Raw genomic sequence first — 121,354 nt, forward strand, 5'->3', positions numbered from 1 at the left:
TTGGTCATTATGTGGTGGTAATATGTGGTCTGGTCATGGTGTGGTGGTATTAGTTCCTTGTATGTGCTATTATTCGGTCATTGTGTAGTGGTATTATGTGGTCTGGTCATGTTGTGTTGGTATTTGTTTCTTGTATGTGGTATTATTGGTCACCATATGGTCGTAATATGTGGTCTGGACATGGTGCGGTGGTATTTGTCCCTTGTATGTGATATTGTTCGGTCACTGTGGTGGTAATATGGTGTCTGGTCATGGTGTGGTGGTATTTGTCCCTTGTATGTGGTATTATTGGTCATGCTAAAAATTGAAAAGTAAATAAAAATATACCTAAATTGTATTGCTTATTTTAACAAATGTTTAATAGGTTAGAGTAGAGTAGGGCCTGGCCAAAAGAGTCTACCTTGTCGTCGTGGCAGATTAAAAAAATCTTTTGGCCAAAACAAAAGCTGCTGGCTATGTTTGTGATCTGGTGATGGGAACTGTTAATGTGTGATTGGTGAATAGTAGAGTTTTTCCAAGAAAAAGCGGTGTGACTGTGGACAGTTTGAGGGGTGGAGCCCGGATGGAGTCTCAAGGGGGCCCCGAAAATGTTGCCAGTATGGGGCCCCGAAACTCCTAGTGGCAGCCCTGTCCCCGGGCGAAAGTCTCAGTGGGTCCCTTTAACACATACCGTGATTCGTGATGCACAGATATGGCAGAGAAATACAGGTAAACAACCCCTGGCAAAAATTATGTAGTTACCGGCCTTGGAGAATGTTCATTCAGTTGTTTAACCCCTTTACCCCCAAGGGTGGTTTGCACGTTAATGACCGGGCCAATTTTTACAATTCTGACCACTGTCCCTTTATGAGGTTATAACTCTGGAACGCTTCAACGGATCCCAGTGAATCTGACATTGTTTTCTCGTGACATATTGTACTTCATGACAATGGTAAAAATTCTTTGATAGTACCTGCGTTTATTTGTTAAAAAAAGGGAAATTTGGTGAAAATTATGAAAATTTCGCAATTTTCCAGCTTTGAATTTTTATGCAATTAAATCACAGAGATATGTCACACAAAATACTTAATAAGTAACATTTCCCACATGTCTACTTTACATCAGCACAATTTTGGAACCACATTTTTTTTTTGTTAGGGAGTTATAAGGGTTAAAAGTTGACCAGCAATTTCTCATTTCTACAACACCATTTTTTTTTAGGGACCACATCTCATTTGAAGTCATTTTGAGGGGTCTATATGATAGAAAATACCCAAGTGTGACACCATTCTAAAAACTACACCCCTCAAGGTGCTCAAAACCACATTCAAGAAGTTTATTAACCCTTCTCGTGCTTCACAGGAATTTTTTGAATGTTTAAATAAAAATGAACATTTAACTTTTTTTCACAAAAAATTTAATTCAGCTCCAATTTGTTTTATTTTACCAAGGGTAACAGGAGAAAATGGACCCCAAACATTGTTGTACAATTTGTCCTGAGTACGCCAATACCCCACATGTGGGGGTAAACCACTGTTTGGGCGCATGGCACAGCTCGGAAGCGAAGGAGCGCCATTTGACTTTTCAATGCAAAATTGACTGGAATTGAGATGGGGCGCCATGTTTCGTTTGGAGAGCCCCTGATGTGCCTAAACATTGAAACCCCCCACAAGTGACACCATTTTGGAAAGTAGACCCCCTAAGGAACTTATCTAGAGGTGTGGTGAGCACTTTGACCCACCAAGTGCTTCACAGAAGTTTATAATGCAGAACCGTAAAAATAAAAAATCATATTTTTTCACAAAAATTATCTTTTCGCCCCCAATTTTTTATTTTTCCAAGGGTAAGAGAAGAAATTGGACCCCAAAAGTTGTTGTACAATTTGTCCTGAGTACGCTGATACCCCATATGTGGGGGTAAACCACTGTTTGGGCGGATGGGAGAGCTCGGAAGGGAAGGAGCGCCGTTTGACTTTTCATGCAAAATTGACAGGAATTGAGATGGGACGCCATGTTGCGTTTGGAGAGCCACTGATGTGCCTAAACATTGAAACCCCCCACAAGTGACACCATTTTGGAAAGTAGACCTCCTAAGGAAGTTATCTAGAGGTGTGGTGAGCACTTTGACCCACCAAGTGCTTCACAGAAGTATATAATGCAGAACCGTAAAAATAAAAAATCATATTTTTTCACAAAAATTATCTTTTCGCCCCCAATTTTTTATTTTCCCAAGGGTAAGAGAAGAAATTGGACCCCAAAAGTTGTTGTACAATTTGTCCTGAGTACGCTGATACCCCATATGTGGGGGTAAACCACTGTTTGGGCGGATGGGAGAGCTCGGAAAGGAAGGAGCGCCGTTTGACTTTTCAATGCAAAATTGACAGGAATTGAGATGAGACGCCATGTTGCGTTTGCAGAGCCCCTAATGTACCTAAATAGTAGAAACCCCTCACAAGTGACACCATTTTGGAAAGTAGACCCCCTAAGGAACTTATCTAGATGTGTGGTGAGCGCTTTGACCCACCAAGGGCTTCACAGAAGTTTATAATGGAGAGCCGTAAAAATAAAACAAAAAATTTTTCCCACAAAAATTATTTTTTAGCCCCCAGTTTTGTATTTTCCCGAGGGTAACAGGAGAAATTGGACCACAAAATTTGTAGTCCAATTTGTCCTGAGTGCGCTGATACCCCATATGTGGGGGGGAAACCACTGTTTGGGCGCATGGGAGGGCTCGGAAGGGAAGGAGTGCCATTGAATGCAGACTTAGATGGAATGGTCTGCAGGTGTCACATTGCGTTTGCAGAGCCCCTAATGTACCTAAACAGTAGAAACCCCCCACAAGTGACACCATTTTGGAAAGTAGACCCCCTAAGGAATTTATCTAGATGTGTGGTGAGCGCTTTGACCCACCAAGGGCTTCACAGAAGTTTATAATGGAGAGCCGTAAAAAATAAAACAAAAATTTTTTCCCACAAAAATTATTTTTTAGCCCCCAGTTTTGTATTTTTCCGAGGGTAACAGGAGAAATTGGACCCCAAAATTTGCTGTCCAATTTGTCCTGAGTGCGCTGATACCCCATATGTAGGGGGGAACCACTGTTTGGGCGCATGGGAGGGCTCGGAAGGGAAGAAGCTCCATTTGGAATGCAGACTTAGATGGAATGGTCTGCAGGTGTCACATTGCGTTTGCAGAGCCCCTAATGTACCTAAACAGTAGAAACCCCCCACAAGTGACAACATTTTGGAAACTAGACCCCCTAAGGAACTCATCTAGATGTGTGAGAGCTTTGAACCCCCAAGTGTTTCACTACAGTTTGTAACGCAGAGCCGTGAAAATTAAAAAAAAACAATCTTTCCCCCCAAAATTATTTTTTAGCCCCTAGTTTTGTATTTTCCCGAGGGTAAGAGGAGAATTTCGACCCCAAAAGTTGTTGTCCAATTTGTCCTGAGTACGCTGATACCCCATATGTTAGGGGGAACCACCGTTTGGGCGCATGGGAGGGCTCGGAAGGGAAGGAGTGCCATTTGGAATGCAGACTTAGATGGAATGGTCTGCAGGCGTCACATTGCGTTTGCAGAACCCCTAATGTACCTAAACAGTAGAAACCCCCCACAAGTGACCCCATATTGGAAACTAGACCCCCCAGGGAACTTATCTAGATGTGTTGTGAGAACTTTGAACCCCCAAGTGTTTCACTACAGTTTATAACGCAGAGCCGTAAAAATAAAAAATCTTTTTTTTCCCACAAAAATTATTTTTTAGCCCCCAGTTTTGTATTTTCCCAAGGGTAACAGGAGAAATTGGACCCCAACAGTTGTTGTCCTATTTGTCCTGAGTACGCTGATACCCCATATGTTGGGGTAAACCCCTGTTTGGGCACACGGGAGAGCTCGGAAGGAAAGAAGCACTGTTTTACTTTTTCAACGCAGAATTGGCTGGAATTGAGATCGGACACCATGTCGCGTTTGGAGAGCCCCTGATGTGCCTAAACAGTGGAAACCCCCCAATTATAACTGAAACCCTAATCCAAACACTCCTAATTCCAACGGTAACCCTAACCACACCTCTAACCCTGACACACCCCTAACCCTAATCCCAACCCTATTCCCAACTGTAAATGTAATCTAAACCCTAACTGTAACTTTAGCCCCAACCCAAACTGTAGCCCTAGCCCTAACCCCAACCCTAACCCTAGCCCTAGCCCTAGCGGGAAAATGGAAATAAATACATTTTTTTAATTTTTCCCTAACTAAGGGGGTGATGATGAAGGGGGTTTGATTTACTTTTATAGTGGGTTTTTTAGCGGATTTTTGATTGGCAGCCGTCACACACTGAAAGACGCTTTTTATTGCAAAAAATATTTTTTGCGTTACCACATTTTGAGAGCTATAATTTTTCCATATTTGGTCCACAGAGTCATGTGAGGTCTTGTTTTTTGCGGGATGAGTTGACGTTTTTATTGGTAATATTTTTGGGCACGTGACATTTTTTGATCGCTTTTTATTCCGGTTTTTGTGAGGCAGAATGACCAAAAACCAGCTATTCATGAATTTCTTTTGGGGGAGGCGTTTATACCGTTCCGTGTTTGGTAAAATTGATAAATCAGTTTTATTCTTCGGATCAGTACGATTACAGCGACACCTCATTTATATCATTGTTTTATGTTTTGGCGCTTTTATACGATAAAAACTATTTTATAGAAAAAATAATTATTTTTGCATCGCTTTATTCTCAGGACTATAACTTTTTTACTTTTTTGCTGATGATGCTGTATGGTGGCTCGTTTTTTGCGGGACAAGATGACGCTTTCAGCAGTACCATGGTTATTTATATCTGTCCTTTTGATCGCGTGTTATTCCACTTTTTGTTCGGCGGTATGATAATAAAGCGTTGTTTTTTGCCTCTTTTTTTTTTTTCTTACGGTGTTCTCTGAAGGGGTTAACTAGTGGGCCAGTTTTATAGGTCGGGCCGTTACGGACGCGGCGATACTAAATATATGTACTTTTATTGTTTTTTTTTATTTATTTAGATAAAGAAATGTATTTATGGGAATAATTTTTTTTTTTTTTTTTCATTATTTAGGAATATTTTTTTTTACACATTTGGAAAAAATTTTTTTTAACTTTTTTACTTTGTCCCAGGGGGGACATCACAGATCGATGATCTGACAGTTTGCACAGCACTCTGTCAGATCACCGATCTGATAGCAGTGCAGGCTGCTTCACAGTGCCTGCTCTGAGCAGGCTCTGTGAAGCCACCTCCCTCCCTGCAGGACCCGGATCCGTGGCCATCTTGGATCCGGGTCTGGAGCAGGCAGGGAGGGAGGTAAGACCCTCGCAGCAACGCGATCACATCGCGTTGCTGCGGGGGGCTCAGGGAAGCCCGCAGGGAGCCCCCTCCCTGCGCGATGCTTCCCTGCACCGCCGGCACATCGCGATCATCTTTGATCGCGGTGTGCCAGGGGTTAATGTGCCGGGAGCGGTCCGTGACCGCTCCTGGCACATAGTGCCAGATGTCAGCTGCGATAGGCAGCTGACACCCGGCCGCGATCGGCCGCGCTCCCCCCATGAGTGCCGCCGATCGCGCTGGACGTACTATCCCGTCCGTGGTCATAGGGGCCCACCCCACCTCGACGGGATAGTACGTCAGATGTCAGAAAGGGGTTAATTTTGTAGAAAAAAAGCTGATCACAGACATGGCACAAAACTAAAGTCATTTCAGATGGCAACTTTCTGGTTTTAAGAAACAGTAAAAGAAATCAAGAACAAAAAAAGGGGTAGTCAGTAATGGTTACTTTTTTTTAACCAAGCATAGGGTATTAATTATGAAGTCACTCAATTATGAGGGAAAAAATTATGGAATCATGAAAAACAAACAAACAAAAAAAACCTCCAACACATCACTAGTATTTAGTTGCACCACCTCTGGCTTTTATAACAGCTTACAGTCTCTGAGGCATGGACTTAGTGATTGTTAAACAGTACTCTTCATCAATCTGGCTCCAACTTTCTCTGATTGCTGTTGCCAGATCAGCTTTGCAGGTTGGAGCCTTGTCATGGACCATTTTCTTCAACTTCCATAAAAGATTTTCAATTGGATTGAGATCTGGACTATTTGCAGGCCATGACATTGACCTTATGTGTCTTTTTTCAAGGAATGTTTTCACAGTTTTTGCTCCATGGCGGATGCATTATCACATTATCATCTTGAAAAATTATTTCATCATCCCCAAACATCTTTTCAATTGATGGGATAAGAAAAGTGTCCAAAATATCAACATAAACTTGTGCATTTATTGAAGATGTAATGAAAGCCATCTCCCCAGTGCCTTTACCTGACATGCAGCCCAATATCATCAATTACTGTGGAAATTTGCATGTTCTCTTCAGGCAGTCATCTTTATAAATCTGATTGGAACGGCACCAAACAAAAGTTCCAGCATCATCACCTTGCCCAATGCAGATTTGCGATTAATTTCATCACTGAAAATGGCTTTCATCCATTCATCCACAGTCCACGATTGCTTTTCCTTAGTCCATTGTAACCTCGCTTTGTTCTGTTTAGGTGTTTAACGATGGCTTTCATTTAGCTTTTCTGTATGTAAGGCTATGTGCACACATTCAGGTTTTTTGTGCGTTTTTTCGCGATAAAAACGCTATAAAAACTCATTAAAAACGCATACATTATGCATCCTATCATTTAGAATGCATTCTGCATGTTTTGTGCACATGATGCGTTTTTTTTCCGTGAAAAAAACGCATCGTGGTAAAAAAAAAGCAGCATGTTAATTAATTTTCCAGATTTTTTGCTTTTTTCCCGCTATTCTATGCATTTGGGAAAAAACGCACAAAAAATGCGGCAAAAATGCATGAAAAAACGCAAAAAAAAACGCATGCGGATTTCTGGCAGAAATGTCCGGTTTTTGTCAGGAAAATTTCTGCAAGAAACCCTGACGAGTGCACATACCCTAAATCCCATTTCCTTTAGGCAGTGTCTTACAGTTCGGTCACAGACGTTGACTCCAGTTTCCACCCATTTGTTTTGTTGTGCATTTCTTGTTTCGGAGACATACTGCTTTAAGTTTCCGGTCTTGACGCTTTGATGTTTTCCTTGGTCTACCAGTATGTTTGCCTTTAACAACCTTCCCATGTTGTTTGTATTTGGTCCAGATTTTAGACACAGCTGACTGTGAACAACCAACATCTTTTGCAACATTGCGTCATGATTTACCCTCTTTTAAGAGTTTGATAATCCTCTCCTTTGTTTCCATCGACATCTCTCCTGTTGGAGCCATGATTCATGTCAGTCCACTTGGCGTAACAGCTCTCCAAGGTGAGATCACTCCTTTTTAGATGCAGACTAAGGCCGGCTTCACACTCAGCGTATGAAAATACGGTCTGTTTTTTACGGCCGTAATACGCTGAAAAGTCCCCAAAATAGTGGTCCGTAGCTCCTCCGTAGGCAGGGTGTTTCAGCGTTTTTTGCGCATGGCATCCTCCGTATGTAATCCGTATGTCATCCGTACTGCGTGTTTTTATCGCAGGCTTGCAAAACCGACATACGGCTATACAAGGGATCCATGTGTTAAAAAAAAAAAAAAAAAAAACATACAGTCATGGCCAAAAGTATTGACACCCCTGCAATTCTGTCAGATAATACTAATTTTCTTCCTGAAAATGATTGCAAACACAAATTGTTTGGTATTATTATCTTCATTTAATTTGTCTTTAATGAAAAAACACAAACAGAATTGTCCTAAAGCCAAATTGGATATAATCCCACACCAAACATAAGAAAGGGGGTGGACAAAAGTATTGACACTGTTCGAAAAATCATGTGATGCTTCTCTAATTTGTGTAATTAACAGCACCTGTAACTTACCTGTGGCACCTAACAGGTGTTGGCAATAACTAAATCACACTTGCAGCCAGTTGACATGGATTAAAGTTGACTCAACCTCTGTCCTGTGTCCTTGTGTGTACCACATTGAGCATGGAGAAAAGAAAGAAGACCAAAGAACTGTCTGAGGACTTGAGAAACCAAATTGTGAGGAAGCATGAGCAATCTCAAGGCTACAAGTCCATCTCCAAAGACCTGAATGTTCTTGTGTCTACCGTGCGCAGTGTCATCAAGAAGTTTAAAGCCCATGGCGCTGTGGCTAACCTCCCTAGATGTGGACGGAAAAGAAAAATTGACAAGAGATTTCAATGCAAGATTGTGCGGATGTTGGATAAAGAACCTCAACTAACATCTAAACAAGTTCAAGCTGCCCTGCAGTCCGAGGGTACAACAGTGTCAACCCGTACTATCCGTTGGTGTCTGAATGAAAAGGGACTGTATGGTAGAAGACCCAGGAAGACTCTACTTCTTACCCAGAGACATAAAAAAGCCAGGCTGGAGTTTGCCAAAACTTACCTGAAAAAGCCTAAAATGTTTTGGAAGAATGTTCTCTGGTCAGATTAGACAAAAGTAGAGCTTTTTGGGCAAAGGCATCAACATAGAGTTTACAGGAGAAAAAAAGAGGCATTCAAATAAAAGAACATGGTCCCTACAGTCAAACATGGCGGAGGTTCCCTGATGTTTTGGGGTGGCTTTGCTGCCTCTGGCACTGGACTGCTTGACAGTGTGCATGGCATTATGAAGTCTGAAGACTACCAACAAATTTTGCAGCATAATGTAGGGCCCAGTGTGAGAAAGCTGGGTCTCCCTCAGAGGTCATGGGTCTTCCAGCAGGACAATGTCCCAAAACACACTTCAAAAAGCACTAGAAAATGGTTTGAGAGAAAGCACTGGAGACTTCTAAGGTGGCCAGCAATGAGTCCAGACCTGAATCCCATAGAACACCTGTGGAGAGATCTAAAAATGACAGTTTGGAGAAGGCACCCTTCAAATATCAGGGACCTGTAGCAGTTTGCCAAAGAAGAATGGTCTAAAATTCCAGCAGAGCATTGTAAGAAACTCATTGATGGTTACCGGAAGCGGTTGGTCACAGTTATTTTGGCTAAAGGTTGTGCAACCAAGTATTAGGCTGAGGGTGCCAATACTTTTGTCTGGCCCATTTTTGGAGTTTTGTGTGAAATGATCAATGTTTTGCTTTTTGCTTCATTCTCTTTTGTGTTTTTTCATTTAAGACAAATTAAATGAAGATAATAATACCAAAGAATTTGTGTTTGCAATCATTTTCAGGAAGAAACTGAGTATTATCTGACAGAATTGCAGGGGTGTCAATACTTTTGGCCATGACTGTATATACTGTATATATATATATATATATATATATATATATATATATATATATATATATACACACTGTCTATATATGTATATATATATGTCAGTAGACACATATATGTATATATATTAATATTTCATCCAGCGTGATATAGCAGAAAGCCGGTAATTCAATTACCGGCTTTTGCTTTCTCCTTCCTAAGCCCGACATGATATGAGACCTGGTTTACATACAGTAAACCATGTCATATCACCCTTTTTTTTGCATATTCCACACTACTAATGTCAGTAGTGTGTCTATGCAAAATTTGGCCGTTCTAGCTAGTAAATTAAAGGGTTAAATGGCAGAAAAAATTGGCGTGGGCTCCCGCACAATTTTCTCCACCAGAGTAGTAAAGCCAGTGACTGAGGGCAGATATTAATAGCCTGGAGAGGGTCCACGGTTATTGGCCCCCTCCTGGCTAAAAACATCTGCCCCCAGCCACCCCAGAAAAGGCACATCTGGAAGATGCGCCTATTCTGGCACTTGGCCACTCTCTTCCCATTCCCGTGTAGCGGTGGGATATGGGGTAATGAAGGGTTAATGCCACCTTGCTATTGTAAGGTGACATTAAGCCAAATTAATAATGGAGAGGCGTCAATTATGACACCTATCCATTATTAATCCAATACTAGTAAAGGGTTAAAAAAACACACATTATTAAAAATAAATTTAATGAAAAAAATCACAAAGGTTGTTGTATTAATTTATTCTACTCTCAATCCACTCACTGAAGACCCTCGATCTGTAAATAAAAAAAAAAAAAAAATAAACCTACAATATACATACCTTCCGAGGATCTGTCACGTCCAACGATGTAAATCCATCTGAAGGGGTTAAAATATTTTGCAGCCACGAGCTTTGCTAATGCAACGTTGCTCATGTCTGCAAAACCCCGGAGAATGTAGGTAAAGTAGGTAATTGACCTATATTTACCTGCATTTGCGGTGAGGCGCCCTCTGATGGCTGTTCCTAGATCGTGGGAACTTTCCTAGAAAGCTCCCAGGCTCGAGATCATAAGAGGGCGCCCTCTGCTGGTTGTCCTCATATGAACTCGAGCCAGGGAGCTTTCTAGGAAAGTTCCCACGATCTAGGAACAGCCATCAGAGGGTGCCTCACCGCAAATGCAGGTAAATATAGGTCAATGACCTACTTTACCTACATTCTCCGGGGTTTTGCAGACATGAGCAACGTTGCATTAGCAAAGCTCGTGGCTGCAAAATATTTTAACCCCTTCAGATGGATTTACATCGTTGGACGTGACAGATCCTCGGAAGGTATGTATATTGTTGGTTTATTATTTTTTTTTTAATTTACAGATCGAGGGTCTTCAGTGAGTGGATTGAGAGTAGAATAAATTAATACAACAACCTTTGTGATTTTTTCATTAAATTTATTTTTAATAATGTGTGTGTTTTTTTAACCCTTTACTAGTATTGGATTAATAATGGATAGGTGTCATAATTGACGCCTCTCCATTATTAATTTGGCTTAATGTCACCTTACAATAGCAATAGCTGATCAGGAAAATACGGCAGATAGGAGCAGGGGCATAGATTAATAATTGTGCCGTATTTTATGCGAGTTTTACGGACGTAGTTTCTGCGCTCTTACGTCCGTAAAACTCGTTAGTGTGAGGCCGGCCTAAAGAGCAGATCTAATTTGATCCGGGTGTTAGTTTTGGGTAGGAAAATTTACAGGGTGATTCCATAATTTTTTCCCTCAGAATTGAGTGACTCCATAATTTTTCCCCTATGCTTGGTTAAAAAAGTAACCATTAGTGACTACCACATTTTGTGTTCTTGATTTAGTGTTTTTATAAAGTCAGAAAGTTGCCATTTGAAATGACTTTAGTTTTGTGCCATGTCTGTGATCTGCTTTTTATTCTGCTAAATTAACAACTGAGTGAACATCCTCCAAGGCCGGTGATTACATAATTTTTGCCAGGGGTTGTAGTACAATGCCAAAGATTTCATTTCTTACATTACATGAGTGCTATATATTGTAAATTCTATAATACCATACTGCAGAGGGCATTCACACAACTCAACCCCTTACGTACCAATTCTTGTGACCTACCCCCTCCCTCAGTAGGCAAGGTGGTATATACAGATGACAGGGTAGTACATACAAATGGCAGGGTGGTATATACACACATGGTACACAGTGATGACTGTATACATGTATACACAATCGCAGCACACCTCTCCCCGATGCTCTGTCTCCACCTTGCAGCACCTAACGTCCCCGGCACCCTTCAGCCACCATCTTATCATAGCGTCCCCCTTATCTCATCACGTCTTGCGTCACACGCCAGGAGGGCGGAACCTAGATGAGGCAGAATGCGGCGTGCAGTACACCTGAGTGATGTAACCAACTATTGCTACGGTGGCTCAGTTGGTGGAAGCCCTCATAATAGCCATGTTCTTGCCAGGCTGAGTTCCTGTGTGGTGGTAGTAAGCGGTATTACGACGTGAAACCGTTCATTCTTGCTTATTCCGCCGAATGTGTTCGATGTAGTGATGAAACTGAATTACAGGGAACTATGGAAGCACATATACTGTGTGAGGGTACATTACAGTGAGGAGGCATCATGTTATGTATGAGTGCATCACACTGTGTATAGGGGAGCTGTACAGGGGGGACTCAGGACATTATTCAATGTTAAGTGGAAACTTACTGCTATAAGGCAAACTCCAGTCCTCAAGAGCCACCAACAGGTCATGTTTTCAGGATTTCCTTAGCATTACCCAGGTGATAATTGCATTACCTGGAAAGGCAAGAATTCCAATACCTGTGCAATACTAAGGAAATCCTGAATACCTGACCTGTTGTTGGCTCTTGAGGACCGGAATTGGGGAGCACTGTTATAGGGGAACTGAGGTTACTGTGACTATCAAAGGGGCACACAGGGCACTATTACTTTCTAGGGGACAAATTGTGGGCAGTTTTCTAGGGCACTTGCGCCCAGCATTACTATATTCTAGAGGATTGCTTTACAATTTAGAGGGCACAGAGAACCACACAGCAGGTGCAGTAATAGGGACACATACGACAGCAGCATTGGAGTACCAGTAGGATGAGGAGTTTGTGCAGGTTGGGAATAGATGGTGACAGTGATGAAAATATGAGAAGTGAAACGGGTCTTTGCTGTAATCTCTGCAGACGAGTCCTGGCTGGAAGAAGTTGTGTCGGTCGGAAAAGTGAACGATTCCATCAGAAAGAACGTCAGTGGTAAGTCACCATCTGTAACTGTACTTTGATCTGTTATATGTTCTGCAGGGCTGGTATTTACCACGGACCATATGGCGGTAATATCAATGTTGGTCTTGTATAGAGATTATTTTCAGCAACAGCGTGGTCATCTGCTGAGGTTCTCCTCCACTATTAGGGTGCGTCACCCAGTTGTAATCAAGGTTACCTGGTTAGGGACCCACTCTGAAGCTTCGCCCCCTGAACCAAAACCCTAGCTATGCCTCTGGTCCCTAATCATTGGGGCATAATGAGACTAAACCCCACCATGGGGTATAATAAGTCCCTGATGGCGAGTGGGTCCCCAATTTATTCAGGGCCCTGGCGCTTGCCAGGGTGGGGACGCCGGCCCCGACTACACAGATGGGAGAGTAGAACCCTTATCTTTAATGCCCTGAACCTCTGTGAAGATTCATTTCTTTTATATGATGGAAATACTAAATTAGGGAGCTCTTTTAATGGTCAGCTGCTTTTCCTAAGATATCATCCGATACTGGTCCAACAAATATTCTTCAAAACAGGGAATGGAACCAAGTCTAGACTTTGGCCCAGGCCAGGCTTCCAACCAGAGCTTGACGAGCTGTACTAGGTAGGACCACTGACTTAGTTGCTAACTGCACTGAGTCAGCTGAGCATTAGGCAAGCATGCTACGGCCCCCCGCATCCTAGTTATAGCGACCAAGATATTTTCCTCTGCTATTTTAATATTTAGCCTTTCAACAGCTCCAGCCATACTATCAGAGACCTGGCTGTACAGGTTTCTGAAATAGCTGGTTTAAAAGAACCTATAGAGGATTCCCAAGCTCTCCTCTGGAGACTATCCCTCTCCCTATCAAATGGGCCTTTTAGAGCTCCCATATTGTCAAAGGGAAACATAACCTATTGTGATGCTTTTGAAACGGCCATATCACTTTTAGGAGCCTTGTCTCATGTAGCCGAAGAATTGGAATATTTGCCCTATGAGGATATGAAACCCTTCCTTTTAGGTTTTCCTTTTTTATATTTTTACACTTCCTTTAGATGAGGGTGAGAACTTGATAATTTACAGGAAGTATTCGCTGCTCCTTCAGATATTCTTTGTATAGAGAAGAGTGACTTAAAGGGAATCTGTCACCTCATATTTTGTATATAAGCTGCGGCCACCAGCTGAAAGGTAAGAAAAACAAGTTAGATTATACTCATCTGGGGGGGCAGTCCGGTCCAATGGGCATTGGGGTCCGGCGCCTCCCATCTGCATGCAATGACGTTCTCTTCCTTGCTTCCTGTCGCGGCTCCTGTGCAAGCGTACTTTATCTGCCTTGTTGAGGGCAGGGCAAAGTACTGCAGTGCGCAGGCGCCAGGAAAGGTCAGAGAGGCCCAGCGCACTGAAGTACTTTGCGCTGCCCTTAACAGGGCAGATAAAGTACGCTTGCGCAGGAGCCGCGACAGGAACCAAAGAAGAGGACGTCATCGCATGAAGATGGCAGGTGCCGGACCCGGAAAGCAATGCCCAACGGACCGGACCACATTGGACCGCCCCCCAGGTGAGTATAATCTAACTTGTTTTTCTTATCTTTCAGGTTACACCGGGGGCTTATCTACAGCATTATAGCACGCTGCAGATAAGCCCCTAATGGCAGTGGCCGCAGCTTACATGCGAAAAATGAGGTGACAGATTCCCTTTAACCTCTCCTTGCATCAATATAACCAGGGATTCTCAGCTAGACTCCCAGGCTGGTTACTCGTCTCAGTTCAAACTTCATTGCGGATGCAATCTGACAAGGGCAGGCCAATTCAGTTTTGAATGGACGTTGATCCCCTGAATTTGGTAACCTTTGCTTACACTGTGAACATTACCTGAACTTTGTTTTTGCCACACATTTCATAGGTTTCCCCTAACAAGAAACCCCAATTACAAGGTGAACAGTCACAGAGGTCACTCACCACTCAGGAACTATTTAGGTTTATCAGGAGATATCATCTCGACTCTTCCGAATTATCTCATTTGGAGGCTGTGGACGCATCCAACCTGATAACACAATCCAACTTTCCTGGCGCTGTCCTTGGCTGATGCTGATGAGGGTCTTAAGAGGCTGCCACCTAGTCAACACAGAGCTGTCATTCAAATCCGGTGCCCCCGGCATATCCTGGAAGGCATCAGGGCATGCTTTCACAGAGCTACGTGCCCAGTGCATGCGTAGGCCTGGTACAACACAGCAGCAGACACCAGTTTACCATGCTGCCGTTGTGCACTCAACTGCTCCTGACTAGTGATGAGCGAATATATACTCGTTACTCGAGATTTCCAGAGCACGCTCGGGTGTCCTCCAAGTATTTTTTTTAGTGCTTGGAGATTTAGTTTTCATCGCCGTAGCTGAATGATTTACATCTGTTAGCCAGCATAAGAACATGTGGGGGTTGCATGGTTGCTAGGGAATCCCCAAATGTAATCAAGCTGGCTAAGAGATGTAAATCATTCAGCTGAGGTGATGAAATCTAAATCTCCGAGCACTAAAAAAATATTCAGAGGACACCAGAGTATGCTCGGGAAATCTCGAGTAACGAGTATATTCGCTCATCACTACTCCTGATGTTACAACCGTGCTCGTCATCAGGGCATATTTTCAGTTCTGCGTCCTCACACCAGTCAAGTTCCCCTGGATCCACTGTGGCACGCCCAAGGCACATGCACTGTCTGCATCAGAGATGGAACCGCTGCCTTAATTGACAAGCGAGGCCTGGTTAAGTCTTCTCCCATGGAACTCCTTCCCCTGGACAACTCCAGTATGTAGGTTCCCTCCTCTCCAAGGACAGGAAACCAACTGATGTGGGGGAGAGGTGCCGCCCTTTTATTCTGAAGGTTTCCTGTCCTTGAAGGGCATATCCCCCTCTCTCAGCTGGTACTGTCATGGGTGGTAGGAAAAGAGTATCTATTATCAGTAGGAATATCGCTAGCTCCTCTAGAAATATATCATGTTTAGAATTGCACAATTGTATAGTCCTGTGGATAATAGAATTTCTTTCCAGCATGTGGAGAGACCCTATGCTCTCTGATCTACAGTTATGTGCACCTGTTAAAAGCAGCCACTGCATAGTAGCCACGTGGTAGCAGTGAACAGTGAGCGCTTGTTGAGACATGAGAGCTCCGATGTCACGGTCTCTACAATACAAACAAAGCTGATGTATAGCAGGGAGTAGATAACACTCCTGCATGTTGTCACCACTACTTTCTTCACCAATATTCCTCAATATACCTGCCTAACTATCCTGGACTAAGTCCCAACACGCTGTCACCGAATAGAAACGGCATCTTCTAGGAACAAGGGCACCAAGGTTTCGATAATTTATATAGTATACAAGCTGACTGACAGGCAGATAAGCCTTAAACTACTGTGTAATTTAAAGGGGTTGACCTCTTTCAGTAAATTAATGTCCATACCAGAGCTTACAAGCTTTTAATAATAGTGTATGCAGTTTGGATTGTGAATTCTGGTGTGGAATACTGCAAACTATACCCCTGTACTGATGTCCACTTCTTCATTTCTCATCGAAGCTTTCACATCTTGTGCAAATAAAGCTTTATTATTGCATCAATAACACATGCACGTCTTTCAGAGGCCGTAGATGACCCACAGAATACAATATGGCTGTTTCCATGATCCTGGAGGCAAAACTATGCAAGTGATATTCTGCATCCCATGTGACAGGACAAAATTGATTCCAGCCATCAATACGTGAGATATGTAGCTCGGGCTATAGAGTAGCAGCAGGCTGCATCTGGCCACTTTCACATTGCTGTACTGAAAATAAACCAGGATCTAAATGTAACCCATTAACCTTTAAGCTGGTTTCACACATTGTTTTTTTTTTCTTGTATATGAAAAAGGAATTTATTTTTACTGTGTGTTGGAGGCAGAGTTGGTCAGTTTTTACAATCCCTGTATCAAATTTCCACTTAAATGGAGGGCGGGTTATGCTTCTCCCAACTATTAGGCTGCGGTCACACTAGCAGTATTTGGTCAGTATTTTACATCAGTATTTGTAAGCCAAAACCAGGAGTGGGTGATAAATGCAGAAGTGGTGCATATGTTTCTATTATACTTTTCCTCTATTTGTTCCACTCCTGGTTTTGGCTTACAAATACTGATGGAAAATACTGACCAAATACTGATAGTGTGACGGCAGCCTTAAACTGTAAAATACAAACACGCAGGCGCTGACAAAAGTACCAGGAAGGCCATGGATTCCTCAATGCCCAGCCGGCACCAATGTAGGATGGGAGGTTCCTGAGCCTAGTTATTCTCTGATCAATGAATACACATCACACACACCTCCCGCCACCTGTCTGTTGTGCTGGGTGCTGTAGTTGGACAGAGAGTTGTGACAGCACGAGCAAAGGTGCTCGTGACAGCACGAGCAGACAGACACCGACTTGGCCCAGCAATGAGAATGGTCTGCTGTGTGTGCAGATTATCTGTCCTAGAACACACCTCTGCTTCAGGTGTCAAGCTGACCAGCTCCCATTGCTGATCAATTTTAATATACGGTATACCCCTTTGACATACCAGGATGTAAAAGTTTACAGCAGCAATAAAGGTGTCAAACTACGTTTTTTTTTTTTTTTTTTTTTTAAACCCATTCTTTCAAAAGTAATTCCTTTATATTTACTTAGTCAGATGAGCAGTATTTTTTTTTTTTTTATAAATACAAGCCCATGGTTGCTTTATGGCAGTATTTGCAATAATAAGCGATGAAATGACCAACTGGACAAAGTTCTTGGGAAGGCAAATAATAAATATATATATTTAAACTTTAGTAATCCCCCCTCTTTTTAGCATTTAGCAAACTACAAAATTATTTAAATGGAGTCTGGACTTTCACAGACATGAAGATATCAAATATAAATACACACACATACATAAAAAACCCCATAAAAACCTAACACCTTTTAACCAGTTCAAAGTGTAACAATTACAGTACTTAAATCATTTGTATTAGATTGCAATAAGGTTCAAAACTTTTTTTTTGTGTGATAAAATTTGGGTATAGATGCATCAGCATGTGTGCGGGGCAAAAAAAACCACAAAAAAAAAAACCAACAAGCCCTCATGCAGCTTCACTGACAGAAAAATGTTATAAGTCTCAGAAAACTGACAATTTTTCTTTCAACAACGTTCATTTTGCAGATTAAAACAAAGTCAGAAAACCCATCTGCACCCCCCATTTCATCTTGGATTGTTTCCCATTTTCAGTATATTATATAGTAGACTGAATGGTATAGTTCAAAACTACAACTCATCCAGCAAGAAACAAGTCCTCATATGGCTATGTTGATAGAAGAAAAAAAAAAAATAACAGAAGTTCACAACCTTTCATCCCATTCAAAATAAATAAAAAAAATTCCTACACATATTTGGTATCTCCGCATTCAGAATAGCCAGATCTATATATTAAAAAAAATTAACCCGATCATTAAATGGCATGAGAAAAAAGTCAAAACGCCAGAATTACTTTTTTTGGTAGCTGCAACACTGCATTAAAATGCAATAACGGGCGAACAAAAGAACATGTCTGCACCAAAATGGTATCATTAAAAATGTCAGCTCGGCACGCAAAAACTAAGCCCTCATCTGACCCCAGATCACAAAAAATGGAGACGCTACAGGTAACAGAAAATGGCAATTTTTATTTTTTTTTTAAATCTTTCAACAAACTTTGGAATTTTTTTTCCACCACTTAAATAAAAAAGAACCTAGATATATTTGGCTTATGAACTAATGACCTGGAAAATCAGAATGGCAGGTCAGATTTAGCATTTAATCGAGATGATAAAAAAAAAAAAAAAAAAACACAAAACACTGTGGGATTGCACTTTTGCAATTTCACCGCACTTGGAATTTTTTCCCCCATTTTCTAATAGACTGTTAAAACCAATGGTGTCATTCAAAAGTACAACTCGTCCCGAAAAAAAAACCCAACAAGCCCTTACATGGCCATTTTGACTAAAAGATAAAGTTATGGGTCTGGGAAGAAGGGGAGCAAAAACGAAAAAACAAAAATATCTCTGGTCATTAAGGGGTTATTCACATGAGGTAATGGAAAAAAAGAATTAGTTGGGTAAAAAGGCAAATTGAGCAATTATAAGCACACAATGCTGTAGAATATAAAATGATGATTGCAATATAATAAAAGGACAACAATTTATGGCAGTGCTTGTTTAGCTTTTTTTTTTTCTTATTGCCAGCGATGATTTGTTTGAGTCTTCCAGCATACAGTAGGTATTCTAAAATGGATCATCCAGGGACTGTGGCTGCTGTCACTCCCACTGCTTCCTTTTTGCCCTCTAATGAAGATTCACCAAGGAGTGGTGCTGTGGTCACTTAGTAGTTTTTTTCCAATCACCAGCTTGAGGACATTCCGCTGCAGTAGCGGTGATGAGAAATAAGCGCAGTTTCTAACACGCCATCACACATCTTCAGTCCACACTGCCTCATTCACAGAAAGGAAACGTTATAAGGGAGATGTGATAGACGCACTGCTGTCAATCACTCTGCTTTGGTCATTGCCCTGAAACAGATAGTCATAAAGGGGGCAGCGCTGCTGTCACTCATCAGCCCCTGATGACCTCTAGTTTCAGTGGTCAAGGTGGCAGGGACAGAAGCAGTTGGACTAAAGATGCAAGGCCAGCAGAAGTGTGGTGCAGTGATCAAAACTCTAGTCAGAAAAATGGTTAGATTGTTAAATTAACCCCTTCGTGACATGCCAAATTTTTCAAATCTGACGTGCCATTATATGTAGTAATAACTCTGGATTGTTTCAACATCCCAGTGATTGTGATTGTTTTGTCCTACCACATTGTAACTTATGTTAAATGCAAAACATGTTGACCTCCGTTTACAGTTATTTATAAAAATATCAGAAATTTGACAACAATGTAAAAAAGTTAGCAACTTTCAAACTTTGAAGGATTATCCCTTAACACTAGGACTACCACACTGGTCACCCCCCCTCCCTAGAACTACCGAATGGAGTAATTTTGACTCCTGGCTTGTTTTCGTTTATTTTTAGCGTTTCTTGCCCCTGGTATTGTTGTAACTTTAATTTATAGAATGGATAAAATGCAAAATAGCAAGAATAGTTGGGCTTTAGCACAGTTCTTCGAGCCATATTAGCAAAATTGCAGGCCGTATTCTAAAGAAATTATGTAGTCCACTCGAGAGTTCACTGACGGATGTCCTGTGTATGTCAGAATAATTAGCATTTTTGCAAATATACTTAAGTATAAGCCAACATTTATTCTAAACATACAAGAAATTGTCGCTAAATGTTATTTCTTTTAGTTTTCAAACACTAGCAAGATATAGTAGGGAGTGAGTACGCAAAAATCCCTATTTCTCCTATGCCTCATTGGGGGACACAGACCGTAGGACATCCCAAAGCAGTCCCTGGGTGGGGACTACATCAGATCAGGCCCTGTGTAACAGCTACTTACAAGTGCGACACCACGGCCTGCAGAGTCGGCCTGTCCAGACTCACATCTGTGGAAGTCTGGGAATTATAGTGCTTCAAGAATGCATGCGGACTGGACGAATCCGCAAGCTTGCAGGCGTTCTGTGACGACACCTGGTGCCTAGAATCCAAGAAACCTCGATAGACAGGGAGATAGGCGGACATCTAACACGGAAGGACTCCTGGATGGTATAACAAACCCACCAAGCTAACATGGCCGATGAAATGGCTAAACCCTTCCTGTAATCGTCAGGAAGCAGTCCTTTTACAGTGAGGTAGTCCAAATCAAGTGTCCAACCTTCGGAAGGATGCCGTCCTCGAGATGTACCTACTCAGAGCACTCACCACGTTCAGAATATGGGGAACCCATTTCATTATATGTACTGGTGCGAAAAGAGATGAGGGAAGAAAGATGCCCTCATAACTGTGGGAATACAACATGACCTTGGTAACAAGGGACGGGGATGGCCTGTGGACAACCTTGCCTTGATGGTAATAAGGGAAAAAGGTCTGAAAGAATAGAGCGGCTAGCTCCAAAGACTCGTCAGGATGAGATCGCAGAGAAAAAAGGGCGATCTTCCCTGATAGTAAAGTCTGTCCGGATTAAAAGGAGTCTACTATAAGACTCCCAGGATCATTAAGGTCCCAAAGATCTAACGGTATGCGATAGGGAAGAACCACATGTGAAGACTCCCTGCGAGGCAGTCCATATTTGCAGCTTTGTTGCAATAAGACGGAAAAATACTAGTTCCGCAAACGAGAAAAAAATCTGACAGTCAGTGCGGATCTCCCAGGATCACTGGGGCCCTTTCTGCTTCCGAAAAGATCTCGGAAGTAGTGGAAGAGGGGTGAAGGAAACTGGTACCATGGAAGGACCAGAGCATGCACTGCGATGGCTTTTGGACTTGGAGGCCAAACCATGAACTTAGAGTACACTGGCGTTCAGTCTGGACGCCATCCGACCTACATCCGGAGTGCTCCAGCGTAGACAGATCTGATGGAAGACTTCCAGGTGAAGTTCCCACTCACATGAGGCGGGACCCTGACGGCGTCCACCGCCCAGGGTTCTACTCCTGAGATGTGTAGTGCCGAGATCACCAAATGATAGATCATGGCCCAACAGAGAATGTGAGCTACCTCGGCCATGACGCCTGACCATGGGTACCTGCTAGATGATTGACGTATGGGACAGACGTGGGATTGTCCGATTGAAACAGATGGGGTGACCCGCCAGAAGGCAGTGGACCTGCCGTAGAACTAACCGTACCATTCGGATGCCCAGAACAATGATCAGGAGAAAAGGATTGGCATTGGTAGTCACTATTAACTACTGAACCAGGAGAAAAGATCTCCCATGGATGTGTAAGGAGCTCAGAGACTACCCTCTGAAAGCCTGATTGACCTGCAGAAAATGAGAGGAGCGAAGGAAAATGCTTCCATTGTCGTCACCGATTTTCCTCAGAACCCTCCTAGCAAATCGAATGGAATGAGGGGATGAGTGAACAAGTGCGCAAGCTCCCTGAAGGGCCACGGCCTTGCCAAGGGAGACTCACCAACCTTCTGGAAGATTCCAGGATCATCCTCAAAGAAGAATATCTTCTGGGCTAGAAAAGAGGAAAAAAACTTGTCTAAAGTTTAGCTGCCAGCCCAGGAGAGAAGGTATAGCAAGAGATCTAGACGACTCAGCGCAGAGCTGGAAGAGCGGCTCGAAAGTCGACCAGATAGGGCAGGATGACCACGCCTCTAGGGTGCAAGAGGAACGTGACAGCCACCATAACCCCTGAACACTCTGGGTGCGGTAGCAAGACCGAAGGACAAGGTCGTGATTTGAAAATGCTGTTCGTGAAAGGGAAAACGAAGGAATTTTTGAAGAAGGGAAAACATAGGAATGTGAAGGTAAGCATCCAGAATGTCGGAGGATGCCAGAAACTCACCCTTTTTCCACTGAAGTGATGGCTGAGCGGAGGAACTCCATCCGAAGAAGGGGGATCTTGTCAAGCTTGGTAGAAGTTTGAGGTTCAGGGTCAGTCTAACTTTTCGGTCCTCATTTTGGAACCTAGATCCCGTAGATCTAGACTGTCGTGGACAACTGATCCGCCGCTGGTTGAGTCTATAGGAAATCAAAATAGTTAAGGTCTCTGACCAAGAGACCATTGCTCTAGTAACACATGCGGTGGCTAAGGAAGGGTAGAGCGCTGAACTGGAGGCCGCAAGACGGAACAAACTAGATTTGCTCTCTGACAGTCCGTTGTATTTTTAATTGATGACACATTGGGTAGGGATACTGGTAGGTATACCACAGGAGATTCTACCCGGTAATATGCCAAGTGGCAGAATGTGCAGCTGCATGCAGGTTAGGAAAAACCGTCTCTTACTATTGCCGCTCTCTTTTGACGGTACGGAGATAAAATGATGAACCCTCAATCCACCATCCTCTTAACAGGGAAGTGGAGAGGGATCATCCGCCTTCTTGCATCATCTGCTAAATAGTGGAGATGCAGAGAGTGTGTTTGGATGCCAAAAAGGGGGGCCTCTGTACATCCACAGAGTTAAGGTCCCTGGGTGGACAGGGCTGGTTGGCCGGCATTAGGCCTGGCTGTAGAAGAGGATACATGGAGGCGACACTCCATGTGCTCCTCTATCGATTGTGTGGAGATCGGTGCCCTTTAAGAGGACCAGTCGCCCTTAAAAATCAGACCAAGCATGGCATCTCACGTCTCAGGTGGGTATACGTGGAGTGGACACCCTGCGTGTTTGCATATTGGCTGAAAAATGGATACCATGCTTGCAGAGGTTTCAGTCCAGTGGATCGCTTACCCGGACGCTACCTGTCCGGGTGAATTGCAAATGCTCTACGAGGGAGTTTAGTTTCTTCATGAGGGACGCTGCGTGATCTAGAGTAGAACCGAAGTCCTTGTCAATCTATAGAGAGATTAGTTGATGATATAAATAGGCGAATCCATCCTTTTCTGAAGATCTGGTGAGTCCAGAACCAAGGCAATATCCGATCCATATTCAGAGACCTGTTCTCCGCAAATCATTGGTGAGGGATCAGGAAATGAAACTTGTTTTCTAGGCACGTGTACGTTTCTAGAAAACTTACGGCTCCTGCTAGCCGACGGCTCGCATGAAGGAAAGGGACATCTATATTGGTCCTGCGAGCACTCCGAGCCACAGAGGGTTCACGGAGAGATTCAATCTCTTGTCAGAGAATCCATGGGTTGCGGCAGTGACGAAGCCAACTCAAGGAACTAGGTACTCTGGAATAAGCTGGGATCGGCAGCGGAGGGCTCCTGAGCTCTTTTAGGGTGACCGGTTTCGGACTGGTCATGTGCCTTTAAGACCAGGGAATACTGGTCATGTGCCCTTAAGACCAAGGAACACTGGTCATGTGCCTTTAAGACCAGGGAATACAGGTCAAGTGCCTTTAAGATTAGGGAATATGCACCTTTATGCAGTACTTCCTTACTCTGTTGCAGAGTCGTTGTGCCCCTTTAAATGTAAAACCATCGCCCCTGTGTGTGGCAGGGTGGACCAAGATGGCCACCGGGAGTTGCAGAGGTGGTAAATTCTCGCAGAGAGCGAGAGGCGCCAATTTGGGGGGCGAAGCCACAGAAGCTATGTGGGCGGAACCTCGTGACTTCCATGAATAGGCCCAAGCCGGGGCCTAAATTTTTGCCACCAGCGTGAGCAATACCAGCGTTGCCGAGAAAAAGATCGCTCCCTTGCCAGAAAAGGTGGGCGGAGCCACCTTAGTGCGGTCACGGCTTCCAGGATGCGGCCTACACATATGCATTTTTGCAGCCGGCCGGAGCGTTACCTCAGGGAGGTGGGCCACAAGGAAGCTGAGGTTGCGTCAGCATGTGAATATCCCATTGCAGACACTCCCATCACTGACTGGATCCACTCACCATCAGTGCGCGTCCCGGCATGGAGCCACTGCGATGACTGGGTTTCAGCACCGAGGAAAGCGAATGCACTCTACTGTTCTGCTGCAGGTACAGGGATAGAGGGATAAACCTCAATACACCATCCCTTTGTTAGGGAGGTGGAGAGGAACCGCCCGCCTCCTTGTGCCATCCACTTTAACAGTAGTGGGACAGAGGGGGCTGCTCAGACGCCAAAGAGAGAGTGCCTCTCTACATCCACGGAGTTCAATGCCCGGGTGGACAGGCCAGTTGTCCGGCAATAGGCCTGGCTCCAGGCAAGGATACATTGAGGCGACACTCCATGTGGTCGCCTGCTGCTGGTGTGGGGAGATTGGGACTCGAAGAAACAATCGCCCCTTAAGTGAGCTCAGGCATGGCTTCCCACATTGCAGGAGAGGGTACGGGAGGTATACTCCACGTGCTCGCCTGTTGATGATTCGGGGAAGATCGGAACCTTGAAAGGATCCGTCGCCCCCTTCATTCCGTTAATTAAAAAATAAAAATTTACAGAAAAGTACAAAATAAAATAAAATAAAAACGTTGGGGTCTGAACCAGACCCAAGTGCCTCCTACGGACACTAAGCAAGAACTGGTTAGCTGAGAGCCAGCAGGATGGTGTATACTGCAGGGGAGGAGCTAACTTTCTTTGTATCACTTAGTGTCAGCCTCCTAGTGGCAGCAGCATACACCCACGGTCTGTGTCCCCAAATGAGGCGTAGAAAACCCATTGCAGGTGCCAACACCGATTACAACTGATGCAGCAGGGTGTCAGTTATAATGTACAGCGGACAGCTGCTGTATTTTCATCTGATGACTGATACTATTCTCTTAGGTCTTTTTACTGACCTGAGAGATCTCGGTAGTTACTAAGGGATTAAATAAGATACAGTTGTGTGAAAGTATTTGCCCCTTCCTGATTTCCTATTCGTTTGCAAGTTTGTCACACTTAAATATTTCAGATTACCAAATTTAAATATTAGACAAAGCTAACAAGTAAACACAAAATGCAGTTTTTTTTAAAATGAAAATCTTTATTAAAGGAAAAAGAAATCCAAACCTACAGGGTCCTGTGCGAAAAAGTGATTTCCCCTTAAACCTAATAACTGGTTGGACCATCCTCAAGCGTTTGCGATAACTGGCAATGAGTCTTTTACAACGCTCGAGAGGAATTTTAGCCACTCATCTGAGGAGAATTATAAATCAGCCACACTGGAGGGTTTCCAAGCATGAATGAACCGCCTTTTTAAAGTCATACTACAGCATCTCAATCGGATTAAAGGGACTCTGTCACCTGAATTTGGAGGGAACAATCTTCAGCCATAGGGTCGGTGTTTTCGGGTGTTTGTTTCACCCTTTCCTTACCCGCTGGCTGCATGCTGGCTGCAATATTGGATTTAAGTTCATTCTCTGTCCTCCGTAGTACATGCCTGCACAAGGCAGAGAGTTTGTATGTTCTCTCCGTGTTTGCGTGGGTTTCCTCCGGGCACTCCGGTTTCCTCCCACATTCCAAAGACATACTGATAGGGATTCTAGATTGTGAGCCCCATCAGGGACAGTGATGATAATGTGTGCAAACTGTAAAGCGCTGCGGAATATGTTAGCGCTATATAAAAATAAAGATTATCATTTATTATTACTATGGAGGACAGAGAATGAACTTCAATCCAAGTTGTTGTACAATTTGTCCTGAGTAGGCTGATACCCCATACGTGGGGGGGAACCACCGTTTGGGCGCATGGGAGGGCTCGGAAGGGAAGGAGTGCCATTTGGAATGCAGACTTAGATGGAATGGTCTGCAGGCGTCTCATTGCGTTTGCAGAGCCCCTAATGTACCTGAACAGTAGAAACCCCCCACAAGGGACCCCATATTGGAAACTAGACCCCCCAGGGAACTTATCTAGATGTGTTGTGGGAACTTTGAACCCCCAAGTGTTTCACTACAGTTTATAATGCAGAGCTGTGAAAATAAAAATCTTTTTTCCCACAAAAATATTTTAGCCCCCAGTTTTGTATTTTCCCGGGGGTAACAGGAGAAATTGGACCCCAAAAGTTGTTGTCCTATTTGTCCTGAGTACGCTGATACCCCATATGTTGGGGTAAACCCCTGTTTGGGCACACGGGAGAGCTCGGAAGGGAAGAAGCACTGTTTTACTTTTTAAACGCAGAATTGGCTGGAATTGAGATCGGACGCCATGTCGCGTTTGGAGAGCCCCTGATGTGCCTAAACAGTGGAAACCCCCCCAATTATAACTGAAACCCTAATCCAAACACACCCCTAACCCTAATCCCAATGGTAACCTTAACCACACCCCTAACCCCAACCCTAGTCCCAACTGTAAATGTAATCTAAACCCTAACCGTAACTTTAGCCCCAACCCTAACTGTAGCCTTAACCCTAGCCCCAACCCCAACCCTAACCCTAACGGGAAAATGGAACTAAATACATTTTTTTAATTTTTCCCTAACTAAGGAGGTGATTAAGGGGGGTTTGATTTACTTTTATAGCGGGTTTTTTATGATTGGCAGCTGTCACACTGAAAGACGCTTTTTATTGCAAAAAGTATTTTTTGCGTTACCACATTTTGAGAGCTATAATTTTTCCATATTTTGGTCCACAGAGACATTTGAGGTCTTGTTTTTTGCGGAACGAGTTGACGTTTTTATTGGTAACATTTTCGGGCACGTGATATTTTTTGAACGCTTTTTATTCCGGTTTTTGTGAGGCAGAATGACCAAAAACCAGCTATTCATGAATTTCTTTTGGGGGAGGCGTTTATACCGTTCCGCGTTTGGTAAAATTGATAAAGCAGATTTATTCTTCGGGTCAGTACGATTACAGCGACACCTCATTTATATCTTTTTTTATGTTTTGGCGCTTTTATAAGATAAAAACTATTTTATAGAAAAAATAATTATTTTTGCATCGCTTTATTCTCGGGATTAACTTTTTTATTTTTTTGCTGATGATGCTGTATGGCGGCTCGTTTTTTGCGGGACAAGATGACGTTTTCAGCGGTACCATGGTTATTTATATCTGTCTTTTTGATTCCACTTTTTGTTCGGCAGTATGATAAAGCGTTTTTTGCGTTTTTTTTTCCTTATGGTGTTTACTGAAGGGGTTAACTAGTGGGCCAGTTTTATAGGTGGGGTCGTTACGGATGCGGCGATACTAAATGTGTACTTTTTTTTATTTTTTTATTTAGATAAAGAAATGTATTTATGGGAATAATATTTTTTTTTCCATTATTTAGGAATATTTTTTTTATTTTTTTTTACACATTTGGAAATTTTTTTTTTTACTTTGTCCCAGGTGGGGAAATTACAGATCGGTGATCTGAAAGTTTGCACAGCACACTGTCAGATTACCGATCTGTCTCAGAGCACTGCAGGCTTCACAGTGCCTGCTCTGAGCAGGCTCTGTGAAGCCACCTCCCTCCCTGCAGGACCCGGATGCCGCAGCCATCTTGGATCCGGGGCCTGCAGCGAGGAAGGAGGTAGGAGACCCTTGCAGCAACGCAATCACATCGCGTTGCTGCGGGGGGCTCAGGGAAGCCCGCAGGGAGCCCCCTCCTTGCGCGATGCTTCCCTGCACCGCCAGCACATCGCGATCATGTTTGATCGCGGTGTGCCGGGGGTTAATGTACCGGGAGAGGTCCGTGACCGCTCCTGGCACATAGTGCCGGATGTCAGCTGCGATAGGCAGCTGACACCCGGCCGTGATCGGCCGCGCTCCCCCCCGTGAGCGCGGCCGATCGCGTATGACGTACTATCCCGTCGGTGGTCATACGGGCCCACCCCACCTCGACGGTACAGTACGTCTAATGTCAGAAAGGTTAATAGAGACCTTAATTTAGAAACCACATTTTATGTTTACTTGTGTTATCTTTGTTACTTAAATTTCTTTGACGATCTGAAACATTTAAGTGTGTCAAACATGCAAAAGAATAGGAAATCAGGAAGAGGGCAAATCCTTCTTTCACACAACTGTATGTAGCATGAAATTCACTGCTAATTTAGGACAACCCCTTTAAATTCATCAGAATAGGTTGGAAGAGTGCTGCATCTGGCCTTCAAGATAAAGGTTTTTCATGTGATTATAAAAAAAAAAACAAAAAAAAAAAACACGGGTATTACATACCTGGTAATGTGTTTTTTCATGAGACATGACGGCACCACGAGAGAGGGGATCCGCCCATCAAGGACAGGAAACCTTCAAGATAAAAGGGGCGGCTCCTCTCTCCACATCAGTTGTTTTACAGAGTACGAGAGGAACTCCGCTGGTTAGTGTACACATAAATAATACATCCTATACGGTTCTATTCACCGATACCCCAGGGAGTGTATAATACAAATAATGCTAATAATGCACCCAACTAATGACGTGATCAAAAGGGTGGGAATATAAGGGTGCCGTCATGTCTCATGAAAAAACACATTACCAGGTATGCAGGGCCGGCTCCAGGTTTTCGAGGGCACCGGGCGAAAGAGTCTCAGTGGGCCTCCCCCCTTTAACACATACCCCGATTTATGATGCACAGATACGCAGAGAAATGTATAGTACAATGCCAGATTTCACTTCTTACATGAGTGACAGCTATTGTAGATTCTGCAGTGTATATATACAGGAGGAAAGGTGCTGTGCAGTGTATATATACAGGAGAGGTGCTTTTCTGTTTTGAGTTTTTCTATGAAACAAAGACTTTTCTACATAAACAACGTTGTTTGGTTTTGCGGCCCCAACAGATCTGTGCTACAAAGTAACAGGCGGCTCGGGCATTAATGAGGGACCTGATGCTGAATCCTTTCCACAAACCCTAATGACCCTATTAGTGCCCTGTCATTAGAAGCTCATTAAACGCCTCCCTGTCCCGAGCAGTCATGTACAGTATGGGAGGATCCTGCAGCCCACCCCGACTGCTCCATACCATACACTGCCCTCTGTCGCGCTCACTATTATCCTGTGCATTTCTCCTTCATCGTTACCCCATGTTACACTTGTCACCCCCCACTACAGAGTAGCAGGGCAGCCAATGTCACCCCCTCCCGGACCCTAATGGCAGCAGGAAATGTCTGCTCCTCTACTGGGTTGGAAACTGATTTAATCAAGGAATAATGTGGATTTGTTGCCTGTGGCTGCAGGGGAAGGGTTAAGTGATGCCATGTCCTTGGTGGGAGCAGTGGCAGCTGCTGGGACCTGGACAGAGAATCAATGTTGCTGTGACTGCACAGTGTGACCTGGAGGAGAGAAGCTGAGACTCCGGAGCAGAAATCACCCACATGCCAGCACTGGGCAGAGTCCCTCCAGTCACCAGCCTGGGGCCACGGGGCCCCAACATACAGCCCACAGCTCAGTGTTATCCATGGCAGCAGCTCCCCTTCCTCCTGGCATCTGGTTAACCCCATTTATGCGGGTCGGATTGTTATCTTTAAGGTTCAGCAATAACCTTCATACAGATGGGAAGGGGTTAAGCTTCTTCCTACCCCACTGGTGCAGGTTTGGTGCAGCATGCATGTATTCTGGGTGAGCTGGGCGGCTACAGGCTGCACCCCACCAGCTGCTCCTCCAGACATCACCCACATTTTTAGGCAGTGGAGACAGACAACAGCAGACTGAGCCACAACTGCAACCACTGCTGGATACCTTTGCACTCACTCAGTCGCTAGTAGGACAGAGCTCCTCCGGAATCTGCCTGATAAACTTCAGCACTGTCTGCAGCCAGCCAGGGGGGAGAGCAGAGAACGTGCTCTCTCCGCCCACAATGTCACACTGGCTGCCTTCTGTTAACCCCTATGTGTGCCTGCCTGGCTGCACTGACTGAGTGAGAAGATGCTTGTGTCAGAGCTGGCACATAGGGGTTAAGAGAACGCAGCCAGCAGTGACTTTGTGGGGGGAGAGAGCATGTTATCTCCTGCTCTGCTCTCCCAGCTGTATCTATGACAGCATGAGTGGGCCCCCCCCTCTCCCCAGGGCCCTGGCATTTGCCCGGAGTGCCGGGTGCTGACGCCGGCCCTGCAGGTATGTAATACCCGTGTTTTTCCATCATACATGACGGCACCACGAGAGAGTTACAGAGATTTCTATTCTCTTCTAGGGAGGGATCACTGCTTGTAACACTCTTCTCCCAAAAGAGAGATCAGAGGTAGCAGATAGGTCTAGTCTATAATGTTTAAAAAATGTAGACGGAGAGGACCAAGTGGCCGCCTTACAGATTTGGTCGATGGTAGCATCTGCTCTCTCCGCCCACGACGTCACCATGGCCCTCGTGGAGTGGGCTTTCAGACCCTGTGGAACAACCCTGCCTGCACTACTATATGCTAGAATAATGGCCTCTCTCACCCATCTAGCTATAGTCTGTTTTGAGGCTTTAAGGCCCTTCCTTGACCCCTGGAACGAAACAAATAAAGCCCTCTGCTTCCTCCAGGATTTTGTACTCTCTAGATACTGTAGGATACATCTCCTAACGTCTAGGCAATGGAGTCTCTCCTCTTTTTTGTTACTAGGGTTGGGACAAAAAGAGGGTAGGGTTATATCCTGAGCTCTATGGAATCTCGATACCACTTTGGGGAGATATGCCGGATCTAATTTTAATACAACCCTATCGTCCATAATTTGTGTGTAAGGGGGGTCAGCTGACAACGCGTGTAAATCCCCCACCCTACGGGCCGATGTAAGTGCCACTAACAAAGCTGTTTTTAATGTTAGTATTTTATTCTTGAGGGTTCCCCGTCAAGGACAGGAAACCAACTGATGTGGAGAGAGGAGCCGCCCCTTTTATCTTGAAGGTTTCCTGTCCTTGATGGGCGGATCCCCTCTCTCGTGGTGCAGTCATGTATGATGGAAAAAAAAAAAAAAAAAAAAAAGATACCCATCTATAAGGATCAAACATGTTCAAATATGGACCATTCACATAAAATCTTTACCACAAAAATGTACTGTATTTGTATAGTAAAAGCATAAACATTCTGTAATTACCCGTCTAAACTTGAAATTCTCTTTAGGATGCATGTTCTTGGTAACCACTTTTTTTATACTTAAAGAGTAAACATGTGGAATTCACCCATCCATTTTAGGATTTCCAGGTCCCTCTAAAATAAGGCCAAACTATACACAATTTGTATTTTTTTTTTATTATCGTTTCCACATTTATATCACAATTTGTCCACTGATAGGACCAAAGTTAGCAAATTTGCCCTCTTCTGCATATCAGAAATACAGAAGTCTTACTGTACATTCAACTAAGGCTTTTGTCTTTTTAGTTTTATTTTTTGAGAAAAAAAAAGAAAAAAAAAAAAAATCACGTTCATGATGGAGATCCCATAAGGCAGATTACATCTAAAAGGAATGATAGCAAGTAGTTAAGGTTTTTTTGTGTTTTTTTTTGTTTTCCTAGCATACAAACCAGCCTTCTCTGTATTGTGTCTGGACAATTTAGAAGCTGTTAGCACCATCCGTCACCTTGAAGATTTGGAGGTGAGGGTCATTTGAAAAACTGACGTGATAGAGGAAAGGACTTGAAAACACTGAAAATAAAGTAATAAAATGTGCTTTTAAAACAAGAGTCAATACCAAATTTTGAGTCAGTACTGGGCATTTAAACAGTGAATAGCAGCAGCTTAGGGATCGGTCAATCACAAATACAGAGGCTGTGGGAATAATACAAATCATTAAAAAAGAAAATATAAAAAGCTTAATGGGTAGGGGGGAATGAATGATTTTAAGACTCTTCCCCTGCCCACGACACAAGGGACCAGTTGTGATGCTTGGAACTGAACACTTGAGTTTGCGCCTCTACTTGGGACGCTTTTTGTCAATTTTTTCAAATGGAAATAAAATCTGAAGAAAGAAAATTTACAAAGAAAAAAGTTCAAATAAATAAACAAACGCATACTCTGTTATGGTAACTTATTCTCAACTTAATTAAATCCTCTTTCACATAAGTTTTAGGTACCTGTCTCACATATATATATATATATATATATTTTTGTTTTATTCCAGCCCTTTATCAGGTACCGGAAAATTCATTTTTTTTGCATTTGAAAGGGTAGATTTGAACTTAACACTTGAAATTTTTCACATATTTCTTTTTTATTTTTTTTTTACAGCCGACTTGCTATAGGAGTTTTAAAACTCCAAACTCAGCCCCCTTGCACACCCTTCTTTTGCATTTCCGAACCCCCTTCTTGAATCCTTTTAGTAAACCGGTAGCAGCATTTAGCACAAAAGAACGGGTGTAGCAGACGTAGGTGGAGCTCCGGCAGGGAAGGCCATTCCCAGGATGTAGTGGACACAAAGCTTCTCCTCTTCCAGGCGCTCTACAACTCCACACTCCACATCCCCTGACACAGGGAATTCCTCTCATGTAAATCTTCCGTACAGAGCAGTGGTCAGCAAACGACCCATGGTTTGCAGTGAAAACTGCAGATATGAGAAAGCAGATTTGCAACTGGTGGTCAGTCTAGGTAGACATAAGGCAAGATGTTTAATCTACCATCATCACCATGAGGATCCAAGGAGATGCACTGCGTCCAATCAAACCAATTGCCCTGTGTATCATGACAGCCATTGACGCCAGGCCAATGTTGTTCATGTAGTCTTTCTAAGTCAGCACTAGTTACTTCCCTGGTTTTTCCAGGCAGGTCACTAGGGTGGGCAAGTGGCACTAAAACATGAGTTTTTCTAGCTTCTCGCTTAGTGCACTCCTCCTGTTTTAAATATTCAGACATATAATAATGTGCACTCTGCGTATGTACACCAGAGGAAGACAACAAGCTGCTCTGCCGATTGAGATAGGACTGGATGATCTCATTTCGAGACAATTCCTTCCAGTTTGTTTGCTCAAAAGGACTTGGCAGACCAAATTTGGGGTCCTGTTTGTCTGTCTCAGTCCTGTGCTGTTCTGAGGGGGCTGAACTCTCATTCTGAGTTGGATCTTTGTGTGTCAATGGTTTTATTTGCCCAGTCATAAAATCAAATTTTAATTTTCGATCCTTTTTAACTCGTGTGTGTTTGCTATCTGTAGAATACCCTTCTTGTTCACCCCAATTACGGGATTTCTTTTTCTTTCGACTGTCTGAGCCTGAAGCAGCATCGTCGCTGTCTATTTTGGAGGGCTCTGGTGAAAAGCCACTGCGTGGTGTTTGAAGGTCCACATGCGACTGACTGCTCCATGGTGTGTGCTGTTGTGTTATCCTGGGAGACTGCTGGTTGTGACAGTCACCATGGAGTGGTTGCTCCACTGACCCGTGAGGTGAAGAGATAGCCATTTCTCTTCTGGGAGACTCAAGTCTTTTTGTTATGGCAGGAAGTGTAGCAGGGTGCCCAGGGGATTGATAAGAGGGTGTATGTGCAGTGTCTACACCAGGCAGCCTTTGAGATGGGCTGGGCGCAGAACCCTTTGGTGCATATGTGGTGTGCTGCCGTGGTACTAACTCTGCTCTAGTACCGCGAGGGCTGAAAGAGGAACAGCGGGGACTACGTGGTTGATAAGAATGGGCATCTTCTAGTGCCGCACTCTGCTGCTGCAGGACGGCTGTTTTTAACAAAGAGGAAGTGCTTGGGTGTTTTACAAGTCCAGGAGAGTTGGTATGAGGCCGGACAGCATTTACAGGGATTTTACCATGCTTATCATTCTCAGTGTCTAGTCGGTTGGTCTGTGTGTTGCCATCAAGCGGACTAAGCAGGATTTCAGGGGGACTGCCACCAATGCCATTTGTAGGTAGAGGTGAGGAGTTAGGAAAAAGTTCATGACTTGGTTTGGCCACTTTGTTAGCAGGCCCCTGGGTACCATCTCTAAGATCCGCCTTCCTCTTTCTATTAGCCAATTTCTCAGCCTTGGGAGAATGTGCCTTCTGGATATCATTCCGGACTTTTAGGTCTTGAACAGGTTTTCCACTCAGAAGTACGGCTGGGGTTGACTCTCCCTTACAGTTGTGGGTACCGCCTCCATTGGCAGAACCTGGTGGATTTGGAGTGCCCCTGGCTGATTGTTCATTCTGTTGCACGGGCTCGATCAGCTTTTGCCAGCTACGCAGAAGTTTCTTTGCACGTTTAGCAAGATCCTCATTGCTGGTCTTTTTTCGAACATCATTGATTAATTTTCCCAACCTTGTTTCCTGTGTAATAAGAAAATACAAATTAGAATTTCCTGCCATGATTATTTGCATTAAACAGAAAAGCCTCTATCTAAAACGTATCTCCCATACTAGTCTGACACTAAATCGCAGATTGAATGTGAACAGGTGCAGGGTGCATTCTTGGTAGCGCAGTTGAGTCCCAATGACTACTGTTGAGATTGCATGGATATGCATGTGTACCATAAGGCTATGTTCACACACTGCATTTTTGATGCGTTTTTCCCAGCAGGCAAAACCTGCTCTCTTGGTAGTAAAGAAGGAATGTTAAAAAAAAAAAAAAAAAAAAAAGAAGCAGGTTTTGCAGAGTGTTTGCCAGGATTCATTTGTCTCTTGTGCATGCTGATGAAGCTGAATCAGATTAATTTTTTTATGCACTAAACTATTAGGCTTTGGCACCAAAATCGCAGCAAAACCAGATACCTGCGTTTTTTTGCACTATTCTTTGCTTTGAAATGGGTGAAAAACGCTGCAAAAACACTGGACATGCTGCAAAAGTGCAGCTCCTTGAAAAAAGTCAGGGAAAAAAAAAAAAGTTATAAACATATTGACCATAGAGTCATTCAACTCAGTCACGAAGTGTTTTGAATATTAAAACCAAACCTTTATTCACAAATAAACAAAACAATACAAAACATTAAAACGGTGCCTCAAAATCAGACTACACATTGTGTCAAGGTAAGCGGCGGGAACTGCAGATATATTATATCCAATATAGATTTAAATAGTCACAAAACCGACGTTTCTTCATAAATAATATCACAATCATATAGTGACATTAATAAAATTGCTCACACATCCATTCATGGTAAGTGCTTAATTGTTAACAGTGGCAGTGCACTAGAAATAATAGCTCATGGGCCACCAGTGGTCCACTAAAGAGAGAAAATACTCTAGACCCCGGGAGGAAGCGAGTGCGAAACGCGCGTCGGGGTTGTCAAGCGATAGCGTGCCACGAGGCTGGGGAACTGCGAGCTCATTCAGGTAATATGTATTGGGCAGATTGCCCATTATCTTGTATGTGTAGGTGGTCATAGGACAGGGGTGCTATCGGTATGGCCGGTGCTAATAGCATTGTTTTTGCTCAGAGGTGTTCCTTTGATGGCAGGAGCTTTTGGCCCTGGATTTTACCAATATTTTGGGACATGTGCAATATTTGACAATCTCTGTTGATTTGTATATTTGTAGGAATGGATAGACCCGGGGTCTAGAGTATTTTCTCTCTTTAGTGGACCACTGGTGGCCCATGAGCTATTATTTCTAGTGCACTGCCACTGTTAACAATTAAGCACTTACCATGAATGGATGTGTGAGCAATTTTATTAATGTCACTATATGATTGTGATATTATTTATGAAGAAACATCGGTTTTGTGACTATTTAAATCTATATTGGATATAATATATCTGCAGTTCCCGCCGCTTACCTTGACACAATGTGTAGTCTGATTTTGAGGCACCGTTTTAATGTTTTGTATTGTTTTGTTTATTTGTGAATAAAGGTTTGGTTTTAATATTCAAAACACTTCGTGACTGAGTTGAATGACTCTATGGTCAATATGTTTATAGCTTATTTGGAGTGTGACTCATTCTTGATTTGAGGAAATGGGTTGGTGCTTTATGTTTATAAAAAAAAAAAAGTGTGTACATGAGATTTCTAAAATCTCAGACTTTGCTGGTACTGTAAAACGTAGGTGAAAATTTGCATTAAAAAATGCATTGAGTAAACATAGCCTTAGAGGTTTAGTTATTAAATTGCTATAGTTAAACAACTTAAAAAAAAAAACAAGTAAATTACAAGCTTGCTCCCCCCCAAATTGGCTTTCCTTCTGCTAGGAGAGCTTTAATTTTACATAGTATACAGCTTGTTTCGAAGAGGAATGACCATCAGAGCTTGGCCACTATGTGCAGTAGTTACATTCCAAGCTGCAGATTTAACTCCCAAGATCCCAGTCTATTTAGAAAAGTCAGCTGCTTATCTTCACTTGGAAAGAAAGGAGAAGTTTGTGGGGATTTCCGCCTGATAAATGATGAGACGTATATCCCAGACTGACCAACAGGTAGTCTTTTCTGGATGAAGAAGTCTTCTGTACTTTGAAACGCATAGAATAAACCACAACTCATTTGACAATCTGGGAAAAATGGCTCATCATTGATGAGCAAGCACGGAAATCATCCACAAAACTCTTTCCTGAATATCGTTTGGTCATTTACTGACCCCCGTAGATCTGCTGCAGCTGATATGCTTTATAGATACTCCTAAAAGGTGAGTGTAATTTTGATTTTATTGCCTGCCATACTCCTCGGATAAGAGGAGCTAATCTCTCCTACAGCTCTGCGACCATCTCCTTCACCTCTCAGTACCTGACCTGTTATCAGTCCTGCAAAATCACCAGCCCCAATCCTTCACTTATCCCTCCTACCATTCCGTTTCCAGAGCAGTTATCCTAATCAGTGCTCTCAATTTCCTGAGCCCTGTGCTTGTTCAAATGTCATTTCCTCTATGTGTAAATATGCTTTGAGCTAAAGGAAAACGTAATTTATTCTCAGGAGTTGAATTGTAGGATAACCTAAGTTTACTTTTATAAAGCTGCAGCTTTATCAGACAATACTAAACGTAACCTTAAACCAGGTGGGGAACCTCAGGCCCCAGGGCCAGTTACGGCCCTCGATGACCTTTTATCAGGCCCCCCGAGCAGATTCTCAGGTACCGCACTCTTGGAGGTGTATTTTGATTGCCACAAGCTCATTAATTTCTTCTTGCCCTGTTGTACAATAGCAAATTGTATTGTGGTACCGTGTTAGCCAGGAAAATCAATGTGAATACTTTTCTGCCCAATGATGACAGAAGTATTCTAGGAGTGATACCTTTATTGGCTGACCAGAAAATAATATGTTTGCAAGCTTTCAGAGCACAGTGGCCACTGTGCTCTGAAAGCTTGCAAACATTTTCTGGTCGGCCAATAAAGGTATCACTCCTAGAATACTTCTGTCATCATTGGGCAGAAAAGTATTCACATCGATTCTTGCCCTGTTAGCACACACATGCAGTGTTCACTACTGAACATTGAAGGGCATGCAGTGAAAGATTACATCCTAACACCAGTGCTAGAGTCAGGATGTACTTTGTGGGCGAAGATTGTACGGCCCCTGAAGGATGGTATAAATATCCAAATGGACCTTACCAGAAAAAAAAAAAAGATTCCCCACCCCTGCCTTAAAAGGTCATTCTTGTACAGGACTCCAGCACAAAAAGTAATGTTTTTGAATATTTTTTTATTTTACATTCCTCATATCAATAAGATTACACCGCAAAGTGAAGTCTAGCAACATTTAGAGTAATCTACCATTCATCAAGCTATGCATAGGACTTGTCCTTTCCATCCAAGAGGGATATCTGATACAGGTCACACCCGCATCCCTCTTCATAAAATCTGGCCAGCAGGGTGAGTATATATGGCCCGCAACATCGGGGAGGTCAACAGAGTATATTTGGGCCACAAAGCCAGGTGGGGTACCCCACCAGACATCACACTTTTAACTGTGTCTGCATCCTAAATGCGGATACGACACCATGAAGAGACTAGAACAGCATGGGAACGGCCAGAGGTGAGAATTTTTTTTATGTGGCGCCTTTATACTGCATGGCTCGCTCCCTGGCGCCATTATACTGCATGACGTGCTCTGTGGCGCCATTATACTCAAGAAAAAAAAAGGTTGTTCCAACGTCTGATAAAATAGTTATTTTATTTTAAGTCCATTACAAGTTTGCAAAAATCACAAAGGTTGCATAGACAGGGCAAGGGAGTAAGATGCGTTTTGAATGCTCACTTGCGTTCGTTATCACTTGGCGCCACTGTACTATGTGAGAGCTGACACCCCGCAGCAAAGCCCATGATCTCACGACACTGAGTAGTGACAGCGACATCAAGGTGAATTGACTAGGGAATGGGGTCCCGGCATGCTTCCATCAGGAAAAAAAAAAAAAAAAAAAAAAAATCGATGCAATCACGTTGTCCTCATGGTCTCCATGGAGACTCCGACCACAAGATGGCCACGTGCTCCTTCAGAGAATGTGGTGTATCTGTGCCTGCTCAGAGCAGCACCTGAGATCCCTCCTTCCCGGCTTGTCAGATGCTGCTCCAATGCTCTGATGTTTAGAAGCATTGTAGAACATCGAGCCAGCGATCTGATATAAAGTAATATCCCATCCTGGGACAATGTAAAAAAGTTCTAAAAAACAAATAAAATAATTAAAAAAAAAAAATCCACTAACAAAAAATATTTTTTTATAAACACATTTATGTAAATAAATTTTTTTTAAAAAAGTACACATTTTTTAATCGCCGCGTCCGTAACGACCCGCTCTATTAAACTTTTCCACTAGTTAACCACTTCAGTGAACACCGTAAATAAAACATAAAAAACAAGGCAAAAAACAGTGGTTTGTCAATCATACTGTCGAACAAAAAGTACAACAAGCATTCAAAACGACAAATGTAAATAAAAATGGTACCGCTGAAGACGTCAACTTGTCCTGCAAAAAACAAGCATCATACAGCTCCATCAGCAGAAAAATAAAGATATAGCTCTGGGCTCTCAGAATTAAATGAAGCAAAAATGATTTTTTTCCATAAAATAGTTTACTGTGTAAAAGCGGCAAAACAAAACAATATAAATTGGGAATCACTGTAATCGTACTGACCAGAGGAATAAAGCTGCCTTACCACTTTCACAAGTGGAACGGTATTAAAAAAAGGAAAAAACAAAAAGCAATTCTTGAATTTCTGGTTTTTGTTCATTCTGTCTCCCCCAAAAATCGGAATAGAGAGCGATCAAAAAAATGTCATGTTCCCGAAAATGGTACCAATAAAAACGTCAACTCGTCCTGCAAAAAACAAGCCATCACATCACTCAGCCCAAAAAATGGAAATTATAGCTAAATATTGTGATGCAAAAAACAATTTTTGCAATATAAAAAATGTCTTTTAGTGTGTGACAGCAGCCAAACACAAAAACCCGATATAAGTCTGGTATTGCGGTAAATAGAGCCAACCTGAAAAATAAAGTCACCTAATCACTTATAGCACAGGAGGAGCGGCATAAAAAAAAAAAAAAAAATAAAACCAATTCTTCACCTGCTGTTGATTTTCATTCTGTCTCTCAAAGATTGCAGTAAGGCTCAGCGCACATTTATCCTGCGCTCTGTGCTGAGCGCTTTCACTGGGGTTTTTGTGTAAATCTCTGAAATACGTGATTCAGACAGAACCTCTGGCGGAAGATTCCCTATAATGAGGCAGATGGAGGCACTGTGGACGCCATAGGACCTGTGATCCAGTGGGGTCCATCTTTTTAGGATTTCATAAAAGTGCTGTCAGCCACAGTATGGTGCACTTCTGGAAAGCACACTGCTGAACAGAGGCCAGACAGAGTCTACAGTAAGGGTACCGTCACACTAGGCGACGCTGCAGCGATACCGACAACGATGTCGATCGCTGCAGCATCGCTGTTTGGTCGCTGGAGAGCTGTCACACAGACAGCTCTCCAGCGACCAACGATCCTGAGGTCCCCGGTAACCAGGGTAAACATCGGGTTACTAAGCGCAGGGCCGCGCTTAGTAACCCGATGTTTACCATGGTTACCAGCGTAAACGTTAAAAAAACAAACACTACATACTTACCTTCAGCTGTCTGTCCTCCGGCGCTCTGCTTTCCTCTGCACTGTCAGCGCCAATCAGCCGGAAAGCAGAGCGGTGACGTCACCGCTGTGCTTTCCGGCTGGCTGGCGCTGACACAGGATGCAGGAGGAGTGCAGAGAAGCAGAGCGCCGGGGACAGACAGCTGAAGGTAAGTATGTAGTGTTTGTTTTTTTAACGTTTACGCTGGTAACCAGGGTAAACATCGGGTTACTAAGCGCGGCCCTGCGCTTAGTAACCCGATGTTTACTCTGGTAACCAGTGAAGACATCGCTGCATCGGCGTCACACACGCCGATCCAGCGAAGTCAGCGGGAGATCCAGCGAGGAAATAAAGTTCTGGACTTTCTTCAGCGACCAACGATCTCCCAGCAGGGGCCTGATCGTTGGTCGCTGTCACACAACGATTTCCTTAACGATATCGTTGCTACGTCACAAAAAGCAACGATATCATTATGTGTGACGGTACCTTAACTGCTGTCTCATTGTGAATGGATCCCTTGGGGGTTTCATCTGAATGGCATCACTCAGATTTAGACAGAAACCCCAAAGTAAGTGTTCAGTGTAGAGCATGGATAAATGCGATCCCAAATTTTATGCAAAATGTTCCCAATAAAAGCTTCAACTCCATCCACAGAAAAGCAAATCCTCACTCAGGTCTGTCATCTGTTAAAAGGAATTATAGGGGGCTTCCACTTCACTGGTCATTAAATGGCTCCTCGCACCCCAAAAGAAATTCGGTAAATTCTCCGCTCCAAAATCTAAATGCCTCCTTCCTTCTGAGCCCAAGTGTGCCTAAACCACATTTAGCGCCCACGTGTTTGGAATTTCTGTAGTGATGAGAGCCCACCCAACTTACAAGTGCGTGTCTCCAGAAGCATGAGCTGGGCACAATGTACTGGTCTCTACAATGGCAGTTAGCAATTTTCACTCGGCAACATCCACTGCTGCTTGTTTCTGGAAAACACCCATGGAGTTAAAAAATAGTCACTACACCTGTAGATAAATTCCCAAAGGGCTATAATTTCCAAAATGGGTCACTTGAGGGGGGTGGTGGTGGGGGATTCTACTGTTCTATCACTTAGGGGCTCTTTATACGGAATCCGCATATTTGTCTCGGAAAATCTGCACTCCAGGAGGCAAATAGTGCTCCGTCCTCACGAGTCTCTCTGGTATGGCAAAGTAGTACAGTACAGCTACGTATGGATTATTTCTACTTTCAACAGAAATTGTGGGACAAGTTCTGGGGCCATTTTACACATTTCCCAGTGTGAAAATGTAAAGTTTGGGGCTAACACAATCTTGGTGGTAAAAATGTAAATTAGGTCATCTTCACTGCCCAATGGTATACAATTTTGTGACACCTGTGGTGTGAATATAATCACTGCACCCCTAGATTAATTCATTGAGAGGTTTAGTTTGTAAAGTAGGGTCAGTTATGGGGGGAGGAGGTGGGGGGGCTGCTGTTCTGGCACCTCAGGGGCTCTGCCAATGTGACATGGCAACAAACCACTGCAACAAAACCCGCACTGTAATATGGCGCCACTTCCCTTCTGAGCTTTGCACTGTGCCTCAAAAGTAGTTTTACACCACATATGGGATATCTGAACTCAGGAGAAATTACACAAGTTTTGGGGTTCATTTTCCCCTGTTACCCTTGTAAAAATACAAAATATGTAGCTAAAAAAGATTTTTTGTGGGAAAAATGTGATTTTTATTTTCACGGCTTAACGTTATAAACTTCTGTGGTTCAAGGTGCTCAATACACATCTAGATAAGTCCTTTAAGGGGTCTAGTTTCCATAATGTTGTCACTTGTGGGTGGTTTCCACTGCTTCGGCACATAAGGGTCTCTCCAAACATCCGCTAATTTTTCCAGCAAATTTACATTCAAAAAGTCAAATTATGCACCTTCCCTTCCAATCCCTGCCGTGTCCCCAAATAGTGGTTTTACTCCACATATAGGGTAATGGAATACTCAGGAGAAATGCACAAGTTATATGGTCCATTTTCCTCTGTTACCCTTGCAAAGTTATATAAGAAAAAAAAATAAAAAATTAGGTCTAAAGGAAAAATTTTATGAAAAAGTAAATGTTTATTGTTCCTTCCACATTCCATTAATTTCTGTGAAGCACACGAAGGGTTAAACTTCTTGAATGTGGTTTTGAGTACCTTAAAGGGTGCAGTTTTTAGAAAGGTGTCACTTTTGGGTATTTTCTGTCATATAGGCCCCTCAAAGTCACTTCAAATGTGAGGTGGTCCCTAAAAAAGTGGTTTTGCAAATTTTGTTGTAAAAATTAGAAACCACTGGTTAACTTTTAACCCTTATGGGTATGTGCACACGATGCAGATTTAGTGCAGAAAAATCTGCTGCAGTTCTGCACTAAATCTGCATCTCCTGGCAGAATCTGCAGGTGCGTTTTTGATGCGTTTTTTGAGCACAAATCTGCACAAAAAACGCATGAAAAACGCATCAAAAACGCACCTGCAGATTTCTATTATGGAGGGGTGCAGAAACGCTGCAGAACTGCACAAAAGAAGTGACAGGCACTTCTTTGAAAACTGCAGCGTTTCTGCGCAGATTTTTCTGCACCATGTGCACAGCTTTTTTTTTTCCCATTGATTTACATTGTACTGTGATCACAGTGCAGTTCTGCAGCGTTTCTGCTGCAGAAAAATCTGCAGCAGTTCTGCACTAAATCTGCATCGTGTGCACATACCCTATAACTTAACAAAAAAAAAAAAAATGTTTCAAAAATTGTGCTGATGTAGAGTAGACATATGGGAAGTGTTATTAACACTTGTGTGATAGCACGCTCTGTGTGACAGCACTCTCTGATTTAAAAGGATAAAAATTAAAAGTTACGAAATTTGGCGAAAATTTCACAATTTTCAATTTTTCACAAATAAAAGCAAGTCATATCAAATAAATTTTACCACCATCATGAAGTACAATATGTCAAGAGAAAATCTCAGAATCACTGGAATCTATTGAAGCATTCCAGAGTTATCCACTCAAAGCGACAGTGGTCAGAATTGTAAAAATTGGCCTGGTTAGGAAGGTGAAAACAGGCTTGGGGGTGAAGAGGTTAAAGTATACCGTTTTTCACAGGACATCTTCTTTAAGTTTGTTTAGATACGAAAAAGTTAATTGGTATATTTGATAAGAACAAACGTCCTCGATTGTAGACTATTTCTCTTTCTTATATAAATATCCAGGCTGGCCAGCAACTTTGTTTGAACGTTAATTTTGGCTGTGTATTTGAAATCCCTGCTTACAGTCTCTGCTCTTTGTACCACTAGGTCTCTTTTCCCATGGGTAATACTAATTTCCACACTCTCGGGATCCCCAGACAGCCCAGTGATCCTTTCATATACTAACACAAGTAATGAAGATTTAGGCTATGTGCACACGTTGCGGATTTTGCTGCGGATTTAACGGTGCGGATCTGCAGCAGTTTTCCATGCGTTGTACACTACCATGTAAACTTATGGAAAACAAAATCCGCAGTGCACATGCTGTGGGGAAAAAAAAGTGCGGAAATGCAGAGGTGTTTTTTCCGCAGCATGTCAATTCTTTGTGCGGATTCCGCAGCGGTTTACACCTGCTCCTCAATAGGAATCCGCAGGTGGAATTCGCGGTAAATCCGCAGTGCGGTTTACCTGCGGATTTTGCAAAAACAGTGCGGAAAAATCCGCACACTAATCCGCAACGTGTGCACATAGCTTTATTGTTCCAATCAAGAGGGATCCTCTTAAATATCCTATTCCTACCCTGATGAAGGGTACATCACCCAAAACATGCTAAGGGTATGTGCACACGTTGCAGAAAGGTGTGCGGATTTTTCTGCACTGATTTTGGTAAATCTGCAGGAAATCCGCACAGCGGATTTACCGCAGTTTTTGTGCGGATTCCACCTGCGGTTTTACACCTGTGGATTCCTATTATGGAGCAGGCGTAAAGCGCTGCGGAATCCGCACAAAGAATTGACATGCTGCGGAGTAAACAACGCAGCGTTTCCGCGCTTTTTTTCCGCAGCATGTGCACAGCGGATTTTGCTTTCCATAGGTTTACATGGTACTGTAAGCTCATTGCAAACTGCTGTGAATCCACAGCAAAATCCGCAACGTGTGCACATACCCTAAGAATATCGCCCAAGACATCTCCCATGTCACCAATGAAAATCACTTTGAACATTTGTAGTGTATAGATGGAATCATTTTGGCTTTCACAGTGTTTTAGATCTTTCAGATTTTTCTATGCTTATTAAAGTATAGATCAGGGAACATTCGATTTTTTGCAACAAAAAAATCTGCTGCAAATACTTGAGTATTGGCAGGAAAAATGCGGCATAAAATATTTGCCTTGTGTGTCACATTTTTACTTGCATTTTTCCCACATTCAAGTGGGTGAAAAATGCTGAACGAATTGACATGTTGCAGATTTGCAGAAAAAAAAAAAAAAAAAAAACTTTGAAGGTTCAAATCAGCAAAGAAAAATAAATAAAGCAGCATGAAATCTGGTGCTGTAAAGCATGGCATTTTTGTGTGTGGCAAAAACGCAACAAGCCATCAGGACTATTTCATACATGTTTAAACTTTAACCACTTCACAACATGTCATGTCCCGGACTTTGATGCGAGCTCAGACGCTGATCCTGCATCTTTCCCTGCACATGACAGCCGATTTAATCAGATGTTATGTGCCTTTACCAGTGGATCAGCGCTCCATCCACAGCTGTTAACCAATTAAATCCCGCTGTCAATCTCCGACAGCGGGATTTAACATGCGCCGCCCAGAAGTGTGTCATTCTGGCTGCCCATCGTCACTCTGTCACATGATCGTGGGGCATCGATAGGTTGTCATGACAGCCTAAGGTCTGCAGAAGGCCCCCGTTCCTGCCATTACGATATTCCTATAAACTCCAACTCACAGCCAGCTTTCATAGGAGATTGTGCCACTGCTACTTATTGCACTGGTGATCGGATGATAGCTTCAAGTAAAAAAAAAAACAAAAAAAACACAAAAATAAAGTTTAAAAATAAGAAAAAAAAAATAAGTTCAAATCATCCCCTTTTGCCCCATTGAAAATAAAAATACAGATTTTGCATCGCTGCGTTCAGAAGTGTATGATGTATCAAAATATAAAATTAATCTGATCGGTAAACCGTGTAAGGAGAAAAAAAAAAGAAACACCCGAATTCTATTTTTTTTGGGCCAACATTACAAGAGGAGTCGATCTAAAAACACTGCATCTAGCCCAAAATTGTATACAAAAAAAAACCATAACCCAGCCAAGGAACCAGAAAAAGGAAAGGGTATAGGTCTCAGAAAGAATGGCGACAAAAACGCAAAAACATTTGTCTCATGCAAACTTCAGAAATTTTTTTTTCACCACTCAAAAAAACAAAACTATACATGTTTGATATCAGCGTACTACTACTGACCTGGGGAATCAATGCTGGATCAGTTTTACCATATAGTGAACATGGTAAATAAAAAGACTTGTGGAATTGCAACTTTTTTTTTGCAATGTCACAGAATTTCCCCCCCCCAGTTTTCCAGTAGACCCTGCTGAGGGCAGAGGAGTACTGCGGTGCACATGCGCCGGGCTCTGACCTTTCCCGCAGCATGCGTACTTGCAGTACTTTGCTCTGCCCTGGCAGGGCACAGAGGAGTATGCCTGCTCAGAAGTGCGAAGGGGAACACTGAACACCCTGAAACATTTGCCTACAAATAGTGTGCCTGGTTTGGCTTTTCTGCCAAGTCCGGTGATAAAGCTTGTTAAAGGGTTGATAGTCACATTTATGATTGCCATTTCCGATAAGTGGCACTAGAGATCAAGTTCTCTTCCTCTCTGAAGAGAAAATTTGCATATTCACTAATTGTTACCATGAGGAAAAACTGATCAGTTTCCATTTATTATTAAGCTCCTATGGTCGATTATTTTTATTCGCAAGGGAGAGACCGACAAAATTACTTCTAATAGCGTTTTTTAGAGAATGACGTAACTGCAATTGAGCAACCAGGCTGTGATTGATGCTGCCCGCTGTTCAGTTAGCATGAATTGTCCAACAGGCTCCCGTTAAGTACTCAATTAGGAAGTAAGATTGTAAGTAACAGCTATGTGCTGATAATCAATGGCATTCATAGCAGCATCAAGGTAGTGCATGTTCTGCATATGCCAGTATCTCCTCCTCACCCAATCTACTCTCTGTCCTTATTCTGGAGATGAGCGCAGACTGAACAGAGGGGATAAATAATGGGGTGGGGTGGGGCTTAGTTGCTTTGAAAATGCATAACACCAATGTCAAGGTGAACAAGTAAAACTGTAAAAGACTTCAGTGTGCATTCTCCAGATGCAGTAATCAGAGTTGTGGAGCAGTATGCAGTGAGGTTGTATGGCTCAAGTGACCAACACTTAATTCTTTCTGAAGGTCTTTTGCAGTCAAGCAGGGGTTCTGTTTTGCCTCTCTAGCAATCCTACCAGCAACTATCACTGACTTTTTGCTTGGTCTTCCAGACCTTATCTTGACCTCAACTGTTCCAGTTAACTGCTGTTAAATTTCTTAATTACATTTCGAACTTTGAAAGGGCAACTTGAAAACGCTTTTCCATCTTCTTATAGCCTTCTCCCGTCTCAACCATTTTCATTTTCTGAGTTCTAGAAAATCGCTTAGAAGAACCCATGGCTGTTTTTTGGCACAAGGTTAGAGGAGGCTGGGTGTTATAAAGCTGGGAAATTTGCATCAACTGGCCTTTCCTAAGGCTGGGTTCACATTACATTATAAGCAGTCCGTTAGACGGACTGCGTTACACCACCGCGGCAAAACGCGATGTAACGCAGTCCGTTAACGCTGCCATTAAGCCCTATTTCGGGCGCATCGCTAGCGCACGCCCAATATGAACATGCGCTAGCGATGTCCCGTCATTGAGTGATGGACCCTCGGACACGGGCTGCAGTGTTTCCGGGTCCGTCACTGCTAGTGCAGATAGAGCATCTGCTAACTATCTGCGCTAGCGTGATGGCATGTCGGCACTTGCATTAACGCAGCCCGTTTAACGCATGTGTTGAACGGGCTGCTTTAACGCAATGTCAACCTAGCCTAACAATGTTAATGAACAAGCCATAACAATATCTTAATATATACTTACCTTGTAATGTCTTCACATCCTGTTCCATCCAGATGTATCCGGATCCCAGAATTCCAAGTGGTGGAAGTTCACCGACCGCCATATTGGGACACCCAAGTGATGGGTGTCAATATGGAAACTGCTGGTGGTACCAGCCTCTTGCGCGGCACCACCAGCGGAACAGTCGCAAACACGCCTCCGTCGGGTCAGCCGAATGATTCACTGACCGCCATCTTTGTACAGGAGGAGCGCATGAGAAGTTTTAATGTAACCGCCGCTATCTGACTGCACAAAGATGGTGGCAGTCTGATTTACTGACCTGCGTGAATTCTGTGCAGGCGCAGTGAATCATTTGGCTGATCCCGGCGGCAGATGCGTGACGAGTCTACAGGCAGAGGAAGCAGGTCACATTAAAGGGGCTTTTCCCATGAACGAAAGTTCATTTTAAAAATTGTCTGCTCTGACCATGTACGAGAGCACATGGGGTACACAGGTCAAAGAAGAGATGACATGAGAGGAGAAGATAGCAGATGGGGAGACAAAGCGCACAGGGGTGAGAGAGACAAGAGCACAGGGGGAGACTGCACATGAGGGGAGAACACAGCACAGGAAGGAGAGAGACAAAGGGAGATAGAACATGGGGTAGACAGGTGAAAGAAGAGAGCACAGACGGGAGAAGTCAGCACATGGGGAAAGAGAAAGTGGATAGGTGGGTGAGCACATGGGGGGAGAGATTCTCAATGCTGCAAAGCCTGCCCCCATCGTGACATTACCGCTCTCCAGTCCAGATGCGATAGCATCGGGATAGAGTATATGGTGTGTGGTGTGTGTATATAATCTCTTATCTCTATCTATATATATCTCCATATCTCCAGAAAAGGAAGCAGCACACCACTATCTGAATAAGGAGCCATTTTATTTAGCCCATGATGGCGACGTTTCGGTTCAGTGAAGCGAACCTTTCTCCATCAAGGGCTAAATAAAATAGCTCCTTATTCACAGACAGTGGTGTGCTGCTTCCTTTTTTGGACTACCACATGTAAGGTTTGGACTATGCCTGTGGAAGCTCTTTTGCACCCAGATTCTTTCCATGCTGAATATATATATATATATATCTATCTTAACCCCTTCAAGTCGCGGCCCTTTTTCATTTTTCACTTCCCTCCTTCCCTGAGCCATAACTTTTTTATTTTTCCGTCAATATGGCCATGTGAGGGCTTATTTTTTGCGGGACAAGTTGTACTTTTGAACGACACCGTTGGTTTTACCATGTCTTTTACTAGAAAACGGGAAAAAAATTCCAAGTGCGGTGAAATTGCAAAAAAAGTGCAATCCCACACTTGTTTTTTGTTTGGCTTTTTTGCTAGGTTCACAAAATGCTAAAACTAACCTGCCATTATGATTCTCCAGGTCATTACGAGTTCATAGACACCTAAAATGACTAGGTTATTTTTTATCTAAGTGGTGAAAAAAAATTCCAAACTTTGCTAAAAAAAAAAAAAAAAAAAAAAAAGTGCCATTTTCCGATACTCGTAGCGTCTCCATTTTTCGTGATCTGGGGTCGGGTGAGGGCTTATTTTTTGCGTGCCGAGCTGATGTTTTTAATGATACCATTTTTGCGCAGATACGTTCTTTTGATCGCCCGTTATTGCATTTTAATGCAATGTCGCGGCGACCAAAAAACGTAATTCTGGCGTTTCGGATTTTTTTCTCGCTACGCCGTTTAGCGATCAGGTTAATGCTTTTTTTTAATTGATAGATCGGGCGATTCTGAACACGGCGATACCAAATACGTGTAGGTTTTTTTTTTTTTTATTGTTTTATTTAGGATGGGGCGAAAGGGGGGTGATTTAAACTTTTATATTTTTTATATTTTTTTCATATTTTTAAAAACATTTTTTTTTTTACTTGTGCCATGCTTCAATAGCCTCCATGGGAGGCTAGAAGCTGGCATAGCCTGATCGGCTCTGCTACATAGCAGCGATCATCAGATCGCTGCTATGTAGCAGAAATGCAGGTGTGCTGTGAGCGCCGACCACAGGGGGCGCTCACAGCAGACCTGCATCAAAAACCATAGAGGTCTCAAGGACCTCTATGGTTACCTTCCTGATGCATCGCCGACCCCCGATCATGCGACGGGGGTCGGCGATGACGTCATATCCGGCCGCTCGGCCGGATGCGGTAGTTAAATGCCACTGCCTGTGTTTGACAGCGGCATTTAACAGGTTAATAGCGGCGGGTGAATAGCGATTTCACCCGCCACTATTGCGAGCACATGTCAGCTGTACAAAACAGCTGACATGTCGCGACTTTGATGTGGGCTCACCGCCGGAGCCCACATCAAAGGGGGATTCACGGCATGCGCAGTACTAGTACAGCGCATGTCGTGAAGGGGTTAAGATCCTGCTTAGAACCCTCAAACTCCAAAAAGTAAAATGGTCTGATGCAAACGTTTGGATACATATCCTTTGTGCTTGAAGGGAAGGCAACTATTACTACCTGTGTGAACTCTGTTTGACATTCTCCTCTGGCTAGTATACTCCTGACATTTTGGTAGGTTTACGGTTCTCCTCCTGATGTTAAGGAGAACAGTACCAGGGCAACTCTTTAAAATTACAGTTATTCAGTTAGTTTCTGAAAGGGGGAATAAAAAAAATAAAAAAAGTCAATACAATTGAATGTAGTAAACTTTAATATATCTATAAAGCAGGGGTTAGGCATAGCAGTTGCTTTGCTCCTGGACCTCCATGTGATCACTAGAGCAGGCTGATACATCTATACAGCTCATTGTAAACAGTGTCCATGCAGTGCTGTGTACACAGTGGTCATGAAGGCAGAGACAGTAATCACCTGTCAGCCTTCTGCCAGTGGCTCATAGCTCCTGCAGTTACCCACTCTACAAAGACATTCTAAAATGGCCTGGCACAGTCCTATATGGACAGCCCAGATGTTTCCACTAGTTAGTTACCAAAAGTGCCACACCTACCTCCAGTGCCTCTTTGGTAATAGGATACTTCTCCAAGCTGGAGATCACTTCTAACACAGCCACCATGTTAATTATCTGTAGAGAGAAATTCTGAAGTCAATTCATGGATTTTGGAAAACAAAAAGCAGTAGTAGATTTAAAATACAATGCAAGTGATGTGAAAATTCAGTGTTGGGAGAAATAATATTGACTGTTGTGAGACAAAGAAGGCATTACTCAAAAGTTGTTTTTCATTCTTATATGGTTAACTGCAGCTTTGACTTTTATAGCTTATCAAGAATAGCCCTAGACCCCATCCTAGATAGTGCCATAGCCACTTTGAATGAAAAAATGGCCATATGCAGATCCCTCGATTCAGCAAGAGTATTTCATAGTTTTTGAAACAGCCATGAAAATGTTTGTAAAGAGCCACATGTGCCCCAAGTCTCCATCAATCAGCAAAACCCTATTCTAGGAGATAAATGCAGGTCTCAGAGGTAGGACCCTCATACATATATGCCATGCTGTGTTCAAGATGGTAATCCCGCTCTGCCTGACAGTTTGTAGAAAAGATGTAAGAATTTCCACTCCATCAGAAAATTAGAAGTTAGCGTGCTTTGTGAAGTATTTACAGAGCTTTACACTTTCCCATTCTGTATTTTCAGTCATTTATGCAAGCAACAGAAAGCAGACATACTAGAATCTCAGCAAATCATTCTGTTTTTAACAATATGCTTATATGTTAGGAGATGAGGGGTATCGGTCGAGTGACCAAGTCTTCAGTTGTTTCCCACCAGACCCAAGGTATCAGTTTTGTGCAAAGGCAAAAATCATCTTGCGAGACATTACACAAACATCGCAGTTCATCTGATCCAGTATAAAGACAGACAAGAGGGACAAACGCTGGCAATATGCTGGATAGGCTTGTGTGCCGAATACTACTACAGTTTAGCCAAGTATAGAAAATTATGTAACTGTTCAATATCACACAATCAAAATTTCTAGCAGTCACTAGGAAACTATTTTCTACCAGGGGACAATCTGTTCTGGTCATGTGCAAAAAAAAAATCCACCCCCCACCCAAAGAGAACAGCAACAATTATGAAAAGGGATAAAAGTATCATGGCACTTTAGTAATATTTCCTATGTTGCAAGTTATCAAAAATAAATGGAGGTTTCGGTCATGAATAGTGACAGGTAAATCGCTAAGTACTTGGGTTCAGCCAGTTCAACAGAACATTTAAAAAATGTTTTGGTTTGTGTACCAGAACAGTACCTGGACCCCATTCGGATGAATGGGGGACTCGAACATCAGCTTGCCAGGCAGTCATCTGCATGACAATGAGGCAAACACTGATTCAGATTGGCAGCAAGATTAGGCTATGTTCACATTAGCGTCGGGCGACGCATGCGTCCCTATATTTAATATGGGGGACGCATGGACATGCGTCGTGCTGCGTTGTGCGACGCATGCGTTTTTTTTGCCGCAAGCGTCGAGCGCAGATAACGCAACAAGTTGCATTTTTCTTGCGTCCAAATTTCGGCAAAAAAGGACGCATGCGTCGCAAAGCGCAGCGTTTTTGCGTGCGTTTTTATTTGCATTGTGTCGCCGACGCAGCGGCGCACAACGCAAATGTGAACGTAGCCTTACCAGTGGTCAGTGCGCTGCATTTCCCATGCTGACAAATGACTGCGTGAGCCAGCAGCTGTGCCTGGTGGTAAAAAGTTTACCTCCGGTCACAGAGGCGTCGGCTGATGAGATAGTACTACTCCCATCAGCCTATTCCTGCTGCCGCTAATAACACCAAAAGTAGGTACCGCTGATGGGAGTAGACATGCCAATTCTGGGGCTTTGCCCAGATCTTCCCACTTGCCTTGTGGCAAGTAGGGTTCATATTTGTGGGGTTGATGCCACCTTTGAATTGACAGGTGACATCAAGCCCACAGGTTAGTAGTTAGGCGAATATAAAATTTGTTTATTTCAAATCAAAAGGAGTCTGAATAATTTATTTCAAGAAAATGACTTTATTCTGGTTGTGTGTTTATTTAAAAAATGATGGGGTTAGTAATTGGATAGCCATCTTATAAATGCGGTTTCACTACTAACCTGTGGGCTTGTCATCAAAGGTGACATCAGCCCCACAAATATTAACCCCACTTGCCACTGCCATAATAATAAGCTTACTGCCAATCAGAGCCGCTGGTGTTTCTCACGACGTCATGCGGATGACAGTGAGGGAAACACCAGATGCTCGGGGTGCCGAACCCAAACAGTAACAATGACTTCCATGAGAAATCAGTGTTCGGGGTCCATGCCGAAAAGTACGTGTTAGGTAAGGACCCCGAACTTTACTGTTCGGGTTCGCCCATCTCTCGTCATGACATCTGACCTGCTTCAGATACACAATTTGCACACAAGTAAAAGATGCAGCACCAAGTCAAAATGTTAGTGCGGTCGCTTTTGAAGCACACCTTTCACAGCAGCCGTGTAAAGAGTTCCTTTCCCTACTAGAAGCTAAATTACTATAGATCTGTTGCCTTTATTAGTAATTACAGCCAATTGGAAACTACAATTCCCAGGAGGTAATGTAAAATAATACATCTTTATTCTATTCTTAAATTGAAATACAGATATCTATACGTCTATGATCATGAATTGAATTTTTTTTTTTTTTTTTACAATTAACAAGTCATTTAGCAAGTTTAGGAATTACCCACTATCAATAGGGTATAAAATTCCAGGTCGCTGGTGGTTTGGACAGCTGGGACCAAACCAACCCGAGAAAGGGCATATTAAAATGTCATGGCGGAGACTGCAGGAAGCAGCTGCGTGTAGCACTCTGTTTTGGATTTATGAATGGGACCGTCAGATAGCAAAGTGTCCCATATGATGCACTCCATACAGATTACTGATACACGGACTTCTGTATTAATTTCATTTTCTAATTATGAAAAATCAAAATGCTAGTAAAAAAATATTCCTAAGAGCCTGGATAATACACCAGCACCCAACATGGGACAATGTACATACTCCCTATGTAGGGTTAACATAAAAGCCTGATTGTAACAACAGGTTATTTTCAGATGACTCATTTCCTGCAAGGCCTCATTCACAAATCTGTGTTTAAACAAGTATGTGAAATAAATGGTACCTGTGCCATCAGTGTTTTGTATCTGTATTAGGTCGTCGTGTTTTTCATACAAGGATAAAAAGAACAAAAAATTACCGTTTCTTTTATGCTTTGCAATGTTAAATATGTACAGCACACAGACGCCATTCTGATGCCATCCGTGTGCTGCACATGGACATATGAATAGCACCATATATTATATTAAGTACATGTATCAGTGGAAAAAAAGAAACAACATGCATGAGCAACACGGTTATATGAATGAGGCCTAAGCATTCTCTGCATTGCACAGCCACATAATTCTGAAGATATCAATATCTGTTCCAAGCAGAGCAGATTAGGAAACGCAGACCTTTGGACTTTCACTTGTGCAAGTAACTGATCTTTTTAGGACCTCTTGTCAGTCATTTCCATTGCTACACAGAATCCTGTCAAAAACTGCAAATCTATCCACAGCAATGATACAAGTTGTCTTCCCAGACCGCAGCATGTCTATTTATCTTGTGGAGACGCTCCGTCTCCGCAAGATAAATAACAGTCTATGAATACAATGTGGTGATTCCGGATGTGTTCAATGAATACATCTGGAATCTCCGCGCATACAACAGGGGGCGGCGCTTTGGGCTGAGGGGGTTTTCCGCTGCATCCAAAGCGCAGAGATTACGCCCCGTGGAAACAGCCTTAGGGTACCGTCACACAGTGCAATTTTCATCGCTACGACGGTACGATCTGTGACGCTCCAGCGTCGTAACAATATCGCTCCAGCGTCGTAGACTGCTGTCACACTTTGCAATCTACGACGCTGGAGCGATAATTTCATGACGTATGTGCGATGTAGAAGCCGTTGGTTACTATGCGCACATCGTATACGATATATGTTACACCATGCAATCATGCCGCCACAGCGGGACACTAGACGACGAAAGAAAGTTTCAAACGATCTGCTACGACGTACGATTCTCAGCGGGGTCCCTGATCGCAGGAGCGTGTCAGACACTGCGATCTCGTAACTATATCGCTCGAACGTCACGAATCGTGCCGTCGTAGCGATCAAAATTGCACTGTGTGACGGTACCCTTAGAGTCTGCGGCTATAGCGGTATGTTCAGAAGTTATCAAAATTTAGGTGGTAAAAATACACTTTCTCATTCCTGTTATGCCACTTTGCATTAATTCCTGAAAAGCACCTAAAGGGTTAAGAAACCACCTGAAAGCAATGTAGAATATGTTGAGGGGTTCTGTTTTTAAAATGGTATCACATGTGGGGGTTTCCAACATGTAGCGCCCAGAAAGTACTTTAAAAACTGAACAGGTCCCTAAAAAAAAAAAAAAAAAATAGGTTTTGTACATTTACTTGAAAAAAAAATGAAAAATTACAGCTACATTTTTAAACCTTCTAAAATTCTAACAAAAAGAAGAAAACATTTTACAAATGGTGCTGAGGTAAAGCAGACATGAAGGAAATGTTATTTATTAATGTTTTTCTGTGGCATATTTATCAGAATTGAAAAGGGATAATCAAAGTTTGAAAATTGCTATTTTTTTATTAAATTAGTCAAATTTCTCATATTTTTATAAATTAATGCAACATAAACAAAATTTACCATTAACATAAAATATATTGAGTCACGAAAAAAAAAACAAATCTCAAAATCAATGAGATATGTTGAAGCACTCCAGAGTTATTATTACATATTTACATAAAGTGACACTGGTCAAATTTTTTAAAAATTGGCCCGGTCACTAGGGGGGTTAAAAAAGGAGCTGTCCGACAAACAAAAGTGGTATGTATTCAACAGTTTAAAAAATAAAAAAAAATTAACACATTAAATTGTAAAAATGCTTACAGAGCATTTGTCGTTTCATTTCTATTTCATAAATAAATAGTAAAAGAAATTAAAAGTTATTACAAAATTGCATATTATCAGGGAAATTGCTTTTTTCTCTGTCAAAACTAATCAGTCATCAAAATTCTGTATAAGTGGAGGTTGAATGTCTTCAGTGAAGACTGACTTTCCCATGGGACATTGAGGCCACGGGCAGGGCTACAGATGGCGCGCTTATTCCCCACAGCACCTCTACATACTCTGGCACAGGAAGCAGCAAGGATACCATTGTAATGTACATTAAATGCTTTAAAAACACCACCCAATTGGGAGAATGCTTAAAGAGGTAGGCCACTACTCTACAAGTCCCTTTCATGCAAACAAAATGCCATACATAAGCCCTTTACTAAATGCTTTGCTTTCCCAAACCTATGCTGGAATCCTCAGACTTCCTGTGATGTCATATCAAAGTCCCCCAAGTCCTGGGCTCTGGAGGGGTGAGCACTGCTCCTGTGCATGCTGCTGCAGACACAGCTCTCCCTTGTGTCAGTATGTATACATTGCCCATCCATCCGTCAGTGTGGCTGGTGTTCTGGTGCTTTGTGTAAGACAGAAGATCGTCAGGGAGGAGTATGAGTAACTGCGGGTTTGCTCACAGCTAATGTGCAGCCTAGCATATGGAATGATGGGAAATGTAATCAGAATGGTACAGGATTCTGAAGAGAAGTGATGGCTGTGACAGCACAGCTGATGCCAGGGGACAAGAACTGAAGTAGAAAGGCATAAGCCATGAAAACTGGCAGAAGTGTTTATGGAGATCTATAGGGCATTAGCCTTAAAAGGGGCATTCCCATCTCCAGGATCATATCCCAATATATAGTAGGTGTAATAATATTAGCAAATGCCTCCAATTAGAAATGTAGTATAGTATTTCTGATTCATGAGGTCTTTCCTCATGTGCAGGCATTGCAGGACCTTAGGTATACATGGTTACGACCACTAGCAACCAGCTAACTCACTATATCAACGGTCATAACCATGGATACCTAAAGGTCCTGCACATGAGGAAAAACATCGCCAATCAGAAGAACTATACTACATTTCTAATTGGAGGTATTTTCTAATATTACACCTACTACATATTGGGATGATCTTTGAGACGGCAAAAACAGTAACAGTTAGGGTAGTAGACAATCTCTTTAACCCCTTCATGACCGGGGGATTTTTCGTTTTTCCGTGTTCGTTTTTCGCTCCCCTCCTTCCCAGAGCCATAACTTTTTTATTTTTCCGTCAATTTGGCCATGTGAGGGCTTATTTTTTGCGGGACGAGTTGTACTTTTGAACGACATCATTGGTTTTAGCATGTCGTGTACTAGAAAACGGGAAAAAAATTCCAAGTGCGGTGAAATTGCAAAAAAAGTGCAATCCCACACTTGTTTTCTGTTTGGCTTTTTTGCTAGGTTCACTAAATGCTAAAAATGACCTGCAATTATGATTCTCCAGGTCATTACGAGTTCATAGACACCAAACATGACCAGGTTATTTTTTATCTAAGTGGTGAAAAAAAATTCCAAACTTTGCTAAAAAAAAAAAAAAAAAATTGCGCCATTTTCCGATACTCGTAGCGTCTCCATTTTTCGTGATCTGGGGTCGGTTGAGGGCTTATTTTTTGCGTGCCGAGATGACGTTTTTAATGATAGCATTTCGGTGCAGATACGTTCTTTTGATCGCCCGTTATTACATTTTAATGCAATGTCGCGGCGACCAAAAAAACGTAATTCTGGCGTTTCGAGTTATTTTCCCGCTACGCTGTTTAGCGATCAGGTTAATACTTTTTTTTATTTGATAGATCGGGCAATTCTGAGCGCGGCGATACCAAATATGCATAGATTTGATATTTTTTTTATTGATTTATTTTGATTGGGGCGAAAGTGGGGTGATTTAAACTTTTATGTTTTTTTTATTTTTTTCACATTTTTTTTTTTAACTTTTTTTTTTTTAACTTTTGCCATGCTTCAATAGCCTCCATGGGAGGCTAGAAGCAGGCACAGCACGATCGGCTCTGCTACATAGCAGCGATCTGCTGATCGCTGCTATGTAGCAGAATTGCACGTGTGCTGTGAGCGCCGACCACAGGGTGGCGCTCACAGCGACGGGCAATCAGTAACCATAGAGGTCTCAAGGACCTCTATGGCTACAATGGAGACGCATCGCCGACCCCCGGACATGTGACGGGGGTCGGCGATGACGTCATTTCCGGCCGCCCGGCCGGAAGCGGTAGTTAAATGCCGCTGGCTGCGTTTGACAGCGGCATTTAACTAGTTAATAGGTGCGGGCAGATCGCGATTCTGCCCGCGCCTATTACGGGCACATGTCAGCTGTTCAAAACAGCTGACATGTCCCGGCTTTGGTGTGGGCTCACCGCGGAGCCCTGCATCAAAGCAGGGGAGCCGGCATCGGACGGTATAGTACGTCCGATGCTGGTAAGGGGTTAAAGAGGTCTTGTGAGCAGATCAAAAGAGTCAAGTTTTTGCTCCCAATTTATTCCTGCTGCTGATTATTCTGTCTTATTTTAATCGCTTTTGAAAGCTGCCACAGGTTTCTACATACATGGGCCTTTTTATTTAGTACTTCTGGCCTTTACTATAGAGGTGGTGTTCACAGGGTAATAATGCAGAGCAGCCTGAAGACACGCTCCTGGAGTAATCTGCAGGTAGGCTTTCTGGAGCAGTGAGAGGTTATATTCTCCCTGCAGACACTCACTTCTAGTTATCGAGACAGGACAGTGGATTAAAATCACTTCCCAGCACATTGGCAGCCTGCACTGTACCCACATGCAACCAAGCAGCTCTTGCTCCATAGCAAAGACCATACAAGCGGAGTGCCAAACTGTGGTGCTGGATGGTAACCTAGACCGTAGGGAGGATATTACTATTTTCTGACTGTAGTCACTGTCTCATTAAGCCTGCCAGAGATTATTTAAATGCCATTTACCTGCAGATTACTACTATATCTGCAAGTAGTGGTTTATTGAGGTACCGTCACATTAAGCGACGCTGCAGCGATATATAGACAACGAGCCGATCGCTGCAGCGTCGCTGTTTAGGTCGCTAGGAGACGTCAAACACGGCAACACCTGAACGATGCAGGAGCGATCCAGTGACGTACTTATCGTTCTCGCGGGTTGTTAGCTCCATGAAAAACCATTGCAGGCATCATTGCTTTTGCTGTCAAACATGACGATACACGCCGACCTGACGACCAAATAAAGTTCCGAACTTCTAGCTACGACCAGCGATGTCACAGCGGGATCCAGATCGCTGCTGCGTGTCAAACACAACGAGATCGCTATCCAGGACGCTGCAACGTCACGGATCGCTGTCGTTCTCGTTGGAAAGTTGCTCAGTGTGAAGGTACCTTTGGAGTTCAAAGGATCCATTTAAAATGGAATTGTAGTTTTAACAAATTATACATAAACCAATAGCGCATGTAACATTGTAACATAGTAACATAGTAAGGCCGAAAAAAAGACTTTTGTCCATCCAGTTCAGCCTATATTCCATCATAATAAATCCCCAGATCTACGTCCTTCTACAGAACCTAATAATTGTATGATACAATATTGTTCTGCTCCAGGAAGACATCCAGGCCTCTCTTGAACCCCTCGACTGAGTTCGCCATCACCACCTCCTCAGGCAAGCAATTCCAGATTCTCACTGCCCTAACAGTAAAGAATCCTCTTCTATGTTGGTGGAAAAACCTTCTCTCCTACAGACGCAAAGAATGCCCCCTTGTGCCCGTCACCTTCCTTGGTATAAACAGATCCTCAGCGAGATATTTGTATTGTCCCCTTATATACTTATACATGGTTATTAGATTGCCCCTCAGTCGTCTTTTTTCTAGACTAAATAATCCTAATTTCGCTAATCTATCTGGGTATTGTAGTTCTCCCATCCCCTTTATTAATTTTGTTGCCCTCCTCTGTACTCTGTGAATAGAAGAAATATCTTAATCTAAGAAAAACTCTCCCCTTGAGGTTATCATCCATTCAAAAAAATCCCAGCTCAACTATGCTTGCCAACTCACTGTTCAATCATGTGACAGAGCTCAATATACTCTATGGAGTAGAGGGCAGGAGTGAGGAGCAAGAAGAGGAAACAGGCAGAAGGAGATATATAAATATTATACAGAGCTTTCTAATAAGTCTTTTACCTCACTTCATAGCTTGATTCATATCCAGACAACTCAGTAGTGCAGTATTACGGTATTTCCTTCATGACCCTGTTGCTTCTCTGTGTGCTAAAAAAGGGAATGAAGAGCAGAAATCCCTGTGTGTTGTGTATGGGATCATAGCAGCTTGGGTCTTCCTACAAGCTCAAAGTCAATTGCAAATTAAGAGTAAGCATGCAGCAGGCAAATATACTTGTCAGCTTACTCTGAAGATAGTTGAAAGTACGGTTACACTTTAGTTTTCTAGTCTCTATTGCTTAAACAGCACTTTTGTGCATTGAACACCCTCTAACTGTAGAATCTCTTTTGATCTGGGATTTTAATCACGCAACTCTACAGATTTATTAACAGTTGCAAGATTAGTGACTAGCAACTTGCACAGAATTTCTCCACAGTCACCAGGTTTGGCCAATAAGAGATACAGCCATCACGTTTCAGGGCTGATATAAAGCATTCTATAATGCTATATGTCTGCCCCAAGCCCAACCTGTAAAAGAAGAAAAATAACTTATTATACTAACCTGGGGGGCGGTCTGGTCCAATGGGCGTTGCTGGTCTTGGCCCGGCGCTTCCCATCTTCTTACGATCCCCGTCCTCCTTCTTGCTTTGTGTGGATGACGCGTCCTTCATGATCCAGTCCCCTCGGCACCGCGATCCTGTGCATACGCACTTGTCCTGTTGAGGGCAGAGCAAAGTACTGCAGTGCGCAAGCGCAGGGTCTCTGACATTTCCTGGCACCTGCGCACTGCAGTACTTTGCTCTTCCCTCAACAGGACAGAAGTACGTATGCACAGGAGCGCTGTGCAGTAGATACACGTCATCCACACGAAGCAAGCAGGAGGGCAGCATCGCAAGAAGGGCGGCAACGGACCAAGAAGAGTGACACCCATCGGACCGGACACAGGGGAATATAAAAAGTTTTCTTTTCTCTTACAGGTCGGATCAGGGGCTTATCTACAGCATTATAGATGGCCGTATCTCCTATCAGCCAAACCTGGTAACAGGTTCCCTTTATAAAAGAAAAAAAAAAAAAAAAGGCAGAGCTCTCTGATTGCCATGAGGAGCAAACAGATTTGATGAACGGAGTTTAATGCACCAGAGAGTGCAAATCAAAGTTTTTGTGACTAAACGGACAACTCAAAGGATTTGGACACCTTAAAGGTCATTTTGGCACCAGATCTACAAAGATCATTTAGATTCCGTACAAAGTTGAAATTTGTCTTGGTCATACATCAGCTTAGGCTCTGTTTTCATGTATAGTTGTCATCTGCTCGTATCAGTTCCAGTGTTTTAATATATTAAAAAAATATAAAAAAAATTATATAAAATAAACGGATCTGTTACAGAAAATGATGCAAAATGAAAACAAAAAGATTAAATTTCTAAACTAATCAGTAAAAAAAAACAACCCAAAACAAAAATCTATTCAGAAACTGTGGTTTCTGTTTTTAATCTGTTTGTCATGGAGCCATTTGTCACTAGAGGTGTCTCAGATCACCTCTAGTATTTTGGGCATGCACATGGTCATACACACTTCTCAGCACGTGACATGGGTACGACATGAAGGAGTTTCTCTCAACTCAGTCTTCCACTCATCATCCATTATAGGCTGAAAATTGAGCTGCAATCACACCCCAGGTACACAACACGCTGCCGCCAAACGAGGGGGATGATTCCCCAAAATACACATTGCTCTCTAATACTGAAAGACCAAACTATCTTCAAAAGGCTATGGATTCTTTGGAGCACACAAGGATGATAAACTTAAAAGAGGTTGTCCACTACTTCAACAACCTCTTCGTGCTAAAAACATTTGGCCCAGATAAAATTAAAAAAAACAAAAACAAAAAAAAAAACACTATACTCACCTCACTTGCTAGCACAGTTCCAGCAGTATCTGCACTTGTGGTCCTGGGGCCATTGTGTGGTTGCTGCGAGACATAATCCCAACGCCCAATCAGCGCCGGTCTCACTTTTCCTGCCTTCGAACAAATCAAACAAGAGGAAGTCCGGGCTGCAGCTGCTCTCACTTACTCATGTTCAATTTGAAAAGAGGCAGGGACAGTGACGCCAGTGCCGACTGGGCGCTAGGGTCACACGTCAAAAGCACAAGAGCCCTGGGGAGAGTTGAGTGCCAACACGGAAGGGGAGTATAGGCTTCATTATTTTATCGGGGCCAAGCGTGATGTATGACAAGGAGTTGTCTAAGTAGTGGCCAACTTCAAGTTTTAAGCTTTAAAGAAAACCTGTCACCAGGTTCATCAATGTTAAACTAAAAAAGTATGTGCATAAAAACGCTACTATACTGATTTAATAGATACAGTCAGTGTAGAAATCTGCAGCCTGGTTTTTGGCAAGTCATCTTTAGAAGTTTGAAAGTATGGAGAAGGCTTAGCACAGCACATTCTGTAAAACATAGTGGAGGCAGCGTGACTGTATGGGCATGCATGGCTTCCAATGGCACTGGGTCACGAGTTTATTGATGTGACTGAATACAGAAGCAACCGGATGAATTTTAAAGTGTATAAAGCTATACCGAATTTTGTGGATTTTAAAAGACGCATACCAAAATTTGAGGTGGAAAAAATGATTTTTTTTATTAAAAAGAATAAAATGCTGGTGCATCTTTTATTTCCTTTTAGACGGTAGCTTACCTGGGGGGATGGCTGCAGTGGAGCAGGAGGCAAATGAGGTAGGGTGGTTGCTTCAGGCCAGCGGCAGGAGCAGGGCGAAGCTGGGGTGACGGATCTCAGGTGGCGTCAGTGCATGCAATCCATTTCCCAACGCCATATCTGTGGTAGGCTTCCGGAAAATGGCACGCATGCGCAGATTTGAGATTTCAGGAGACGAGATCGCAATCTGCACATGCGCAGCCTCTGGCAGCTGATTTTCCAGAAGCCCGCCGTAGGGATATAATTGAGGAAAAATGACTCCATTCACCGATGCAGACACCCGAGACATTTTATATTTTATAAATAGCGGGCACACTTTAAATGATCGCTGTTATTCATTGAATAACGGCAATCACGTGATTGGGGACAGGAAAAAGTGGTCCCTATTATGTTCTTCAGGGTCTCAGCTACTCCTGGTAGCGGAAACCCTGGAAAGTTTCCGATGCGGGGGGATGCTATACTGTTCAGCCCGATCGACATTTTAAAACAGCAATGAGGGCATAAGGCCCCTTAAGTCATTTCAAAGCATATCGGCAGTCATTAAGGGGTTAAACACGTTCCCCAAACATCTCTGCTCAGTTCCAGTCGAAACTCTATTCTGCTGAGCTACCCTAGTTGTCATTATGGCCTGTAAGCCCCGGACTGGATTATGGAAATGGTTGGTCCTAAATACCACACTAAAAATCATTGTCTAATTAAAGCGCTCTCGGTAACCTAGTGTTACTGGTACAGACTTTACATTACCGATGCCAATCACTGATGCAGGGCAAAGTCAACCCATAGGCAGTGTACCCTTGATATAGCATCCGCATGTCTATGTAAGTTAAAGGGTTTATACACCCCACTGATTTTATGAGACATGGCTGCTAGGCATACATCTGATGTGTCTGGTCTACGAACGGGTTTTGGAGAAATTCAACGTGCTACCAACACTGGTTGCCTACAGAAGGCCAGTTGAATTGCCCTTTTAGCCTCGAGACCACTTAACCATTACGGATTCTGTATCCTTTAGGAGATTGGTTACAGGTGCTGCAATTATGGCAAAATTAGGGACAAACTGCCTGTAATAGCCTACAAATCCCAGGAATGCTCTGATCGTTGTGAGGGGCGTGGCCAGCTCTGTATTGCCTTCTCTGAGGTTACTTCCTGGTGGGCCTCTGGAATCTGATAGAGCATGAGGCTCAGTGCATATCTCGTGCCTGATGCCATGAGGGAGACCTTGCAACTTCAAAAAGCCGCCCCTATTCTGATGTACCAATTTTCAGCAGTATTGTTTCTGCCACTTTGGCACCTAAAATGTTGGCTTCTAACTGGGCCAACAAGTTCGGTGTTTTGACCTGGTCCCTATCCTTCCAGGGTTTTAGTAGGTTGCCATGATATATCAGGAAGTGCTTCCTTTTTCCCTGGTTGGTGTATTCTATAGTTGCCCTCTCCCACCTTTTCCCCTACCTTATGGGGTCCCTACCACTTGGCAAAGAACTTGCTGTCCACTGTGGGTACACTAGTACCTGATCCCCAGGCTTAAATTGTCTCAATTGAGCCGACCTACTAAACACCCTCAATTAGGGGGAACATGGCACCACATGATACTCGGCACTGCTCACTACTTGCTCGAGCCCCCTCGCCCATCACTAATCATTATCTGCCCAAATATTGAAAACAATTATCGACTCCAGGGGGATCATCATTCAACACCCTTAAATTTTCCAGAGCACTTTTCATCATTAAGTTCCTGAGTTGGGCAGTCCCAAAGTTGTCCTTGGACTCCTAAGGCTATGTGCACACGTCCGGAAAGTATGCAGAAATTTCCTGAGAAAATCCTAAGGTTTTCTGCAGGAATTCTGCACACGTTTTTGCCGCGTTCTTATCGCGTATTTAGTGCGGATTCTTCGCGTTTTTTTCCGGATGTTCCCAATGCAATAATATAGTGGGAAATCAGCTTAAAATATGCTAAATTAACAAACATGCTGCATATTTTTCCGCATGCGTTTTTTTGCGGAAAAAAACGCAACATGTGCACAAAAATTGCAGAAACCATTAAAAATGATGGGATGCTTAATGTATGTGTTTAAGAGTTTTTGCAGCGGAAAGCCGCCGAAGAAACGCGCAAAAAATCCGCACATAGCCTTAAGGTCAGGGATATTGGTTTCAGGGGATGATTACTCACCCTCTGTAGCCAGCACAAGGAGAAAAAATTAATTGGTTTCATTATGTGACCTTGTCACTGTTGGCTGATATATGACCTCACGTATGACCTCTCCAACAGCAATGGTAGAAGATATACCCCTTGAAATAGTCTGACCCCTCTCTTGGGTCTTTGGGCGCCCCATGATGTTGACTTGCGCCTTTTCTATTGGGTATAACAAAAAGGTGACCCCAGGCTTCCTTGAAGGCTCAGGGAGTTCTACACAGCCAAGTAGCTTTCCACGAGGCTCACAAGGTCACTTGCATTCTGGAAATCTCCTTGGGCAACCGAGCTTTGCACACTTATGTAGTGAGTGTATAAATTGGCCCACTACTCTCTTTCCTCCATCTGTGTCGGAACGCAGGTCTTAGGTTGCAGCCATTCTTGCACCAGGAGTAAAGGGTCGAACATCTGAGACCTTGGAGGCTTGTTCATTTGGTAGCACCAGAGGTGCACCCGTTGCGCCCTGAATGCCTGAGTTGCACCCAAATGTGCTGTAACCTCTGCCGTCAGCTTGCCGTACTCGTTGGCATCCTGTTGGGCAAGATCGTAGTACTCGCTCTACCATTCCCCAGTAAAATACAGAGCTAGGACCTTGGCTCATTGTTCTGGGGACTGTTTCTCTCTGTCTGCCACCCTATCAAAGACAGGAAAGCCTTAATGCCAACCTCCAGAGCCATTTTCTGCAAGACCTCCCGCAAGTCCCGTCACTTTGGCTTGCGGTAGTTTTGTTCTCTCTGGCCTGGACAAATTTTTTTTTTGGTTAGGAAAGTAAGCTGCTGAAACTGCTATAGATTGCCCTTGAATAAATGCTTAATAAGCTCCTCCATGTTTTCAGATTGTGTTTGCAACCTGTAGCTGCCTTTACTCAGGACATTCAGACTAACTCCTTAATGACCGCCAATACAGCAGCTGTCAGCTGTACACTATAGCGGACAATTTGCTTTTATCAGCCACGATCAGTGCTGGCACCGTCCATATCTGTTTAACGCCTTTGATGCTGCTGTCAATAGTGACTACATCATACAAATGGTTAAGCCTTCTTTCACATTTCCGTCGGCGCGACGTACCGACGGAAGTGTGTGCTTTCACATTTCCGTCAGACTGCAGGGTGAGGAAAGATCGTGAGAGCGCTATTTCCTGCTGGGCATGCGCAGTGACAAACACTGGATACGACGTACAGAAAAACGTTCCCTTGAACGTTTTTCTGTGACGACTGGCCGCCAAAACCCGACACATCCAGTGCATGACGGACGCAACGTGTGGCCATACGTTACGATCAGTCGGCAATACAAGTCTATGGGAAAATGCAGGATCCTGCAAATTTTTTTCAAAAAAAAAACAAAAAACGTATTGTGACGGTAGCAGAAAGACGGAAATGTGACAGAAAACTAACAGTGTGGGGGCTTCTTTATCCCCATAAGCACCATGAGATCATGATTGTGTGGTTCTGATGTTTGCCATGGCAATTCATGGCCAAATAGAGGCCTTACACTCTGCCGGCTACAGTGACCTGTTCAGAAATTAGTGACAGAGGTGGTAAAAATACACTTTTTCATTACGGTCATGTGACTTTGTATTAATTTCTGAAAATGACCTGAAGGGTTAAACTACCTAACCGTTTTCAATATGTTGGGGGATGCGGTTTTTAAAATGGTATCATTTTTTCTGGGTTTTCCGATATATAGGACCCCAAAGTCACTTCAAACCTGGATTGGTCGCTTAAAAAAATTGTAAATTTCCTTGAAAAAAAAAAAATGAATTACTGCTATATTTGTAAACCTCCTATAATACTAACAAAATAAAATAACATTTTACAAATGGTGCTGATGTAAAGCAGACATGTAGGAAATGTTATTTATAAGTGTTTTTCTATGGTGGGATTATCTACATTAAAGGGATAATGATTCAAAGCGTGAAAAATTGAATTTAATTTTTTGTCAAGTGTCTGATTTTAAATTAAACCGTAATAAACAGTGCCCGCATTCAAACACCAATTGTAGGGTTTCCTCTCTCTGGTAGAAAATTATTAAGAGTCCTCAGTGGATGATACCTTTTAATAGCTAACTGAAAAGATGGTAAATAGCAAGCTTTCAAAACTATTCAGATCTCTTCATCAGGCTCAGTAAAACACAATCTGAAGAGTCTCATTTATAAACAGGACATAGAATAGTGCAGTAAACAAGACAAGTGATGTGAGGCAGTATCATCAGTATCGGAAGTGAAGAAAATCGGTATATACTGGAGCAGCATAGATCAGGAGTGTGAACGTTTTATGTGTCCAGGGTTGTGATGCCCCCTAATGGTCTGAGGAGCACATTCCATAATTGAGACAATCCATGCAACAAATTAATTCCTGCCCAGTGTGTAAAAGGTCATCATAAGTTTGTACTACCAGATTTTTTGCAAATCTCTGGTAGCTGTCTGGATATGTACAGATACAGAGTTTTTATATCAAAACAGAATAGAAAGTTTGTCAAACTTTACCAAAATGAAAAACGCTTTTCTCCAGTACAAATTAATAAAACAGTTCTTTCTTCAGGCGCAATGACAAAATAAATGCAGTAGCCTCACCAATCTCAGTGTTTCAGGCAATACCAGCTCAAGCAATTTTAAATGTGCCGACCAAAAAAAACACCTCTGCTCAGCTCCAACCTAAAACTTCACTCTGCTGAGCTAACCCAGCTGCTGTTATGGCCTGTAAGCCTCAGGCTGGATTATGGGAACAAACTTTCCCACCCAGATTCTTGATTGCTCCCAAATGCCAGACCAAAAATCTAGATGAATGAAAAAAAATCCTCAGTAACCTAGTGTTACTGGTACAGACTTTACATTACTGAGGCCAACCACCTCAGTGACATCTGCCATGCAGGACCTCATCTTCCTGCTTTTTTTTTTCTTCTTTTTTTAATAAATAAATATATATATATATATATATATATATATATATATATATATATATATATATATATATATATATATATATATATATATATATATATTTTTTTTTTTTCTATTCATTATGTCTCACAGAAAGTAATTAGGCTGTGTGCACACGTTCAGGATTTTTTTGTGGTTTTTCACGATAAAAACGCGATAAAACCGAGAAAAAAAACTCATACATTAAGCATCCTATTAGAATGCAATCCGCAATTTTTGTGCACATGTTGCGTTTTCTTCTGCGGCGGAATCGCATTCCGGAAAAAGACGCAGCATGTTCATTCTTTGTGCGGAATCACAGGAATTCCGCACACATAGGAATGCATCGATCCGCTTACTTTCCACATGTGGCTATGCCCACCATGTGGGAAGTAAGCGGATCATGTGTGGTTGGTACCCTGGGTGGAGGAGAGGAGACTCTGCTCCAGGTCCTGGGAACCATATAATTGTTAAAAAAGAAGAAGAAAAAAAAAAAAAAAAGAATTAAAATTAAAAAATCGTAATATACTCACCTTCCGGCGTCCCAGGCAGGCTTCCCGCACTTCGCAATGCTTCCGTTTCCAGTAATGCATTGCAAGAATGACCTGTGATGATGTAGCGGTCTCGCGTGAATGCCGGAAGGTGAGTAGATCACAATTTTTTATTTTTTTAACATTATATATCTTATTACAGATCGCTTGGAAAACGCTAGAATTCTGCAAGTTAATTGCGCTTGGAAAACGCTAGTGTTTAGCGGGAAACAGCATGCCAATTCCACATGTGAGATACCCACGGCAGGAGTTGCAGAATTGCCATGGAAATTTCCGCAGAAATTCTGCAAAGTGTGCACTTAGCCTAAAAGTGATCAAAAATTTGTATGTACCTCAAAATGATAACTATGAAAACTACATTGTTATTGAGTGTAGCTGTACTATCTGAAAAAAGTGGCAGACTTTACATGTACCCAGCGGAGGACTGGAGTAGCTTGGGCCCACCAGAGAAAATGATTCTAAGGGCCCACCATGCTTAACCCCTTAGCGACCGCCGATACGCCTTTTAACGGCGGCCGCTAAGGGTACTTAAACCACAGCGCCGTTAATTAACGGCGCTGTGGAAAAAGTCCATAGCGCCCCCCAGAGGCCGATTTTCTCCGGGGTCTCGGCTGCCGGGGGTAGCCGAGACCCCAGAGAACATGATTCGGGGGGTTTTTAACCCACCCCGCATTTGCAATCGCCGGTAATTAACCGTTTACCGGCGATCGCAAAAAAAAAAAAAAAAAAAAAAAAAAAAAAGCGATCTCTTTAATTTCTCTGTCCTCCGATGTGATCGCACATCGGAGGACAGAGAAAAGGGGTCCCAGGTGGCCCCCCAATACTCATCTAGCTCCCCCGATGCTCCTCGTGTCTCCCGGTGGGCGCCGCCATCTTCAAAATGGCGGGCGCATGCGCAGTGCGCCCGCCGGCCGGCACCGGGAGAATCTTTGGGGTCTCGGCTGCCGGGGGTAGCCGAGACCCCAAAGAGCATGATCGGGGTCGGTATTACCGACCCCTGTTTTGCGATCGCCGGTAATTAACTGTTTACCGGCGACCGCAAAAAAAAAAAAAAAGCAAAGTGTAATTCTCTGTCCTCTGATGTGATCGCACATCAGAGGACAGAGAAATAGGGGGATTCGGGGACCCTAGCATACTCACCTAGGTCCCTGGATCCTCTTGCTGCTCCTCCTGGCCGCCGGCAGAAGAACATGGCGGACGCATGCCCAGTGCGCCCGCCATCTGTCTCCATCTGCCGGCCGGCAGGAGAACAGCAGTTGGGGCTAAAATTAGGGTTAGGGGTAGGGTTAGGGGTAGGGTTAGGGCTAGGGTTAGGGCTAGGGTTAGGGTTAGGGCTAAATTTAGGGTTAGGGTTGGGGCTAAATTTAGGGTTAGGCTTCTTTCACACTTATGTCGGTACTGGGCCGTCGCAATGCGTCGGCCCGACATACCGACGCACGTTGTGAAAATTGTGCACAACGTGGGCAGCAGCTGTAGTTTTTCAACGCATCCGCTGCCCAATCTATGTCCTGGGGAGGAGGGGGCGGAGTTACGGCCATGCATGCGCAGTCAGAAATGGCGGATGCGACGTACAAAAAAAAAACGTTTCATTGAACTTTTTTTGTGCCGACGCTCCGCCAAAACACAACTGATCCAGTGCACGACGGACGCGACGTGTGGCCATCCGTCACGATCCGTCGGCAATACAAGTCTATGGGCAAAAAACGCATCCTGCGGGCACATTTGCAGGATCCGTTTCTTGTCCAAAACGACGAATTGCGACGGAATGCCAAACGACGCAAGTGTGAAAGTAGCCTTAGGGCTAGGGTTAGGGTTGGGGCTAAAGTTAGGGCTAGGGTTGGGGCTAAAGTTAGGGTTAGAGCTGGGATTAGGGTTAGGGTTTGGATTAGGGTTGGTATTAGGGTTAGGGTTGGCATTAGGGTTACGCTTGGGATTAGGGTTAGGTTTGGGATTAGGGTTAAGGTTAGGGTTGTGATTAGGGGTGTATTGGGATTAGGGTTAGGTTTGAGGTTAGGGTTGAGATTAGGATTAGGGGTGTGTTGGATTTAGGGTTTTGATTAGGGTTATGGTTAGGGTTGACATTAGGGTTGTTTTGGGGTAAGGGTTGTGATTATGGTTAGTGATTAGGATTATGGATCAGGTTGGGATTAGGGTTAGGGGTGTGTTGGGGTTAGGGTTGGAGCTAGAATTGGGGGGTTTCCACTGTTTAGGTACATCAGGGGGTCTCCAAACACGACAGCCAATTTTGCGCTCAAAAAGTCAAATGGTGCTCCCTCCCTTCTGAGCTCTGCCGTGCGCCCAAACAGTAGTTCACCCCCACATATGGGGCATCAGCGTACTCGGGATAAATTGGACAACAACTTCTGGGGTCCAATTTCTCTTGTTACCCTTGTGAAAATAAAAACTTGGGGGCTACAAAATCTTTTTTGTGAAAAAAAAATATATTTTTTATTTTCACGACTCTGCATTCTAAACTTCTGTGAAGCACTTGGGCATTCAAAGTTCTCACCACACATCTAGATAAGTTCCTTGGGGGGTCTAGTTTCCAAAATGGGGTCACTTGTGGGGGGTTACTACAGTTTAGGTATATCAGGGGCTCTGCAATCGCAACATAATGCCCACAGACCATTCTATCAAAGTCTGCATTCCAAAAAGGCGCTCCTTCCCTTCAGAGCTCTGCCGTGCGCCCAAACAGTGGTTTACCCCCACATATGGCGCATCAGCGTACTCGGGATAAATTGGACAACAACTATTGCAGTCCAATTTCTCCTGTTACCCTTGTGAAAATAAAAACTTGGGGGCTAAAAAATCTTTTTTGTGGAAAAAAATAATATTTTTTATTTTCACGGCTCTGCATTATAAACTTCTGTGAAGCACTTGGGCATTCAAGGTTCTCACCACACATCTAGATAAGTTCCATGGGGGGTCTAGTTTCCAAAATGGGGTCACTTGTGGGGGATTTCTACTGTTTAGGCACATCAGGGGCTCTCCAAACGTGACATGGTGTCCGATCTCAATTCCAGCCAATTCTACATTGAAAAAGTAAAACGGCACTCTTTCTCTTCCAAGCTCTGCGGTGCGCCCAAACAGTGGTTTACCCCCACATATTGGGTATCAGCGTACTCAGGAGAAATTGCACAACAACTTTTGTGGTCTAATTTCTCCTGTTACCCTTGTAAAAATAAGAATTTGTGGGCGAAAAGATCATTTTTGTGTAAACAAAAGCGATTTTTTGTTTTCACGGCTCTACGTTATAAACTTCTGTGAAGCACTTGGGGGTTCAAAGTGCTCACCACACATCTAGATAAGTTCCTTAAGGGGTCTAGTTTCCAAAATGGTGTCACTTGTGGGGAGTTTCCACTGTTTAGGCACATCAGGGGCTCTCTAAACGTGACATGGCGTCCGATCTCAATTCCAGCCAATTCTGCATTGAAAAAGTCAAACGGCGCTCCTTCACTTCTAAGTTCTGCGGTGCGCCCTAACAGTGGTTTACCCCCACATATGGGGTATTGGCGTATTCAGGAGAAATTGCATAACAAAATTTATGGTTACATTTCTGTTTTTACACTTGTGAAAATAAAAAAAATGGTTCTGAATTAAGATGTTTGCAAAAAAAAGTTAAATGTTCATTTTTTCCTTCCACATTGTTTCAGTTCCTGTGAAGCACGTAAAGGGTTAATAAACTTCTTGAATGTGGTTTTGAGAACCTTGAGGGGTGTAGTTTTTAGAATGGTGTCACACTTCATTATTTTCTATCATATAGACCCCTCAAAATGACTTCAAATGTGATGTGGTCCCTAAAAAAAAATGGTGTTGTAAAAATGAGAAATTGCTGGTCAACTTTTAACCCTTATAACTCCCTAACAAAAAAAAATTTTGTTTCCAAAATTGTGCTGATGTAAAGTAGACATGTGGGGAAATGTTATTTATTAACTATTTTTCGTGACATATCTCTCTGATTTAAGGGCATCAAAATACAAAGTTTGAAAATTGCAAAATTTTAAAAATTTTCGCCATATTTCCGTTTTTTTCATAAATAATCACAAGTAATATCGAAGAAATGTTACCACTAACATGAAGTACAATATGTGACGAAAAAACAATCTCAGAATCAGCGGGATCCGTTGAAGCGTTCCAGAGTTATAACCTCATAAAGTGACAGTGGTCAGAATTGCAAAAATTGGCTCGGTCATTAAGTACCAAATTGGCTCTGTCACTAAGGGGTTAAGGGGTACTAGCTGCAGAATCTTCCCTTAGCTTCCATCTGGTCAAGCACCCTTATTGGCAGCAGATAATTTTGGGTAAACAAGACAAGTGCTGCCGAGAACAATGATATTCTATAAGAACAGAAAGATTTTATTATTTAGACATGTGCCACATACACACACACTAGACATGACACATACGCAGCAGTCACATGCTAGACACAGGATACATACACGTGACAGACACCAGTCACACACTAGACATGACACATACGCAGTCACACGCTAGACACAGGATACATACACGTGACACACACCAGTCACACGCTAGACACAGGATACATACACGTGACACACCAGTCACACGCTAGACACGATACATACACGTGACACACCAGTCACACGCTAGACACGATACATACACGTGACACCAGTCACACGCTAGACACGATACATACACGTGACACCAGTCACACACTAGACACGATACATACACGTGACACCAGTCACACGCTAGACACAGGATACATACATGCGAGACACACCAGTCACACGCTAGACACAGGATACATACACGTGACACCAGTCACACGCTAGATACAGGATACATACACCTGACACACACCAGTCACACGCTAGACACAGGATTAGAGCTGAGTAAACCCTTGGATGTTCGGGTCCAGCCGAACAGTTAAAAAAAAGTCCAGGTTCGGGTACAGAACAGTACCCGGACCCCATTCACTTGAATGGGGGGCCCCGAACATCCAGTGTTTGCCACTCTGTGAGGTGCAAGACAGCAGGCAAACACTGCTTCTCATCGGCGGTAAAATCATCCCCGCCAGTCAGACAGCGGATGTGGGCCCGCAGCTGTTATCGGAGGTATAAAGTTTACCTCTGTACACTGGCATCAGCTAACCTCATCAAGGTTACGGCAGGTCACTGAGGCTGTGTTCCCAGCTGGGCCCCTGAACTGCGGTGACCTTGGTGAGATCCCCACTAGCACAGTGACAAAATCCCACAGTGCAGAGGTGAGTTCACCGCAGTTCACTTTGTGTAATTTCTATTGGTGAACTCAGCAATGCACCAAGATGCTTTATCTCACTCCCCCATTCTCCACACAGCCTGTGATCACCCTACTTTTCCACAAAGCTCATCATCTCCCCTTCTCCACACAGCGCCTCATCCCTTCTCCACACAGCCCCTCATCATCTCCCCTTCTGCACACAGCCCCTCATCATCCCTCCTTCTCCACATTGCCCCCTCATCAACCTCCCTTCTGCACACAGCTCCTCATCATCCCTCCTTCTCCACACAGCCCCTCATCATCCCTCCTCCACACGGCTCCTCATCATCCCTCCTCCACACGGCTCCTCATCATCCCTCCTTCTCCACATAGTCCCCTCATCACCCCCCCCCTTTTTCCCCACACAGCCCCTCATCATCCCCCCTTCTCCACACAGCTCATCATCCATCCTTCTCCATACAGTCCCCTCATCATCCCGCTTTTCACACAGCCCCTCATCATGACCCTTTTTCCATACAGCCAGTCATTATCATCTCCCCTTCTCCACACAGCCCCTCATCATCTTCCCTATAGAAGCCCCACTCAAGTTACATCAACCCTTTCCAAAATACATCCTCTCACCACTCTCACTGAATCCTGGGTCTTCATTCCCATTTGTGCAATGGTCCATTGTGCAGCCCCTCAGTCCTCTCCTCACACAGTTCCATTGTGCAGCCCCTCGGTCCTCTCCTCAGGGGGCTCCATGGTGCAGCCTCTCATTTCATTCCTCTCCAGCAGCTTCAAAACAACGCTGCTTCCTGTTTTCAGGTTACTGGTCTGATGGAGGCCCCGCCCCTTCCGGCCACATCATGCCATTGCCCTCATAAAATCAACTCCGCTCTAGAGGCTCTGTGCTGGGTGCAGTCTCACAGCCTGTGGCTCTGTGCTGTGCGTGGTCTGTTATTCCACACCAAATGCCGGCCGTCTGGACTGCTCAGTAACAAGTGATGTGAGGTGAGCGCTTTCTCATCACCTGCTGCTGCCACTTCTAATGATCTCATCCAGCACGCCACAGCTGATAGAGCGGTGAGTGCCACGAGATCAGTAGAAGCCACAGCAAATGATGAGAAAGCTCTCACCTCACATCACTTGTTGCTGAGCAGTGCAGACGGCCGGCACCAGGTGTGGAATAACGAACTCACTGCTGGGTGCACGCAATCCTAATACAGAGCAGAGCACGCACTAATGAATGAGGCAGGAGTCTGCTGCTGGTGAGGGGGAGGGCCCACTGGGAGGCGGGCCCACCAGAGGATTCTCCGATCTTCTGGTGGGCCAGTCCGACCCTGCATGTACCCGAAAAATAGTGCCATTGATTAATACAACTAATCCTGCAAAATACAAGCTCTTTTACAGCTGATGGAAAGAATTTCTTTCTGAACAAAAAACAATGCTTTGTCCACAAAGCCCAAAAGAGGCAAATCCACAAAAAATAATTCTTTAGTTTGGAAGTTATCCACTATCCATGGTATAGGGGATAACGTTCCAATTATTATTAGTGATGAGCGAGTATACTCATTGCTCAAGTTATCCCGAGCACGCTCGGGTGACCAAGTATTTATGACTGCTCGGAGACTTAGTTTTCGTCACCTCACCTGAATAATTTACAGCTACTAGCCTGCTTGATTACATGTGGTGATTCCCTAGGAACCAGGCAACCACCACATGTACTTAGCCTGGCTAGTAGCTGTAAATCATTCAGCTGCCCGATGAAAACTATCTCCGAGCAGTCAAATACTCAGAGGTCACCCGAGCGTGCTCGGGATAACCCAAGCAACGAGTACACTCGCGGATCACTAATTATTATGGGTCCAATTGCTGGGAGCCCCACCAATCCCAGTGACCTGGGCTATGAGGAGCCCCATGTGAATGGAGTGGTGGTCAATCATGCGTACTGCTACTCCATTTTTTCATATGAAAGTGACGAAGACCAGCTGACCATCTCCAGTAGTCCCATAAAACAAATGAAGCAGCAGTGTTCATGATCAACCACCGTCTGTTAACACGCAGACGGGTCACAGTAAAATCAGGTTTATGTGCAACTTGCAACCAAAATTCCAACAGATTCAGAATTAAGAGAATGTGTGTCATCGGTGTCCTCCCCATAGCCGGGAAAGCTCATTTACATAGCACAAATAAAGTATATTTCTCTGGAATAAAAACAGATTGTAGATAGCAAGGCATCATTTTACTTATCTTCCTATGACCTACAAGAACATATGGATGGCTTAGGAGCGTTGATCCTACTCACAGATTCCCTTTAACCCCTGGATGATAGAGCAAATTTTGACCTTAATGGCAGACAAATTTTACAATTCTCACCAGTGTCACTTTATGTGGTAACTCTGGTACACTTCAAAGGATCGCACGGATTCTGAGACACACTGTTCGCGACATTGTACTTCATGATAGTGGTAACATTTCTTCTATATGACTTGCGTTTATAATTAAAAAAAAAAAAAAAATGGAACTTGGGCAAAATTTTGTAAAATGTAGCAATTTTCAAACTTATTTTTAGTGCCCTTAAAATCAGGGGATGGATCGAGGGACCGGGAGGTGGTGGAGGTGTCGGGGGACCCCATTTCTCTCTACTCTGATCTCTTAGTTCATATAGGAGATAGAAATTAATTTTAAATTGGACTTTTGTTTTGTGATCGCCATTATTCGGTGAATAGCAATGATGCTACATGTACATATTAGGTAAACTGTTTCAGAGTCAAAAGAATTAATAAACGTGCCATATGACTAAATGTGTTGTGAACTACTTCCGTGTACTACCCAGAGATTACATTGGGTAATTTTCGGGAAGGATGGGGTTAATCCTACCCAGGACACTACACCTTTAGTCTGTTTACAGTTCAGGCCTGCCATCCCATCATGCCCTGGGTCAGTCCTCTATAAATAGGGAGGTGAAAGCTATTCATAGGCATGCTTGTCAGGACAGCGATCAGGTTATAAGTGATTAGCACACAGGGCAGTGGCACTTGTGATGTCCAGCTCAACTAGAAAGATGTGCATACAGTGCGGCAGCAATGCTGAAACTTTGGGGCGCCCCTGATCACCCAGTACCAAGAGAAAAGAAGCAGACATGATGCAATTTACACAAAACAGAAAAAATGCCGTTTGGCAAATTCATTTAACAGCTGCAAATGTACTCTTCAGGAGGCTCACTGTTACCGACTGCCTTCCTGCCACTATCAGCACAGATAAGCATATTTACAAAAGGCCAGTCATTTATTAAGAGGGTCTTCGAATCTAGCAGACCGAGAAAAAAAAACCTGACTATTCCATATTCTTCATACATTTAGTAAGGAGAAAATATCTGCAAAACCATTTAGCTAGATTAGCAATATTTAAAAAAAAAAAAAAAAAAAAGTTATAGTGTCTTATAGGGAGAGATCTCTGCCGTGCACTCAAACCGTGCGGCATCCAATAGAGAAATCAGTCGGCCTTGTGTGCATGCTTTCTTAGCTTTTAGATTGACTTGCCCAATAGATGGTTGTTTTTTGGGCGGCATTTCAAAATAATTACATATATATAGATCCTTAGTAATCACCTCACGCTGATAAGAGATCTAATGGGTGGATGTGCAGGATAAAATACACACACACACCAAACTGTCTTGAAGGCTCTCCCGTTTCAGTTATGGACACCACCTCATAGTCACACTGTTCTAGTTGTGAGAGCTCAGCTTTCACTTTACCTCAGAAGGCTGCACTCTGGTTGCTATAGGCGATCTGTGCTGAATGTAGAAGCGAGTGGACGCTAAAATTTAGAAGTTTAAAATTTTCTTGTGGAAAAGGGGGGGAAAAAAAAGGTCGAAATTATAAAGTGCGTCCATATCGTTATAAAACTGTAGAACTGGATATTTCAAGGCAACCAACACACAAGTGAACAGAATTGAGTTTGTGAGAAAGTCAGCAAAAAAAACCCAAAACTAAGAACCTCAAAAAATATTGAGTTGCTCGTTTCGAGAGAATTTGGTTACTGGATTCTGAACTTTTTTCCCAGCGTTTTTGACAATTGCATCACTCACAATATGCAAAACTTGCAAGAAGAATGAAAAATTCTCTCAGATGCCACATCGAGGTGTAGGATTTAACATTAAGGGTAAGCTCACACAGGGCATTAGTGCATTTTTTTTGCTAATTTTCAGCTGCTTTTTACAGTACCAGCAATGCCTACGAGATTTCAGAAATCTCATGCACACACTGGTTTTTTGTGTGATCAGTATTTTGTGCTTTGCTGCGTTTTTTGGACATAGATCATGTCACTTTCGGCGTTTTTGCTGCGTTTCTTCAGCGTTTGTCACCCATTGAGTTGTATGGATGTTGAAAAAACGCAGCAAAAACAAGTATTTGCTGCGTTTTTGCTGCTGAAAATCCAAAGACATTAGCAAGGACAAAAAAAAAAAAACGCACCAAATACGCAACAAAAAACTAACCAAAAATGCACCTAAGGCTACTTTCACACTAGTGTCGGAATCTCCCCGTCGCAATGCGTCGGGGAGAGATTCCGACGCTAGCGTTTAACGCATTGCACAACGGAGGCAGCGGATGCATTTCTCCGGCGCATCCGCTGCCCCATTGTAAGGTGCGGGGAGGTGGGGGCGGAGTTCCGGCCGCGCATGCACGGTCGGAAAAAGCGGTCCGTCAGGAGCAAAAAACGTTACATGTAGCGTTTTCTGCTCCCGACGGTCCGCAGAAGCACGACGCATCCGTCGCACGACGGATGCGAAGTGTGGCAATCCGTCGCAATGCGTCGTCAATTCAAGTCTATGGGGAAAAAACGCATCCTGCAAGCACTTTTGCAGGATGCGTTTTTTCTGCAAAACGACGCATTGCGGCGGATTGCAGTTAACGCCAGTGTGAAAGTAGCCTAAACCTGCGTTTTTGAGGCAGCTTCTTTCCTGCCAAGAAGATCAGGTTTTGCTGCAGAAAAAAAAAAAAACAGCAAAAACACCCTGTGTGAACTTACCCTAAACGTCAAGAACTGCTGCAACAAGGTTTACATAGATTCCTCACCAATTATTGACAAGGCATCTGAAATAGTCATATTGCATTTGTTTTTTGAATTAGGTGTTGGACAAGACTACCTAAATTTATTTTGCGGCTTGATGAACACTTGCCATAGCAAAATATATTCTACATCTGGCAGCACCTGCAGTACAATTGCATTTTGATGCAAGCAGTTGACAAAGAAAAAACAAATTAAGAAGCTGGAAATGTTGCAACACATTTAACAGCTTCCGGAGATAGAACATGGAAATTTAAAGGATTCCCTTTTTTTGGTGTCTATTCTACTTGGAAAACAGACAAAAGTAGTCCACACTGTGGTTACAAGCGGCTTGTGTCAAGTGGGTAGTGCTGTGGTTACAAGCGGCTTGTGTCAAGTGGGTAGTGCTGTGGTTACAAGCGGGTTGTGTCAAGTGGGTAGTGCTGTGGTTACAAGCGGCTTGTGTCAAGTGGGTAGTGCTGTGGTTACAAGCGGCTTGTGTCAAGTGGGTAGTGCTGTGGTTACAAGCGGGTTGTGTCAAGTGGGTAGTGCTGTGGTTACAAGCGGGTTGTGTCAAGTGGGTAATGCTGTGGTTACAAGCGGGTTGTGTCAAGTGGGTAGTGCTGTGGTTACAAGCGGGTTGTGTCAAGGGGGTAGTGCTGTAGTTACAAGCGGGTTGTGTCAAGCGGGTAGTGCTGTGGTTACAAGCGGGTTGTGTCAAGCGGGTAGTGCTGTGGTTACAAGCGGGTTGTGTCAAGCGGGTAGTGCTGTGGTTACAAGCGGGTTGTGTCAAGCGGGTAGTGCTGTGGTTACAAGCAGGTTGTGTCAAGTGGGTAGTGCTGTTTACAAGTACGTTGTGTCAACATGCATGTGTTGTGACTGTCACACAGCCGCGACACATGCAGCTGCGGCCCCGGACACTTGATTATCGGAGCTCTCCAGCTTCTTCGGTAAGCGCTATAGCTTGCCGAATGAGAGAGCCAGCGATATTCCCTTATGTCTAGTCACAAAGTAGATGGAAATAGAAAAGGTCTGCTTTCTAGTCCCTTCCAACATGTTCATCACACTTCAGGTGCCAGTGTATGGAAGTAGGCTTAGAAGATGAACCCATTCCTCACAAAGCGAATGTCAGCTGTGTTAAACAGCCTGCATGCATCTGGCTCCAGTAGCAGCAATTGGAGCTAAGCTAGCGGATTACTACAGTTTACCCCCTTCAATCTCTTACACTGTCACTTAGGAAACAATCCATGTGTTAGTCCGTTTGGAGACACACACCTCTAGTTAAGGTACCGTCACACTCAGCAACTTTGCAAAGAGAACGACAACGATCCGTGACGTTGCAGCGTCCTAGATAGCGATCTCGTTGTGTTTGACACGCAGCAGCGATCTGGATCCCGCTGTGCCATAGCTGGTCGGAGCTAGAAGTCCAGAACTTTATTTGGTCGGCGTGTATCGTTATGTTTGACATCAAAAGCAACGACGCCAGCAACGTTTTACATGGAGCTAACAACCAGCGAGAACGATAAGCGAGTCGCCGTTACGTCACTGGATCGCTCCCGCATCGTTCTGGAGTTGCTGTGTTTGACGTCTCTACAGCGACCTAAACAGCGACGCTGCAGCGATCGGCTCAATGTCTATATCGCTGCAGCGTCGCTGAGTGTGATGGTACCTTAACATTGATATGAATAGGATAGTATTTGGCTAAGTTCACACTAGGTGTTATTACTGCTTTCATATGCTCATTTTCAGCTGCATTTTACAGTAGTAGCAAAGTCAAATTTCAGAAATCTCATGAACACAGTTTGTCATCAGTATTTTGTGCTTTGCATGTTTTTTGGATATAGAGCATGTCACTTCTTTCAGTGTTTTCACCCATTGACTTGAATGGGTGGTGAAAAAACGCACCAAAAACATAGGCATCAGGTTGTGCTTTGTTTTTTTTGTGCTAAAACCTTATTCTATGAAATATGACTTTTTCAACACTAAACTTTGTCAGCATGCACGACAGACAAATCTAGCATGACAAAACCACCGCAAAAAACCTTGCTTTTTTTCCTGCAGCTTCTTTCCCGATAAAGTTTTGCTGCAGAAAAAAACCCCGGTGAAAACACACCTTGTCTGAACTTGCCCTTAGTGGTAAGCACAAGGTTTTTGTAACATAGTGCAAGGAAGTCATTAGCCTGATGGAACAAAATCGCTGGGGGACAGTGCTCAAGAGTGGGAGGAGTGGGCTGATTTAACCCCTTCATGAACGGGGGATTTTTCGTTTCTCCGTGTTCGTTTTTCGCTCCCCTCCTTCCCAGAGCCATAACTTTTTTATTTTTCTGTCAATTTGGCCATGTGAGGGCTTATTTTTTGCGGGACGAGTTGTACTTTTGAACGACATCATTGGTTTTAGCATGTCGTGTACTAGAAAACGGGAAAAAAAGTCCAAGTGCGGTGAAATTGCAAAAAAAAGTGCAATCCCACACTTGTTTTTTGTTTGGCTTTTTTGCTAGGTTCACTAAATGCTAAAACTGACCTGCCATTATGATTCTCCAGGTCATTACGAGTTCATAGACACCAAACATGACTAGGTTATTTTTTATCTAAGTGGTGAAAAAAAATTCCAAACTTTGCTAAAAAAAAAAAAAAAATTGCGCCATTTTTCGATACTCGTAGCGTCTCCATTTTTCATCATCTGGGGTCGGTTGAGGGCTTATTTTTTGCGTGCCGAGATGACGTTTTTAACCCCTTCATGACCCAGCCTATTTTGACCTTAAAGACCTTGCCGTTTTTTGCAATTCTGACCAGTGTCCCTTCATGAGGTAATAACTCAGGAACTCTTCAATGGATCCTAGCGGTTCTGAGATTGTTTTTTCGTGACATATTGGGCTTCATGTTAGTGGTAAATTTAGGTCAATAAATTCTGCGTTTATTTGTGATAAAAACGGAAATTTGGCGAAAATTTTGAAAATTTCGCAATTTTCACATTTTGAATTTTTATTCTGTTAAACCAGAGAGTTATGTGACACAAAATAGTTAATAAATAACATTTCCCACACGTCTACTTTACATCAGCACAATTTTGGAAACAAAATTTTTTTTTGCTAGGAAGTTATAAGGGTTAAAATTTGACCAGCGATTTCTCATTTTTACAACGAAATTTACAAAACCATTTTTTTTAGGGACCACCTCACATTTGAAGTCAGTTTGAGGGGTCTATATGGCTGAAAATACCCAAAAGTGACACCATTCTAAAAACTGCACCCCTCAAGGTGCACAAAACCACATTCAAGAAGTTTATTAACCCTTCAGGTGCTTCACAGCAGCAGAAGCATCATGGAAGGAAAAAATGAACATTTAACTTTTTAGTCACAAAAATGATTTTTCAGCAACAATTTTTTTTATTTTCCCAATGGTAAAAGGAGAAACTGAACCACGTAAGTTGTTGTCCAATTTGTCCTGAGTACGCTGATACCTCATATGTGGGGGTAAACCACTGTTTGGGCGCACGGCAGGGCTTGGAAGGGAAGGAGCGCCATTTGACTTTTTGAATCAAAAATTGGCTGCACTCTTTAGCGGACACCATGTCACATTTGGAGAGCCCCCGTGTGCCTAAAAATTGGAGCTCCCCCACAAGTGACCCCATTTTGGAAACTGGACCCCCCAAGGAACTTATCTAGATGCCTAGTGAGCCCTTTAAACCCTCAGGTGCTTCACAAATTGATCCGTAAAAATGAAAAAGTACTGTTTTTTCACAAAAAATTTCTTTTCGCCTCAATTTTTTCATTTTCACATGGGCAATAGGATAAAATGGATCCTAAAATTTGTTGAGCAATTTCTCCCGAGTACACCGTTACCTCATATGTGGGGGTAAACCACTGTTTGGGCACACGGCAGGGCTCGGAAGGGAAGGCGCGCCTTTTAACTTTTTGAATGGAAAATTAGCTCCAATTGTTAGCGGACACCATGTCACATTTGGAGAGCCCCTGTGTGCCTATGCAATGGAGCTCCCCCACAAGTGACCCCATTTTGGAAACTAGACCCCCCAAGGAACTTATCTAGATGCATACTGAGCACTTTAAACCCCCAGGTGCTTCACAGAAGTATATAATGCAGAGCCATGAAAATAAAAAATAAATTTTTCTTTTCTCAAAAATGATTTTTTAGCCTGGAATTTCCTATTTTGCCAATGGTAATAGGAGAAATTGGACCACAAATGTTGTTGTCCAGTTTGTCCTGAGTATGCAGATACCCCATATATGGGGGTAAACCACTGTTTGGGCGCACGGCAGGGCTCAGAAGGGAAGGCACGTCATTTGGCTTTTTAAATGGAAAATTATCTCCAATCATTAGCGGACACCATGTCGCGTTTGGAGAGCCCCTGTGTGCCTAAACATTGGAGATCCCCCACAAATTACCCCATTTTGGAAACTAGACCCCCAAAGGAACTAATCTAGATGTGTAGTGAGCACTTTGAACCCTCAAGTGCTTCACAGAAGTTTTTAACGCAGAGCCATGAAAATAAAAAAAAAAATTATTTTCTCAAAAATGATTTTTTAGCCCGCAATTTTTTATTTTCCCAAGGGTAACAGGAGAAATTTGACCCCAAAAGTTGTTGTCCAGTTTCTCCTGAGTACGCTGATACCCCATATGTGGGGGTAAACCACTGTTTAGGCACATGCTGGGGCTCGGAAGTGAAGTAGTGACGTTTTGAAATGCAGACTTTGATGGAATGCTCTGCGGGCGTCACGTTGCGTTTGCAGAGCCCCTGATGTGGCTAAACAGTAGAAACCCCCCACAAGTGACCCCATTTTGGAAACTAGACCCCGAAAGGAACTTATCTAGATGTGAGGTGAGCACTTTGAACCCCCAAGTGCTTTACAGAAGTTCATAACACAGAGCAGTGAAAATAATAAATACGTTTTCTTTCCTCAAAAATAATTTTTTAGCCCAGAATTTTTTATTTTCCCAAGGGTTACAGGAGAAATTGGACCACAAAAGTTGTTGTCCAGTTTCTCCTGAGTACGCTGATGCCCCATGTGTGGGGGTAAACCACTGTTTGGGCACACGTGGGGGCTCAGAAGGGAAGTAGTGACTTTTGAAATGCAGACTTTGATGGAATGGTCTGCGGGCGTCACGTTGCGTTTGCAGAGCCCCTGGTGTGCCTAAACAGTAGAAACCCCCCACAAGTGACCCAATTTTGGAAACTAGACCCCCCCAAGGAACTTATCTAGATATGTGGTGAGCACTTTGAACCCCCAAGTGCTTCACAGACGTTCACAACGCAGAGCCGTGAAAATAAAAAATCATTTTTCTTTCCTCAAAAATGATGTTTTAGCAAGCAATTTTTTATTTTCTCAAGGGCAACAGGAGAAATTGGACCCCAGTAATTGTTGCGCAGTTTGTCCTGAGTATGCTGGTACCCCATATGTGGGGGTAAACCACTGTTTGGGCGCACGTCGGGGCTCGGAAGTGAGGGAGCACCATTTGAATTTTTGAATACAAGATTGGCTGGAATCAATGGTGGCGCCATGTTGCGTTTGGAGACCCCCTGAAGTGCCTAAACAGTGGAAACCCCTCAATTCTACCTCCAACACACCTCCAACCCTTATCCCAACTGTAGCCATAACCCTAATCACAACCCTAACCCCAACAAACCCCTAACCACAACCCTAACCCCAACACACCCCTAACCCTAACCCTAATTCCAACCCAACCCTAACCCTAAGGCTATGTGCCAACGTTGCGGATTCGTATGAGATTTTTCAGCACCATTTTTGAAAAATCCGCGGGTAAAAGGCACTGCGTTTTACCTGTGGATTTACCGTGGATTTCCAGTGTTTTTTGTGCGGATTTCACCTGTGGATTCCTATTGAGGAACAGGTGTAAAACGCTGCGGAATCCGCACAAAGAATTGGCATGCTGCGGAAAATACAACGCAGCGTTCCCGCGCGGTATTTTCCGCACCATGGGCACAGCGGATTTGGTTTTCCATATGTTTACATGGTACTGTAAACCTGATGGAACACTGCTACGGATCCGCAGCCAAATCCGCACCGTGTGCACATAGCCTAATTCTAAAGGTATGTGCACACGCTGCGGAAAACGCTGCGGATCCGCAGCAGTTTCCCATGAGTTTACAGTTCAATGTGAACCTATGGGAACCAAAAATCGCTGTACACATGCTGCGGAAAAACTGCACGGAAACGCAGCGGTTTACATTCTGCAGCATGTCACTTCTTTCTGCGGATTTCGCAGCGGTTTTACAACTGCTCCAATAGAAAATCGCAGTTGTAAAACCGCAGTGAAATGCGCAGAAAAACCGCGGTAAATCCACGATAAAGCGGCAGTGGTTTAGCACTGTGGATTTTTTAAATCCGCTGCGGAAAAATCCGCATAGGACCAGAATGTGTGCACATTCCTAACCCTAACCCTACCCCTACCCCTAGTTCTTACCCCAACCTTAGTGAAAAAAAAAAAATTCTTTATTTTTTTTATTGTCCCTATCTATGGGGGTGACAAAGGGGGGGGTCATTTACTTTTTTTTATTTTGATCACTGAGATATAACCTATCTCCGTGATCAAAATTCACTCTGGAATGAATCTGCCTGCCGGCAGATTCGGCGGGCGCACTGCACATGCGCCCGCCATTTTGGAAGATGGCGGCGCCCAGGAAAGAAGACGGACGGACCTCGGGCGGCTAGGTAAGTATAAGGGGGGGAGATCAGGGCACGGGGGGGGGGGGGGCTGGAGGATTGGAGCACGGGGGAGGATTGGAGCACGGGGTGAGGGATCGCTGTGCAGGGGGGGGGGTGGATCGGAGTGCGGGGGGGTTTCATTGGAGCGCGGGGGGTGTGATTGGAGCACGGGGGGAGCGGACAGGAGGACGGGGGAGCGGAGCACAGGACGGAGGGGAGCGGACCACAGATCGGGGGGCGATCGGTGGGGTGGGGGCACATAAGTGTTTCCAGCCATGGCAGATGATATTGCAGCATCGGCCATGGCTGGATTGTAATATTTCACCAGTTTTTTAGGTGAAATATTACAAATCGCTCTGATTGGCGGTTTCGCTTTCCACAGCCAATCAGAGCGATCGTAGCCACGGGGAAGTGAAGCCCCCCCCCCCCCCCCCCCTCGGGCTAAACTACCACTCCACCTGTCCCTGCAGATCGGGTGAAATGGGAGTTAACCCTTTCACCCGATCTGCAGGGACTCGATCTTTCCATGACGCATATGCTGCGTCATGGGTCGGAATGGCACCGACTTTCATGACGCAGCGTATGCGTCAAAGGTCGGGAAGGGGTTAATGATAGCATTTCGGTGCAGATACGTTCTTTTGATCGCCCGTTATTGCATTTTAATGCAATGTCGCGGCGACCAAAAAAACGTAATTCTGGCGTTTCGAATTTTTTCCCCGCTACGCTGTTTAGCGATCAGGTTAATACTTTTTTTTAATTGATAGATCGGGCGATTCTGAGCGCGGCGATACCAAATATGCGTAGATTTGATATTTTTTTTATTGATTTATTTTGATTGGGGCGAAAGGGGGGTGATTTAAACTTTTATGTTTTTTTTATTTTTTTCACATTTTTTTAAACTTTTTTTTTAAACTTTTGCCATGCTTCAATAGCCTCCATGAGAGGCTAGAAGCAGGCACAGCACGATCGGCTCTGCTACATAGCAGCGATCTGCTGATCGCTGCTATGTAGCAGAATTGCACGTGTGCTGTGAGCGCCGACCACAGGGTGGCGCTCACAGCGACGGGCAATCAGTAACCATAGAGGTCTCAAGGACCTCTATGGTTACCATTCACAAGCATCGCCGACCCCCGATCATGTGACGGGGGTCGGCGATGACGTCATTTCCGGCGCCCGGCCGGAAGCGGTAGTTAAATGCCGCTGTCTGCGTTTGACAGCGGCATTTAACTAGTTAATAGGTGCGGGCAGATCGCGATTCTGCCCGCGCCTATTACGGGCACATGTCAGCTGTTCAAAACAGCTGACATGTCCCGGCTTTGGTGCGGGCTCACCGCGGAGCCCTGCATCAAAGCAGGGGAGCCGGCATCGGACGGTATAGTACGTCCGATGCCGGTAAGGGGTTAAGAGGTACGATTTTTTTTTAAATTTCACTTAAAGGGGTTGTACAGTAGTGGGCAACCTCTAACGCTCTACTGCTCAGTATGATGCCATCCCAAATAGTTTTTTTTTTTACTTTATTAATTATTTATTTTGCACATTAAAAACAGGTTATGAAGTGAACAGGAGCAAGTCACTTTTGGTTGCTGCATCTTGAGATGCATAATCACTTTCCTACCAACGAGAACAAATAAAGGACTTGTTTTTTCGTCAAATTATTTGCAAGATTCTTTTTGCACCATTTTGGGGGTACACATAATTTGTCTAATTTTTAATTGTTGGAGCAAAGATGGAAATAAACACAGAAAAGTCGCAACTTTTTTTTATTTTTTAAAATAAAACTTTATTCAATTTAATTATACTTTTTGTGTGCCTGTAGGGAACAAAGCAGAACTTGACAAATTGCCTATGTGATGCACTTGATTTGTATACTCTGTATTCCAAAGCATTATTGCTCCTCGGTGTTAAATTAGGCCATGCCTCTGGTTGTCAGATAACCCAATCCGGGTAAACACTACCCCTTATCCAGTCCACAATTTCACATTTACAAAATCCACTGCTTCAAATTTAATACTTAAAGAGTCATCCTGCAATCCCCCCCACATTCTCCTTATGTCAGCAAAAACATCCCTGTGGGGGGGAATTAGTATGTACTAAATGCAATTGTTCCCACCAACAAGACTACCTTACAGAATCAGAAAGTTTTTTGTTGATTAAGGGGAAGGGATTACCCAGATTGGACCTTAACCCCTTTATGGCCTATGACGTATAGGTACATCATAGGTCGCCACTCCCTCTTTGTGCCGAAGCCTACACCTTTTCCAACACATGATAGCGGATCAGACCAGCTGACATGTGCTCCTAACAGCCACGTGTGGAATAGCAATCCACCAGTAGCTGTCAACATCTTAAATGCTGTTGTCAATCTCTGAAAGTGGCATTTCACTTGCGCAAACCGGATGTGCGTCATTACCCCTGCCCATCGGCCACATGACTGCGGGGAGCCAGTGGGTTGGCAGGAGACCCCTGTGGTTGTCATTGCTGGACTGCAATGAGCGCTGCCCCGAAATCTCACAGAACTGGAAGAATTTTCCAAAGGAAGAATGGATGAAAATCCCTCAAACGAGAACTGAAAGGCTCTTAGTTTGAGCTGGGATACTTTCAAAAGGGGGTGCTAGTAGGTACTAAACATGAAGGGTGACCATCAGCTCATTTTCCTTTTTGTAATTTTTAAAATGTAAAAGATGAAATTATAGTTTTTGCCTGAAATACAAAGGAAAGGTGTCATCTAACTTAAGGCCTTTTAGAGATCATTTCATCTTCAACTTGCCTAACTGTTCAACAGGGTAACGTTTCTCCTTATGGAGAATGACATACCAGCGGGCTTGTCAAGGTAAGGAGGCTTTATTCGCTGTGCAAAGCTCCTCTGGGAAATGTAATATGCAAATTGCCTCTTCTGAGAAAAAGAGGACTTAACTCATTAAAGGGTTGATTGTGACTTGTAGGATCGCTACTTCCAACAGGTGGCGCTATAGAGTTTAAGCCCTCTTTCTCAGAAGAGGCAATTTGCATATTTAACTGTTCAACAGTGATTTTTGAAAAGGGGTGCCTAAACTTCTTGTGACAGCTTTGTACCTCCATCAAATTAAAAAAGGTAAAAAAAAAAAAAAAACTTGGTGGCAATTTTGTAGATCAAACTTTGTAGATCAGCAGTCATAAGAAAAAAGCAGCAGTGCAGCAGCTTCCGATTTGGAGGTGATCAGGAACGGCAGTTTTGTTTTTAGTGGTTTACAATAAGGAGTCAACCATGAGTAGAATAGAACCCAGACTTTCTATACATGTTTAGCACTAGTGTCTGCTACATCGGGAGCATAGTAACTTGGTGTTCCTGACAATTGATCCAACAACCACCAGTTCTGCATTCCAGAGCAAAGGTTTCCAGGGAGCCAAACATCAAAACTAAGCTGGTGTCTTACCAGGCAGTACAAGTAAACCAGGGCATCACACTGTACCTGTCATTTTTCAGAACCATCATAACTATCAGTATCAACCTCATGTCACAAGCTGCAGACCGGGAGCGGGTCCAGAGAGCGGCGTACAGGCTCAATAGACTTCTGTATGCATTTTAGCTATAAGAGCCGAGTGCTTCAGCACCCTGAGCAATGCAATTCAGAGTATGTTATAGAGTGGACAGCAGGTGTCCAATAAAGTCCACACTTAGGCTATGTTCACACTGGGCGTTTTTTCAGCTTTTTCTCTTGAAGCAAAACCTGCACTCTTGTCAAAAACACAGGTTTTGGTGCATTTTTAGGGTATGTTCACACGTTCAGGATTTCCATCCTTTTTTTTTCAGGACAGTTTTTTTTAAAAAACTGCAGCTCTTGGCAGAAAACGCAGGTCCTTTTTTTGTCCTTTTTTGATGCGTTTTTTTATCCTTTTTTTATGCAGTTTTCTATGCAGAGACTGTGTGTTTCCTAGGAAGCTTTTTAGGGCTAAAATGGCTGAAAATACCCTAACCCTACCCCTAACCCTACCCCTATTCTAACCTTAGTGAAAAAAAAAAAAAAAAAAAATTCTTAATTTTTTTATTGTCCCTACCAATGGGGGTGACAAAGTGGGGGGGGGGGGGGGGGTGTCATTTACTATTTTTTTATTTTGATCACTGAGATAGGTTATATCTCAGTGATCAAAATGCACTTTGGAGCGAATCTGCCGGCAGATTCGGCGGGCGCACTGCGCATGCGCCCGCCATTTTGCAAGATGGCGGCGCCCAGGGAGAAGACGGCCGGACGGACACCGGGACGCCGGGTAAGTATAAGGGGGGGAGATTAGGGCACGGGGGGGGCATCGGAGCACTGGGGGGGGCATCGGAGCACGGGGGGGGCAGCCACACTCCGCCCACGCACTTCCGCCCGCTCCCCCGCACTTCCTGCTGCAGCGGTTCTGCACATCAAATCGCAGTAAAACCCGCAGATATATTTTTGATCTGCGGGTTTTACTGCGATGTTGACCTCACAATGGAGGTCTATGGGTGCAGAACCGCTGCGGTTCAGGAAAAAGAAGTGACATGCTCCTTCTTTTTTGCCGCAGCTATTCTGCGCGGCTTTTTAAACGAAATTACGGACCATGTGCACAGCAGTGACTTTTCCATAGGGTTACATTGTTATGTACCCTGCATGGAAAACTGCTGCGGAACCGCAGCGGCAATACCACTGCGGTTCCGCAGTAAAAAACGCACTGTGTGAACATGGCCTTATAGGATCCCAAAGTTCAGCTTTGCTTCCAAAACAGAAGCATTCACACAGGTCAGCAATGCAAGACATGTTTATGAAAAAATACACAAACAAATCTAACAGTGGGGGGAACTGGTCAGGAATAGTTTACTTAACACATTGGCATTGAATGGAGTTTGTAGGATACTGTTTACTCACATCTTGGTCAGCCAATGTTTACTTTATACACATCACTGATTTAATTAACCCCTTAGTGACCGCCAATGTGTATTAAAATGGTGGCCACCAGGGGTTTTAAAACGGCAATCGGGAATAAGGATGTAGCGCCCTACCCCCAGGGTCAGAAAATATATGGGGGAGTCAGCTACCGGGGGTAGCAGAGACCCCAGAGAACATAATCAGGGACTGATTTTCCAGTGTCCGATCATATGATCACCGTTATTCAGTGAATAATGGCAATCACAAAAAATGAAGAAAAAAAAAATGTGCTGGCTGTTTCATTTCTCTCTCTGACAAGATATAAATTGCTGGTCAACTTTAACCCTTATAACTTCCTAACAAAAAAAAAAAAAAAAGTATGTTTCCAAAATCGTACTGATGCAAAAGGAGACATGTGGGAAATGTTATTTATTAACTAAAAAAACAGGTCTGTGGAGTGTGTTTTGGTGGAGTCAGTATAAAATGGACCGACTCCTAAAATGTATAATAAATTGGGTGCAGTAGTACAATGCGGGATGTGCTGTAAATGTTTTCATTATTTGGGAAAGTGATGAAATGTCCTATTAATGTCTGTTCTGTTCCTGATCTAAAAAGATGAATCTGTGCTGCACTGCGTTCGCATCTCGGCTGCAGGAAAATGGCCGCCGCGATCTCCATCTGCGCACGCGCGGCCTCAGGAAGATGGCCGCGCCCACCGATAAACCGCTGAATAGCGCAGATCGCGCTTTTTCTACAGCTGCGCAGTGCATTTGGCACTTGCGCATGCGAGAAGCACTACGCCACCAACGGAAAGATAAGTAAGATGTGGGAGAGAAACAGCGCTGTGACCACGCCCTTTTGACCAGACCAGCCTGATTGACAGGCGAAAACGGCGACTTTTGTAAGGTATTTCGGCAGCATAGGTGGGGAATCAGGGGACAAAAAATACCCTATTGTAAAGCACAGCTCAGGCCCTATTTAACGGTATTTTTATCTCATACTGAAAAAACGGGGTGACAGGTTCCCTTTAAGAGCACATTTTCAGCGTTTCTACACTTCCAACACTAAAAAAAAAAAAAATACAAGTCTGCACCAAAAACATCTCAAGTGAAAAATGTAGCAAAAACACAATCAGAGCAGATTTGTAAAGCATATTTTGGTAAGGATACCAAACCCAAGCAGGTATTTTCACATATAGAAGATTTGGTCTGGCTTTTCTGCGGTCTATGGGCCTGATTTATCAAGGTGTTTTCACCAGTCCTTGACTGGAGCAACATTTCTGCTGTAGGTGCAGAGAAGTTGTAAGATGTGCCCAAGCCATTAAGAGGCATGCACCTCAGAGAATTAGGCACATCTTACAACAGTGATTTGTTTAATGTGACTGGCATGCACAACGTGGGTCTAAGGCCTGCGCTACACGAACCCTTTTTGCATCGATTAGAACTATTTTGCTACAGCTGCAGTGCAAAGCAATACATGGAGTTGTATGAAATCAAATGGACTGCATCTTCCTCTTAATAGATCAAATGAAGCAGCTCTACAAAAATGTCCAGCGAGCCCAGACCTTAAAGTGAACCTGTCATCAGGTTTGGCTGATGGGGGATACGGCCACCACCTTTCAGGGCTGATATACAGCATTCTATAAGGATGTGTATCTGTACCCACTCCGACCTGAAAGATAAGAAAAAGCGCTTTTATTATACTCACCTGCGGAGCGGTTCGTTCCGATGGGTGTCGAGGGTCTTGGTCTGGCGCCTCCCTTCTTGCGATGCCACCCTCCTTTGCTTTGTGTGGGTGACGCGTCTCTAAGTACATCCAGTCTCTCCGGAATCGCGCTCCTGCGCAGGCGCACTCCTCTGCCCCAACTAGGGCAGAGTAAAGTACCGCAGTGCGCAGGCAACACAGCTCTTTCACCTTTCCAGTCTCCTGCGCACTGCGGTACAGAAATGTAAGTTAGATTTGTTGAAATCTCATTTATGCAGCTGCTACCGTGTTATGCTGTGAATTTTCTGAACATGCCATAAGTAGACGAATCAGTTGGACCTTCCGTTTCCTCCATACCTTCTGATCATCTAATACACATAAGGGGATTGGCGAGCTTGGTGACTTTAGCTTGGAGGTGGCCACCAGGAACCACACAGAAAATCTGAACCACCACCTGTCTCATCAAAAACCGAGGCTGCTGCTGTATTCCTGCTGCTTTAATTGAAGATAAACATGCAACAATAATTACCAGAATTGACTAAGATATTACACTAAGAACTCCAATTCTTTCACTTGATATCACATCCTCCATGCTGAAGTGGCAGTATAGCAGCAGACAATCAGCCTACAGTGACAAGAGTCACCAATACAGGCATCGGGGCATAATGAATATAGCCACTGCCTTACGAGATGCTTCTACACAGGCTCCTCACTGGCACAGAAAAAAAAAAAAAAAAAAAAAAAGATGCCGCCCAGCCATCACTAATTATGATCACACTTCAGCCCTCCTTATAAGCTCTCACCTTATTTAGGGGACTATAGTATGATTATCCTTCCATCTGTAATCTGCTAAGTCAGCAAGCAGAGTTGGTACCAGCTGCACATGTGCTGAGGAACTAGGACTGAACATTATACACTAAAAAGAAAACCATACTGACAAGAAACTTACTCTCAAAAGTTACTTGGATGTGAAATTGAAGCATAACATTATTTCTGGCTAGGATATGACAGGCATCCTGCATTTTCACCAATACTTCCCTTTTCATGAGTAGAGTTGAGCAAATTTGATCAGGTCCCTCCTTATTCGGCAAGTTATAAGCTGCAGAAGATGGAGCGCACTGCTTGAGCAGCACCGCAGCTGCATGTGTCGCGGCTGTGTCACTGTCACAGCACAGCCTTTTTGTTGGGCTCTCCATGGATATAATTCACAGTGACACAGCCGCAACACATGCAGCTGCAGCGCTGATCAAGCAGTGCACTCCATCTTCTGCAGCTTATTCGGTAAGCGCTGTAGACTGCCAAATAAGCAGGGGCCCAACTCGATTCATGCACCCTCTCTAATTTGCAACCCATTCTGAACTGGTGGGAGGAGACTAGCTGGTATGATCTCAGAGGGATTCCTGCTCTTCATTCATACAAGCTGCAGCAGCATAGAGGAAACCATACAGCAGGACTGAGCTCTCTGTCTAGGACTCAGTTCTGGGGTGAGGTACAAGTTGTAAGAAAGTGAATATGCTCAGATAAGGTGTTATTCGAGCATGTTCGGGTGCTAACAGACCTACTTTGTCATGCTCAAAAAATATGTTGAGTCCCCATGCCTGCTCAACAGTGTGTATACCAGCGGTACACAGCACATATGCTCTTATATCCATATGGCCATAGCCACTGTACACCAGCAGTTCAAAGTGTGTATACTCCAGTTATCCTTATGAGCAGTGTATACGCTCACCCGATATCCATATTTTAGGTCATTGTATACCAGCAGTGCACAGTGTGTATGCTCTCTGGATAGTCATATGTCATCAGCGTATCCCAGTTTACTCCAAATCCCAAATAAATATATAAGCTAATCAGCTTCATATGAAATTGGCCCAATGTGGAAGCTGGAGTGCACTATATTTAGTATATACAGTCATGACACCTTTGAAATTGTTGCAGAAAATGAAGTATTTCTCCCAGAAAAGTATTGCAATTACACGTTTTGTTATACACGTTTATTTCTTGTGTGTACTGGAACACAATAGAAAAACAAAAGGCAAATTGGGCATGATTTCACACAATCTCAAAAATTGGCCAGACAAAATTGTTAGCAACCGCAACTTAATATTTGGTTGAACACTCTTTGAAATAAATAACTGCAATCAATTGCTTCCTATAACCATCAACAAGCTTCTTATGGCCTGTGTCCACGGGCAGGATTACATCCGGATTATCTGCGGATTGGATGCTGCATACAGCCGCAACGTTCAACCCGTAGCGTCGAGATGTTACAGCATAGAGGAGGGGATTTTATGAAATCCCGTCTCCACTATGCGTGCGAACACGCATCCGGCGGCCCAGCATTTACGGACATGTGGGGGCGTCTTTTTAGAACGCAGCATGTCTGTTTACCTTGCAGCAACGCTCCTTCTCCGCAAGGTAAACAGAGTCCAATCTATAGGGTGCGGCAATTCCGGATGTGTGCAATGAACACATCCGGAATCACCGCGCGTACAGAAGGGAACGGCACTTTGGGCGGAGCGGGTTTTCCGCTCCGTCCAAAACTCCGACAATCCGGACCGTGGACACGCACCCTTACACCTATTAACTGGAACTTTGGACCACTATTCTATTGCAAACTGCTCCAGGTGTCTCATATTTGAAGGCGCCTTCTCAGTTCTCACAACAGCAATTTTAACATCTCTCCACAGGATTTAGATCTGGACTCATTGCTGGCCACTTCATAACTCCAGTGCTGAGTTTCAGTCCATTTCCGGGTTCTTCAAGTATTTTTAGGGTCATTGTCCTGCTGCAAGACCCATGACCTAGGACGCAAACCCAGCTTTCTGACACTGGGCACTACATGGAGACCCAAAATCTGTTGGTAATCTTCAGGTTTCATGATGCCTTGCACACAACAATCAAGCCAAACAACCTCAAAACATTTTTGAACCTCCACCATATTTGACTGTAGGTATTGTGTTCTTTTTAATCTAGATTATCCTGCATTGCAACCTATCATCAATTTTTCTCTGCCGTCCACAGCCAGGGAGATTAGCTACAGTAACATGGGTTGTAAACCTCTTGATTATGTTGCGTACCATGTATAAAGGAAAATCAAGATCTCTGGAAATGGAATTGTAACCTTGAGACTTGATATTGTTCAATAATTTTGGTTCTCAATAGTGATGAGCGAGTATACTCGGTACTCGAGATTTCCCGAGCACGCTCGGGTGTCCTCCGAGTATTTGTAAGTACTCAGATTTAGTTTTCTGCGCCGCAGCTGAATGATTTACATCTGTTAGCCAGAATAAGTACATGTGGGGGTTGCCTGGTTGCTAGGGAATCCCCACATGTACTTATGCTGGCTAACAGATGTAAATCATTCAGCTGCGGCACAGAAAACTGAGGCTATGTGCACACGTACAGGTTTTTTCGCGCTTTTTTCGCGCTAAAAACGCTATAAAAACTCATTAAAAACGCATACATTATGCATTCTATCATTTAGAATGCATTCTGCATGTTTTGTGCACATGGATGCATTTTTTTTCCACGAAAAAAAAACGCATCGCGGTAAAAAAATGAGCATGTTCATTATTTTTGCGGATTTTCTGCGTTTTTCCCGCAATTCTATGCATTTGGGAAAAACGCACAAAAAACGCACAAAAAACGTGTTAAAATCGCAGTAAAAACGCATGCGGATTTCTGGCAGAAATGTCCGGTTTTTGTCAGGAAAATTTCTGCAAGAAATCCTGACGTGTGCACATACCCAAATCTCCGAGTACTTACAAATACTCGGAGGACACCAGAGCGTGCTCAAGAAATCTCGAGTAACGAGTATACTCGCTCATCACTAGTTCTCAAGTATTCAGACAGTTCACTTTCCTTTCTGTTCTCCATGCTTAGTGTGGCACACACAGACAATGCAAAGATTGAGTCAACTTCTCACCTTTTTATCTGGTTTTAAATTTAATTTTCATACTGTCCACACTCATTACTTGCCACAGATGAGTTTGAACAAGCATCACATGCTTCAAACAAAGTTGTTAACCCACAATTTTGTAAAGGTGCTAACAATTTTGTACAGCACACTTTTGGGGTTTGGTGTAAAATGATGTCCAATTTGCCCTTTTTTCAGTTTTGTTGTTGTGTTCGAAATAAACGTTTATAACAAACATGTGCAATAGCAATAATTTTCTGGGAGAAATGCTTCATTTTCTGGAAAAAAATTCAAGGGTGCCAACACTTTTGGCCATGACAGTTAGCTCTATAAGAAATTTATAAAAACCTCCACAACACGAATATGGAGAGATAAAAGCTCAGTAAACTACAAAAAAATAGTGATGGATGCCTGAAGGTTGTACAATCTGTCATCTAGTAAACCAAACAAAAACAGATTATGCGGGATTAGAGAGGTTGTCAGAGGTCAACATCATCCCCAAATACCCTTAACCCCAATAGAATTACAAAAGTTGTACTAAACCTGCTGGTTAAATACTTCTCTCATACAGCACCCAGGCCACAGTAACATTATTGCACAAGCATGGTCTGAAGTGAAAGTGGCAGCAAAAAGCAGGACAGAAGAATTTTAAAAGTGCTTATCAAGGACTGTCATGTTGGTTGTCTCTTCTTAAGAAAGGGCAATTAACCCCTTAATGACCGCCAATAGGTCTTTTTGCAGACCTGAGATAACAGAATAGCATCCCTACACAAGTGACAATCCAGGAGCTGTCGGCTGTACACTATAGCTGACAACTTGCTGCATTAGCCACAGTCAGTGATCGCACTGACCATAGCTGTTTAACCCCTTAGATGCTGAGGTCAAAAGTGATTACAACATATAAATGGTTAAAGGTACCGTTACACTAAACGACTTACCAACGATAACGACCAGCGATACGACCTGGCCGTGATTGTTGGTAAGTCGTTGTGTGGTCGCTGGGGAGCTGTCACACAGACAGCTCTCTCCAGCGACCAACGATCAGGGGAACGACTTCGGCATCGTTGAAACTGTCTTCAACGATGCCGAAGTCCCCAGGTAACCAGGGTAAATATCGGGTTACTAAGTGCAGGGCCGCGCTTAGTAACCCGATATTTACCCTGGTTACCAATTGTAAAAGTAAAAAAAAAAAAAAAAAAAAAAAACAGTACATACTCACATTCCGATGTCTGTCATGTCCCCCGCCGTCAGCTTCCCGCACTGTCAGCGCCGGCTGTAAAGCAGAGCACAGCGGTGACGTGAACACATCGCTGGATCGGCGTCACACACGCTGATCCAGCGATGACAGCGGGTGATCAGCGACCAAAAAAAAGTCCTGATCATTCCCCAGCGACCAACGATCTCCCAGCAGGGGCCTGATCGTTGGTCGCTGTCACACATAACGAGATCGTTAGCGGAATCGTTGCTACGTCACAAAAAACGTGACATTGCAACGATATCCTTAACAAAATCATTATGTGTGAAGGTACCTTAACAGTGTGAGGGCTTCCGATTTAACGGCATCATGAGATCACAATTGTGTGGTCCTGATGTTTGCCATGGGTTGCCACAGTCTCCCACCTATAACAGCCTGTTCAGAAGTTAGTGACATTTAGGTGGTAAAAATAAAAAAAAGTTTTCATTTCTGTCATGTTACTTTACATTAAATCCTGAAAACCACCCGAAAGGTTAATAAACTACATGACAGCAGTTTTCAATATGACCAGGAGTAAAGTTTTTAAAATGGTTATCACTCTGGATAGGTCCCTAGGATAACTCTGGATAGGTCCCTAAAAAAAAAAATTAATTTTGTAAGTTTTCTTGAAAAAAAAAAAGAATTTATTATTACATTTTTAAACCTCCTAAAATTCTAACAAAATAAAACATTTTACAAATGGTGCTGATGTAAAGCAGATGTGATGGAAATGTTTATTAAGGTTTGTCTATAGTATGACTATCTGAATTAAAGGGACAATCATTCAGTTTGATAATTGCACTTTTTTTAACCCCTTTCTGCCATTAGACGTACTATTGCGTCCATGTGGGGTGGGCTTTACTTCCCAAGGACGCAATAGTACGTCATATGCGATCGGCAGCGCTCACGGGGGGAGCGCCGCCGATCGCGGCCGGGTGTCAGCTGTTTATCGCAGCTGACATCCGGCACTATGTGCCAGGAGCGGTCACGGACCGCCCCCGGCACATTAACCCCCGGCACACCGCGATCAAAGATGATCGCGATGTGCCGGCGGTGCAGGGAAGCACCGCGCAGGGAGGGGGCTCTCTGCGGGCTTCCCTGAGCCCCCCGCAGCAACGCGATGTGATCGCGTTGCTGCGAGGGTCTCACCTCCCTCCCTGCTCCCTCCAGCCCCGGATCCAAGATGGCCGCAGATCCGGGTCCTGCAGGGAGGGAGGTGGCTTCACAGAGCCTGCTCAGAGCAGGCACTGTGAAGGCTGCAGCGCTGCATGTCAGATCAGTGATCTGACAGAGTGCTGTGCAAACTGTCAGATCACTGATCTGTGATGTCCCCCCCTGGGACAAAGTAAAAAAGTAAAAAAAAAAAATTTCAAATGTGTAAAAAAAAAATAAAAAAAAATATTCCAAAATAATGAAAAAAAAAAAAATATTATTCCCATAAATACATTTCTTTATCTAAATAAAAAAAAAAAAAAAAACAATAAAAGTACACATATTTAGTATCGCCGCGTCCGTAACGGCCCGACCTATAAAACTGGCCCACTAGTTAACCCCTTCAGTAAACACCGTAAGAAAAAAAAAAAAAAAAACGAGGCAAAAAAACAACGCTTTATTATCATACCGCCAAACAAAAAGTGGAATAACACGCGATCAAAAAGACGGATATAAATAACCATGGTACCGCTGAAAGCGTCATATTGTCCCGCAAAAAACTAGCCGCCATACAGCATCATCAGCAAAAAAATAAAAAAGTTATAGTCCTGAGAATAAAGAGATGCAAAAATAATTATTTTTTCTATAAAATAGTTTTTATCGTATAAAAGCGCCAAAACATAAAAAAATGATATAAATGAGGTGTCGCTGTAATCGTACTGACCCGAAGAATAAAACTGCTTCATCAATTTTACCAAACGCGGAACGGTATAAACGCCTCCCCCAAAAGAAATTCATGAATAGCTGGTTTTTGGTCATTCTGCCTCACAAAAATCGGAATAAAAAGCGATCAAAAAATGTCACGTGCCCGAAAAGGTTACCAATAAAAACATCAACTCGTCCCGCAAAAAACAAGACCTCACATGACTCTGTGAACCAAAATATAGAAAAATTATAGCTCTCAAAATGTGGTAACGCAAAAAATATTTTTTGCAATAAAAAGCGTCTTTCAGTGTGTGACGGCTGCCAATCATAAAAATCCGCTAAAAAACCCGCTATAAAAGTAAATCAAACCCCCCTTCATCACCCCCTTAGTTAGGGAAAAATTAAAAAAATGTATTTATTTCCATTTTCCCATTAGGGCTAGGGCTAGGGTTAGGGCTAGGGTTAGGGCTAGGGCTAGGGTTAGGGCTAGGGTTAGGGCTAGGGCTAGGGTTAGGGATAGGGTTAGGGCTACAGTTTGGGTTGGGGCTAAAGTTACAGTTAGGGTTTAGATTACATTTACGGTTGGGAATAGGGTTGGGATTAGGGTTAGGGGTGTGTCAGGGTTAGAGGTGTGGTTAGGGTTACTGTTGGGATTAGGGTTAGGGATGTGTTTGGATTAGGGTTTCAGTTATAATTGGGGGGTTTCCACTGTTTAGGCACATCAGGGGCTCTCCAAACGCGACATGGCGTCCGATCTCAATTCCAGCCAATTCTGCGTTGAAAAAGTAAAACAGTGCTTCTTCCCTTCCGAGCTCTCCCGTGTGCCCAAACAGGGGTTTACCCCAACATATGGGGTATCAGCGTACTCAGGACAAATAGGACAACAACTGTTGGGGTCCAATTTCTCCTGCTACCCTTGGGAAAATACAAAACTCGGGGCTAAAACATTTTTTGTGGGAAAAAAAAAGATTTTTTATTTACACGGCTCTGCGTTATAAACTGTAGTAAAACACTTGGGGGTTCAAAGCTATCACAACACATCTAGATGAGTTCCTTAGGGGGTCTAGTTTCCAAAATGGTGTCACTTGTGGGAGGTTTCTACTGTTTAGGTACATTAGGGGCTCTGCAAATGCAATGTGACACCTGCAGACCATTCCATCTAAGTCCTCATTCCAAATGGAGCTCCTTCCCTTCCGAGCCCTCCCATGCGCCCAAACAGTGGTTCCCCCCCACATATGGGGTATCAGCGCACTCAGGACAAATTGGACAACAAATTGTGGGGTCGAATTTCTCCTGTTACCCTCGGGAAAATACAAAACTGGGGGCTAAAAAATAATTTTTGTGGGAAAAAATTTTTGTTTTATTTTTACGGCTCTCCATTATAAACTTCTGTGAAGCCCTTGGTGGGTCAAAGCGCTCAGCACACATCTAGATGAGTTCCTTAGGGGGTCTACTTTCCAAAATGGTGTCACTTGTGGGGGGTTTCAATGTTTAGGCAAATCAGTGGCTCTTCAAACGCAACATGACGTCCCATCTCAATTCCTGTCAATTTTGCATTGAAAAGTCAAACGGCGCTCCTTCCCTTCCGAGCTCTCCCATCCGCCCAAACAGTGGTTTACCCCCACATATGGGCTATCAGCGTACTCAGGACAAATTGTACAACAACTTTTGGGGTCCAATTTCTACTCTTACCCTTGGGAAAATAAAAAATTGGGGGCGAAAAGATAATTTTTGTGAAAAAATATGATTTTTTATTTTTACGGTTCTACATTATAAACTTCTGTGAAGCACTTGTTGGGTCAAAGTGCTCACCACACCTCTAGATAAGCTCCTTAGGGGGTCTACTTTCCAAAATGGTGTCACTTGTGGGGGGTTTCAATGTTTAGCCACATCAGGGGCTCTCCAAACGAAACATGGCGTCCCATCTCAATTCCAGTCAATTTTGCATTAAAAAGTCAAATGGCACTCCTTCGCTTCCGAGCTCTGCCATGTGCCCAAACAGTGGTTTACCCCCACATGTGGGGTATTGGCATACTCAGGACAAATTGTACAACAATGTTTGGGGTCCATTTTCTCCTGTTACCCTTGGTAAAAAAAAACAAATTGGAGCTGAATTAAATTTTTTGTGAAAAAAAGTTAAATGTTCATTTTTATTTAAACATTCAAAAAATTCCTGTGAAGCACCAGAAGGGTTAATAAACTTCTTGAATATGGTTTTGAGCACCTTGAGGGGTGTAGTTTTTAGAATGGTGTCACACTTGGGTATTTTCTATCATATAGACCCCTCAAAATGACTTCAAATGAGATGTGGTCCCTAAAATAAAATGGTGTTGTAGAAATGAGAAATTGCTGGTCAACTTTTAACCCTTATAACTCCCTAACAAAAAAAAATTTTGGTTCCAAAATTGTGCTGATGTAAAGTAGACATGTGGGAAATGTTACTTATTAAGTATTTTGTGTGACATATCTCTGTGATTTAATTGCATAAAAATTCAAAGTTGGAAAATTGCGAAATTTTCATAATTTTCGCCAAATTTCCGTTTTTTTCACAAATAAACGCAGGTACTATCAAATAATTTTTACCATTGTCATGAAGTACAATATGTCATGAGAAAACAATGTCAGAATCACCAGGATCCATTGAAGCGTTCCAGAGTTATAACCTCATAAAGGGACAGTGGTCAGAATTGTAAAAATTGGCCCGGTCATTAACGTGCAAACCACCCTTGGGGGTAAAGGGGTTAATGTTTGATTTTTTTTTTTATAAACAAAACATTGACCTAGATTTATCATTATAATAAATTATAATGTGCTACAAAAAAAAAAAAACGTCTCAAAATCACTGGGAATTTGCTAACGAATTCCAGATTACCACAAATTGACACTGGGTAGATTTCCAAAATTTGGCCCGGTCACTAAAGGGGTAATACCAGATCAGTAGGGGTGTGACTTGCAGCACCCCCAACCATGTTACGATGGATTTACTAGACAGAGGCATCACTGTCAAAGACCCAGAATGGCCCTATATCCACATCTATAGTAAGAAGCCATATCATTTCTTAGAATATGACAAGAGTACAAATAGTGGCCAACTGCTTCACGCTGACAAACCAACCATGGCAGAGTTAACTGGGCAGCCAAATATTAAGTACACAACATGCCTGTAGTGTCAGCATACGCAGAATAGTTATGAAAAAAAAAAATACGTATAGAATAAAATTCTGATGACGTACAGTGCCTTGCAGTAGGTATTCGGCTCCTTGGATCTTTTCAACCTTTTCCCACATATCATGCTTCAAACAAAGATACCAAATGTAATTTTTTGGTGAAGAATCAACAAGTGGAACACAATTGTGAAGTTGAAAAATTATGGAACCACTCAATTCTGAGGAAAAAAAATTATGGAATCATGAAAAAACAAAAAAAAACACTCCAACACATCACTAGTGTTTTGTTGCACCACCTCAGGCTTTTATTACAACTTGCAGCCTCTGAGGCATGGACTTAGTGATTGTCACGCAGTACTCTTCATCAATCTGGCTCCAACTTTCTCTGATTGCTGTTGCCAGATCAGCTTTGCAGGTTGGATTCTTGTCATGGATCATTTTCTTCAACTTCCACCAAAGATTTTCAATTGGATTGAGATCCGGACTATTTGCAGGCCATGACATTGAACTTGTGTCTTTTTTCAAGGAATGTTATCACAATTTTTGCTCTATAGCAGGATGCATTATCATCTTGAAAAATGATTTCATCATCCCCAAACATCTTTTCAATTGATGGGATAAGAAAAGTGTCCAAAATATCAACATAAACTTGTGCTATATTGAAGAAGTAATGACAGCCATCTCCCCAGTGCCTTTACCTGACATGCAGCCCCATATCATCAATGACTGTGGAAAGTTGCATGTTCTCCTCAGGCAGTCATCTTTATAAATCTCATTGGAACAGCACCAAACAAAAGTTCCAGCATCATCACCTTGCCCAATGCAGATTCGTGATTCATCACTGAATATGACTTTCATCCAGTCATTAACAGTCCACGATTGCTTATCCTTAACCCATTGTAACCTTGTATTTTTCTGTTTAGGTGTTAATGATGGCTTTCGTTTAGCTTTTCTGTATGCAAATCCCATTTCCTTTAGGGGGTTTCTTAGGCTATGTTCACACGTTGCGGAATTGCCTCTGGAATTTTGTGTGCAGATTCTGCATCTCATGGCAGAAAACGCAGGTGCGGTTTTGATGCTTCTTTTGTGCAGATTTGCTGTTGATTTATTGTGTTTTTTACCCCTACGGATTTCTATAATGGAATGGGTACAAAAACGCTGCAGATCCACACAAAAGAAGTGACATGCTACTTTTAATCCGCAGCGTTTCCGAGCGGAGTTTTCCACACCATTAGCACAGTGGTTTTTTTTTTGTTCATTGACTTACATTGTACTGTAAATCACTTGCGGATCAGTTCGGTATCAGACGTTGACTCCAGTTTCCTCCCATTCATTCATCATTTGTTTTGTTGTGCATTTCTTGTTTTGGAGACATATTGCTTTAAGTTTCCAATCTTGACACTTTGATGTTTTCCTTTGTCTACCAGTATGTTTGCCTTTAACAACCTTCCCATGTTTTTTGTATTTGGTCCAGATTTTAGACACAGCTGACTGTGAACCACCATCTTTTGCAACATTGCGTCATGATTTAACCTCTTTTAAGAGTTTGATAATCCTCTCCTTTGTTTCAATTGACATCTCTCCTTTTTGGATGCAGACTAACGAACAGATCTAATTTGATGCAAATGTTATTTTGGGTATGAAAATTGACAGGGTGATTCCATAATTTTTCCCCTATGCTTGGTTAAAAAATAGTAACCATTACTGACTACCATATTTTTTGTTCTTTATTTCTTTTAGTGTTACTTAAAGCCAGAAAGTTGCCATTTGAAACGACTTTAGTTTTGTGCCATGTCAGTGATCTGCTTTTTTTCTACAAAATTAAACTGAATGAACATCCTCCAATGACAGTGATTCCATCATTTTTGCCAGGGGTTGTATATACACACAGTATAACCAGTGACTGTCCCTGTAGCGGTCTATATACAAACACAGTATAATCAGTGACTGTGCCTGTAGCGGTCTGTATATACACACAGTATAACCAGTGTGTGCCTGTAGCGGTCAATATATACACACAGTATAACCAGTGACTGTGCCTGTAGCGGTCTATATACAAACACAGTATAACCAGTGACTGCCTGTAGCGGTCTGTATATACACACAGTATAACCAGTGACTGCCTGTAGCGGTCTGTATATACACACACAGTATAACCAGTGTGTGCCTGTAGCGGTCTATATACACACAGTATAACCAGTGACTGTGCCTGTAGCGGTCTATATACAAACACAGTATAACCAGTGACTGCCTGTAGCGGTCTGTATATACACACAGTATAACCAGTGACTGTGCCTGTAGCGGTCTGTATATACACACACAGTATAACCAGTGTGTGCCTGTAGCGGTCTGTATATACACACAGTATAACCAGTGACTGTGCCTGTAGCGGTGTAAATACACACAGTATAACCAGTGACTGTGCCTGTAGCGGTGTATATACACACAGTATAACCAGTGACTGTGCCTGTAGCGGTCTGTATATACACACAGTATAACCAGTGACTGTGCCTGTAGCGGTGTATATACAGACAGTATAACCAGTGACTGTGCCTGTAGCGGTCTGTATATACACAGAATAACCAGCGACTGTGCCTGTAGCGGTCTGTATATACACACAGTATAACCAGTGACTGCCTGTAGTGGTCTATATACACACAGTATAACCAGTGACTGTCTGTAGTGGTCTATATACACACAGTATAACCAGTGACTGTCCCTGTAGTGGTCTATATATACACAATATAACCAGTGCCTGTAGTGGTCTATATACAAACAGTATAACCAGTGACTGCCTGTAGCAGTCTGTATATACACACAGTATAACCAGTGACTGTGCCTGTAGCGGTCTATATATACACAGTATAACCAGTGACTGTCCCTGTAGTGGTCTATATACAAACAGTATAACCAGTGACTGCCTGTAGCGGTCTGTATATACACACAGTATAACCAGTGACTGTGCCTGTAGTGGTCTATATACACACAGTATAACCAGTGACTGTCCCTGTAGTGGTCTATATATACACACACAATATAACCAGTGCCTGTAGTGGTCTATATACAAACAGTATAACCAGTGACTGCCTGTAGCAGTCTGTATATATACACAGTATAACCAGTGACTGTGCCTGTAGCGGTCTATATATACACAGTATAACCAGTGACTGTGCCTGTAGTGGTCTATATACAAACAGTATAACCAGTGACTGCCTGTAGCGGTCTGTATATACACACAGTATAACCAGTGACTGTGCCTGTAGTGGTCTATATACACACAGTATAACCAGTGACTGTGCCTGCAGCGGTCTATATACAAACAGTATAACCAGTGACTGCCTGTAGCGGTCTATATATACACAGTATAACCAGTGACTTCCCCTATAGCGGTCTATATATACACAATATAACCAGTGACTGCCTGTAGCGGTTTATATACATACGATAACCAGTTATTTTTCCTGTAGCGGTCTATACACAAATACAGCATAACCAGTGACTGACTGTAGCGGTCTAAATACACACAGGATATCCAGTGATTATCCCTGTAGAGGTCTATATATACACAGTACAACCAGTGACTGTGCCTGTAGCGATCTATATATATACACAGTACAACCAGTGACTGTCCCTGTAGCGGTCTATATATACACAGTACAACCAGTGACTGTCCCTGTAGCGATCTATATATACACAGTACAACCAGTGACTCCCTGTAGAGGTCTATATATACACAGTATAACCAGTGACTGTCCCTGTAGCGATCTATATATACACAGTATAACCAGTGACTGTGCTTGTAGCGGTCTATATATACACAGTACAACCAGTGACTGTCCCTGTAGCGGTCTATATATACACAGTACAACCAGTGACTGTCCCTGTAGCGATCTATATATACACAGTATAACCAGTGACTGTCCCTGTAGAGGTCTATATATACACAGTACAACCAGTGACTGTGCCTGTAGCGATCTATATATATACACAGTACAACCAGTGACTGTCCCTGTAGCGGTCTATATATACACAGTACAACCAGTGACTGTCCCTGTAGCGATCTATATATACACAGTACAACCAGTGACTGTCCCTGTAGAGGTCTATATATACACAGTATAACCAGTGACTGTCCCTGTAGCGATCTATATATACACAGTATAACCAGTGACTGTGCTTGTAGCGGTCTATATATACACAGTACAACCAGTGACTGTCCCTGTAGCGGTCTATATATACACAGTACAACCAGTGACTGTCCCTGTAGCGATCTATATATACACAGTATAACCAGTGACTGTCCCTGTAGCGATCTATATAAACACAGTATAACCAGTGACTGTGCCTGTAGCGGTCTATATATACACAGTATAACCAGTGACTGTGCCTGTAGCTGTCTATATATACACAGTACAACCAGTGACTGTCCCTGTAGCGATCTATATATACACAGTATAACCAGTGACTGTCCCTGTAGCGATCTATATATACACAGTATAACCAGTGACTGTCCCTGTAGCGATCTATATATACACAGTATAACCAGTGACTGTCCCTGTAGCGGTCTATATACACAGTATAACCAGTGACTGTCCCTGTAGCGATCTATATATACACAGTACAACCAGTGACTGTCCCTGTAGCGATCTATATATACACAGTATAACCAGTGACTGTCCCTGTAGCGATCTATATATACACAGTATAACCAGTGACTGTCCCTGTAGCGGTCTATATACACAGGATAACCAGTGACTGTCCCTGTAGCGATCTATATATACACAGTATAACCAGTGACTGTCCCTGTAGCGATCTATATAAACACAGTATAACCAGTGACTGTCCCTGTAGCGGTCTATATATACACAGTATAACCAGTGACTGTCCCTGTAGCGATCTATATATACACAGTACAACCAGTGACTGTCCCTGTAGAGGTCTATATATACACAGTATAACCAGTGACTGTGCTTGTAGCGGTCTATATATACACAGTACAACCAGTGACTGTGCCTGTAGAGGTCTATATATACACAGTATAACCAGTGACTGTGCTTGTAGCGGTCTATATATACACAGTATAACCAGTGACTGTGCTTGTAGCGGTCTATATATACACAGTACAACCAGTGACTGTCCCTGTAGCGATCTATATATACACAGTATAACCAGTGACTGTCCCTGTAGCGGTCTATATAAACACAGTATAACCAGTGACTGTCCCTGTAGCGGACTATATACACAGCAGAGACACTATATAACCAGTGACCCCTGCATACCAGTCCATATATAACTAGTGACCCCCCATACCAGTCCATATACACAGCATAGACACAATATAACCAGTGACCCCCCATACCAGTCTATATACACAGGACACTATATAACCAGTGACCGCCCCTATACCAGCCTATATACACAGCACAGACACTATATAACCAGTGACCTCCTCTATACACTATATAGCCAGTGACCTCCCCATACCAGACTATATACACAGCACAGACACTATATAACCAGTGACCTCCCCTATACCAGTCTATACACACAGCACAGATGCTATATAACCAGTGACCTCCCCATTCCAGTCTATACACACAGCACAAAATGCTAAACAACCAGTGACCTCCCCTATACCAGTCTATATACACAGCACAGACGCTATATAACCAGTGACCGCCCCTATACACAGCACAGACTATATAGCCAGTGACCTCCCCCATAGCAGTCTATATACACAGCACAGACGCTATATAACCAGTGCCCTCCCCTATGCCAGTCTATATACACAGCACAGACAATATAACCAGTGACCCCCCATACCAGTCCATATACACAGCACAGACACTATATAACCAGTGACCTCCCCTATACCAGTCTATATACACAGCACAGACACTATATAACCAGTGACCTCCTCTAAACCAGTCTATATACACTATATAACCAGTGACCTCCCCTATACCAGTCTATATACATAGCACAGACACTATATAACCAGTGACCCCCCATACCAGTCTATATACACAGCAGAGGCTTTATAACCAGTCACCGCCCCTATACCAGTCTATATACACAGCACAGACGCTATATAACCAGTGACCTTCATTATACCAGCCTATATACACAGCACAGACACTATATAACCAGTGACCGCCCCTATACCAGTCTATATACACAGCAGACACTATATAACCAGTGCACCCCGTACACCAGTCTATACACACAGCAGACACTATATAACCAGTGACCGCCCCTATACCAGTCTATATACACAGCACAAACACTATAACCAGTGATCGCCCCTATACCAGTCTTTATGCACAGCAGACACTATAACCAGTGATCGCCCCTATACCAGTCTATATGCACAGCACAGACGCTATATAACCAGTGATCGCCCCTATACCAGTCTATATGCACAGCACAGATGCTATATAACCAGTGATCGCCCCTATACCAGTCTATATGCACAGCACGGACGCTATATAACCAGTGACCTCCCCTATACCAGTCTATATACACAGCACAGATGCTATATAACCAGTGACCTCCCCTATACCAGTCTATACACAGCACAGACACTATATAACAAGTGCCCCCCTCATACACAGCACAGACACTATATAACCAGTGCCCCCCTCATACACAGCACAGACACTATATAACCAGTGACCTCCCCTATACCAGTCTATATACACAGCACAGACGCTATATAACCAGTGACCTCCCCAAAACCAGTCTATATACACCGCAGAGGCTTTATAACCAGTCACCGCCCCTATACCAGTCTATATACACAGCAGACGCTATATAACCAGTGACCTCCCCTATACCAGTCTATATACACAGCACAGACACTATATAACCAGTGACCTCCCCTATACCACTCTATATACACAGCACAGACGCTATATAACCAGTGACCGCCCCTATACCAGTCTATATACACAGCCAGACACTATATAACCAGTGCATCCCCTACACCACTCTATATACACAGCACAGACGCTATATAACCAGTGACCTCCCCTATACCAGTCTATATACACAGCACAGACGCTATATAACCAGTGACCTCCCCTATACCACTCTATATACACAGCACAGACGCTATATAACCAGTGACCGCCCCTATACCAGTCTATATACACAGCCAGACACTATATAACCAGTGCATCCCCTACACCACTCTATATACACAGCACAGACGCTATATAACCAGTGACCTCCCCTATACCAGTCTATATACACAGCACAGACACTATATAAACCAGTGGCCCCCTCATACACAGCACAGACACTATATAACCAGTGACCTCCCCAAAACCAGTCTATATACACCGCAGAGGCTTTATAACCAGTCACCGCCCCTATACCAGTCTATACACAGCACAGACGCTATATAACCAGTGCGCTCCCCTATACCAGTCTATATACACAGCACAGACACTATATAACCAGTGCACCCCCTACACCAGTCTATATACACAGCAGACACTATATATCAGTGACCTCCCCTATACCAGTCTATATACACAGCACAGACGCTATATAACCAGTGACCGTCCCTATACCAGTCTATATACACAGCACAGACGCTATATAACCAGTGACCGCACCTATACCAGTCTATATACACAGCAGACACTATATAACCAGTGCACCCCGTACACCAGTCTATATGCACAGCACAGACGCTATATAACCAGTGATCGCCCCTATACCAGTCTATATGCACAGCACAGACGCTATATAACCAGTGACCTCCCCTATACCAGTCTATATACACAGCAGACACTATATAACCAGTGCACCCCGAATACCAGTCTATATACACAGCACAGACGCTATATAACCAGTGACCTCCCCTATACAAGTCTATATACACAGCACAGACACTATATAACCAGTGCCCCCCTCATACACAGCATAGACACTATAACCAGTGACCTCCCCTATACCAGTCTATATACACAGCACAGACGCTATATAACCAGTGACCGCCCCTATACACAGCACAGACGCTATATAACGAGTGCACTCCCTACACCAGTCTATATACACAGCAGACACTATATAACCAGTGACCTCCTCAAAACCAGTCACCGCCCCTATAGCAGTCTATATACACAGCAGACACTATATAACCAGTGACCTCCTCAAAACCAGTCACCGCCCCTATAGCAGTCTATATACACAGCAGACACTATATAACCAGTGACCTCCCCTATACCACTCTATATACACAGCACAGACGCTATATAACCAGTGACCTCCCCTATACCAGTCTATATACACAGCCAGACACTATATAACCAGTGCATCCCCTACACCAGTCTATATATACAGCACAGACGCTATATAACCAGTGACCTCCCCTATACAAGTCTATATACACAGCACAGACACTATATAACCAGTGCCCCCCTCATACACAGCACAGACACTATAACCAGTGACCTCCCCTATACCAGTCTATATACACAGCACAGACACTATATAACCAGTGCACCCCTTACACCAGTCTGTGCTGTGTATATAGACACTATATAACCAGTGACCTCCCCTATACCAGTCTATATACACAGCACAGACGCTATATAACCAGTGACCGTCCCCATACCAGTCTATATACACAGCCAGACACTATATAACCAGTGCATCCCCTACACCAGTCTATATACACAGCACAGACGCTATATAACCAGTGACCTCCCCTATACAAGTCTATATACACAGCACAGACACTATATAACCAGTGCCCCCCTCATACACAGCATAGACACTATAACCAGTGACCGCACCTATACCAGTCTATATACACAGCAGACGCTATATAACCAGTGACCTCCCCTATACCAGTCTATATACACAGCACAGACACTATATAACCAGTGACCTCCCCTATACCAGTCTATATACACAGCACAGACGCTATATAACCAGTGACCGCCCCTATACCAGTCTATATACACAGCCAGACACTATATAACCAGTGCATCCCCTACACCACTCTATATACACAGCACAGACGCTATATAACCAGTGACCTCCCCTATACCAGTCTATATACACAGCACAGACGCTATATAACCAGTGACCTCCCCTATACCAGTCTATATACACAGCACAGACGCTATATAACCAGTGCCCTCCCCTATACCAGTCTATATACACAGCACAGACACTATATAACCAGTGCCCTCCCCTATACCAGTCTATATACACAGCACAGACACTATATAACCAGTGCCCCCCCTCATACACAGCACAGACACTATAACCAGTGACCGCACCTATACCAGTCTATATACACAGCACACACACTATATAACCAGTGACCGCCCCTATACCAGTCTATATACACAGCACAGACACTATATAACCAGTGACCTCCCCTATACCAGTCTATATACACAGCACAGACGCTATATAACCAGTGACCTCCCCTATACCAGTCTATATACACAGCACAGACACTATATAACCAGTGACCTCCCCTATACCAGTCTATATACACAGCACAGACACTATATAACCAGTGACCGCCCCTATACCAGTCTATATACACAGCACAGACGCTATATATAACTAGTGACCGCCCCTATACCAGTCTATATACACTATATAACCAGTGCCCTCCCCTATACCAGTCTATATACACAGCACAGACGCTATATAACCAGTGACCTCCCCTATACCAGTCTATATACACTATATAACCAGTGCCCTCCCCTATACCAGTCTATATACACTATATAACCAGTGACCGCCCCTATACCAGTCTATATACACAGCACAGATGCTATATAACCAGTGCCCTCCCCTATACCAGTCTATATACACAGCACAGACACTATATAACCAGTGCCCTCCCCTATACCAGTCTATATACACAGCACAGACACTATATAACCAGTGCCCCCCCTCATACACAGCACAGACACTATAACCAGTGACCGCACCTATACCAGTCTATATACACAGCACACACACTATATAACCAGTGACCGCCCCTATACCAGTCTATATACACAGCACAGACACTATATAACCAGTGACCTCCCCTATACCAGTCTATATACACAGCACAGACGCTATATAACCAGTGACCTCCCCTATACCAGTCTATATACACAGCACAGACACTATATAACCAGTGACCTCCCCTATACCAGTCTATATACACAGCACAGACACTATATAACCAGTGACCGCCCCTATACCAGTCTATATACACAGCACAGATGCTATATAACCAGTGCCCTCCCCTATACCAGTCTATATACACAGCACAGACACTATATAACCAGTGCCCTCCCCTATACCAGTCTATATACACAGCACAGACACTATATAACCAGTGCCCCCCCTCATACACAGCACAGACACTATAACCAGTGACCGCACCTATACCAGTCTATATACACAGCACACACACTATATAACCAGTGACCGCCCCTATACCAGTCTATATACACAGCACAGACACTATATAACCAGTGACCTCCCCTATACCAGTCTATATACACAGCACAGACGCTATATAACCAGTGACCTCCCCTATACCAGTCTATATACACAGCACAGACACTATATAACCAGTGACCTCCCCTATACCAGTCTATATACACAGCACAGACACTATATAACCAGTGACCGCCCCTATACCAGTCTATATACACAGAACAGAAACTATATATAACTAGTGACCGCCCCTATACCAGTCTATATACACTATATAACCAGTGCCCTCCCCTATACCAGTCTATATACACAGCACAGACGCTATATAACCAGTGACCTCCCCTATACCAGTCAATATACACTATATAACCAGTGCCCTCCCCTATACCAGTCTATATACACTATATAACCAGTGACCGCCCCCATACCAGTCTATATACACAGCACAGATGCTATATAACCAGTGCCCTCCCCTATACCAGTCTATATACACAGCACAGACACTATATAAACAGTGCCCTCCCCTATACCAGTCTATATACACAGCAGACACTATATAACCAGTGACCTCCCCTATACCAGTCTATATACACAGCACAGACACTATATAACCAGTGACCTCCCCTATACCAGTCTATATACACAGCACAGACACTATATAACCAGTGACCTCCCCTATACCAGTCTATATACACAGCACAGACACTATATAACCAGTGACCTCCCCTATACCAGTCTATATACACAGCAGACACTATATAACCAGTGACCTCCCCTACACCAGTCTATATATACAGCACAGACGCTATATAACCAGTGACCTCCCCTATACCAGTCTATATACACAGCACAGACACTATATAAACAGTGCCCTCCCCTATACCAGTCTATATACACAGCAGACACTATATAACCAGTGCCCTCCCCTATACCAGTCTATATACACAGCACAGACACTATATAACCAGTGACCTCCCCTATACCAGTCTATATACACAGCACAGACACTATATAACCAGTGCCCTCCCCTATACCAGTCTATATACACAGCACAGACACTATATAACCAGTGCCCTCCCCTATACCAGTCTATATACACAGCACAGACACTATATAACCAGTGACCTCCCCTATACCAGTCTATATACACAGCACAGACACTATATAAACAGTGCCCTCCCCTATACCAGTCTATATACACAGCAGACACTATATAACCAGTGCCCTCCCCTATACCAGTCTATATACACAGCACAGACACTATATAACCAGTGACCTCCCCTATACCAGTCTATATACACAGCACAGACACTATATAACCAGTGCCCTCCCCTATACCAGTCTATATACACAGCACAGACGCTATATAACCAGTGCCCTCCCCTATACCAGTCTATATACACAGCACAGACACTATATAACCAGTGCCCTCCCCTATACCAGTCCATATACACAGCACAGACACTATATAACCAGTGACCCCCCATACCAGTCTATATACACAGCACAGACACTATATAACCAGTGCCCTCCCCTATACCAGTCTATATACACAGCACAGACGCTATATAACCAGTGCCCTCCCCTATACCAGTCTATATACACAGCACAGACGCTATATAACCAGTGCCCTCCCCTATACCAGTCTATATACACAGCACAGACGCTATATAACCAGTGCCCTCCCCTATACCAGTCCATATACACAGCACAGACACTATATAACCAGTGCCCCCCTCATACACGGCAGGCATGATGCCCCCAGCACAGTGCCACCTCCATAGACATGTGGCAGGCTCTGGTGCTCCCAGGGTCTCGGGTAGCACGGCTCCTCCTACGAGGACAGCCGCCTGTGACTGGCCGGAGGCAGGCCTAAGCCTCGGTCTTTCCTGAAAGTTGGATCCGGGCCGCGGCAGCCGGGCCTGTGTAATGAATGAGAGGCGCGGTGCGCGGCCCGCTCTCACCGGACAGTCTCCAGCACGCAGCGCTGGGCGCAGGAGCCCGCCGACTCCGACCACACAGACAGAAAGTAGTTCCCCGGCAACAAGTGTCCAGGACGGAGCCTCACATGTCCCCGGCCCACGTCTGACACTTCCTGTCAGCCACTCAGCCCAGCGGGCCGGCTGCCAGTGCCCCTCCGCACACAGCACCGGCAATGTCCTGCCGGCCTCACTCACCGCACGCTGCCCGGTGTGCCGAGCTGTCTCCTCCCGGCGCCCTCACGACTGCGCCTGGGTGTCCGGTGAGCCCGTCACTCACAGCCCCACACAGCCCTCCATGCCCCAGCACTCACATTACTGTGCGTATCGATGGCCTGCATCAGCCTCTCCCTGATCTCCCGCGGGGATACCGGAGCCGCTGTCATTGCCTCTGTCCGGGGATCACTGCGGAGGGCGGCGCGGCATGTTCCCGGGGAGGGAGGGACACAGTGGCCTGGGCACCGGAGACTCCCAGGCGCGTCTCTCCAGCTGGAGTCGAGCGACCGGGAGCCCCGAGGCACGACGGGAAATCCGCCGCCGCACGCTTTGTGACGCCACAGAAGCGACGTCCTCGCGTCACGATTCCTCTGGGCAGCACGCACGTCACGTACGTACGCATAGACGTACATTTCCCCTCCCCCAACAGGAAGTGTCAGGCTGTGCGTGTAGCTGACTGTCAGTGCTGGCGTGGCCGCGGTGGAGCGTGCGTGCGTGCTCGGTGACCGCTCGCTGTAATGCTGGAGCGTGCAGGACAGCAGTTATTAGCAACCGTAGCCGGGCCATGTACAGCTGGCATGTCACTTACTCTGCCCAGAGCTCACTTCTGCGGCTTTCCCTCCCAGCAGTACTGGCTGGGTGCGCCGTGTGGGCACAGGGGGCCTAAAGGTACCTTCACACATAACGATATTGTTAATGATATCGTTGCTTTTTGTGACGTAGCAACGATATCGTTAACGAAATCGTTATGTGTGACAGCGACCAAAGATCAGGCCCCTGCTGTGATGTCGTTGGTCTCTGGGTAAAGTCCAGAACTTTATTTTGTCGCTGGATCACCTGCGGATATTGCTGGATTGGCGTGTGTGACACCGAGTTAGCGATGTCTTCACTGGTAACCAGGGTAATCATCGGGTTACTAAGTGCAGGGCCGCGCTTAGTAACCCGATATTTACCCTGGTTACCATTGTAAAAGTAAAAAAAAAAAAACAGTACATACTTACATTCCAATGCCTGTCACGTCCCCCACCGTCAGCACCGGCCGGCTGTAAAGCAGAGCACAGCGGTGATGTCATGACGACACCGCTGTGCTCTGCTTTACAGCCGGCCGGTGCTGACACAGTGCAGGAAGCTGATGCCGGGGGACGTGACAGACATCAGAATGTAAGTATGTACTGTTGTTTTTTTTTTTTTTTAACTTTTACAATGGTAACCAGGGTAAATATCGCGTTACTAAGCGCGGCCCTGCACTTAGTAACCCGATGATTACCCTGGTTACCCGGGGACTTCGGCATCGTTGAAGACAGTTTCAACGATGCCGAAGTCTTTCCCCTGATCATTGGTCGCTGGAGAGAGCGGTCTGTGTGACAGCTCCCCAGCGACCACACAACGACTTACCAACGATCACGGCCAGGTCGTATCGCTGGTCGTGATCGTTGGTAAATCGATTAGTGTAACGGGACATTAAGGCTATGTGCACACACTGCAGATTTGCAGCAGTTTTCCATGCGTTGTACAGTACCATGTAAACCTATGGAAAACAAAATGTGCATAAAGCAGAAAAAAATCGGGCGGAAACGCTGCATGTTAAGGCTGCCGTCACACCATCAGTATTTGGTCAGTATTTTACATCAGTATTTGTAGCCAAAACCAGGAGTGGGTGATAAATACAGAAGTGGTGAATATGTTTCTATTATACTTCTCTAATTCTTCCACTTCTGGTTTTGGCTTACAAATACTGATGTAAAATACTGACCAAATACTGAAAGTGTGACGGCAGCCTTATTCTGCAGCATGTCAATTCTTTGTGTGGATTCCGCAGTGGTTTACACCTGCTCCATAATAGGAATCCGCAGGTGGAATCTGCACAAAATCCGCAAAAAAATCTCGGTAAATCCGCAGCATTTCCACTGGAAATCCGCAGTGTGGTTTACCTGCGGATTAATCAAAATCAGTCTGGAAAAATCCGCAGCGTATGTACATACCCTAACACCGTGGGCATAATCCCCGGCTGAAGGAAGTGCACAGCCCTTGTAAGATGTAATTCATTGTAGGGGTAGTACAGAACTAGGACAACGCTTTCCCATTCTGATTGTTCCTGTTTAAATGAAAGCATGTCTACTCTGCCTGTGCTGTTCCCGGGGCTCCACAGGGTCGTTATAACATGTGACTTTAGCGCCCAATCAGCACTGGCGTGACTGTTTCCGCCTTAAGACAAATCAAACACAGGAAGTGAGAGCTGCAGCTGCTCTTTGATCTCTTGGCGTTCAATTTGTCCAGAGGCGGAGACAGTAACGCCTGCGCTGATTGGGTGGCGGGGTCAGGTGATGTGACAGACTATGGAGAGCCCCAGGAACACACAGGAGAGTATAGGTGTTTTTATTTTAAATTGGGCAAACATTCAGATTGGGAAGGAGTTGTCCGAGTAGTGGACAGTCCCTATACAGGGGTGTTCCCAAGACAAGCGATAACGGTCTCTGGATTCTGACATTACAAGAACGGAGCCCCTTTACAATTGGTGCACACTCTAGCTCTATTCTGCTGTATGGGAACGCCAGAGAGTACGGTGCTTGGTTATTTCCGTCAGTCTCATAATGAATAGAGATGAGCACGCACAACTCTGCTTCTTTTTAGACAGGGTCTGCAGAGCCCAATTCTCGGCAGAGCTGGGGGTCCCCACAGTCAGTTATGTCCAGCCCTATGACTTACTATTTTGGAAATAAGCCTTTAGTAGGTGATTGGAGAACTTGTCTAATACCAAATCCATAATGTACTTGATAAATTACAGGGTAACAAAGGAGAATGCTCAGAAATGCAGAATAAGGCTTTGGGTCTACAACCCGACTCCAGTAATTCTATTTTATCACCTATTCAGTGTTTAATGCCGGGGGGTTGTTGCCACCTGAGAGATAACCAGGTGCAGAACTTGGCTCTCCCAAATCAGACTTAGGGTATGTTCACACGTTCCTGATTTCCATCCTTTTTTTTTCAGGACTGTTTTTTTAAAAACTGCAGCTCTTGGCAGAAAACGCAGGTCCTTTTTTTGGTCCTTTTTTTGTCCTTTTTTGATGCGTTTTTTGATTTTTTTTTATCCTTTTTTTTTATGCAGTTTTCTATGCAGTTAAAATGGCTGAAAATACCCTAACCCTATTCTAACCTTAGTGGAAAGAAAAAAAAAAAAATTCTTAATTTTTTTTTATTGTCCCTACCTATGGGGGTGACAAAGGGGGGGGGGGGGGTGTCATTTACTATTTTTTTTTATTTTGATCACTGAGATATAACCTATCTCAGTGATCAAAATGCACTTTGGAACGAATCTGCCGGCCGGCAGATTCGGCGGGCGCACTGCGCATGCGCCCGCCATTTTGCAAGATGGCGGCGCCCAGGGAGAAGACGGCCGGACGGACGCCGGGTAAGTATAAGGGGGGGAGATTAGGGCACGGGGGGGGGGGGGGGGGGGGGCATCGGAGCACTGGGGGGGGGGGGGGGCATCGGAGCACGGGGCGGTGGGATTGGAGCATGGGGGGGCGGGATCGGAGCACGGGGGGGCAGCCACACTCCGCCCACGCACTTCCGCCCGCTTCCCCGCACTTCCTGCTGCAGCGGTTCGGCACCACAAACCACAGTAAAACCCGCAGATATTTTTTTCATCTGCGGGTTTTACTGCGGGTTTGACCTCACAATGGAGGTCAATGGGTGCAGAACCGCTGCGGCTCCGAAAAAAGAAGTGACATGGTACTTCTTTTTTCCCGCAGCTATTCAGCGCGGGTTTTTTTTTTGATTTTCCGCATTGTGGGCACAGCAGTTCCTGTTTTCCATAGGGTACAATGTAATGTACCCTGCATGGAAAACAGCTGCGGACCCGCAGCGGGAAAATCGCGGCAATTCCGCAAGAAAAAAAGGATCGTGTGAACATGGCCTTATAGACTTGAATGAATCTTCCAAGTGGGAACTCATGACCCCCATCCCCTACTCAAACATCAATAGTATGTGTGGTCATAGCGCTCTTCTCTCCAACAGCCAGGTTTAAAGTTGGATTACGGTAGTTTTTCTATAGTGTGACCATATCTTACAGTGTTTGTCTTATGTTTATATTAATGGCATCTTGTTCTGATCGGATGCAGGAAGCTGCAATACGAAAAGTGCATGAAAATATTGAGACATACAGTCTTCTAATCGGTCAGTACAGAATGACTGTTTACACAGAGTACAGGCGTTCTGTCCACCTTCTAACTTCCATATACACCTTACCACCTACTTGGTTTCCCTCCACCTCAGCCGCCATAGAGCCAGGCCAGAGCTGTCAATCAAAATTGGGGGGGAGGAGGGAAAATATGTATATAATTTTGGCCACAATTTTTTGCATTGAGCGGCGGTATTTAGTTTGAACCTTCATGCTGTGCTGACAGAGTCCTTTTAAAATGTCATTTTAGAAAATCTCGCTCGCAGTGCATCTATGGAGAACAGTCATGCTATATGAACCATAGATTGTATATGTTCTACAAGTCATGTTGAGCCAGAAACATCGGGCCAGAAAAAAAAAAAAAAAAAACCTTCATCACCCTAAAAGATAAGTGTACGTGACATTTTCTTGCATATCCTGCCTGGTACTCACTTGAAAAAGCGCTTCCTTCACCTAAAAAAAAGTAAAAAGGAAAGCACTGCAATGTCAAAACACCCAGTTGTGCAAATGATCTGTCTTTTGTAATGATTTTAACTACATCACGCTTTGAAAGTTGTGAAGTAGCTAAAACGGGTAGGAAACTTTTTCTCTGCTGGGGGCCATTTGGATTTTGTATACCATCACTCAGGCCCATACAAAATCATCAACTGGAAATGTATCCGGTCATATTTGGTCAAACATTTAATTAACTCACCCCTAGTGTGACAGCTGGTCCTGCTTTTTATTGGTGACGTGTGATGTTAGGGGATATTGATGTTGCTACACACAACTGCTTTTCCCGGTTTACTGAGGTCTGGAGCGCTGTCTGCTCTTTGCAATTTGTTTTTTAAAGAACTGGCAGCAATAATTTGTTCTCAACACAGATGTACACAGTGTTCCAAATTATTATGCAAATTGGATTTAAGTGTCATAAAGATTTAATTGTTTTGTTTTTCAAATAACCTCGTGGATGTTATTGTGTCTCAGAGCTCAATGGATCACTGAAATCAATCTTAAACACATGTGATAATTAGTTTTCCAGGTGATTCTAATTAAAGGAAAACTACTTAAAAATGATGTTCCACATTATTAAGTAGGCCACAGTTTTTAAGTAACATGGGAAAGAAAAAGGATCTCTCTGCTGCCGAAAAGCATCGAATAGTGAAATGCCTTGGTCAAGGGATATAAACATTAGATATTTCCTGAAAACTTAAGCGTGGTCATCATACTGTTAAGAGATTCGTGGCTGAATCTGAGCACAGACGTGTTCGTGCTGATAAAAGGCATAATGAGGAAGGTTTCTGCCAGGCAAGTTCATCAGATTAAGAGAGCAGCTGCTAAAAAGCCTTTACAAACCAGCAAACAGATATTTGAAGTTGCTGGTGCCTCTGGAGTCCCTCGAACCTCAAGGTGTAGGATCATTCAAAGGCTTGCTGTGATTCATAAACCTACTAGTCGGCCACCCCTAAACAGTGTTCACAAGCAGAAACTGTTGCAGTGGGCCCAGACATACATGAACACTAATTTCCAAACAGTCTTGTTTACTGATGAGTGTCGAGCAACCCTGGATGGTCCAGATGGATGGAGTAGTGGATGGTTGGTAGATGGCCACCATGTCCCAACAAGACTGCGACATCAGCAAGGAGGTGGAGAAATCATGTTTTGGATCAGAATCATGGGGAAACAGCTGGTAGGGCCCTTTAAGGTTCCTGAAGATGTGAAAATGACCTCTGCAAAGTATATAGAGTTTCTGACTGACAACTTTCTTCCATGGTATAAAAAGCAGAATCGTGCCTTCAGGAGCAAAAACATCTTCATGCATGACAATGCCCCATCTCATGCTGCAAAGAATACCTCTGAGTCATTGGCTGCTATGGGCATAAAAGGAGATAAACTCATGGTGTGGCCACTATCTTCCCCTGACCTCAACCCTATAGAGAACCTTTGGAGAATCATCCAGCACAAGATCTATGAGGGTGGGAGGCAGTTCACATCAAAACAGCAGCTCTGGGAGGCTATTCTGACTTCATGCAAAGAAATACAAGAAGAAACTCTCCAAAAATTCACAAGTTCAATGGATGCAAGAATTTTGAAGGTGATATCAAAGAAAGGTTCCTATGTTAACGTGTAACTTGGCCTGTTTGGATGTTTTGGAGATAAGTAGCTTTTTTGTTCAGTGAATGTGACCTCCTAATGCTGCAAATTCCACAAATGAGCATTTTCAGTTCTTTAAAACATCAAATGTCTAGAAATTCTACTGTGCCTAATAATTTGGAACAGTGCATTTTGAGTTTTTATTCATTTTGGAGATTATACTGTTATCATTGGGAGGTTTCTTCAATAAAATTCGATGTATAATCTAACGGGTGATGACTTTGATTAGACTGACTGTCATTTGCACCGACCATTTAGGAAAATCCAAGAAAAATATAATTTGCATAATAATTTGGAACATGATGTATATTACACTGCGGGTCTGCTCACATAACATAGAACTCAAGCACTGGGGAGTCTGCCGAATACATGACGTAGGAGACACAGACTGCTGTACATACATCACATTGGATACACTGGGTCACATACATAACAGGAGGGGCTGAGGCTTCCGCTGCTGTTGCCGGTGGGACTGGAGTGCAGAGTCACTCTGCCCACAAAGTATGTCCTGATGCAGGATGTAATAATTTATTCCACATGCCACAGTAGTGAATCGCTGCATGCACGCAGTGTCAGGAGCAATTAACCTTCGACAGGCTGCATAATTTTACAACGTTAACAGGCTGCAGAGGTACAATTGTACCTTCATATATATTTTATTGAAATTTGGCCAATATATTCTGGACCAAAACTGCAGAGATGTCACGAAATTTCAACCTCTACGGCTTTTCGAAAAAAAAAAGTTATTGCAATTTTAAAACGGAATAGTTACAATTGTACCTACTCAGCCGGACGAAGGTTAAAGGGCCAGAATTTAGACTGCCCCCATCCCAAGCGTTGTGATCCCCGGTCCGAGAACTGTGCTCCCTGGGAATCTGCCAGGGGCCAGTAAAAAGGATGCTGCAGGCTATAAAGGGCCTGTGGCTACAAGTTCCCCACTTCTGGCCTAAAAAGTGATTGGTCCATTCTTTGGCCACTACCAATTGATATTCAGAATTAAAAGAAAAAAAAAATCTGGCGGCAAAGCTACTGCAAATAATTATGCAAAAGTCGTCACAGAAGCCAGTTCAAGAATAACATTGCTTGTGTTTTCCTGAAGTGTCTCCCTAGAGCAATACTGATGCGGGTATGCTGGTATAAGAGACGTCGAGTACTCCATCTTAAACCGTGCAGTGTGTGGGTGATGGGAGCAATGTGCAGCTTCACTTCTGATGAGATTCTTTACGAACAGTACAGGAAACATTGACAATCTTGGAGCTAAGGGAGGGCAGGTCAAGCCCTACCACCACATTTTAGTTGTTCCTTAGCAACAGAATACAAACTTTGTCCTT

General features: G+C 43.6%; 1 protein-coding gene across 1 annotated transcript; it reads right to left on the minus strand.

Moving 5' to 3' along the window:
- Positions 1-31,025: 31,025 nt before the first annotated feature.
- Positions 31,026-114,046, minus strand: MED26 (mediator complex subunit 26). Its single transcript, XM_069767744.1, has 3 exons — positions 113,809-114,046; positions 49,862-49,936; positions 31,026-34,031 (listed from the first exon to the last, which is right to left on the minus strand). The coding sequence occupies exons 1-3, from the start codon at positions 113,878-113,880 to the stop codon at positions 32,370-32,372; spliced, it is 1,809 nt and encodes a 602-aa protein (XP_069623845.1). The 5' UTR covers positions 113,881-114,046; the 3' UTR covers positions 31,026-32,369.
- Positions 114,047-121,354: the final 7,308 nt, after the last annotated feature.

This window comes from Ranitomeya imitator, chromosome 1 (genome assembly GCF_032444005.1).
Source record: "Ranitomeya imitator isolate aRanImi1 chromosome 1, aRanImi1.pri, whole genome shotgun sequence".
NCBI classification, from domain to species: Eukaryota; Metazoa; Chordata; class Amphibia; order Anura; family Dendrobatidae; genus Ranitomeya; species Ranitomeya imitator.

Coding starts and splice junctions, on each gene's coding strand:
- MED26 (XM_069767744.1), bottom strand. CDS start 113,880: ATGACAGCGGCTCCGGTATCCCCGCGGGAGATCAGGGAGAGGCTGATG. Junction 49,937..113,808: donor CCATCGATACGCACAGTAAT/GTGAGTGCTGGG, acceptor TTCTCTCTACAG/ATAATTAACATGGTGGCTGT. Junction 34,032..49,861: donor TTACCAAAGAGGCACTGGAG/GTAGGTGTGGCA, acceptor CTTATTACACAG/GAAACAAGGTTGGGAAAATT.